The sequence below is a fragment of the Camelus ferus genome, chromosome 16 (assembly GCF_009834535.1).
Source record: "Camelus ferus isolate YT-003-E chromosome 16, BCGSAC_Cfer_1.0, whole genome shotgun sequence".
NCBI classification, from domain to species: domain Eukaryota; kingdom Metazoa; phylum Chordata; class Mammalia; order Artiodactyla; family Camelidae; genus Camelus; species Camelus ferus.
In genome coordinates, this window is record NC_045711.1 from 40,608,600 (window position 1) to 40,730,495 (window position 121,896).

A 121,896-nucleotide genomic window follows, 5' to 3' on the forward strand; every position below is an offset into this window, starting at 1 on the left:
CTCATCACTGGTGATGTTAACCTTGATCGTCTGGCTTGAGGTAGTGTTTGTCAGGTTTCTCCATTGGTAAAGTTATTTCTTTTTTTTCTTCCTTTCCACACTGTACTCTATGGAAAAAAGCCTTTGTGCACAGGCCACACCTAGGGACTGGTGAGTTAAACTCCATCTCCTTAAAGGCTCCCATTCACTTTTTGTTTTAAAGATCTGATTGGAAGTTATACATGTTTGCTAGTTCCATCAGTGATGGCATTTGTGTTTCTGTTTTTTTGGTCTCTGTTTTACATTCCTGTAATTTTTACCTTTCTTCTACTGACTCTTTTCCCTCAGTCTATAAGCACGCTTACGCCCTCCTCATCTCAGAACAAAACCTTAACCTACCACCCTCCCCACCAAGACTCTGCTTTCCCTTCTGGATGTCACCCACTCTCCCTCTGCCTTCGTAACCACAGGCCTTAAACAAATACTATTTCAAAGTTCTCACCTCCCTCTCGCTTTTCAAAAACAGCGATCTTATTTCTGTTCTTGTCTTTCTTCCAAAACTGTTTTGGCATGGCAGGCCAGTGACCTCCTATTGCCACACCCCATGGACCCTGGTCTTTCTCTACATCATTTGACTCATTGAACATGCCCTTCTTTAAAATCACTCTCTTCCCTCGACCTCTGTCTGAGTCACTGCTGACTGCTGTCCCACCTCTTCCTCTTAGCCTGCTTCTTTTTCTCCTCTTGCTCCTTCCGTGTTGTTTTCCTGAGTCTGTTCTTGGCCTCTTTTCTCCTCTCATTCTATATTCTCTTTAGATAATCTCAGCTACTTCCAAGACTTCAACAACCACTTTATGCTGATAACACTCAAAACTATATTTCAAATTCAGACATCTCTCTTTGTATTCTTTTCCCAGGGTTACTGTACAAATTACTACCAGCTTGGCTTGAAACCACAGAAATTTATTCTCTTACAGTTCTGTAGGCCACAAGTTTTGATCATGGTGGTCAGTAGAGTTGATTCCTTCTGGAAGCTTTGAGGCAGAAACTGGCCCATGCTTCTCTTGCAGCTTCTGGTAGTTGCTGGCAATTCTTAGCCTTCCTTGGCTTGTAGATGTGTCACATGCTCCGTCTTCACATGCTCTTCATCCCTACATATCCCTCTGTGTCTTCACATGCACCTTTTTTTTTTTTAAATGGAGGTACTGGGGATTGAACCCAGGACCTTGTGCATGCTAAGCATGGGCTCTGCCACTGAGCTATACCCTCCCAGACCCTGCGCCCCGGAATCAATCTCGACTCCTCTTTCTCACCATCATATCCACCCTTTGGCTGAATCTTGATAATTCTACCCCCTTAATAGTTCTACGATGTCTCCACTTCTCCATCCCCTTTGTATTGGTTATTATAAGTTTGGCTGCAAGTAACAGAACACCTAATGCAAACTAGCTTAGACAATAAGAAAATTATTTAGTTCATTTAACAGACCATAATGCAGTAAGGTAAGCGTCAGGCTTGGTTGATCCAGTGATGTTTCAATGACTTGGGTTTTTTTCCATCTCTGTTCTACTGATTTCAGTGTTGGCTTCATTCTAAGCCTGGTTGCTTTCATGATTGTTGGATGTTTTCCAGTAGCAGTTGGGGCTGTGTGTTTCATTGTTCACATCCAACAGGAGAGAGTGGCTTTCTGTGTCTAAAGAGTAAGGAAGATTTCCCAGTAGCCTTCAATATCCAAACCTTGTGCATCACTGGCCAGAATTAACAAGAGTTAACATTTTGTAATACTTACTTCAGATCTTTAAAACAAACAAACAAGCAAACAAAACCTTACAAATAAAATTAAAGATTCCTTTGTACTTCCCCCAGCATTGTTCCCCTCTCTCACTCCTCAGAAGCAACCACACTCCTGAAGTTAGTATGGATGTTTCCTGTCTATGTTTGCAAATTTCTACTATGTACTTATAAAAATACACATGTCATTTTTTGTTTTGTAAAAAAAGTACCTAATGTACATGAAAATTTTATGCATGTAAATGTACACAACATATAAATTCCAGAAATCACTTCAATCTTCCTTCAACATTATATTTTTGAAATCTATCCATATTATTACATGTAGATCATATTCACTCATTGTATGGGCTGCACACTATTTCATAGTATGAATATACTACAATTTACAGTCTTGCTTTGTGTCTTTTATTTATCATGATTTTCTGTGCTTTTCTCCCTCCCCTCCTTCTTTCTGAGTTTTTTAATTATCTTTCTTTTCCCCTCCACTGATTTGAAACGTGTACATTCTATTTATTGTATTTTAATAATTACAAAATCTTAAATGTATCCAGTTTCTCTATCCTTCTGAATAAAATAAAGATCTTAATTCTGAACTTTCTATTCCCATCTTGTGTGTTACTCTTTGGTTCTTTATTTTATTTTACTTTTTTAGTAATTATCCCTTACTTAAATTTACCAATTTTTTTTCATTATCCCTTCTTGCATTTTACTCCATTCTTCTGGATTTGTCTTGCTTGTTACAAAATAATTCCTTAATAGTTCTTTCAGCAAATTTCTATAAATAATCAACTTTCTTAACCTTTGTATGTCTGAGAACAACTTATTTCACCTTTGCTTTGTATAGAAGTATAGCTGGGAACAAAGATCTTAATGGACAGTTATTTTCCTGAGCACTTTGATAATATTATGACATTGTCTTCTGGAAACTTCAGCAATGATGAGAAATCCACTATCCATCTGATTATTGTTTCTATTGTAGTTAGTCTGTTCTCTTTAGTAGCTTGTTTACCTTTGATGCTCTGCAATTCCATAGGAGGTGTTAGATACAGAATTAAAGAAAATCTATTTAGGACTTGTGCTTTTTCAGTTGACAAACTCATGTCTGCTTCCGTTCAGGAAACTTTTCCACTGTTACCTGGTTTTGTACTTCCTCTTTTTTCCACTACTGTTATTTTCCCCTCTGAACTCCTACTTGGAATTTCTCATTCTATACACCATATCTTCTTGTCTCTATTTCTTATTTCCTCTCTTCTAATCTCTTTGCACCACACCCTGAGTGATTTCCTCATATTTGTCTTCCATTCATTAATTCACTCTCTGCCAGAATCTAGCTCTTTAACCTCTCTATTAAATTCTGTTTAAAAAAACAAATTGTCTACATGTTTTTTATTTCTAGAATTTTTATTTGGTTCTTTTTCAAACCCACCTTTCCCCCCATAATATCTTACTTATTATATGGATTTTACTTCTTCCTCTATGTAGTTGAACATTTTCGACAGATTTATTTTAAATTAGCTTTCATGTTTCTTGAAAGGAAACATTTTTTCAGATTGTCCTTTTGTCTGTAAATCCTGGGGTATAAATTTTCTCTTTCATTGTATCTGCCATCTCTCCATCATGAAGTTTTTTCCTGTATTTATTTGTTTCTACAGGGGACAGGGTTTTGTTTATTCTCTAGGTTTTGGAGAAATTCCTGTAGGGGTAATCTTGTATTTCTCTATGCTAGTACTCTGTATGAGTTTCACCACATCCAGACCAATTTTTGCTAATATCTTGGACTGGGGTTCTCAAACAGCAAACCTATCATGTGCTCAGGTACTGATTCTGCGCTTAGCAGAATCTTTCTGATCTTTCCCTGCACAGACTCTAGACAGATGCCGAGCTTTCTTGCTGTGTTCTATGGCCTATGTGTTCTATGGTCAGTTTTTCTAGAACCTGTTTTATCTACAAGAAAGCCTTTTTGTTCTTGGCTTTGAGCAGGAAACCTGGTTCCAGCTCGTGGGACCTGAGGCTACAGCTCCCATCCCCAGAGAGGCATTAAATTCCTGATTCTGATACCCTCTAGGACTCTGGGCTTTAGATTGTGATACATGAGATCTGAGTATATTCTGTGACTGGTCTTGAGGGACCTATCAAGAGTCTTTTTTTTAATTTTGTTTTTTATTGGAGTGCAGTTGATTTACAATGTTAGTTTCAAGTGTACAGCAAAATGATTCAGTTATATACATATGTGTGTATATATATTATTTTTCAGATTCTTTTCCATTATGGTTTATTACAAGATTTTGAATATAGCTCACTGTGCTATACAGTAGGTCCTTGTTGTTTATTTATTTTTTATATAGTAATGTGTATCCATTAATCCCAAACTCCTAATTTATCCCTCCCCTGCCCTTTCCCCTTTGGTAATCAGATAAACTTTGTATTGAAATCTAACACACTTATAGAAGAATGCACAAATCATGAGTGAACAGTCTGATGGCTTTTTATAAAGTGCAACACTTGTATAACAGCCACACAGATCAAGGTATAAAACTACTGGAAGCTCACCAGAAGCTTCGTCAGGCCCCCTCCAGGCACAACACTACTATCCTCTGAAAGGTAACTTATTATTCCAGTTTCTAAGGGTATTAGGTTCGTTTTGACCATTTTGCACTTTATACACATGGAGCCGTACAGTACGTCTCCTTCAGTGTTGGCTTCTTTTTCTCTCATCATGTTTATAAGGTTCTCCCATGTCGCTGTATGTATTTTAGTTTGCTCCTTCTCAGTGCTGTATGGTATTGTAGTCTATGAGAATACCACAGTTTTTTAATCCATTCTACTGTTGATAGGTCCTTGAGTGGTTCCCACATTAGGACTATTATAAATGGTATTGCCATGAACGTCTTTGTATATGTTTTTGGTTAAGATATACAAGCGTCTCTTTTGGGAGTATACTGAGAGGTTAGATTGCCAGGTCATACGCATGCTCCATTTTAGCAGACATTGGCAAACAATTTTCCAAAGTTGTTGTACTAATTTACACTCCCACCAAGAGTGTGGAGATGTTTTCACATTTGTGCACACATATAAGAGGATTTAGAACTAGGGCAGATCTTTTCCCTCAATTGCCTGGGATTGAGAATTATCACTGCTCCTTTTCAAGGAGAATAAATCAAGATCAATATCGGAACCCCTGGTTTATCTCTTTTTTACTTCATGATATATAACTACAAAGTGTATTCAAAGCACTACACTTTTTCAAGCTTCTACCCTGTACCAGGCACTGTTCTAAGACAGTGGATGTAATGTCCATCCTCATTACAACCCTACGAGGGAGGTAGTATTATTGCTTCATGTTTCATGAGGCGAGGCAGCTGCAACTCAAAAAGATGGAATAACTGGCCCAGGACCCCAGAGCCTGAAATCACAGTGCTGCAGCAGCCGGACTCTGAGGCCTGAGCTCTTCACCTCACAGCAAGTATGCTCCCGCATTCTCCTGCCAGGGTGTGAACTCAGCCTTTTTCAAAAATCTTTTTTGCACCTTCCTAAAGACCTAAAATACAGAGCCATATGTTGTCAGATAGAACAACCTGGACCCCATGAAAGTTGCCCAGCTGCAGCTTGAGATCCATGCATTGGTATCAGCAGGGGAACACAAGTGAGCAGTCACTGTGAAGAATTCTGCTCCCCAAAGTCTTGCTTCCATCAAGTGTGCATTGAGTGACGCTGGCTCAGTGCTGGCACACAGTGGCACGTCAGGAACATTGACGGAACAGAATTGTAGAAAAATGCACAGTTGTGGTATTGACCAGGGGCCTTCTTGGCTGCAGCTCCTGGCCTCTAATCTCTGACCACCAGGGGGCACACATCTGTCCCTAAAGCACCCTCATTCTTCTAAAGCAGGTCCCTGGGGAACGGAGGGGCTCTGTCGGAACACTCCGAATTTAGAAAAAAAGATACTAGAGAATTAGGTATTTCAGGGTGTGGCCCGAGGACCACCAAATTGTAATCACCTAGCATGCATGGCTAAAATGCAAGCTCCAGCTTGTTCACTCTAGACCTGAAGAGTCAGAATTTCTGGGGGCAGGGCCCAGAAATTGTATCTGAAGCAAGGTCACCTGGTGATTTTTTTTTTTTTCATGAACTTGGCCCTATATTCAGACTACCTATGTTCAAATACTGACTTTTTCACATGTTAACCGGGTGACCTTGAGCAAGTCAATTAAATTAAGACTCAATATTATCATAAAAGAGGAACCTAAAAACACACTTAACTCTTAAAGCTGCTGTGAGTAATAAATGATCTATATCGAGAGTTTAGCACAGTGCCAGGCGGTGTCTTAGCACTTACAAAGCTTAAAATATCATTATTATTGAATCATCTTAGGAGGGAATGTGGTGAGGGGGCAAGAGCAGAGTGGATGAGACCTGGAAGAAGAGTATGGGAGAGACGCTCCCAGTGTGGGCTTTGCTACTCTCACCTGCTGTGTTTCCTTGGGCAAATCACTTAACTTCCCTGGGCCTCAATTTCTGCACAACTTAAATGAAAGCATGGGACTAACTGCTCTGTGAGATCCCTTCCAGTGTTGATATTTTGTAAAAACTCCACAGGGTTCACAGGGTTCCAGGATCTTCCTAAACACACACACACACACACACACACACACACACACACACACACACACACACACACACACACATCCCACCTCTGGATCCCCTGTATGCCTGTATCTCATCAGATTACATTGCTAATTCTCTTCCCTGCTTTTTGTGAGGAGGGCAGGGCCCAGGTCTTCATCCCAGGGCGTCAGAGTCTGGCACATGGACTACCACATGGTTCCTCTGCAATAAATAGCATTTATACTGGAGAAAGTAGAAATATAAAGTGACACAAATGTGAATAATTAGGCTCATTTTTACTCCTAGTTGGTCTTTAAGAAAACAACTATTGGAGTAGAGAAGAGGGTTAGGCTCAGAATGGCTGGAGGAGTTCAGGGCTAAGGTGGGATTCAGGTGTGAGTATTGGGTGGACCGAGAACTGCAGGCAAGGATTGGATAAAAGGAAGAGCAGGCAGGAGTGGGGGGCTTACAATGCAGTTCACCTACCAGCCTCCTCCTGAAGTTGACATTCTTTCTGTTATTGATGGTTTGTGTTTGTGTTTTTGTTTTTGTGAGAAGCAGGAATGGGCTCAGTGTCTACCTAGCATGAAAACCTGCGAAGTGGTAGACTTTCAAATATTTCAAATATTTAATTTAATTACACTGACTCCTCACCTCCCAGGGCCAGACTGCTGGCACCTGCTTCATCTGACACCACTTCCTGGTACCCATATTCACTTCAGGGTGGATGAGGGGACCCTGGATTAGGGCAATGATTTCCCAGCCTCCTCTGGACAAGCGGGAAGACAGGCTGCAGGTGGCTCCAGCCTGGAACCCCAGGCAATGCTAAGCCTGGCTGGGGAGCCCATTGCCAGGTGGGCCAAGGACCTGCAGTCTGATCTTCTGGTCTTTGGGAGGAACCTCCTTCCTAGCCAACTTCACTTCCGCAGGTGAAACCAGTTCATGCCAACATTCCATTACATCCCCAGTAGGGGAGGTGCCTGTCTGACTTGCTGATAAACAATATTTCTCAACGCCAGTGAGTGCGCAGCCTGAGGGACACTGGTCAGCCAACTAGTGAGTCTTTATGGCACATCTGGACAGTGTGGCCCAGTGCTTGCTGCACAGTCTCTGAAGTCAGGAAACTAGGTGAGAACTAGGCTCCACACCCACCGGTTGTATGAACTTGGGGCAGGGCTCTTGGAGGATCAGTTTCCTGGAGATAATAAGAACTGCCTCATAAGATTTTCACAAGAATTTAATGGAATGATATAATTTTTTTGAAGGGGGGGCAGTTTATTTATTTCTTTTTTTAATGGAGGTACTGGGGGTTAAACCCAGGACCTCAGGCATGCTAAGCACATGCTCTACTATTTGAGCTAAACCCTCCCCCCAGAATAATGTAGATGTAGCACTTATCATAGTGCCTGGCCCATAACAAGGCCTCTAGTATATTAGCTACTGTTATTAATTTTTACTGTTATTACTGCTATTATTTGCACTAAGCCCTGCAAGTCTGTATCTCTGCCCTCAAGGAAAGGGGAATCGGGAGAAAGAATAATAAGTTTGTATACGATTATTGATGTAAGTTTTTTTGAGACCTTACTCATTTTTATTTTTTTTACTGGTGGTATTTTAATATCTCATTGTCAGCACTGCCCCCTTTTCAAGGAGCTGGGTTATCCTGTGCTCATTGCCTCAGAGGATAACGCCTCAGGAATAAAGTTGCTTTCTGGCCTAGCTCTCCAGAAACCTGGCCTTCAGGGGAGTACAGAAGCCTCTGCGTACAGACTGAATATTCGAAGAAAATATCATAAGGGAAAGCTGGATGGGGTATTTGAGGGGAGTGGGACTCCCTTCAGAAACTAGAGGAGTTTCCTCCAGGCTGAGGGGAGAAGAACCAAAGGGGAAGGGAAGACTCACTGGTGGCCATGAGTCCCAGCGAGAGGGACCCTGTGGTATACTGGTGAGAGAGCCTGGGGCAGCAAAAAGGGAATGGAGGGGGCGGGGCAGATGGGAACTTGGCCCGCAAGAACCCTGGGCCTTCAAGCCTGGCATGGATTTAGCAAAGAAAGCCAGCAGACAAGAAATAAAGGACATTTCAGCAGTAACCCAGTGCGGGACAACAAACGGCCCAGTGACACCAATCAGTGGACACAGGAGGGCTGAGTGCCAGCACACTTGCCTAGGGGCACCTTGACGAATCCTGGTGCAGAGAGGGAACCGAAAATGGCCTGGGAGTCAACTAAAATATATGGCTTAATATAGGTACAAAGTTCACAGCTATTTCCTATACCCTGCAGGAGAGGCCAGGTTCATTCTTGCTATGCTGTGTTGAGTAATTTTACAGTTTATGATGAGAATCTGTGGAGTTGGAGTCACCTAGTCCTGGGCTTGAATTCCAGCTGACTGATCCCAGCTGAGTTCTCTAAACTCCCTGGTCTTCCATTTCTTCTGCTACAATGTAGGAATCGTAATATCAACCTCACACGGTTGGAGAGAGGGTACGAATGAGGCAAGGAATGTAAAGTTCCTGAGTCTGGCCCCAGGAAGCCATCCAATGTTTGTTGGTTCTGTTACACACAAATGAGGACCAGAGAGGTAGATTGAGTCACCCCACGTCACACAGGAAATGAAAGAGCCCCGGGTCCCTGATTTCAGACTCAGGAACTGCTGAGAGACCTTAGGAAGGCCAAACAGGGAAGTCTTTTGGAGAAGGGGGCTCTCTCCTGGGGAGGAACTCCTAAACATCATCCCCAAACTTCCCAGGGGCCCCTCCACCAAGCTGGGAAAAGAGTTTCGCTGGTAGAAACTTCCACTTTGGGACGGAATAGCCCCAGCATCTGATTCATTCCTGCCAGTGCCAGCCAACCTCTCCTGGGGGCCAGGTGGTTTCCAAGCCAGCTTCACCTGCCCCTCCACGTTGGTGACTACGTCAGGGTGTCCAAACCTGTGGAGGCTATTTCCCAAAACTGGCAGGCCATGGGGCCATGGCCACAGCCAGGTCCTGAATGCTGGAGGGTAGGAGGATTCTCGTGGCTTCAGCTGAGCCGAATATGTAGGATTTTGAACACAGGGAATGCTCAATGTGCGTCTCAGCTTTTGTCCCACCCTTTTCTGAGTTTTTCTCCCACAGGGTCCCCCTGGCTTGGGGATAAACAGCCCATGTTCTGCACAATTCCTGGTCTGCAGCATCCTGGAGCAGGCAGCAGATTTATTTTGGCCTCCAGCTCTCAGTGACAACTATTCCCCTCCCTTTCAGGTAAAATAGTGCTGGGCCTGGTTCTGAGGGTCCTCAGAATCCAGAGCCATAATAAGAAGGATTTAGAATTGACTGAAGGAATATCTTGCTGATGAGAAGGAGAAGTCTCCATGGCAGTCCTTGTCTGTGGGACAGGTTCGGTGGCATTTTTTAAAAAACTGGGATCAAAGAGATGTATAGGTATTTCTGCTGTGCTCTATCCCCTGTAATAATGTTTGTCTCTCACTGAGGAGGCTGCTGGCCGGAGCGGCACAATTTTCTAGGATATGAGGCCTTTGCTCTCCTCCCTGACGTCTAGCCAGTCACAGCATCTTGTTTACCTCTTTGGGAGTTTCTCCTTTTGGATCTTAGAATCTAAAGAATCAACTTTTTCATCCCCTGCCTCCAAGCAGGAAAAGTTAAAAAAGATTAGCCTAGACCAGTGGTTCGCAGTTTTGTTCCCCAGAGGACACTTGGAGACATTTTTTATTGTCCTGATAGGGGGTGGGGGTGGGGTGCTACTGGCATCTAGTGAATAGAGGCTGCCAGAGACGCTGCTAAATGCACAGGCCAGTCCCCTATAATGGAGGATTATCAGACCCAAGCTGTCCATGTGCTGAGGCTGAAACTGAGGGTGAGAAACCCTGGCCTGCACAGACAGATCTCTGCCCCATTTTCAAAGTTCTCCTGAGAGACTATGTTCTCATCCATTAAAGTCCTGGCATCCAGAAACATCAAACCTCATTCACTCCTGCTGAGAACTTGGCTTTTTGAAAGTGAAGGGGAACAGAGAGGGGCTCCAGCAGCAGCTCCAGGATTCTATCTAGGAGGGAACCAGGGGAGGCAATCAAGGCAGCGGTGAAGGCTGGGGTCCTGTCTTGCCCCTGAGTTTGCACAGTCAGCATGATGCTGCTTCTATACTTAGAGGTTATGTGCATTCGGGAAGCTGAAAGAGGGGACTGGTGGAGATAATGGGTGTCAGTACCCCTCAAACTCTGCTTTGGAAGTGTTTTCAGTAATTCCCGGGATCAGAAGCTACAGACATGTAAAGTAAGGTGAGATTTTTGCAGCATGAGGCCTTAGAGAGTGTCCACTTGGCCAGGATTGGGGATGTAAGACCTGTCTCTTCCAAATCCTGGCATGGTAACCAAACGTCATATGTGACCCTGGCACCTGGAGGAGAAACAATCTAAGTTATGAATAGTCTGCTGTGGCATCTTGGGGAAAACATGCCTGGTGCTATGTAAATCTGAAAAAAAAAAAAAGAAAAAAGCCCAGGATGGTTGGAAGTTTCAAAAGCCCATCAGCTAGGAACATTTCAACGGAGGCCAAATTGCAGCTTAAGTGTGCAGGTTGTCTTGGTTAATTTGGGGTTGTGTTGGAGAGAAGCTCTGAGAGTTACTGCTTCCATCTTTTCTTCCTCAGTGTCCTTTTCTCTGCCTGCTTGTTCTTCTTGTCCTTGTCAGGCAGCAAGTGGCACGCCTGGGCGTCAGGCACAGATGGCGCTGGAGCTCTTGCTGTGGTCCAGAAATAGTTATGCAAATATCCAACTTCTAGGGCTTTATAGTACCCCACCACCACCACTTCCCTCCCTGTTCCTCCCTTCCTACCTCAGTTCCTTCCTTAAAGCTTGTGATTTCTGTGTCCACAGTGACCCAGGCTGGGGTTCCTGGGGTCTTCTCACTTTCTAGAGGGACAGTTCCCGGTGGGAGAGAGGATTCTCACCATATGCCCGGGGGCTGCAGCCCAGGACCCCAGCCTGAGGTCACATGAGGTCTTGGCCATCTACCTTGCTCACGTGGTGCTGCAGCCTTTATGGGGTTGGCCTTCCTGATGGGGCAATACGTTCTGTTTGGGTCCGATGTTCTGTGCTTATTTCACTGATACTTCTGCCCCTGGTCACCTTAGTACTGACTGCCTTGTGATCAGGATCACAGAGAAGCTGATCTTCCTAAACCTCATATTTGGGGTGCGAGAGGGCTGCTTCCTCCAGAATCTGAAGGGGCTGGGTCTTCCCCTGCCAGGCCCTCTTTGCGTCAGCTGCTGCCACTTCTAGGGTGGCCTGTCCTTCCCCCCTACTCCACTCTGATGGGGACAGCATTGGGCTCCAGGTGTCCTCTTGCCTAGAGGTGGAGATCTGGGCCATGCAGGCCCCAGCACAGGCTCTCTGCCTGATGGTGAGAGGCAGCCAGCCCGGTCTGACTGGGCAGTGCCCCCAGCGAACAATCCTGCCATCACTGTCACTCTCCTGCTTGATCCTTGAGGGCAGGGAATGTGGAGACGGAGTGGGGAACCCTGCTTCCTCCTGAAAGCATTACCTCAACAGATGTAGGAGAGCGAAGTGATTAAGAGCAAGGCTTCTGGAACTGGACTGCCTGAGTTCAAATCGCAGCTCTCCTGTTTACCAGCCATGTAACTTTGGACAAGTTGCTTAACTTCTCTGTGCTTCAGTTCCTTTACCTGCAGAAAAATGGGAACAATAATAAACCCTACCTCCTAAGAATGTTTTGAGGATGAGATGAGTTTATATGTGTGAAGTACTCACTGGTAGTAGCTAGTCGCAATAAACATTAGCCGTTGTATTAGCCTTAGCTACCTAGATGGATGCTTTTGCCTTGCTGCCTGGCCCACTCAGAATTGTGGCATCAGTTGCCAAGTCTCCCCTCACTTGCTCCTATGGCTCCTGGTAGCCAAGTCCCCACACAAACCTTCCTTCCTATTCTCTCCTACCCAGTCCCCATGTCACCTCCCTGGCTCAGACTTGCGTTCTCACTGCCCTGGACCCCTACTGCTTACCTGCCAGCACCTTCCTGCCTGCCCCGTCTGTCCCCTCCCTCAGTTCCAACCTGCACTTGCCTCCCGGTCAGCTCTCCACTTGAATTAACCCCTTGAAGTATCTCTGCCTGGCCTCCAGCATCTTCCACGGGCCAGCCCAGACCTCGCTCTCCACACTTTCCCTCCCCAGCCACACTCGGAGCTGTGCCCAGAACTTCAGGGGCTTCCTCCCGCACTGTCTCCAGTCTCTCCTGCGGAGTGCTGCCCTGGTCAGCTTCAGGGCCAAACTAACTGGGTCCAAATGCTGCTCTGCCACTCACTGGCTATGTAACCTTGGGCAAGCTGCTTGGTGTTTTTAGGCTCAGTTTCCTCCTGTATAAAAAGAGATTAATAATACCCACATCACGGGGTTTTTGTGAGGATTAAACAAGATAATGTAAATAAAGGGCCAGGCGCACAGTGTTTCCCAGCAAGCAGTGCTATTGTTTTCTAAATTTTCCTATTATAGGCTCAAAACCTAGCCTCTTTCTGTGAAGCCTTCCTTGACCCCTCATCTGGTCTGTTCCCCCTTCGAGTCTCCGTGACGATTTCACTTGATAATTAGTCATGCACTGTTTGCTGTGACTCCCCTTTACTGTGGCCTTCAGAGGTATTCAAATCCATCCTGCTGTGTAACTTTGCACATGTCTCTGACTGGTCTTTGCACCTCAGTCACAGGCGGGAGGTGGGGGGGCGGTGATGCTGTGCTTTGTAGGAATAGGACACACAGTCCTGCTCTTAACTTAGTGCTTTGCATAGAACACGGGCTCGGTTCATCTATGCTGATTTACTTTAGTTTTGATGTCTTTAGACCAGAATTAAGAGTGGCCAGAGAGGGCTTCCCCTGAGGCATGTCAGAAAACCAGAAGAGATGGACATTCCTCCATCTCCTTCCACAACTTGGGCCAATTTTTAACAATCCTTTAACAGCTAAAAAAAAGTTCTTTCCAAGGTCTAACTGGAGTCCTGCTTGCTGCAATGGAAACTGTTCTTCTTGGGCCTCAGGCTATTGATGTCTATTTCTTGAGGTTGATCAGATACCTAGAGTTACAGACATTTCCTGCATAAGATACGTCATGTACATCAGGTTTGATTTATCACCAGCATTTATAAAATCAGATCTAAGGAAAGAAGTAGGTCTGGGGACACAGTCATGGTCTAAGTATAGCAAATATTTAGCATGTCCTGATTATTACAAAATCAGAGTAGTGAGAATATTCACAGGACATGGCTTCTAAGTATCTTTTCATCTGCAGGTTTCTCTTCTAGCTCTTTCATTTTCCCCCCTGCAACTTATCTGTGGAAGAAACTAGGTCATGTGTCCTATAGATTTCCCACAGTCTGGACTTGACTGATTGCATTCCCAGGGAGTAGTTTAATATGATGTTCCGGCCTCTGTATTTCCTATAAATTGGTAAATAGATCTAGAGTCTTGAACAAATTTGAGTTTTATTTTGAGGGGAAGAATACTTCATAGATGGCATGGTCTTCTTTCTTCAGATGGCATATAGCATCTTGTCTCTGAAATGACAAAGGCAACAGATATATATGATTGTCTTTATTAGAAGTATAAGAATATGAAAAGAATCATCTATCAACAGATGAATGGATAAACCAAATGTGGTGTTTACACACAATGGAATATTATTCAGTTATAAACATGAAGAACATTCTGACATATACAACAGCATGATTGAACCTTGAGGACATTTGCTAAGTGAAAGAAGCCAGATATGTAAGGAAAACTACTGTACGATTCCACTTATGCGAGGCACCTAGAATATGCAAATCCATAGAGACAGAAAGTAGAATAGAGGTTAACAGGGTCTGGGGGGGGACAAGGAAACAGGGAGTTTTTGTTTAACGAGTACAGAAGTTTTTGTTGGGGATGATGAAAAAGTAATGGGAACGGATAGTGGTGATGGTTGTACAATATTGTGAACATACTTAATGCCAGTGAATCATACACTTAAAAATGGTTAAAATGGTAAATGTTATGTATATTTTACCACAGAAAAAAATATTTTTTAAGAGCTCAGCTATTGCAGAGAATATGACCCCTCTTACAAATCTTTGATGGCCTCAGTTTACATGTTGGCCTTTGTCTGAACCTGCAGCCTACTCCTTCTGAATTGATCTCCACATAATTGTGGGGCCCCTTCCATACTCCCAGGAATTTCATGGCCTCTGCCTGACTCTACAATGAGCCCCAGCAGCCTCGAGCCCAGCGTCCTAGACCATAGACAACTATAAGCAGAGCTGCAGAGTCAGCTGGGGCATGGGCTTCCAGAGTCATAAGGCTTGAAGTTGAGCCTCTTTGCCACTTACTTGCCATGAGAACTTCATCAAATCACTTAACCTCCCAGTTTCCATTCCTATAACTGATCAACCTCGAGAAATTGCAGCACAGCTAGTGGAATAACTTTTGAAGATAACTATTGCTAATTTGATGATTACCAGTTACCATTGAATGAATTGTTTAAAAAAAGAAGTCATGTCAACTAACTGCAACATGTGAATCAATTCTAACAAGCAGCAGTTTTTAAAAAAACTTTATGGAGATAACTGGGAATTTGAACATTGATTATTTGATGATATTAGAGACTTGTTAAAAAAGTTTAGGTATGACAATGGTATGTGGTTTTGTTTAAAAAATAACCCTTATCTTTTAGACATACATACTGAGATGTTTTCAGATGAAATGATACGATAGCTGGGGTTTGTTTTAAAGTTATATTGGTAGAAGGGAGTATGGTTGAAAAAAGATTTCCATGAGTTGATAACTATTGAAGCTGCGTGATGGGTACTTGGGGGTTTGTTATATTATTTTGCTTATTTTTGTCTGTGTTTGAACTTTCCCCAAATAAAACTTTTTTATGTCATTGCAGAGACGTGCTTCTTTATTTTGGGCTAATATTCAGCAGGTACTCTCCTAAGAATTTAGCATCACATTTCCTAGAGAGCATTCTCCACCCACACTTCAAGCATATATGCAAAGGAATAAAAGATCTTATGCTAATAAGTGCATTTTAAGGAACAATATTCAATGTGTACTTTTTAAAAATTCTTTTTTTTTAATTGAAGTGCCAATTTACAATGTTAATTTCAGGTGTACTGCAAAGCGGTCCAGTTATACTTACACATACATATATACATATTTTCAGATTCTTTTCTTTTACAGCTCATTACAAGAAATTGAACATAGTTCCCTGCACTATGCAGTAGGTCCTTGTTGTTTATCTATTTTATATATAGTAATGTGTATCTGTTAATCCCAAACTCCTAATCTACCCCTCCCCTCTCAACGTAAACTTTTGTCACCTGAACATCATTTGCTGTCAGGCAGGTATGCTTTTAAAAAAACTGGCTTGACTATTTATGATCCTTTTTGGAGGGTCATATTGTGGTACTTTATCATGTAACAAGTATCACTCACATGCTTTACACTTGCCATTTCTTCTAAGCCTCACAATAAGGCTATGATTTACATATTATGATCAGCCTCCATTTTACAGATGGGAAGAGATTCAGAGAGATTAGTAAGGGTGAACATCTGTTAACCACTTACTATATATCAAATGCTGGGCTAATCACTCTAAGTGAAGTTGCTTGTTTTATCCTCTCATGCCCTTCTAAGGTAAGCACTATTATTATCCCCATTGTACAGACAAGGCAGTTGAGGCTTTTAAGGAACTAGCCAGCAGCTGCTAGAACAAGGGCCTCTCAAGCCATGTGGCCCCAAAGCCCAGGCACTTTTCAGTCTGTCCAGGACACAACCCAGATGAGTGATTCAGAGCAAGTATTTTGGACTCTGCTATTTAGTAGCTGTGTGGCCTTGGGCAAATTATTTCATCTTCCTCAGGATGGTTTCTAATCTGCAGAATGGGGATAATAACATCACCTCCCTAATAGGGTGATGGTAAGGACTAAATGAGACAACGCCGGCCAAGGGGTTAGCACAGCGCTGACCCACGGTGAGGGCTCAGTTGATGTGAGCGATTTTTATTATTACCAGGTTTCTCGCTCAGAGGACTTTTCAATTAAAATCAGGTAGCTTTAAGAGCTTAGGAGTTTTCTGGTAAAACAGGCCTTTCCATGGTCATCTGTGCTATTTTATGTGGACACTCATCTGACACTTTTCTATGAGGAGGAGAGGGTGCTTTATTTCTTTTACTTTTACTTTTATCCTGACCTTTGAGAAGTAAAAGACTAAAAAAACAAATGACCATGAGCCAGAGTTATTGTGGGTGTTGCTCTGGTGTTTCTGTCTTGCTGGGTCTCTGAAATCGGTTCCTGGTTCAGGCTAGAGGAGCTCTTAGGAGCACCATGTGCTACCCCAAGTGCTACCCCAAGACATGGACACACATGAATAAAATCAATGTTAATATGCCTATTCATTCATTGCCATGGTGTAGGGAAAAGAAGGTGGGCTTTGAGCCTTGGGGACCTCAGTTTGAATCCTGACTCTACCACTTGCAGGCTGTGTGCAAGTCACAAATGTGCCTGTACCTTAGTTTTCATAGCTGTGAGTTGGGAAAGTCAGGCTAATTAAAGCTAAAGTTATAGAATGCTTACTATGTGCTGGGTACTGTCCTTTTTACATATTAACTCAGTTAATTGTTACAAAAATTAATAAATTATTTTTGAAAGCAATTTTAGGTTTATAGTAAAATTGAGCTGAGAGTACAAAGTTCCCATATACCCTCTTCACCTGCCCCCACACAGCCTCCCACACTATCAACATCCCTGACCACATTCGTGCGTTTGTTACAACTGAACCTACATTGACACCCAAATCATCACCCAAAGTCTATAGTTTACATGAGGTTCACTCTTGGTGTTGTACATTCTATGGGTTTGGATAAATGTATGCATGCATCCATCATTGTAGTATCATATAGAGACTGCCCTAAAAATCCTCTGTGCTCTGCCTACTCATCCCTCCCTTCCCCGAGGGCAACCTAACAACCACCAATCTTTATTGTCTCCACAGTTTATCTTTTCCAGAATGTCATAGAGTTGAAATCATATAGCCCTGTCAGATTGATTTCTTTCACTTAGTAAATAAATTAGTCAACAAATATGCATTTGTTTCTTCCATGTCTTTTCATGGCTTGATGGCTTATTTCTGAATAATAATCCATTGTCTGGATGTACCACAGTTTAACCATTCAGTTACTGAACGATATCTTGTTTTCTTATGTTTTGGCAATTATAAATAAAGCTGTTCTAAACATCCGTGCACAGGTTCTTTTTGTGGATATAAGTGTTTATCTCCTTTGGGTAAATAACAAGGAGGCCAATTGCTGGATCATATGGGAAGAGTAAGTTTAGTTTTATAAGAAACTGCCAAATGTTTTCCAAAGTGGCTGTACCATTTTGCATTCCTAGCAGCAATGAATGAGAATTCCCGTGGCCCCACATGCCTGCCAGCATTTGGTGCTGTCAGTGTTCTGGATTTTGGCCATTCTAATGCAATGTTCTATGACACGTGGTGTAGAGCATATTTTCAAATGCTGATTTGCCATCTGTATATCTTCTTTGGTGAAATGTCTGTTCAGGTCTTTGGCCCATTTTTAAATTGGTTTGTTTGTTTTCTTATTGTTGAGTTTTAAGATTTCTTTGTATATTTTGGATAACAGTTCTTTATCAGATGTGTCTTTTGAATATATTTTCTCCCAGTCTGTGGCTTGTCTTCTCATTTTCTTGACAGTGTCTTTCATGGAGCAGAAGTTTTTCATTTTGATGAAGTCCAGGGTATTAATCCTTTCTTTCCTAAAGTGTTTCCTTTGATGTTGTATGTGAAAAAAATCACCATACCCAAGGTCATATAGGTTTCCTCCTATGTTATCTTCTAGGAGTTTTATGGATTTATGTTTTACATTTAGGCCTATGATTCATTTTGATTTTTGTGAAGGGCATAAGATCTGTGTCTAGACTCAATTTTTGTTTCTGTTTGTGGATGTCCAGTTGTTCCAGCACCATCTGTTGAAAAGGCTAAACTCATTTAATTTTCAAAATAAGCTTCGAGGTAGGCATTATTACCTCACTTTTTTAGATAAAGAAACTGAGGCACAGAGAGGTTCTGTAAGTCACCCAGGGTAACACAGCTAGACCTGACAGAGCTGGGATTTGAACCCAAGCAACCTGGCTCTGGGGTCCATGCATCTAATCTCTATCTATAAAAATAATATCTCCCTCATAGGTTTGGTGTGAGGAATAGAGATAGTGTCTAGCACATAGTAGGTGCTTAGAAAGTAACAGTGATAGTCACTGTCCTACTTAGCTTCCAAGCTTTCACTCAAATGTCATGTCCTCAGAGCAGCTTTCTTTCACTCCTACAGCCAAATAAGTCATCCATCAAAGTGTTATCTCATCATCCAAGTGATGACATTGTGGTGAATCCTACTGCTCACAGCTCACTTCCATCCCCCACTGCACCATGTGAGTTCCCTGGAGAGTCTCCAAGTCTGATATCTCCATGTCCCTAAGAGTGCCTGGTGCTTTCCTTGGCATTTAGCAGGCACTCAGTAAAAGTGTGTTGGATTGAGTTTGGGGTGCATACTATTCCTTTATCCAAAATGCACATTCTGGGTGTGGTCTACTCCTCAGGGTCTCCTAGCTCTTACTCAGCTCTTAGTTCCTGAGCCCCCTTGCTTGAATCTTCCCTGGTCTGTCAGGTTGAGCCACCTCTGCCTGGAGAAGTTCCTGGTTGGGCTGTTTATGGAAGCAGCTGCCCTTGTCTGCTACACCCTTTTTCCTGCACCACCCCACCCAGTTTCTTCCACATTCTGGGGTATCTCCCTTCATTATGGACACTGCCTGTAGAAGTGTTCACCTCTCTTAATGAGAGAGAAATGTTCTCTCTCTCTCTCCAAGCTCAAGTCATAGCACCTATCTTGGAGGCCTGGTCTCTAAATACCTCTAGCCTCATCCAGAAAGTCTAAAATTCCTTCTCACTCACTAGGTAGAGCAGCTCACCTGATATTTATAGGACATGAGGGACCCAGAGGCAGACCTCATTCCAAAGAGCTTCGGAAAGGTGTTAATCTTGGCATTGTTGGACTCCTTTAGGGAGCAAGTGCCTCTTGTGGCAGTGTCCCCTGGGCCCTGGTTCACCCCTTAGGCAGCTCCACCTGGGGCAGAGCTCTCTCAGACCAAGCCACCAGGAGCCTGTGTCCACCTTGGGGAGTACATTCTGCCAGTGCCACCTTGGGCATGGCAGGCAGTGCCTGCTATGGACTAGGCCATCTGGCATCCTCCAGCAGCGTTCTCTGTCTGCCTTGCAGAGCCAACCTGGGAAGATGTGGCCTGCAAGACTCAGTTGCTCCTTCTGGAGAGCACTGCCCCGGGCAGCACCGTCTTGGACATAGCAGAGTCCACCAGTGCCCGCCTCAGATAGAGCGTGTTCTGTATACTCAGCATGACCCTGGCCCAGCCCCGGGCACGCCCAGCAGCCTTCAGTGCCCAGTGCAGACAGGACCTCCAAGGCAGGGCCTCTCGGACCCGGACAGAGGTCTTCAGGGCAGCGCCAGTGTCCTCAGTGCCCGGTGCCCTCAGCGCCCAGTGCCCTCCTGGCCCGCTCTGGAGGAGCGCCCAGGCGCTGCCAGGAAGGCTGGCCGTTTATCCCCGGAGCCGCCAGCAGGGAGCTCCCTTTCGGCTCGGCTCGCGCGGCCGTGGGGGGCGGCGCTGCGCTGCGCCGCGCTGCGCTCCAGCCCGGACCGGGCCGGGGCCGCTGGATGCCGCGTCTCCGCTCCTGCTGCCGGCCGGGCGGGCTCCGGCGGCCGGTGAGTGCGGGGCGGCGGGGGAGGCCGCTCGGTGGCGGGCCAGGCCCGGAGTGGTGGGGCGACGGGGTGTGCTCGAGCCGGGAAGGCGGGCGGGCGGCGGGGCCCGCGGGCTCCTCCTCCTCCCCTGTCCCCTGGAAGCGGCGGCCCGGACTCCCGGCTCCGGTCCCTGGCCCCACCGCGCAGCTCGCCGAACGGGACCGCGGGTGGGAGGGCGAGCTCCGGCCCCTTTTGCCAGCTTGAGGGGCGCGGGGAGGCCGGGCAGGGTAGCCTTCAGTTTGAGGCTTTGAGGGCTCGCGGGAGCCCAGGTGGCCCCGAGATGCGGGGTGGAGGCTGCAGCCTGGGGGGTAGGGGACTTCTCGGGGCGAGGCCCAGGCCCCCCAGAGAGACCGACCGACCGAAGCCCTGAGGAAGGCGGCGGGGAAGGCGAGCACCTCCTCCGAGCCCTTTATCCCTCCCAGCGGCCTTCACCCTTTCACTGCCAGGCCGACAGCGGGCTCCTCTCAAAGGAGCAGCTGCCAGACAGCTGGCAAAACAATGGAGACCCCGCTTTCCCGGGCCCCCTCCCCTTGGGACAGAAGATGGGGGGGGTGGGGAGGTGAACAGTAGGCTTTGGGGATTAGGGAGTGCAGGCTGTCCCCTGCGACTGGCTGCTCACCTCACCTTTCCCTGCCAAGGGGTGGGGTTCGTGTGGGAAGGTCGGACAGCCTGCCCCAGGCCTCTGGGAGAGACTGCCCTGACGCCCCGCCCTGCGAACCTGTCATGCCAGTTGTTTCGCCAATGGGACGAGGAGGTGGTAAGGTTCGCTGCCCTCCACCCCCGTGTTGGGGTGCTACTGGTACCAAGCCTGGTGAGGAGTGGGTCATGTTCCTGGCTGAGATAAGGCCTGCAGGGACACACCACACATTGGAGCTTTGTTTGGGGGTGGGGGTGGGGTGGGGGAATGGGGGTGTCACCCTGTTGCAAGGCACATGTGTCCTGCTGATTAGCTGGAAATGCTGCCCGCCAGAATGAGCTGGGGGTGGGGTGGGGTGGGGAGGGTGAGGATGGGGGAGGCTGCCAGTTGGTTTTTTGAACGGTACTCCCTTTGCCTGGTCACTTGGCCAACCTGGCATGTGTTTGGCAGTGTCCTCATGGTTTGTTTGTGTAGGGAAGCCAGGGACGATGCTTCCTGGGAGGAGCTTTCCTGCCTACGACCTTTTTGCCCTCAGATGGTCCACCCAGGTTATGGAATTGGATTCCCTTCCCCCTTCACTGGCCAATGATTTTTGTGGGTTCGTTTTGCCTTTTGGAGTGCCTGGCATGTCTGTGGCTGTGGAGGCCTGGTAAATCCCCCAATGGAGAGTGAACTGTGACGAGTGTGTATGCACGGGGGCCATGCTGGAAGGCAAAGAAGGTCATCCAGGCGATTAAGAGCAAGATCACCTTAGCCAGACATTGAATCTAGAGGTTCAAGCTGCCTTCCCACATGCTTACCAGGTCTGGAGCCCTTTTCCTGGGCAGATTGGTATCCTGCTGTCATGGCAGTGGGCCCAGCCTTGCGTCATGTTCCCCACCCTATTAGTTCAGGGGCTACTTTCTATTTGGGGATATTGAAAGTTGCTCTCCTGAGGTCTCTGGCTTCCGGACAGACCTCCCTGGCTCTTTGTCAGTGACCTGCCACCTCCTCAGCTTCCCCTCTGTCCTTTTGTGATGAGAACTTTCCAGGAAACGTCCTCCTGGTTGCTGGACATGACTGGTTATATATAGCTTCGGGTGGAGGTGTGCTTGTCCATTTGGGGTTGGAAACATTGGAGTCGGGGCTTCAATTCCAGGAAGATGATGGGGGAAACTATTGTGTTGGGGGTTAGGGGAATGAGAAGGGTCACAGATGTGAGGGAGGGGTAGAGTGCTGATGGTCACTTCCTGTGGGAGCTTTGAGCTTTGAACAGTTGATGACCTGGTGCCCGGCAGCTCTGAGGATCTAGTTTGTTTACTCTCTCCTGGCCTGGCTCAGCTTCCTCCCATGCTCCAGGCTCTCCTGAGAAGCCCTCAGGTGGATTGTGCCCTTCCTGACTCCTGCCTGGTCCCTCAACGTCACTGCCTGGCAGTCTGGACAGTCAGCCTGTTGCCTGGAGCTCCCTTCACTGGCCTAGCTTGAGGCTGCTCATTGAGGGTTGCATGTGTCTTCAGAAGTTGGGCCTGAAAACTCTGGGGTTCCCCAGAGACAGGTACCTGAAGGTGAACTGGGAGGGGCAGAACTGGGGCTTATGTGAAAGGAAGAATCCACCCTATTCGGGTGGAGCAGAGAGTTGTTGGATCTCAGGAAGCCTTAACCCGGACTTGGTCTGTCACCTGTCCCCAGGGCAGGAGGGCTGTTCTTACTGCTTCTCAACCAGAGGTCTGTCCCCAGTCAGACCTCCCTCATCTGGAGTGGACATCACAGACTGGAGCCAGAGCATCCATGTAAGCAGTGTCCTGATGGTGGCTCTGGGCCCCAGGCCTCGCCTGGGTGTGGTGGGTAGAACTGAGGCACTCTGGCTTGAGGTAGCTGAAAGGTTTGAGGGGATAGGAGGGCCCAGCCCACCCTGTGCTATGATTAACAGGTTTCCCAGGACTTGGGTTGGGGGCTTGATAGAGCTTTTAAGTTCTGCTTTGGCTCAGGCCCATGGTTCTTTAAGATCTGCTTACTGCACCTCACCTCCCCATCACCATTTTCTAAGGCAGCCTGAATTAGGGGGTGGGGTGGTGCAGTGGCAAGAGCTGAACTGGGAGGGGAGGGGAGCAGACATGGAAAGCCTCCACTCTCCCTGCCCCCACTTTCCTGCCCTTTCTCTTGAGGTAGGAATTGTGTGGCTTGTAAATTATCCACATTCCCTTGACAATTCAAATAATTTACAGTCAGGCAGCAGTTTAAATTGTGGACTGACGATTTTACAGGGCCTAGGGCCCTTTCTCTCAGCCAAGTACTTTATCACTTACAAGGAATTATTTTTATTATTTTCTGGTATTCAGAGATGTTGGATGCTGGGCTCTAGGTCACACAGCAAATCAGAGGGAGTGTGGGATTAGAACCTGCAGTTTGTGGCTGAGCAGAATACTTCTCTAGCAAAGGCAAGGGCCTGGAACTAAATCTAAAGTCTCAGGCCCATGGAGATGCTTGAGTTGGAATAGCTAAGACCCAGAGTGCGGACGGAACTTGCTCAAGGTCACACAGAAGGTGGGGTGTAGTGGGGTGGGCAGTGTTAGCTGAGCTCAGAGCCCAGCGGGCTGCGGCAGGCTCTGGAAGAGCCACCGGGGACCTGGCAGGGTGGCTGGCACCTCTCCCGCTCTCTCGTCTCCCGGGGCCTGCGGGATTGCTGCGTTCCAGTGGAGACGGTATCGTAGCGGAGGCGCCGCGGGGCTGCAGCTGCGCCGGCAAGGCTGCCTGGAGGTGCCGAGGGCCGCTGGGTTTCCGGCGCTGCTGCGAGCAGAGCAGGGAGCGGGCGAGCCGGCTGATGTCATGTGAGAAGCGTGCAGTCGGAGTGAGTGAGCACACCTGGAGCCAGATAAGCTCCGTGTGACCTGGCAGTGAGACACGGGGCGCTGCGGAGCTCCGCAGGACCGGCGGGGAAGGAGCTCCGCGGCGACAGGCGTCACCCTGCACCACTCGGGCCAGGCCGGGCCGAGCCAGGTGCCGGGCGAGCACCACTGGGCCGCTCGTGCAGTCCTCTGTGGGGGCCGGTGCCCCGATCGAGGCCTCCGGCCCTAGGAAACAGCCGCTTAGGGAGGTCAGAGGCCAAGCGAGAGAGGCCGGCTCTCTTGGGAAAGTATTTCCTTTGTATTTATTTATGAGTGTGGTCTGGGGGTGGGGGTGCGGGGGACCGACCGTTTTAAGTATCCACCCACAGCAGCCAAGTCTGGGCGCCCTTGTCTTGGGATTCTAACGTTATAGTTTCCATTTCCTGGGGTTTCTACTTTGCCAGCTGCAGGGTGACCCATTTAAATCCGTCCCTACTTAAAGCCACAAGACACCAGTGAGATCTATTTTAACCAAGTCCCCCAAGTCACTGAAACTTTTTCAGGGCTCCAGAGGGCATGCTTTGAACTTGCTACTGCAAACCTGTTCACAGCTTTAATGCAAAATGGATTGCTTACTGCTTTGTCAAACCTTTCTTTTTCTTTTTTAATCTTTAAAATCACAAAAGTAACATGCTGAAAAAAGGTTTAATCTATAGCAAGTTTACTAGGTAGAAAACTGAAGTGTTACCCCTCTGTTCCTACTCTGCAGAGAAAACCGATAAATTTATGTAATGGATCATTCCAGACTATTTTTTTAAAGCTTGTTATAAATATTTTATATATTATATATTTATAGTTTAATATATTGTATGTTACATAAATGAAATTTTATATAAAAATATTAATTTTTTTCCTGTGGGAAATAAAAAACAAGAAGAAAAGTAGAAAAAAAATTATATATAATTCTACTATCTAAAGCCCCTAGGCTTAAATGTACACACACACACACACACACACATACACACATACCCCTACCAGCTAAATATTCTCATGGTAAAAAATTAAAACAATATAGACTAAACACAAGTCTACTTTGGCCCCTCCAAAATCCTTGTCTCTTCCCTAAAGCATACATTTTCCTATGCATATGCAAATATTACACATAATGTACATGTGTACATACGCACACATATACATAGTTTTAAAATTTTTATTAAAAATTATATACTGTCTGGCTACTTGCTTTTTTTCACTTAACAATATAGTACAGAATCTCTCCAGGTCAGTATACACAAATCTACCTCATTCTTTTAAATAACTGTCTAGTTCTACAATTTAGAACAATGCTATTGTAAACAATGCTGCAAAGATTAGCCATGTTTATTGTGTGAATGTATTTATAGATGTCTTACAAGTAGAATTGTCCTGTCAAGGAGTGAGACACCCTGCTTCCCATCTTCTAATTGACTCGTGCTATTAGTCTTGTTTTGTTTTTGTTTTTTTAATTGAACTGCTAAGTGAACACAGTATACCTCTATTTTATTTCACATGTCTGTGGCTGTTACTGAGGCTGAGTACCTGTTCATGTTTGTTGGCCATTTGCATTTCTGCATCTATGAATTGCTTGTCCTTATCTTGGCAGTAGTTGTATGAGGCCTCTGGACTTGAGCCAGTGTGATCCAGCTTGGCCATGTGCTCACTGGATTGCCTTCACTTCTTTGAGCTTTACTTCTCATATACAAAGGTCCTGTCCAGCATTAATGTCTAGACTTATTTTAGTCATACTTGTGCTGAGAGTCATTTGTGTATTTTATTATCCTCTCTACCATCCCATTTAGATGGCAAGAATGTGCCTTGCTACTATTGGGTACCATTCTTGAGGGTTTACTCTGGGCTATATGAAGGGCATATATACATATTTTATTTAATTCCCATGCCTTATGTGGTAGATACTATTATTATCTCCATTTAAAAAATGGGAAAATGGAGACACCAAGGCCTTAAACGACTTGTCCAAAATTGCATCACTATTAACTTGAATTTGTTCCCAGCTTTGTTACCTGACATGTGAAGCCTAAACTGTTTCATGAATTTTATCTTTATATCCCTTGCATTTAGTAGGTGATTGATAAATACATATTTCCCCCAACATTTTATCATAAACACTCAGAAAACTTAAAGAATTTAACAGTGAACACCCTTCACCCTCCAGACTCTACAGTGAAAATTTTACTATTCTTGTTTATCACATCATTATCCCTTGATCCAACCATCAAGCCATCTTACCTTTTTTTAAAGCCATCTTACATTTTTGATGCATCTTAAAGTAAGTTGCATACACCAATATATTTTGCCCCCAATACTTTACCATACATATCATCAACAAGAGGTCAGTATTTGTTTACAGTTCTTTTTTGCCTTTGAATGATTACCTCACACAATGAAATGCACAAATCTCATGTGAACTATTTGATGACTATTGACAAATAAAATATGTACATATTTGAGAGTCATAATTACATTTTTAAAAAATATATGTCAACTTAAACGCTTATCAAGGTATGTAGCATGAACATCATCCCAGAAAGTTCCCTCATGCCCTTTTCCACCGTACCCCTACTTCCCAGAGGTAACCACTGTTCTGATTTTTTTTAACCCTAGGTTACTTTTGCCTATACTAGAAATTCATATAAATAGTTATCATACCAGTATGTCAAAGGCTTCTTTTACAGTTACTTAACATAATGTTTTTGAGATTCATCCCTGTTGTGTGTATCAGTAGTTTCCTTTTTATTGCTGGGATAGTGTTCCATCATATGAATATGTAATTTGTTTCTCGTGTTGATGAATTGATACATGTGTATTTTAGCTGAGTGGTCCTTGCCCTCAAAATGTCTTCAGTCTTAAAGCAGCTGAGTTGACTGAGTCAATGGTACTTCGATTTGGGGGACACCAGGGTCAGGATGATATAAGTATATACTCTAATTTACAGACATACCTTCCCTGCACTTAAAATTAGGAAAGGCCTCCTAGAGTAGGGTGAGGGGAGAAAGGCAGAGGAGGAGGTCAGAAAAACTGTAAAGTACCTAACACTGGAGAGGGTAAGAGATGAAGGGGAGGCAGGTAGAGACTGCAGCCTGGAATGGAGAGTCAGGAGGCAGTGATGTCATTGCTGCTAGAGACTTTGGACCTGAGAACAGGAGATGCTGGAAAGTCCAGGGTCTACAGGAAGTTGACAGAGCCCAGGTCTCCGGCGAATTGGGAGCTGAGAAGCATAGGAGCAGCTGCAGGTGCCTTGTAGGTCTGACCCTGGGTAGAGGGGGTAGGCTGCAGGTAGCTCTCAACATGTGGAGAGAACAGAGGCCACGACCAGGTCTGGCAACTGTAGGGACAGCAGTGGGGAAGGGGTACCTTGTGAGCTGTGCAGATAACAGTGGCAGGACAGGGGTGATGAGGGAAAGGCTGAAATGGACCCAGCCTCCAAAGGCCCCAGGGTTGGGATGACTTTGGCAGAAAGTTAATAAGTAACCTGTGTCCACAAGAGACTTAGATATTTGGAATTTTAGAGCTAGAAGAGACCTAGATCATCTAGTCCAACCTTGAGCAAAGTGACAGGCTCAAGGTCCCCTAGCAATTTATTGGCAGATCCAGGCCTAGATACCAGATCTCCTAGCATTTCCTGCCAGCCCTATCCCCCTGTGCTGCTGCCATGACTGTTGTTTTTGCCTGTTGCAATGAGTGAGGGAAAAGCTTTGGCCAAGACAGCCCAAAAATTCTAGGATGCTGGGGGCTGTTTTCCGTTGATACTGCTCAGATATCTAGCCCCCAGCAGAGAGCCAGGATTGGGTAGGGACTGCAGACTGAGAATTGGAGACCATAAAAGGTGTCTTGATGGGACAGCATTGTAGGCAGTGGGATTCTCTGTGTCTGGGCTGAGGCCAAGATACTCGTTTGTTCCCTCCAAGTCCCTCGCATGGGTTTCTTTCTTCATTTCCCCCACAGGTGCCCCTGGAGCCATCTTTTAAAACAGCCTTTTAAGAGAGTGCATGTTGTGATGGCTGAGAGAAAAGGTGAGCAGTGCCCAGCCAAAGATCCCATGTCCTGGCATATGGTCGGTCTGTCCACACCTCCATCAATGTTCAGGAGGAGAGGAGAGACTCCCCATATTAAAGTAGAGCCCTGAAGAGAGGTGCTTGCTGCCAGGCACTCCCCCACCCCAAATCAGTCCAAACTCAGCTGGCCAAGGCTGTCTCTGGCTTTGCACTTCTTGGGCCCTAGATTTCCTGTCTTCTACTCCCAAGTACTGTGCATGGAGCGTTTAGAACCAAAAAATTTAGAGGGAACTTTGTTTTACCATGTAGAAACTGAGGCCAGAGTGGGGGGGGGGGCACCTGCTAGGTCCACAGGGTGCAGGTGACTGGGCCTGCTCAGATTTCCCACCTCTTTGGAGATGCTCTACAACTCAGGATTTCTCTAGAATTCGCACTGTCCAATCTGATATCCACAAGTCACACAGGGCTGTTGAATACTTGAAATGTGGTTAGTCTGAACTGAGATGTGCTCTAAGTGTTAACTACGCACTGGATTTCAAAGATTTAAAGGAAAAGAGAATGTAAAATATCTCAATATTATTAATACAGATTACATGTTGAGATGATAATATTTTAGATGTATTTATATTAAACTATACTGTTAAAGTTAATTTCACCTGTTTCTTTTTATCTTTTTAAATGTGGCTACTAGAAAATTAACAATTACGTATGTGACTTGAATTATATTTCTTTTGGACAGCACTGCTCTAGAGAGGATACATTGATCTCTCGGGAACCACGTGGGTCAAGGTGCTGGGAGGAGGGCTGGGAGAGTCACTTAGCTGGGGCCCTGGGGTCCTTGGGCCCTTGGGTGTTCCTGGCCTTGATGCCTTCTTAGGAGTTGAACCTGTGTTGGGGGGTCCTTGTTAGTAGAATGGGGAGCCTGGTGGGCCTTGCTTGTTTATGGGGGTGGGGTACACAGAGAGGGAAGGCCTCTCCAGGGCTTCATTGCTGCAAAGAGTAAGCTTGTAGGTCCTGTGTCTAGAAGTCAGGGTGGGGGACCTTCATGGAGAAAGGAAAAAAATTACATTTAATTTCTAATTAGGTGGTATGGCCTACTTCTTGTTCCCTGCTGGTTAGAACAAGGCAGGCTCTCTCTATTCCACCCCCACCAGGCTTTTCTCCGTCCTATCCCCAGTCGGGTGTGCAGAGGGATGGGAGTAGGTCGGTGCCACAAGCACTCAAGCCCTGGAACGGGGGTTTTTCTCTCAGGCTGCCGCAACTTTCTTCCCGAGGCTATATTTAGGTGTTGGTCTGGGGAAAAGGATGTGAGTTTTTCAGGATCCTGTTTATCCAGCAGACCCCACCTCCACCCCCACCTCACAACTGTCTGTCCTCTGTTCAGTCTGGAACTTCCCCTTACTTCCCTCCCTGTTTCACTTTGGGCTCCCAGGCCCTAGAAAGAAAACAGTATTTGCCACTGAATCCTGCAGTTGCCACTTATTAGCTGTGTGACAAGTAACATATACTTAATTTTCTCAGCCCTGTTTGAAAGTGGAGATAATGATACCTACCTTGCAGGGATGCTGTGAGTTTCAAATGAGATAGTGGGTGTAATGTGCCTGGCATTATGCCTGGCGAGTGGTAGTCGTTAAATAAGTGCTCGTTCTCTGAGGTCTTCTGTCAGACAGTGGCTAAGGCTGCTGTTTTCCAAGCAGGCTTAGGGAAGAGCCCAGGACCCTGTGAGTTCTGTTGCTTGGGGAGGGGATGGTGCTCAGAGCTCCTTTCCTTTTTCCTTTGTGTTTGAATCTTAAGTTGGGTTCCAGGCTGGCTTAATGGCATCCTCTTACCAGAAGGTTAGATCCCCCAGATGCCACTGTCAGGCACACCTAAGCCTGGGTCTATCAGGGATTACAGGAAATGAGAGACTTTGGAGTTTGGGCTTTTATAACCTTATCGAAACCTCAAGTTTCCTTATTTATAAAATGGGGGTAGTATTAGACCTACTCATAGCAGCGTTATGAGGTTAACTTAACTGGGATAGTATTATGTAGAGCAGAGCACCGGGCACATAGCTGGTACTCAGTGAGAGATAGCTGCGCTCATTAGTTGGCCACGTCTGGACTGGAGACAGAGGAGGCCCTGCTTGAATAACCTTTCTCTCCCTCTCTGTTTCTCCTTGCAGAGCAAGGTGGGACACAAAGGCCCCGTGCTAAGCACCTATAATCCTCTGGGGCTGCCACCCCTAGAGCCAGCATTGCCACCATGTTTAACCTAATGAAGAAAGACAAGGACAAAGATGGCGGGCGTAAGGAGAAGAAGGAGAAAAAGGAGAAGAAGGAGCGGATGTCAGCGGCGGAGCTGCGGAGCCTGGAAGAGATGAGCCTGCGACGTGGCTTCTTCAATCTGAACCGCTCCTCCAAGCGTGAATCTAAGACACGCCTGGAAATCTCCAATCCCATCCCCATCAAAGTGGCCAGCGGCTCTGACCTGCACCTGACCGACATTGACTCCGACAGCAACAGGGGCAGCGTCATCCTGGACTCAGGCCACCTGAGCACCGCCAGCTCCAGTGATGACCTCAAGGGTGAGGAAGGCAGCTTACGCGGCTCTGTGCTGCAGCGGGCAGCCAAGTTTGGCTCCCTGGCTAAGCAGAACTCACAGATGATTGTCAAGCGCTTCTCCTTCTCGCAGCGCAGCCGGGATGAGAGTGCCTCAGAAACCTCCACCCCCTCGGAGCACTCTGCAGCCCCGTCTCCACAGGTGGAGGTGAGGACTCTAGAGGGACAGCTGATGCAACATCCTGGCCCAGGCATCCCTCGACCAGGACCTCGGTCCCGAGTCCCTGAGCTGGTGTCTAAAAGGTTCCCGGCTGACCTGCGCTTGCCTCCCGTGGTACCCCCACCACCCCCTGCCCTCCGGGAGCTGGAACTGCAGCGTCGGCCCACAGGGGACTTTGGCTTTTCCCTGCGGCGCACAACCATGCTGGATCGGGGCCCCGAGGGACAGGTCTATCGGAAGGTGGTTCACTTTGCTGAGCCCGGTGCGGGCACCAAAGACTTGGCCCTGGGGCTGGTGCCAGGTGATCGTCTGGTGGAGATTAATGGGCACAACGTGGAGAGCAAGTCCAGGGATGAGATTGTGGAGATGATCCGGCAGTCTGGGGACAGTGTGCGGCTCAAGGTGCAGCCCATCCCAGAGCTCAGTGAGCTGAGCCGGAGCTGGCTGCGGAGTGGTGAGGGACCCCGCAGGGAGCCAGCCCATGTGAGTGTTTACCAGGGCATCCAGGGGCGAGCAGGGGTTGGGGATGTTGGCATCTCCGGTGATTGTACTTGGGAGGATGGTTGGGTAACCAAGAGCTGTTGTCAGGGCCTAGCGAGTATGGGAGTGGTAAAACCATGCCACTCCTTGGACTCCAGGACAATTTACCTGACCTGTGGGGAGGAGCAACCTCAGCAGGTGTGATACCTGGCGATACAAGCTTCCTGATACTAGGGTAGGTTAGAGGTTTAGGCACCATATTTCCTGAGCCCTAAATTGGGGCATAGAGGCTAACATATGCCACTTCAGGTATGAGAGATGATCTGGACTACTATAAGTCCAGACTGGTATCTGAACTGAAATATAGGATTTCCATTATTTAGATATTGGAGGTGAAAAGAAGATAAATTATTTCAAATCAGGGCTCATGTGGAACATCTGTGATGTGCAACTGCTTTGGTAGCTCCTGGGGCGATGACCTCAGGCTTCCTTTTACTCCTGAGTGAGTGAGGAGTTGAAGACCAGGTTAAGGTTGCAGAGATAAACAGGGGTCAGATCATGGAGGACCTTGTAAATGATGGTAAGGGCCTAGATCTTATCCCAGTGAAATGGGATGATTGTAGGGTTTTCAACAGGGAAGTGACTGGATCTGATTTTTAGAGATCACCTGGGCTCCAAGAGTCTTTATTATCTCCGAGAAGAAGAAAAAGCACAGCCCTGGAAAGGCAACAAGGATCAACCCTACAGAGAGAGTATGACTTGACTGTCCCTGAGATCCCAGCTGTTATCCTGCCCACACGAAATAGCCACAGAAGAGGGTGACAGAGGACCAGAAGAGATTGAGATTAGATGTATGCACATCTCTAAGCAGGACGGAGATCTCTAACGCCAGGGGTCTTTTCATAGAGTGGCTACATATTAGTTTGGAATGTTCTGCCTAGAGACAGTATATGAGGGACAAGTTGGCCTCTGGCCATCCCTTTCTCCCAGCTGGAGGTTTTAGGACTGTCCAGATCTGGTCCCTGCAGCCTGAACACTGCACAGCCTGGCCAGGACCTTTCAGCACTAAGTGACCAGCCAGATGCGTCAAAGTCAGAAGTGGGAGGAAATGCTAAGGAAGCAGGCAGGGTCCTGGTGCTAGCTTTCTCCCGGGGAGGGGAAGTGGATGCTCAGATGGCTATCCAGCCTGGCAGCATCTCGGGCCTGGAGGGCCTGGGAGCGGCAGGGTCAGGCTCTGGCAGGAAGCACTGGAATTGGGTTCCAGATGTTCTTTTACCCTGGGGCTGGTGGGGTCAGGCAGCTTTGCTAGTCAGGAAGGGGTTGTGAGTGAGAGGGAGCCTGTCACGGAGTCCAGGGAAGGACCCGGACTTGTTATTTCCGGAAACGCACATCAAGCACCTACTATGGGTTAGCCACCAGGCTAGACTGAACTCAGGGAACCACAGCTTAGAGGCAGTGGTCTTTATCTCAGAACCAAAGATCATACCATGTTGCCAAGTCTGTCTGCTTCTACCAGGCTACCATTGCTTGTAACAGATGGAATTTTCTTATTCTTAAAGAATGAATCCCCCTGGGGAATTGTTGCCAGCTCCCTGCTGAATTACAGAGCAGGCCTCCGTGGGGCCCTGGGCCTGGCATCCCAGACGCTGTTTAGTTTTGTCTTTATAGCGCAGGGATCATCCTGGCATCTCAAATTTCCTAGCCACTCTCCCTTCGCAGCTAACTGCTGCTATCCCATCCCTGGGGAAGTGGATGGCTTAGATTTGGAGGCCCCAGTGGTTTCCATGTTACAGCTGGTATCCTTGAAATGCTGACTTATTCTTGTCCCTGTGGAGCAAACCCAGCTGGTGCCCAGAGGACTTCTTCCTTCACCTGTGGGACCGGGCAGGGGACATAGTAGAGCGCCTCATCCTCATGAGTCTCTTAGAGCCATCTGACAGGACAATGGGGTTAAGAGAAGCCCCTGGTCTTTTCCTACCTGGAAAGGTGGTAGGGACTCAGGCCACAGCAGAGAGGAGCCGAGGGAGCCCAGCATTGCGGCTTCCTGGGACGGACCCCAGAGCTGGTGTGGGAGTGCTGCAGCCTCTTCTGCGGCTCTCCTCCTCTATCTCCTCCTCTTCCTCCCACTCCTACTTCTGCTCCTTTTCTTGGCAGCAGTTCTAATCCCAGTTTCATGCCAAGAAAAGAGTCTTCCCGCCTCCTCCAGGCTCCTGGGCGGGGTACCCTGACAACTCTAACCCCACGGGGACAGCTCCTGGCGGCCACCCTGCCCATCAGGCCATCCATCAACTGCGTCCACACATTGCCTGTCCCCAGGGAGCTCTGAGGGAGCTGGCTAGCCATCTGTTCTCTTTCTGCACACAGATGGGGGCCAGGCCCCATGGCTTTTCTCCATGGCCTCTTCAGAAGGCCCCAGGGAGAGACAGCCCCTTGGGTTTCCTTCTCACATGGTGTGTGTCCAGAGTGCTTGGCTCACACCTTCTTCATGTATCCCTGTAGCTGCTAGACAGGGTTCCGCTGGGAGCAGGGGTGAACTACTGTAGTAAGATAGACTTGGGGCCTGATAGGAATCACTCAACTGGCCTGTAAGGAGCAGCTCCTCTTCTGCTGTCTGGTCTTCCACTCTCCTGTCTATTAAACAGACATTTGTTGAGCACTTCCTGTGTGTAGGTCCTGGAGTCCAGGAGTGAGCAGCACATAATCCCAGCCCCCAATCATAGTCTAGTGGGAGAGATGGTCAAATAGCAGACAAGGATAATGCCACTTGAGAAGCTCAATGACAGGGGCCAGGACACCGTCCTAGGGAGCACAGAAGAGGGACTTCTAGTATAGCCTTAGGAATGTGTCAGGGAAAATTGACATCCGGGTGGGAAATGAGTGTCGAGGAGGCAAGAAGAGGAAGAGAAAGGCTGTAAGACATGTCAAGAGCCAGAGGTTGGAGAGAATGACACATCTGGGGAATAAGACTGGGAGATAGTGTGGGGGGAAGTATTGAGAGAAGCAGTAGGAGAGGCAAAGGCCAGGTTATGACGGTCCATGTGAGTTGTGCTAGAGAATGTGAGCTTTAACCTAAGGGTGAGGAAGCAATTTAATTAAGGGTGAGTTGTGCTAGAGAATGTGAGCTTTAACCTAAGGGTGAGTGATAGGAACAGGGTTTCGAAAATCTCTCTGGCTGCTTATGGAGAATGCTTTCAGGTGTAGCAAGGATAGCGGTAGTGAGGGAGCTGTTGTAGTGATCTTAGTAGAATGGATGGAGGCCTGAACTCGGGTAGAGGCAGTGGAGATGGAGAGACATATCAGACACAAGCAACTGAGGTAGGCTCTGTAGTCTTTTTAATTTTTTTAATTAAAAGATAGCTGGTTTACAGTGTTGTGTTAGTTTCTGGTGTACAGCAAAATGATTCAGTTTATATATATATACATAATTTTCAGATTCTTTTCCATTATAGTTTGTTACAAGATATTGAATATAGTTCCCTGTGCTACACAGTAGAACTTTGTTGTTTGTCTATTTTATATATAATAGTTGGTATCTGCTAATCCCAAACTCCTAATTTATCCCTCCCCCTTTCCCCTTTGGTAACCATAAGTTTATTTTCTATGTCTATGAGGTCTATGAGTCTGTTTCTGTTTTGCAAATAAGTTCATTTGTATCATTTTCTTTTTAGATTCCACATATAAGTGATATGATATTTGTCTTTCTCTGTCTGACTTACTTCCCGTAATATGATGATCTCTAGGTCCATTCATGTTGCTGCAAATGGCATTATTTCATTCTTTAATATCTGAGTAGTATTCCATTGTATATATACCACATCTTCTTTTTCCATTCATCTGTCAGTGGACATTTAGGTTGCTTCCATGTCTTGGCTATTGTAAACAGTGCTGCTATGAACATTGGGGTGCATTGTAGTCTTACTGATCGATTGGGGTAGGGGAAGGAGGAAAGGAGGGAGCAAATGTGACTTCCAGGTTTAGGGGAAGATGCTAACTTCTTTCCTTGGCTCCTCAGGGAAAATGTTTTAGGGACATCTGTTTTTGGATTAATTACTCTTAAGTTTTCTAAAGGCAAAGGGTTCCTTGAGTTGGTGAGATTAGGGGAGGTGTTGGTAAAGATGAGGATCTTAAAACCCCATCTGGGTCAAAATTCCTTCCTCTGGTTCCATGTGTCTGAGTGGGAAAGTCAATATCCATTAAGAAGGTGTAGAAGCCCAGTGGGAATGAGGCCTGGGAGAGGGGAGAGCCCATCCCGTCTGTTTGTATTCTCAGTGGGCCTTTCATGGGGGCAAATGTGTTGTCTGGGAATGTAGGATGTTTCTGCTGAGCTCAGGAAAGCCCACTTGGCCAAACCCCGGCCAATGTGATTGTCCCCCTGCCACCAAGAACCAGATCAGCTGGCCTGGATGGGAGCCCTACCTACAAAGCACTGCTTCCCTAAGCTTTGGAGGATGTGGTGGAAGGGGAGAGGTTGGGGAGGAAGGCCCACCACTCCCTCCCAGTCAAGTCTGGTTTCCTGAGCCCCCTGGAGCTTTCAGGCATTTGCTTGAGATCTACAGTATAGTTTCCTCTGTTGGACCTTGGGGTTTGTACTCAAAGGTTGGAGGGCTGTAAGTTTCCTTAAGTGGTCATCGTGTCCATCTAAACCACCTCCACATTCAGGAGAATCTGGAAGAGAGCATATTATAGTGTAAGGAGCATGGACTTCGGAGCCAGAGAGACCTGTGTTTGAGTTTTACTGAAGTTACCAAACTTTTCTGAACCTCAATTTACTTATCCCCTTAAACATTTAATGAAGTCTGTGTAATGACCAGTACATTCCTGGGCAGGAAGGGATTAAATAGATAAAATATCATCTTTCCTTGAAGAAGCATAGACCTAAGTAAAGAAATGCAGGCAGGCACCATAACTGCTGTCACAGGGGTCTGTACAGCTATGCAGTGGAGGGAGAAGGGGCAGCAATTTGGAGAGGACTCCAGGGGGAAGTAACCCTTGATCTCTGTGAACGGGCTCTATTCTGTCTTCCCATCCAGAGTTTAAGAAGGCTGAATCACAGTAGGATGCACACCTGACTAACTTAGTACAGTTTTCTCTGAGAAGGAGAATAAAGATCAGAGCTAAAGGGAGACTTGGTTTGTATTCTGTGTACCATACTTTGTGGGTCTTTATTTAAGATAAAAAGATGAACGTATTTGTGAATTAGATGATGTCACTTATGTAGACTTGGGCAGGTAGTAAATGCTCCAGAAGCTTGGCACCCTTTCCTCTGCCCAGTCTCTAATGCCATCCAGGAAAGGTATTTTTGCAGCCTACTTGATCAGTCCATTCTGGTGCTCTTCCATTCTTGCTCCTGCTAAGGTTTTCTTTCCAATGGGACTCTGGATGCTTTTGTCCAAACTTTCTCTGTAGCTCTGTCCTTAAAGACAGCCAGCTGGAGGGAGAGAGGGGATGCTGAATGCCCTCCTGCTTTTTCCAGCTTTTTAGAGCCTAGTTTCTCAGGCCTGCAGGCGTGGTTATCAATGGCCTTGCAGGAGACTGGCCAGTCAGGGTTGCTTGCAGTTGGGAGAAGGCAGGGGCCCCTTTGCTGTAGTGGAAGCCCAAGAGCCTGAGGCAGAAACAGTATAAGCCTCATCACCCTTGTCCCCAGGACCCCTGGGAGCTGTCGGGAGTAGGGCCTGCAAGATTTCAAGGGGGGACTCGAAATTGTGATGCTTCCAGTTCTGCCAGGCCAGCTTCTGAGCAGTGAACTTTCCCAGAGACTTCTGGAGGTGGTGGAGCAGCTGGGGGCTGCCTGGGCTTAGTGTTCTAGAATGCTTCTGTTCCTAATGTGACTCCAGGAAATTTTTACTTCATTTTGTGCCAAAGCTTTTGGCATTTCTGGCATCAGAGTCTCACTGTATGAGATCCTTGATTTGAAGGCTCAGAGCAGATCCCAAACTATGTCTTTTTGGTAATGAGAGGCTGGTGAGTAGGCATCAAGGGCTTGAAGATTGATGGGTTGAAAGACCTTGTGGGAGCATTTTGGGGGGTTATCGATCCTGCATTAGTGGGGTACATGGACCAGCAGGACAGAGTGGTGGACTAAGTCACTTCTGTTCTGCTAGGTCTCCCTCCTGTCTTCAGAGGACCATTCTGCCTTTTTCCAATGAGACATTATACAAACTACAACCCAAGAGTGCCCTGGCCATCCAGCCCGTGGGTGGTGGGCACAGTGCCCAGGCCACATTGAACTGGGTGGTTACATGTCATGGTCATTGGTTGTTTTTGCAGGCATGGCTTGGAGCCCTGGTGCAGGGGCAGGTCCTTGATTGAGGCAGGCTGCTCTGACCCTTTCCGGCCCTGGCCAGAACCCCTCCGGCCCACCCTGATACCCTTGGTCACCTTGTCCTCTTCTCCCTTCTAATCTCTCTTATTTACATTGAAATGGTTCTGGAAAATACCAGATATGCAAAAACCCAGACTGGGGGTGGGTGAGGAGTGGGGCGAAGGGGGGTGTGTGGCGGGTGGGAACACAAGTATTTTAAAAATGCTGCAAATCTCTACAGCATTTCCCAGAAACCACAAGCACGCGTTCTGCCTGCCAGCAGGGCTCCCGCCACCCCACTACACTAAGCTGCTGGATCCTCCTCACTGGAGCCTGGGGTGGGGAGCAGCATCTGTGGGGGTGGGGGGTCGGTGACCAGTTGGGGTGGGGGCTCCCCTGCTGCCTGGGCAGGCTGCCTGGTGCCTCCTTTGTCAGCCCGGGCAGCGGGTACGGATGTGCCCCAGGCATCCGCAGCACAGTGGGCACCCACCGTGTCAGACTGGCACTGCCAAGGAGGGCAGACTTCACGGCCCCCCACCGCCTGCTGTGCAGTTTGGGGAGGGCCCCAGCCAACCCTTGAGTCCTGCGTGGTGTTTGGCAGCAGCTTCTGTTCCGTTAAATACAGGGGACAGTGTCAGCAAAGCTTATTTTTTCAGTTGTTGGATCTAGTTTGGTTGGGAAACTATTTCCTTAGACCTGGGACACCACTCTGGCTCCCTTAATCTCCTGCCATATGTTCCTCAGAACCAGGGCGTGGTGTTCTGCCCTGGCCTGGCTCAGCCCAGCCACTCTGCACAGATTCCGGGGCCGGGAAGACCATAGGCCGTCTGCCCAGTGTTCTGTATGGCGCCTGGTATGGTGTGTAGCACACACTTGCTCCCTAAGTGGTATTTCATTGATCTGGTAAAGATTCAGCCAAGCAGAAATGCCTTGAGGGAAGGGCATGAAAAACAGTCGCAGGGACAAGGATCACAGCTGGCGTCCACTCTCCTTCCATTAGACACCATTCTAGATGTTTCATGTGTATTAACTCATTTAATCTTCCCAGCAACCCTCTGAAGTAGGTATTATAATCATCTCAGTTTTGCAAATGAAGAAACTGGATTACAGAGAGGTCTGAATTACAGAGAGTTCAAGGTTAAGTTGCCTGTGGTTTCACGTCTATTGAGTGACTGGTCAGGATTTGAACTGAAGGCATCAGCTCCTTGCCCTTCACTGCACACAGGAGGGATATGTATGCTCTCCGGGGGAGGGGGAGGCGGTCTCTGGATTTCCTTACACACCCACTGCCTAGCCCAGGCCTGGGCCTTTTGATTCCTTCTGCCCTGTCACTAGAAGCCTCTTCTCCAGCAGGAAAGGGGGAGCCAGGAGAGACTGGCCACTTGTGCTCTGTGGATGGCATGCTGCAGAAGGCGGTGATGGATGCTCTCAGTCTCTCCTGAGGATTAGCCAGAGGAAGTGAGCCCAAGTGGCAGCGGGTAGGATTTAATCTTGAGGGAGCTGGGACAAGTCCTGAAAAGGCAGCTGAGTAGTGGCACTTGCCTTGGCAGCATTAGGGTGTGGCCCCTGGGGTGGTCGAGGGGTGTGCTTTTGCACCTCATACGTCTCCCCTGCTAGATGCTGGAGGCCAAGCACGTTGCTACCTCACCCTTTTGGCCCTTACCGACATCCTGGTACTGACCTCTGTAGCACTTGGAGTCACAGGAACCCTTGAATGTCACCACTGACCAAGGACAGGTCCCGTTCTGTTGCACAGGGAATGGACATGTTGTTTCCCAGTATGTGCTCTGGGAAAAAGGTGAGGGGCACGGCCCGGCTGAGTGCCTAGCAGGTGATGGGTGTGCCACGCAGTTTTTGCTGGCTTCTACCATCAGGTCCCTGCTGTTCCTTTTGTCTATGATGCTTTTTCCTGCCCACCCTCACGTACTCATACACATTGGCCCTGGTCTGAATATCATTTCCTGAGGGAAGCCTTCCCTGATCCTTCAGACCATGTCTGGTCTGCACCTCATCCTTTTCCTTCATAGCATTCATCAAGACTGTAATTAAATGCCATGCTGGAGCATTTGAGAGCAGTGGATATTTGTTGAGGGGAAGAAGATGGTTCTCTAGTCAGGAAATTCCCATCTCTCTGTCCAGGTTCCCTCACCTAGCTCAGTTTTGGTTCCTAGAACCCTCTCCGTTGACTGTCCTTGGTGACTTATCTGCGACTTGTCCTTGGTGACTACATTGCGCCTCTGTTTCTTGTGTGCCTGCCTGGGCACTCGGCACCCCTCACAGGAGTGGAGGGGAGATGGGCTCTAGACATCCAGGAGCAAGAGCCTGCGGAAGGGGCTCTGCCTCCTGCCCAACCCTGAAGCCCCCAGGAAGGCACCAGGTGTGGGTGAGAAGCAGATTCAGGGTCATGTGGGGTCACATAGTGACCAGCCCAGGGGACCTTGGAGGAATGTGCCTGTCTTCCTGGCTGCAGGTCTTGTTGGAGTGGAATATGGCCCTGCGGGGTTCAAGGCTCCTCTTCCCTTCTGCTTTCCCTGGGCTGCCTGTGTACTGGAATGTCGGCAGGCTGGGAATTTTCACAGCAAGGATTTTCCCCAGTCAGAGCGACAGATTCCAGCTGGAGCCTGGGGACAGCTCCTGCATGGGCAGGGCCTGTCAGAGAGGGCAGGGGCATATGCTGGGGCAGCCCCAGCTGCTTGGCTCTTGGGGCCCGACTTAGTTCCCATCCTCTCTGGGAGATGCAAACATCTGTTTCCCCATTGGGCCAGGCCAGGGGGAACCTGGGCTTCTGGAGCACTGGGGCTCGGGAGACGCAGTGGGAGGCCATAGGGACCAGAGACTCCACAGCAGTGAGGCGAGAATGTGGCTGACCAGATCCCACAAGGCCTCACTTCCTCCAGCCAGTACATGAGTCAGGAAGGGAGCTGCCTCGGATTCCATCCTCAGGTGGGGCTGTGCCTGCCAGACCCAGGTTCTCCGGCCTATAGGGGGCACTCAACCTTGGCAGGAGGTAGCACTGCTGAGTTTGTCACCTGTATCGGTCCTCCACTCTCTGGGCCCCACAACACCTCTAGGGCCTAATTCCCTCTCTTAGTGACCTTTCCAGCCCCCATGCCCTTTGCCCTCTGATCTCAGTTATGCTGGCTCCTCCTTCCCATTCCCATTTCTGCAAGAAGCTGACTCACTTCCTCCCTCCCTCCTCCCCCAGTTTCTGTCACTGCCAGGCCCTGTGGCAAGCAGGGTACCCACCGTGGGGGAGAGCTCTCACAGGGCACTTCCTGGAGGGCTGTCTTCTCTGGCAGCAGGACCATGATGCTACCCCTGGCTCTGGGCAGAAGAGGGGTGGGGTGGGGAGGGGAGGGCCCTGGCCCTGGGCTATAGGGGAGACCAGGTGGGAATGTCTCAGAGCCTTGGCAGTCAGGGCGAGTTGTCAGGAGACCTTGAGGAGCACCTGCTCTGTGTCACCCGGTGGGCTTGGTTCTGTGGGGGAGAAAGGCTGAAGATGTCATCCCTGTGATCAGGGAGCCTGTGCTTTCTCTAGAACAGAAGACATCTGCAAAAAGATAGATCTCAGCCCAGAGTGGCATGGGCTAGAGGCCAAGCAGTGACAGCACTGTCAGGCAGCATGAGACGGTCATGACTCTCCGTGACACCCAGTTTCACACCCAGCCCCATCCCATCAAGGGGAAAGTGTCTGGAGAGTCCTGTGGAGCCTTCCAGGGACAAGGCGAGGGGAGGGGTCTGATGCAATGTCCTTGTTCCTTCTTCCTGCTGGGGCCCTGCATCCTGCTCCTCCCCACCCCCACCCCCACCCCCCTCTTCTGTGGACCAGTTTGCTTGTGGAGCTGACTGCAGAAGCACCGACCTCAGAGCAGTGAAAGGTTTCCTCCCCAGGTGGGCTGGCATCTTCTATCTCAGCCTCCCTGGAGCTGTCAGGCTGTGGGAGCCTGGGCACCTGGCACTTAAGGCACAGGGGACCCAGCCTGTGCTGGGCTTAGCACAGCCTTGCGTCCTCCTCCACAGGCAGCCTAGGTTACCTAAAGGACACAGGCAGAGGGCGAGGTCATTTCCCCACTCACTTGGTCACGCATCAAGATCAATAGAGGCGAGAGGCAAACTGGGCACAGCGCCTGAGAAGCCTGGGGGGACCGCTGTGGGCTCTCTTCCTGGAATCAAGTGACCAGCAAACACCCTTATTCCCCTTAGCACTTTGGCAGAGCACCCATTGCTCAGGCAGCCTGCAGTGATCCTGATTCTGGCTTCCGGATTTCTGGACAATGACAGGAGTTTCTTGTTTAGGTGAGGTTCAGGCAGGAATGAGGCTTAGGCTTGGAGAAGGTGAGGGATACCAGCCTGAACACCTTGCTTGGTAAAATGCCCTCGTGCTCCCTCATGGGAGGTGAACCACCCTGCCCAGGCACTCTGATGCCCGTCTGCATTCCTCTCCTAGGAATTGTTTCCTGCCCCCACCCATCATTACTTGGCCCTGACCTGGGGAGTTGAACCAGGCTCTGTGATGGGACACCCAGCTTGGAAACAGCTTGTGCGCACGTACGCGCGCGCGCACACACACACACACACTCACACACACACACAATTTAGTCCAGGTTGTCCTTTTTACCTAGACCCTTCCAAAGCATTTCTGCCGTCAGCTTCCAGTCCTAACCAGCCTTCACCTTCTCTGTGCAGGGGAAGTCTGGTCTCAAACCAGACCTGGTCTCAAACCCAGGTCTCAAAAGATTGTTTCCTGGGCAGAAGAAGGCACAGTTTTCCTGTTTTTATCAGAGTCCTGGGTTCCCCACTCAGCCCCTGTGTTTTCCTTAGACCACTGGTTTTGAGGTCTCTGTGCCTCTGAAAGAGGAGCCACTGCTATATAAAGGGTCCCTGACCCCCACCCCCTTCAAAATTCCCAAACTGCAGCTCTTACTGTTGCTATAGAAACAGATGCTTAGCAAATATGAAGTTGGAGGGCTGGTTTTGGTTGTAGGAACTACTTTCAGCTCATCTGGGGGAGGACAAAAGAGGAAGAAGGCAGCATAGGCAGAAGCGCCCACAAGTCAGGAGCGCCCACAAGTCGGGAGCTGCGTGTAATCGTGTATGTATTGTTAATACATTGGTATGTGTTGGGCACGGCCTGGGCTCTGGAACCAGGCTGCCTGGGCTTGACTCCTGGCTCTGCTGCTTACTAGCTGGGTGACCTTGGACAAATTAATTTCTCTGTGCCTCGTTTTCCTCACCTGTAAAATAAGAATAATAGTACTTTCCTTGTAAGGTTGTTTTGAGGGTTAATGAATCAATACATACAAGTTACTTAGAATGGTGTCATCATCATCGATCTGTCTTTGACGCTTCGGAAGCATGGGCTGCCCAGGATGCCCGGGAGCCTGCCAGCCGTCAGTCCACAGGAATGCCACAGCTTGTCGATGACTCAGCTCCGTCCATGATGGGGCAGAGAGGATGGGGTTTGCTCTTCTTGGGATGGTGCGTTTGCCTAAAGGGCCTTCCAGGTGGAGATGGGGAAATAAGGCCCAGACTGGTCCCCAGACTTACTCAGGGCCACATGTTAGCCTCAGAGTGGGATTGCTTGGCCCTGGGCTTTCAATCTAATCTGTAGTTTGATGCCAGTTTTCAAAATTATGCTGCTTTTCCTCTGACTTTCCCCAGTCAAATTCTTGGCTGTTACCAATAGCTTTTGAAGACCAGGCTTCTTTCTACCTACTCGTTTTCCAGTTGAACAAACAAACACTACTTTTTTGTGGTCTCTTTGTAACTTACTGTGTTTCTTCATGCCTGTCTTGCCTCCGACAACCCATCTAGATTAGGGCTGCTAAGCAGGAATTGAGGACGGAGTTGAGGCACAGAACAGAGAAGCAGCAGCCCTGACCCACCAGTTCCCAGGTCTGTACTCTGCTCTTTCTATCACACACATATGAGATTGCCCAGATACTCCCACCTTGGATTTTCTAGCTACTGTAGCAAAACCTTTCAAATTAAGTGCCTGTGATAGAATGTGGTAACAGTCAGATCCATGCCCTGTCCCCTTGTTTCCCTGAGGATCCAGGGCTGGGGAGTGGGGGTTGCCGGGCAGGGGGAGCTTATTGGAGCTTCTCTAGCATGACCCAGAGTCCTTTCTCCACCATTCCCTCCCCTCCCTCTTCCTCATTTGATTCATCCAGCTGGCAATGCAGGGAGGTGTCCAGTTATGGTCCCCACTGCCCCATGGCACAACCCCTGGCATTCTGCCCAGTACACGGCTTCATTGCCTTATTTGCGCTCGAAAGTTCATGGTTCTGCTGGTACTTCCCTTTCTGGGAGCACTAATATCAGAAAAGTCCAGCAGTGGGTGATGTGGGGGAAGCCCTCAGGCCACTACATTCCTGATGTCTTACCCAGGCATGGTCCAGAGACTCTGCAGAAACAAGGAACAATTGTGTGGCACTGAGGGGCTTTCTCCCAGGCCTGGGATCCCTTGGGGGTGGGGGCTGCCTTTCATTCAGCCTTGCCTTTTCAGCCCCTCTGCATCTGGCTTCTGCTCCCAGGCTGGGTGTTAAATTATGGCTACAGTCCCCTCCTCCACTTCTTTCTGTGGCCAAGGGGTCAAGGCCAGGCACCTGGGGACAGGAGTCCAAGCAGACTCTGGGGCAGGGGTTGGAGAGAACAGTGGGTGTTAGGGGCAACACCTGAAGGAGTCTATGACAAGGATGACAAGGACAAGCTGAAAGGGGGATCCTCTAGACAGACATGTTCAACAGGATGTTTGTTCTGCAAAGATGGAAATATTCTGTAGTCTGTGGTTTCCAACATGGTAGCCATTAGCCATATGTGGCTACTGAGCCCTTTAAATGTGGCCAGTGTGAACAAGGAACTGAATTTTAAATTTTATTTGATTTTATTTAACCAGAAATATTCCCTTGTTTCAATTAAATTTTTAAAATTATGTTTATGGGAGGAGGTAATTAGGTTTATTTATTTATTTATTTTTTAATGGAGGTACTGGGGATTGAACTCAGTATCTCATGCATGCTAAGCAGGCACTCTACCTCTGAGCTATACCCTCCCCCTTCAATTTCACTTCAGTTTAAATAGCCATGCTTGGCTGGTGGCTACCATATTGAATAGTGCTGCTCTAGACAGCTCATTCAGAAATGATGGGGTGCTCTTGAAGCTTGCAGTCCCCGTGGTGAGGCCGAGGAGGGTGGTGTTTTCCCTTCCTCTCAGGAAGAAAGGCTTGTCCTCTCTGGCAATTTCTACACTTCACCAGCTCTGGAATCCTGATGCCCCAGGGCCAACAGGCCCCTGGCGTTGGGCCACCACAACTGGGGCAGTGCTTCCCCACCTCACCAAGCATGTTTTCTGCCCAGCCTTGTCACGCACAGGTGCTCACATGCCCAGGCTGTTAATGTGGAGGTGGTGGGTTGGTAGGAAAAGGAGAAGCTTTTGCTTCTTCCTTCCTGCTTCTGTGGAGATTGGGTCTGTGCTTTATTTTGAGTTAAGAGGGTTCTAGAAACAAGCCCAGTAGGGGCCTGCAGAGGTGAACACACAGATCCTCAAACACTTATTGAATGTCCAGTGTTTGGAGGACCCTGAGGCTTATCTAAAGGATCCTCTCTGACTTTGAGAATAAACAGCACTGGCTCCAACTCACACCCTAGAAGACCTTCCTGATATTTTATTTAAATTGCTGTGGCTGACCCTTAAACAGGTTTTTTTTTTTTTTTTCTCCTGTGGAAATAGAGAAGAGTTTCCTGCATGTGAAAAAAAGAACAATATTTCATTATGCTTATTCTCTGCTGTCTGCCAGAGGGGGTGGGGATGGGACTATGTGTGTCGTGCATTTAGTAGACTCAGAAGTGCCCCAGGTCGTGATGGGGTTTAGGGCAGGAGTGTGGAGGATTTGGAAAAACCATCCTCAGGGTTGGCCCTTGGCTTTGGGCCTTGCAAGAGCTTGGCAAGCAGAGGTGGTTTGGAAATCCCCAGGGGCCATGAGGAAATCCCCAGCAGCTGAGTCTTCGGAGCAGCAGGCCTTCTGGAACCACCAGTCAGGTGGTCCCCACAGGCAGCCAGGATGGGACTCTGAGGGGATGAGACTCTTGGTCTTATCAGCAAGGACAAGCCCAGACTTCCCTGCTTGGGCTCCGTGCTCGTGAGATGGTGTGGTGTCAACAGGCTCTGAGCGGACTTTTGGGTGTGCCCAGGCAGGGGTTGGAGAGCCCTAAGCCTCAGTGACTTCTGGGGCAGTGATCTGGGACTGTCCCCCGCAAGCCCACTGACCCTCCTGGATTGCTTGTCCCAGACCTCTCCCCACCACACAGGCTCAAGGCGTCCCTAGAATCTTCTGTTTATTCACAGTCATCCATCCATCCAGTTTATTCCATCAATAAGCACTTATTGAGTGCCTACCATATACAGGGACTTTTTTGGGCTGTGGGGATGGAGCAGTGATGGTTCATCCTTGCCTCTTCTTGCTATATTCCTCCAGGGATAAGAGAGAGGCCATCTTAGCGCTGCAGGCCTCTCTGTCTCCAGCTCCCTGGGGTCGCCGGGCCGAGGGGCAACCCCAGGGAGGTGCAATCCCGCGGCCTGGGTGCCGGCGGGCCCTTGAGAAGGTCGCGGCTGCCCTCTGCCGGGCTCCAGCGGAGCTACAGGGCGGGTGCATCCCTGGGTTCCAGAGCAAGTGCCGGCCTGGCCCCACCCCCGGCCCCGCCCCTGCTCTGGCGGGACCAGGAAGCTAGGCCTCTGGGATTGGAGGGACGAGGCCTGGGGCTGACTCTCCGAACAGCGACGTGCCTCCTGGGCAGGATTGTCTGCACCCAGCCCTGGGCGTGCACCTCTGGTCTCGGCAGGTTTCCTTTCAGCTCCCCTTCCCCTCCCTGCGGCCATCTCTGGGCTTCTTCTCACACTTTGGGATCCACTGGTCATTGATGAGTAAAATTAAATAAATGAAAAAATTGATATCTCAAAGGATATTGGTCACTGTCTACTAACACCGTTACACTGTAACTGCATAGAAAACGTTTGTTACACACCAAAGGGGGGGGGCGGTAATAAAGGATAATCATTCCCAAGAGAGGGAGGGCACTGGTGCTGAGGAAGCTTTGAAGTGGCCCTCCCAGAGAATGCGTCTGTCACATGGTGGTGGGGAGCCTCCTACCCCAGGAAGCATAAGCGCTCCAGGCCCTCCCCAGTCCTGAGAACTGAGTGCCTGAAGCAGGATTCCATCCCCCTACCCCCCGCCTCCCTAAATAGAGTTCATTATGACGTTTTATACATTGCAAATTAATTATAATGCAGGCACTACACAATTAGTATCCATTTATGGAAACTGTTTACAGCGTTTGTTTGAGAGTTTTGATTTAAAGGGGGACTAGAAAGACAAATAGGGTCAAAGGAGTAATTTTTTGTTAGGATGTTAATTAGAACATCAGTCTCAACGTTTTACAAACTTATCTCCCTCTAAACCACAAGTAGCTCACAGTCAGTGTTGGGGGGATGAAAAACAAAACCCCCAAAGCCTCAAACCAGGCGTGGTGCTTCCCCACAGTGTTCACCTTGAGGTATTACACACCACCACTAGCTGAGTAAGTAAACAACTTACTCCTCAGAGCCTCCAGTCTAGCCTGCACCCAGCTCTGCTTAGCCACTCTGGTGGCCTGTGCCTGAAACAGAGCCAAGGACCTTTCATTCCCATTTCAGGCACCCAATGTGGGAAAGCAGAGTAGTTGAAGTTGTTACTCTATTTGGATGTTCTTTTGTTCCCTATTCTGTTCCACCCGGCTAATTGCACATGTACCTTTCAGATCACTTAGTTAAATCCAATGGATGTTTATTGGACACCTACTATGTGCCTAGTGCTGGGGAGTGGGGTGGTATCTAAAAGAAGTAGGAAATGGTTCTTGTTCTCCAGGGAGAGAAGGCTTAAACATATGACACAAATAGATTACCATCAAAACATCAGCTTAATCATGATATACACAGCAATAAATTTGACTGCAGGTTTCCCCCACTATACGAAAGTAGAGGGTTCCTATGAAACCTTTTGCAAGTGGAAATAACATAAAGTGAAGAAGCAGTTATCTTAGGACACATCTTGCTAATGGGTCCATAAAATAAATTGAGGTGAAGCACAGTTGCTCACAGATTCAGTTCAAAGCTGCTGCAGCTTGATGTGCTGAGTTGCTGAGTGTAGTTCCCGGGGAAGGAGCTTGGCAGTGCAGCGCAGGGTGCTCCCTGCCTCTGTGAGGGCTTGGCTTGCTGCAAAACAGGCACTGAATGCTATTTTTGCTTTTTTCATAAAAAAAGCCTCTTCTGGCTTCTTTCAGTTATTGAAAACAGGTACTAATGTAGGTCTTTCGTGAAAGCCAAGTTGCATAAAGTGAACTTTCAAAAAGCAGGGGATACCTGTACATGGTTGTGTAAGAAACTATATCAGAGTAGTGTGAAATTGTAAACATCGTATTTTGTGGATTTTTATTATATGCTATACATGACTGTATACATGTGCTTTCAGATACAGAATAATATAAACAAAACCATGTGTACTATACTTTGTGAGCAATAAGGGATTTTTTTAGAGTAATTTTGACTATATTCTATCTTTGCCTTACATGCTGACTTTAAAATCTAACCTCATGTGGTGTGTGACTTCATTGCATCTAATAGAGCACCATGTTGGGTTTACTCAAGAACCACCATGCAAGTGTGGTGACATTTAGGGATAGACAGTGAGTGCTGTGGTTTTTAGTACTAATTTAATCACTACCTACAGTATGGCAGGCCTAATGCTACGTGATTTACATGTACTATTTTTTCTAATTCTCACAACAACCCTGTAAGGTAATTATGCTATTATAAGGCAAAAGAGTGGAAAGTCTAAGAAGTCAACTAACTTTCCGCCAGGTCAGACTGCAAGGAAGAGCCAGGGTTCAGACTTTGCACTATGTCACCACAGAGGCCTTGTGTTTCAGGAAAGACTTCATAAAGCAGGTGGGACTTGAGATGGACCTTGAGAAATGGGGAGGGTTGGGAAGGTGGAGGAGCTGGTGGAGGGATTTTTGTAAATAAAGGCTCTGGGGGTGATGTAGTCAGGGAGCTGTGGGAAGATCTGGCTGAGAGAGTGAGAGCCAGGCGTGCTGGGAGAGGGCGAGAAATGTGAGGGTGAAGTTCTGGGGAGGGACTAGGTTGTGGCCGTCCTTGGAGACAGGCCGAGGCGCCTGGGGGTGGTCTGCTGGCTGTGGGAGTGACCACGTGGCCCCCAGAGCCATAGGGCAGGCCTATGGACCAGCCCCTGAGGTAGCACTGAGCTTTGAGCAGCAGAGGGACTGGCTGTGGTTATGTGAAGCTGAGCGGACTGCTTCCCCCTCTGAATGAAGAGGTTGCCCTTTTCACTAAGGGAAGTGAAACTGCTCTGAGATGGTCTCTGTCAGTAACACCAAGCATCTTGGAGACAGAACAGACAGGAGCTAGTCATCTGAGTAGAAATGTGGGGTGGATGGGCACGTGGTTACTAGTAAGTCAGAATAAGACTGTACAGGTAAAGTGATACTCGGTCACCCGGAAGTCATCTTCCAGGGCACTGCTGAATGGCAGGTGGGCCTGGAAGGCCCTCAGGCAGCCAAAATAGAGGACACCAAGTCTGCATGTGAAAACCCAGGTCTTTCACTCACAGGGCAGCCTGCGGGTTTGCTGACATCCCTCTTGCTCTGCTCTGGACTCTGTTCTATCCGGCTTGGTTATCTAGTTTTCCAGCTTTTGGCAGAAACAGCATATTAGAAGGAGGTGAGACTGCTAGAGAGACAGGCATGCTGACAGGCAGAGTGACAGCCGGTGGTCTGGCAGGGGTAAGGGGCAAAAGAACTAAGAAGCAGATATATGGACATAGAAGAGCACCTGGCCCTCCCAGCGTGGGGTTTGGGGCGGGGCAGGGTGAGGCTTCAGGTTGACTGTGGTGCCTAGACGGGGCTGGTGCCCTTTGAGAGTGATTTGCGGTATTGGTGGGGCAGGAGCCAGGCTGGAAGTCAAGAGTCATTGCCACGGGGACGACGTGCCCTGTGGTACAGGCTGGAGTGGGAACAAGTGGGTTCAAGAGGGAAAGCGCAGAGTTTAAGATGTTTGAGATGAGTTCATGGTGTTTTACTTAAGAAAGCTAGAGAGTCTATAACATGTTATTTTTATGATAGTAAATAGTAATAGAATTTAGGAAACTACTTAAAATAGAAAATATTTTCTCTTTTAAAGGGAGTAGGCTTCAGTTACCTGGAAATTCTGCTTGTGATGCTCCCTGCCCCGTAATGATCACAAATAAATAATAATTGTTAAAACTTAATGAAAACTTATGGACTGGACACTGTTCTTAGAACTTTACAAGTTCGAATTTGTTTAATTCCTACAATAACTCTATGTGGTAGGCACTGTTATTTTCCCCATTTTGCAGATGAAGAAATTGAAGCACAGAGTTAAGTTGTGTTGTTTACTGCATGGAAGCACTAAGATTGAGCCAGGCAGTCTGGCTCTGGATATCTCACTGACTTAACCACTGTACACTGGGACTAGTTCTTTTAAAGCAATTGTTCTCAGAATCACTTGGAGGGCTAAGTTAAGACACAGATTCTGGGTCCCATATCCAGAGTTTCTGATTCAGTAGGTCTGGGATAATAGGGCCTAGAATTTATGCTTCTGACAAGTTCCTAGTGATGCTGATGCTGCTGGTCTGGGGACCACGTTTTGAGAACCAAAGCCCTTTTACTAAGATTTCACCCATCGCATAGTATGTCAGTACAGCACATCCTCATTTTACAGATGAGGGGTTTGAGTCACTGGCCCATGGTCACACAGTTAAGTCATTCATTCTTTCATCCACTGACTCACTCATTTCTCTGCACTCGGCCTTATGCTGGCCGTCCAGCAGAGTGGCTTTCAGCTGTGGCTGCGTTTAAGAATCACATAGAGGAGCTTTTAAAAATCCCAGAGCCCGGGCCACCCTCCCATACCAATTAAATCAGAAACCGAGGGGAAGAGGTGGGATCCGGGCATCAGTATCCCCACAGGGGATTTCAGTATGCTGCTAAGGTTGGCCCTATCATGTCAAGAAAGTACAGGAGATGCAGAGACCTGTGAAATGCCATGTGCCCCAGAAGGACTGGACCATCTCCCTGGGAAGACACACCATTCCGGAGAATGCAGCAGCATGAGCCCCTCATCCTAATGGCCGTGTGTGAAGCACTTGTGAAGCACAGCGAGTGGTAGGTGGGCTTTGGTCCTCTCAGGCAGTGCTTCTCAACTTCTTCACAGAGAAGGTAATAGTGTTTACAGGACCCTCTGGGCTCACAAGGCCGGCCAGGGTCACAGGCCTGGGATCTCCAGACCCCCTGTGGACACCGGTTAGTAGAGAGCTCTGTTCAGCTTTCTAGCACCTCCCCTAACCCCACCCTTTTTCTTCTCAGAGAGGAAGAAAGAGACGATGACTATTTCCTTTTTTTCTGCAGAGCTGACAGCTTCTGACAGATTCAGAAGATCTATCTTTTGGCTCCTTCCCACTGCTCCCAGCTCCGGTTTCAGCGTTACGGGTGTCGCCAGCCTGGTCTGGGCATCCTGTGGTGCTAACTGAAGAGCCCGGCCAGGGCTTCTCTTCATGAGGGGCACTAGCCTTTCACCGGCAGCCCCTGCTCATTGGCCAGACACCCACGATTTCCTCTGCAGGGCCAAGGCTCAGCCACCATGCACCACCTACCCCACCCTCCTCTGTGCCTGCGCAGTCACTGGCTGTGTGGGGGAGAGGACGTGTACACAGAGTACGATTGATTCCCTGCATGTCCCCGGTGCATTTATTACAGTGAGGCGGCCACAGTGGGCCTCTGAGCGATTGTATGGATCTCTGCTCCTGCTGGACTTTACGGGACGGCTGTGTGGCTGATGTTAGGACACAGCGTGCTGTGGGCCCCACGTGTTACACTGGATGTGACATTGGTGGTTGTCTTGGCCTCCGCCGCGGTAATTAGATGGCTGGGGTGAGCCTATGATTTGTGTGTTCTCAAGAACACTGTGCTGTGATCAAGTATTCATGCATGGCGTGTGTGTATGTGTGCGTGTGTGTGTGTGCGTGTGTGTGTGCGCGCACGCATATGCTTGTCTTCATCCTGGCCCGTGGGGCCGGGGGGCTGCAGGTCTCAAATTCCTCTGCTATTTTTAGGGGCCATATCAGCTCAGCTGTCAGGAGCCTGGGTGTGTGTCACTCAGAAAATCTCACCCTCCCTGTCCCTTGCCCCTAACCCTCCAACACTGCCTGCCCCCCACCCCATCTTACTCTAGGAGTCTTCTCCTTCTCTTCCACGCAGGCTGGATCACCCTCTGCCTTCCGGCATACCTGGTTCCCACAGTCCTCCAGGCCACTCACTGTCTCCAACTGGCTCTGGCCAGGGTTGGGCAGCTCCAGATGGGAGGGGCCTGGGGAGAGGGAGGGGAACAGGGGCGGGGCTGCTGCCAGTGCTATTTTGAGCCGCTAACGGAGCAGCATCGGAGAGGAGACTCCTTGCTCTGGGCTGCTCCAGGCCAGGCCATGCGGGTGAGTGTCCCTCTGACCCCCCACCCGGAAATGTCCCAGGCTTCTCATGCTGCTTCCTCATTTAGGAAAGGAGGGGCCTTTTTGTTATTTCCCTAGATGCGACTGAAGGAGGTGCGGAGGGAGGGGTGAGGCTGCCTTGGGACTCCTCTCTGTGCCTCTTGGTGGGGAAGGAATTATCCAGCCCCACAGCCTCCACCTCTCAGAGGCAAGGGGCAGAGGCTCCTGGGCCTGACTCATGATTTTGGGAGTTTTGAAGGGGGCACCATCTTCTAAACCTCAGTGTCCAAGGACTGCATCAGCCACCCCACACACTGGGACACGCCTTCCCCACAAACCACGAATGCTTGAGGCCTTCATTCCTTGGAATGCTATTTTTTTCCAAAGCCCAGAACCCCAGCATTTCCCAGGCCTTTGGAGTCTTGTCCCTGCTTTGTGTCACCAGTGTAGTCTTCCACCCCCTCTTCCTCCTGGTGAACAAGAGTGAGGGGCTTGAGAAGGGTGGTCCTGGAGTTGTCAGGGGTCCCCCTCTCACTGTCCCTGAGAGTGGACTCAGTGTGGCCTCCTCCATTTCTGTGGATCAGACACTCAGAAGGGGCACAGATGGCATCTTGGGATGCCCTGACTGTAGGTCTCTTTTTTAGCAGAGATTACTTCAGAGGAGTAAGTTCCTTTAAAAAGCAAATGAGGAGCGACATAGCTGCCTCCCAGTCTGTTCCATTCCCCCCATGCCACCCCTCCTGGCCACCAAGGGTAAGGTTTTCAGTTGTGTCAGCAGTTGGCAGAGGGTATGGGCTGGCTTGGTGCGGAGGTGTATCAGGAGCCTGAGATGTGCCCAAGGACTGCCCCGCCCCAGCCACTGGCATCAGTGCCTACGTGTCGGGGTGAGAGTGGGTGCTTCCTGGTAGAGATTACAATCCATCCCACCCCACCCCGCCCCACCCTGGGCCTCTAGAGCCTAGCACCAGGTCACAGATTTGGGGCCATGCATGATGACTGCCAGGCAGATGGAAGAGTGCCCTGCAGAGGGGCAGGGAGTATCCCCAGGGAAGGGGACCTCTAGCAGGTCCAGCCGTTGGAGGAGGAAGCCCAGGCCTTCTGCAACTGCAGCGGCAGCAGGAAGCATCCTGGTGTACCTGCTTCCTCTGGGCTGGCCTGGCCGACACTGACTGTGTTGCTCAGCTACTTTCTGTTCCGCCCTGGTCTGGGGGAGGGCTCTTGCTAGAGGCTGGACCAAAGGGGCCAAGGTGTCCCTGCCAAGCTTCTCCCCCTCCTCCTCTGGCTGGCAGCCTGGCCTTTAGGCCACTCCTGCAGAGCCCCCGTTCCTCCCAAGCAGCTCTGTGTAAAGCTTATTCTGGTCATGGGTGGAGGGGTAGCTTATCTCTGGAAACCCCTGCTTTCTACCCAAGATGTTGCCCTGGAAGGTGATGTCATGGAAGGACAGTCGCACAGATGAACCAAGGGAGGTGGGGGCAGGGCTTGCTTCCACCCCCTAACATAAGCCTCTGATGTTCTTGCTGGAGGATAGACCTGGGTATGAGTTCTAATTGGCCTCTTGCTGCTCTGAGGCCTTGGGCAGGTCATTTCTGAGCCTCCTTTTGCTCATTTGTAAAGTAGGAATCATACTAGTATCTTTTTCAAAGGGCTGCTGTAGGGATGAAATGAGATAATGCGTGGAAAGTGTTCAGCACAGTGCCTAGTACTTAGTACATGTGCAATAAAGGCTAACGGTTATTACTGTTACTACTGTTCTCCCCACCCCATCCTTAGATAGGTTGGTGCTAGGTTGGGACTGGCAGGGAGAGGGTCCCTTGGGAGCTACCTTCTGTGTTCAAATGGGAGAGAGAAGGATAGTATGTCTCTTTCTTCTCCAAATGAGAAGCTTGGAGTGTTGGCAGAGGGAGAGGTGCCAAGTTCCCTTGGCCACAGGCCATGGGATCTTCTCTTCCTCTAGACACTCTCTCTCAGGGTACCCGCTGCCCTTGGGGGCTCCCAGTGGGTGGACATCTGGCATGGACACTTGGGCCTCAGTGCATTTGTCCAGGCTGGGCATTCTGTGCCTGAGGGGTGCCTGGTGGGTGGAATGATTCTCTTGGGGGCATTTGTGCACTCCTGTTCCCTCCTGTGAGGGGCACAGAAGATGGAAACTGAAGGGCTGATGGTCCTTGATGGCTATGCAGAAGGTGGAACCCAGCCTGACCCAGCCCCTGGAGAGTGGGGAGTCTTTGGGGCTGAGTGTGGATGGGCCCCTCAGCACAGTTCTTGGCTTTCTCTTTGACAACAAATGCCTTTAGCTATTATCTCCTCTGCTGTTTCTTTTTTATTGATTATTTAGCCATCCTTATAATAGAAATAAACAGTAAGTAACAAATATGTAAAATAAATACCAACTGTCTCTATTGTGCCTAATTCGCACAACTTATGAGATCATTATGATCACTGTTTACTATTTAGGTTCTAGGGTGGTGTTCTGTTTGTTTGTTTTAAGTTAAGTTAGTCAAAAGGCTCCACTCTGCCTTCTTGTTTCAGCTCTTATACAAAGATAACCAGAAGACAGAGCCAGTAGGGCAATGCGATGTAGTGCAAGAAATTCCAGCTCTAGGGCCAGTTGGACAGGGTTTGAATTCCAACTTTGGCACCTGCTAGTGGGGTGGCCTCAGGCAAGTCACTTAACACTTCTGAACCTCATTTTCACTTTAAAAAAAAAATGGAACTTTTTGAGATAGTTATAGCATTTTTACTTTTGTGAAATAAAACAGAATTTACCAGGATGAGTTGTTTTAGGATTAAGATTGTAATCTATGTGAGAAATATATACATATTTCCCCTAGAAGCAATGGTTCAGTATTTACTAACTCAGTGCACCAGCTTTTAGAACATCACTACCAGATTGGGTTTTTTTGATTGATGTTATTTTAGGAGGAGTTTTCCATATGGTTGGTTACATTGTCCACATATTTATTAGTTTAAATAGCAACATAACAGTGTATTGTAGTGAAGTAACATAGTTTACTTACCCCCTCCCTAATTCTTGGGAGTTCATTGTTTCCAATTTAGGTTTATTATATAGAGTGCATCTTTAAGTCTTTGCATGGGTCTGTGAGGGTATTCTCTTCCTTTCTTTAAGTCAGCTCATTGCTTATACATTCCTGCAGGTGGGACAGCCGGGCCAGAGGATGATGTATTTTATGGCTATTGTTGTTCCACAAAGAGCTACTAAGCAATTTCAGAGTGTCCTGCCCTCCCCCTCATCCCCATGGCAATTGGGTTTATATCTACTTACTGTTGCTAAGTTTAGAGATTCGACCTCCCTTGTTTTTCCCACATCCCTGGGAATCAGGATGGACAAATCTTACTCTCCATAATTTACAGCTGGTGGAAGAGTCTAGCTGGGAGTAAGAGGTTTGTGCAGAGAACCCCCTTTGCAGCTCCTCCAGGCAGCAAGCATTTACTAAGTGCCCGCAGTATGATGAGTAAAACAGAGTCCTGGCAGCGAGGAAATCACAATCCAGGGAATGTCATAGACACACAGACAGCTGCCCAAGATCCACCCTGGTTGTGAATCCCAGTGCTGCCACTTACCAGCTGGGGGACCCTCAGCAAGATACTCGCCTTCTCAATTTCTTTACCTAGTAAGTGGGTTGTTGTGAGGATTTGATGAGGACACAGTGTGACGTACCTACCACTGTGCCTGACTCCCAGTGAGAATCCAGTGAGCATTGGTTTCTCTTCCCCTCCATGAAGAGAAAAGGCCAGAAGTGCCAGGGAGGGAGGAGGTGGTCAGAGCCTCAGGGAGTGGTGGGGTCATGGTGAGCTCTCCCCTTTGCAAGTTTAGAAACTCCATTTGGGCACGCTGAACACTAGTAAACTCCACACTATCAATCTGTGCTCTGGCTCGAGCCAGGCCTCCTGACCCCTTCACTGTTGAGGAACTTAACCAGAGCTGACTGCTAAGGATGCCTCGGCCCCTCTGACCTAACACAGCAGAAATGGTGGGCCTCCAACGGAGCAGCACCGGCTTTGCAGTCAGAGCCACTTGGGTTCAAATCCCAGCTCTGAAGCACTTACCAGCTTTGTGACTTAATCTCTTTCTGAGTTTTTTTCCTCATCAGTAAAATGGGAATAATAATAATTCCCATGTCATGAGGCTGTTGTAAGATTTATATTCAAAAATATATGTTAGGGGTGGGTGGGGAGGGACAGACTGGGATTTCAAAATGTAGAATAGATAAACAAGATTATACTGTATAGCACAGGGAAATATATACAAGATCTTCTGGTAGCTCACAGAGAAAAAAATGTGACAATGAATATATATGTGTTCGTGTATAACTGAAAAATTGTGCTCTACACTGGAATTTGACAGAGCATTGTAAAATGATTATAATTCAATAAAAAGTGTTTGAAAAATAGTTTTTTAAAAAGTAAAAAAATATATATGTTAAACAACTTTACAGGGTACATCTCATTCTAGGTGTTCCATATTCAGTACTTACTATTGTTGGAAGTGTCTGAACTCTCCAGAGAGAGAACAGGGCAGGGGACAGAGGCTTTGGCTCCCAAGCACCCTTGCTCCACAGACCTGTAGTTCTCAGCCCCCGGGGTGATTGTAGCGAAGATATTGCACCATCTTTGGGACCTGTGTTCCTCGCCATGTTGGATAAAGATAGGTTATTCTTGAGCCTGAGCAAATCTTAGTTAAAACCCAGTAATAAGGAAGAGAGGCAACAGATCCAGACAGTTCTGCACAGAAGCCACAGAGAGACCTTCCTGCAGGGAGAAACCCACATTTGTGTCCAGAGTGACGCTCATCAGGAACAGCTGTGCAGAGGAATGGGCTGGTGTGAGTGTCCTGGTGTCCCTGCAGCCTCGGGTAGGTGGGCCTCTCCCTGGACACAGAGGAAAACTGGAGCAGGACATCAAAGAATGAATGAGTTAATTAAACAAACAAACAGACTTAAAGTCTATCATGTGAACTGGATAATAGCATAAAGAAGTCAACAAAACAAGTTAAAAATAATTCATTGAAAATAAAACTTCTGTGTGTGTTTTTTTTGTTTTTGTTTTTGTTTTTGTTTTTTGCTATCAATTCGTGATAAGTAATAATAAGAATGAGCCAGTTCTAAGGGGAAGGGGAAGCTCAGTGGTAGAGCACATACGTAGCATGCATGAGGTCCCGGGTTCAATCCCTAGTACCTCCACTAAAAATAAATCCCTATACCTAATTACTACATACCCACTGCCCCTCCCCCCAAAAATAAAAGAATTAGTAAGAATGAACCAGTTCTTAAACTCCACTGACTTGAATGGATTCTTGAGATGAAGCCTCTCCCTGGGCTGACTCTGGGCTGAGGCAGATTCTGCCTCTTGAGTTTCAAGAGGACCAGCTCTGGTTTCTAATCCCTGGATGGGGTGACCGTGCAGTTCTCCAGGCCTCTTGCCCCTTGCAGGTGCTGGTGAGTTGCAGGTAAAAGGCACAGCCACCGGAGTCCTACAGCAGCTTCCTTAATCCCCTCTCTGGGCCCACTTTGGTTCAGTGAATTAAGGGCTTGTGTGGCTGTCCCTACCCAGACTCCTAGGATGCCAGACCTGGAAAAGACTTTAGCTGTTTGTTATCTGGACTAGTCCATCCTCTAATTCCACAGAGAGGCCCAGAGAGGTGAAGTGGCTTATTCAAGGGCACACAGCTTCCAAAGGCAGGAAGGTCTGCGTTCTGTACCCCACCTTGCCTTTCCTCTCCTCTAGTATTTTATTCCTTACTCCTTCTCCTTAACTTTTGAGCTCTGTATTCATTCCCTCTCTACTCTATCTCTCCTTTCCTCTGTTGCCCACAGTGTTTGTCCCGGCAGGTCCTGGCCTTTAGGAAGACTCCGAGTCCCTGAGAGACCCTGCCCCTTCATTTCTTCTCTGACCCAGGGTGTGGGCCATTTCCGGCACCATGGCCTTTTCATCAAGGTTCGCCTTCTGGGAGCAAAAGGAAAGTTGTATTTTAAAATCTTTATGCTTTTCCTATATGCTTGGCATGGTGTGTGCAGGCAGGAGACTGGCTTATGAGAGAGCAAGCTTTGGAAGCTTAGCGTTGGATTGGGGGCAGGTGTGTGTCTTTGGGGGTTGGGGAGAATGACCAGGGGGTCCGTGAACTCACCCTTGTGTCTGGATGGGCTCCTGCGCTGAGTCATGCTCCTCCCCTGAGCTCCACCTCTGGTAAGCTGAGCTGCCTTTTGTCCCTCTGGTGCTCCTCCAAGTTAACCCCTCTGCACCCTTCCCACCCTGCTGCTGCTCTGACTCACGCCCGGGAATGGGAGCTGCTGTAAAGGGGCCACCAGGAATGGCTTTGGCTCTGAGGGCTTGGAACTGGGTCTCCCCAAGTCTGAGGGCTGTGATGGGTAGAAGGAGAAGAGCCAAGAGTGGGAAGACAGGCCAGATGGCTGACTGGGTCCAGAGGGTGATTCTGGCGGCAGACCTGGGCGTGCCTTTGTGCTGTGCACAGTCCCCAGCTGGGCAGTGACCTACAGCAGACAGAATCCTTTGGGTGGGGGTGAGTCAGCCTCAGGCTAAATCCAGAGCTGAGCTCAGAGCTGGGCCTAGTGTCCCAGACATTTCAGGGGCAGCCAGTGTTTCCCCCAATGTCTCACCACTTGGGTAAGACCCTTGGGAGTCCCAAGCTCGAGCCACTGGAAGGAGGGCAGCTTAGAAGCTGGTGAAGGACACAGAGTGAACTTGGAATCTGGGTCATCCCTGAGCCCGCGCTAACAGCACTGTGTGCAGTAACGAGTGTGTCTGGGTGGTGTGTGGACACTTGCCGTCCCTCTAACCTGTGTGCCGGGGAGCTGATGCACAGTGTGATGGGGGTGAGTGATGGGCATTTGTGGGGGCAGCAGGCGCAGACTTGGCTCTCCCACTCCTCTTCTTTTCCTCTCCACCAGCTCCCCCTTCCTTTTCTCTGCTCCAGTCCCAATTTCTAAAGTAGCAGAGTCCATGCTGATGAATAATTGCCATTTTCCCTCTGACTGTGGCAGTGTGAACTAACGTTGAAAAGCTTGAGCCCATTGAAAATAGCTCTATGGGCTATTAGCTTTAAAACTGCAGCAGCCATCATGCTGGTCAGTGCCCTGGGCACCGCTAATTAGAGCTCAAAATTAGCCGTGAACCCTGGTTACAAATGGACAGTCCCCCCAGGTGGATAATTAAAATGATTCTGGATGAGTTTCTAAGGATCTTTTCCAGTAGGAATCAAGAACTCCTTCTCATGCTCCTTCCCCAACTGTGCTGGGGAAGAGTCATGCTGAGGATAAGGTAGGGCTGGTAGCAGACCTGTTTTTTTCCTGTAGTCCTAAGTGGCTGGAGGAAGAAGAGAAATGAAACCCACTGAGACTGCCTGAGCTTTGGGAGGGAGAGAGGCCAGTGAAGGGGAGGGGGAGAGGCTCTCCCAGACTTGAGGCCTGGCCCTCTGCGTCTCTTCTGAGCCAGTCTCTGAACTGAAAGAACCATCAGAGCAGCCACATTGTCTGTCCTTTTCCCAGATACATTGCTGTATCTGCCGTTTGCCCCCAACTCTGCTCCCCGCCTCTGCCTCGGGCCAGCCAGCTCCCGGGCTGAGCACTAACCCCAGAGCCCAAGTGTCTTTCCTTCCTCCACACCCAACCCCAAACCTTGGGGTTGCCTTCCTAGGCTGCATGATTGGCAGAATTTTGTGGGTCTGGGGTTGGGGAGGTATCTGGCTTCCTGAATCCCTGCCTCTGTGCCACTTCCTGCCACCAGCCAGAATTCGGCTGCCTGGTTGGGAAGACACTCAGGCTTTGTGCTGGGGGAAATCATACAGACCCAGAAGCAAGCCTAAGCCAGCCTGATAGGGGCCAGTCAGCCATTCCCCCTACACTGAGCTCTGGGGGCTCAGCAGGCCCCCACACTGGGGTCATCCCTTCCCGCTCTGTCCCAGGTCAGGGGCTTCAGACCATGTCCTGTCTGAGCTGGGAATGGCTCTTGTAGTTTAGCCTGAGTTGAATTAGCCGGATCTTTCACCCTGGAATCATGGCCATAATATTGCTCTTATGGGGGGACCTCTTTAGACAGCCCAAGGGGGCCATGTGGCTGGTAACTGAGGGCAAGAGTGCTTGGCTTTAGCTCCCCCCTCCGCCACAGAGACTCCTCATCCTTGAAGTTGCTGCTGGACAACTTTGACCCCAGGATAGGAGATCTGTTGCCCACGTCTTTATCCCCAGGACTCCTTGGATGTTTTCCTTCCATGCTTTTATTGCAGGGTCACCCCACCCTAACCTCTGACCTACCAGTGACTTCTTTGTCTGCTCCCTCAGGTCAAAGAGGAGGACAAAACTCTGCCAAAGCCTGGCCCTCCTGCCAAGGAGGAAGGGGCTGTAAGTGCTTCTCTGAGTGTGTGTGTGTGAGTATGTGTATGGGTGGGTTGTGTCCGCCAGCCCGAGCCTATCCGGGAGGCAGTTCCACAGAGCTGGCAGGGTGCCCCTTCCCATTCGGGGTGGCTGGAGGGAAAGCTAGTAAAGTGACAGAAAGGGCAGCCGGTGTGATGCCAGCCTGGGGTGTGTGAACGAGATGGCAACACCAAGGCATGCTGGGGACCTCTCCCTAACCCCTGTCTTTAGTTCCTACCTTTAGTTCTGGTTTCCTGAGCTCTTTGGGGCTGGAGAGGCTTAGGTGGGCAAACTTTTAGGTCATGGAGCGCCAAATGAGAGCTCAGCTGTTGAGACTCTTCATCCTGCTCTGAGTGGCACAAGGCAAGGGCAGGGAGGGACTTTACTGCAGCTGCTGCTGTCTCTTCCCAAGACCCTGTCAGCTGCTCGGTGCCAGTGACCTGGAGGCAAGCTCCAGCTACGCAGTGCTACCACCCCCACGAAGTCATTCTGCCTTGGGATTGAGACCCTGAATAAAGTTGGACACTTTTAAGGCATGAGAGAAGAGTCAGTTCCATAATAGCCAGGTCTAGAGATGTGTAGTTCCACAAAGGGGGCAGGAGTGCCCAGGACTTTGGAACAGAGCTGGGTCACAAAACATATCCATACTTCATTACCCCAGATGGTGCCTGTCCCGGCTCCCTGACTTCCTTGGATGGGGATTTGATTAGCCAGGTGTTATGGCTTCCACCTGATCTGTAAGCAGTCCTGCCAGCCCAGGGTGATTTCAAGGGGATATGGTTGAGATTTGTGAGAGAGGGGTCTTGGAATATGCTGGATTTGAGGGCAAAATTACATGTAAATTGTTTAGGAGACTGCCTGGCACATAATGAGTACCGTATAAGTGTTAGCATTTACTGTCATTATCATCATTGTCATCGTCACCATCAGCTTTGACTAGAGGGCATGGGAGGAAAGCCAGAAGAGCGAGGGGAAGGGAGTGGGACCCAACAGCTGGGGCCACACAGGCTCTGCAGGGCCCTAACGTGCCATGGAACACTCTTAGTCCTAGATGCTGAGGAAGAGGCACCTTCAAGCCCTCCCCTCCCCACTCCTGTAGCAGGGACACCCCACAGCTGAGGCCTGAGCTGAGGTCATTTGGCTTATCTCTGCTCGGGATGTGGGGCAACCTCTCCACACGGCAGCTGGAGGTCAGTCCACTCTGTAAGCATCTTCCTGCATTTCAGCAGAGATGGCAGCCAGCCCCTTGCAGAGCCCAGTACCCAGGTACACCCCAGAACCAAGGTCATTGTTTTGGAGACTGAGAACTCAAGCACAACTCATTAGTGGCAGGGCATTGCCTGACAAGCAAGGAGCCCCCAGGTTGATCTTGCTCCCCTAGATAATGTGGCTGGCTTTGCAGGAAACTGCCCTGCCGTTAGCTAGCCTGGCCTGCCGGTGGCGGTCTCTTAGGACTACAAGCAGTTCCCACCAGGCCCAGTGTGCCAGCATCTGTAGTGGGCTCCTGGGTGCCTGGGGACGGAGCCAGGGCTCCAGCTCTAGGTAGAGTGGTGCTGCGGTCACTTGAGTGCTTAACCCTTCAAGTTCTGCAGCTGCCACCTCTTCCTCCCATTGTTTCATGTGCACACTCTGGGAACTAAGAGGTCTCCAGCCCTTGAGAGGCTTGCATGAGGAAAACTGCAAGGAAGCTGGCAGAAAGCAGGCTGAAGTGGAGGCTCCCTGGGCCAGCACTGGGTTTCTGCAGCTCTTGAAAGTGTGAGTGAGGGGTAGATAGTGGCCACAGACCAGAAGAGTGAGGAGGCAGGAGACTTGGCATGTTTCGGGGCCAAGAATTACTTCCTGGCTATTGTTTTCATTGGGATGGGCAGGCTCTGGGTCTGACTGCCCAGAAAACCAGGTGATAGAAGAATCAGGGACCACAAAGGCAGAAAGCCCCAGAGTTAGGCCTAAGGTTGATGGTACGGATTCGTGTCTGACCTCTCCCTGCTCTGTCTCTGCTGTGTTTGGGCCGTGAGGGAGGGGGCTTGCCTGGATCCTGGCTTGGTTGCTGTCCTGACATAGCCAGTAACCCTGGGGCACCTCGTGGGCATCAGGGCTCTCTGTGCTGGCCTCTCCCAGCTCTGTGCTAAGCCTGGAGGTAGACAGCAGGTGACAGCAGTACCTGCCCGTGCTTTGTGGGAAAGAGAAGCCAAACTCTCAGATGCAGTTGTCCTATTTGAAAGATGGAATGAGGGCTTCCTGGGTAGCCTCTTGGAGCTGTGTTGTTTGATGGATGAATGCAAGGTCTGTTCCAGGGCTGAGCATGAGTGTGCACCTCTGTGTGGGGTGGGCAGGGCCACAGCGGCTGATGCTAATGTCTCCCTGTGTTTGTGTAACTGTAGCTAGAGGGCAGCTCAAAGGACGGCAGTGGCCCATCTAGGAGTCCTCAGCCTCCCACCAGCCCCTCAGAGACTCCTCAGAGGGCCAAGAGCCCTGCGTCCACACTCGCCATGAATGGCCCAGGGGCTGCTTCGGCAGAAGGCCCAAGCGAGGAGGCCCAGGGCCTGTCCCGGAAGAGGGTGGCGAATGCAGTGAGGAAGGTGGTGAGCAAGGTGCTGCCTGGCGAGGAGCCTGGAAGTGCCAAGGAGCCTCCAGGCAGAGGGGTCAGGTCCCCTGAACACCCGGCTCGAGGCAAGAGGGGCGAGAAGGCAGGTCCTGGTCCCAAGCCACCGCCCCCTCCTGCTCCCCCTGCCCCACCTAAGCCTGAAGTGAAGAAGGAGGCAGCCAAGGATGAGCTCTCCGTGGGCCTGCGGAGCCTGATGTCCCGGGGCAGGGGCAAGGACCACAAGCCACGTGGCAGGCAGTCTCCCGGAAAGGGGGAGAAGCCTTCCAGCCAGGAGCCAGGTTCCTCGGGGAAACCAGTCTCCCCGGAGACAGTGGACTCCTCAGAGAAGCCAGGCTCCCCAGCCAGGCCTGAAACCCCAGGAAAGCAGTGTCCCCCAGCCCCACCGGAAAAGCTCGCGGACCCAGGCTCTGCTGGCCCAAAGTTGAACCTCACAGGATTGCGGCAGAACAAGTCACCAGTCCCTGATGTGCAGCAGGAGGTATCTGAGTGTGTCACTAACCTCCCGTTCCCTTCACTGCCCTCTCCTGAGGGCTGGCCGCCTGGCAGCTGGCTTCACCAAGGCTCTTCAGCAAGCCCTGCATGACTGAGAAGCTGGGCCCGGGCCATGTGCTGACGGCAGCGCTGCATGGCCTTCCTTCTCCAAACGCCGGAACCCAGGGGGCCTGTTAACTAGCATGTGGCTGCTCTTCTGCACTTTTGCGTGGGAGTTGGGGCCTGGGCCCCAGCTGCACGGTGTCAGCTTAAGGCCTCAGATCCCAAGTTGAGGATCAGAGTCTTAGTAGATCAGTGCGAGGGCAGAAGGACAGAATTTCTGGGGTCAGGGACCTGTGCTTGCATCCCGTCCCCGCTACTCACTCCTGTGGGACCTTAGCATCTCTGAGCCTTCATCTGTCAGATGGGGGTAACATAGGTCTAACAGTCTCTCCTCTGAAGCCCTTGGGGCCAGAAGTATTTTGTAAATTAGTAATTTTTGTATTTGAGAGTGTCATACAAATGACATAATGAGCAGCAACCTGTGACCAAACACATGAATATTTCCACAGGAAAATTAGGAATGTTCATGCCACAGGAGGAAGAGAGTATAAACAGCTTTTGCCACCAAAATAGTCAAGAAAATTCTTTTGTTTTGGAGGACTTTTTGGATTTTGGAATTGCAAATAAGAGATACTCTGTGCTTTGAAGGGTTGCTGTGAAGATTAGAAAGGATATAGGGAATGAATGCTCCGCGTCCAGTCCCTGGCCTGGTGGGTGCCCAGTAAATGGTCTCATTGATAGTGATGCTGATAACAGTAATTATTGGTACCATCACTGCCATCGCTACTTCCTTAGGCCTGCCCAGCAGTCCCCTCTGGCGGCAGGACTCTTGAGGAGCTCTGGGCCTGGGTAGCAAATGGGCACAGTGGGCCCCCTTCGGATCTGGGGCCTCTCCTGTCCACAAAGTGCCCTCTGGGTTGGACAGGAGGCTGAGAGGCACAGGAGAAGGCCGAGGATGATCTGTCCACCCTTTTCCTCTGGAAGGTGATGCCTGCTTGGCTGGTCCTTAGGTTGGGGACTGTTCTCTTCAGGCTTTCTCTTTTTGTGGATCCTTCATGGGGCCTCATGGGGTTGTGTGAGGCGGGTGGGATGCGTCAGGTTTCACCACTGCTTCTCTGTGCTCTTGCATGCTACTTCTGGCTGGAAGGGGACAGTCAGGGGGATGGGGGGCAGGTACCACCTTAAGGCCTGTCCTGTCTCCCAGGCCCTAGAGGCCCTCTCTGACTGCTACCTCCTAGGATTCCTCAGGCCCCAGAACCCTCCTTGCTCCCCATTCCATTCTTCCTGAGCTTTTAGAACTCAGAGAGGAGCAGGTGGTGGCTTCCCCTACCCTCCTAGCTCACTCTGAATCAGGGAGGTGACCTCCTGGCACACAAGAGCTGGCAGAGGCATTTTGGCCCAACAGGCAGGGTTGTGAGGTGAACCACTAGTCCCTAAGAACCTTCAAGGAGCCAGAGAGTGTCATGTGCTGGTTCCTGGGCCGGCTGCCCTCCCTCTGGCCTCTCACTAGGGTGGATTTGGGCTGAGATGGGCCCTGACCTGGAGTTCAGCCCCCTGTCACCTGGGCCTAGGGCAGGGGCCAGAGGATGTATGGGAGAACAAGGCCGTCCTGTGCTGGGGTGGTGGGAAGAAATAACCCTAGAACCCCCAGGCACCTGTTTTTTTCTCACTTGGCTTGCCTCCCTGACCCTACTCTACTTACCCATGGGGTCCCAGTGGCTTCCTGAGCTAGAAGCTTGGCATGCTGTGTCCCCACCATTCCCTGGGCCGGGACTAATAGTGATTTGACCTTTAGGCAGGAGCTGCCCCCGAGGTCCGGCTGACCCCCACAGAGGAGGCCCACCAGCGGCTTGAGAGGATCTTCACAGCTTCTGTAATGCCACCTCTCACCTGTGGTTTCCCCAGTCCCTGGTCCTCCTCTTGCTGGGGCTGGTCGCCAGACTGTGTGTGTCTGTGTCTAGGAGCACCTGACAATGGAAGGGTGGCTCCTTGGTGGACTGGGGGCCCTCATATGGGCTTCCCACTTGGAAACATGAGAGAAGGGCTCTGTGAAGGGTCTGAGCACGGGGAGGCCTGTTCCTCCAGGGAGCCCATGGGAGGGGCCCTTCTTGGCTGGAGATCCAGCCCCCTTCTCTGGTGCCTGTCTCTTGCTCTGGAGGACATGTCTTGGTGCCAGGGCCTGGTGGGTGTGAGGCAGGGAGCTGACACTCCCCTTTTTTGATGCCCTGGCTCTCCAGACCTGGGTGGGGCCTGTTAACTCCTTGCCCATTTCTAAGAAGGAGTGGCTGACTCCCCTTCTTCCCCAGAAAGGCCTTTAAGTAACCAGACAGAGAGATCAAGGCTGGCCACAGGGTCTGCTGACAGTCCCTTGGTTCTTGGGTAGTGGGTGGGTGACCCTGGATGGGGTGATGCCTGTGCTTGCCATGGGGTGGTGACTGGTACAGGTGTGCAGTGGGGGCCTTGAGGAAGGGGTCCTGGATTTAGGGCTGCTGGTGGGCTTGTTTGATGAAATATGTAGGCGTAACAGCTCTGAAGGGCTGCCCTTGGCATGGGGAGTGACACCCTTGGGTGTGTGTTTGGAGGTCAGGGACAGCCTGTGCTGGGGTCCAGTGGCTACAAGGGAGCCAGGTTGGGAAGTGCCCAGGAGATAAGGCCAGAGGCTCCCAGGGGGCCCAGGCCCTGTCTGTGGTGAGGTGGCCCCTCCTGGCACACAGAAGAGGAGGCTAGTTCAGAATGGACTGAATGGCCAGCCCAGGACAGACTGTGGCCTGAGGCAGAGAGGCACTCTCCTGTCACAGGGAATTACTTATCAGAACATCTCTGAGGGATCTTACGGTACGAAGTGTTTCCTTTTACCAAGCAGGGCCTCTCCTTCCTGGTCTGGCCTCCCCTTGACTGGGTACAGCTCACTTGCCCAGGCTGCCTCCCCCCAGGTCCCCCCACCTCCCGGTGCTGAGTCTCTCTCACCTCCACTTGGCCCAGGGTGCTTGCTGAAGGGGACGTGCCAATCTGCTTGTGTTCACCCCTCTTCTTCTCTCTCTCTTCTTTGCTTGCTGCTGGTAGCTGGACCCTGAGGCTGCCTCTCCTGCCCACAGCCAGGTAGTGTACTCCTGCCCCCCTCAGGAGCCCTCCGCTTCCTCCGGTGACCACCCGCCACCCCCGGCCTGTACCTGGGCTGGCGTCTGTGCTCGGGCCTCGTGCTGGAGTGTAAGGCCTCTTTTCCCTTCCGGCTCCCACCCGGTGTCTGGGGGGACCCCCAGGGGAGGCAATGCCAGAAGTTTGAGATGGGGCAGCTCTGTGCCAGGCCCTGGGGCAGTGTCTAGACTGTGTCACCACTTGAGTTTGGCCTCTGCAGTGCATGGTTCTTAGCCACTGAAGCCCAAGGGCCTGGCCAGAGTTTTGGTTTCTAGGTGTTTCAATTCTGTGCTCTCTGGGTAGAGAAAGCTGAAAAGTCTGAATCTCTACCAACCCCCACCCCCGCCCCCTGCCCACTCTTAAGCCTGACGACGCACATCCTCTGTCTCCACCTGCTGGCCAATGTGGGAAGCCATCTTCAGATTGGCTCTGAAGGAGTTAATTATAGGCCATGATCCATTGATGTCACCTTTTTCATCAGTCTGCAAATACCTGATCCATAGAACATGCCCATGTGAGACGAAGTTTTCACCTGTCTCATGATTTGGAAAAAAAGTAACTTTGTTTTATAAAATTACATTTTTTCAAGTATAAAAAATTAGCATTTTTTTGATATCTTCACGCAAATTAAAGCATTGACAGTCCCATAGTCCTCCTATTTGAAAGGTAATTTCTCTGGTCCATGATATGCAGTCTGGAGACTGCTGTGTAGTCCCGCCTTCTGGCTCTATAGCCAAGAAGGACCATCAGCAAGGGAGGGGGTCACCTGAAGCCAGAATCCAACCTGGGAGTAGAACCCAGATCTTTTTCTTTCAGCTCCAAGAAATGTAACAAAGAACATACTTATTATTTTTTCTTGCCCTTTACAATCCCTCACCCAAGGAGTCAGTATTGCAAAGCAGGGTCTATGCCTTGGCCCCAGGACTCATGAGAATGGGGGACTCCAGGAGAGTGATTGTACCTCATAGCTGGAGCTGTGGTTGTTCACGCCACAGGGGGTGACCATTCTCCTACAGGAGCCTGATGGGCCATGGAGCTGGGCCCCTCTCCTGTTTGTCCAGCTCAGGTCTTCTTAGTGGGTGCCAGGTTTGGCAGCCCCACAGCCTGACAGTGCCTGTGAATGCTTCTTTCTGATTGGTGGTCGCTGGGGTCGCCAGGGGCTCCCAGCCCCTTTGTACCCATTCCATGCCCATCCACGTGGCATGCAAGTCTCCCCCGCCCCCACCTTGTGTCCCTGGCCTTGCTGCTTCATGTCCTTGTGTGGCCTTAGCATGTCCATGTGGGTCTGTGCACCTGTTTCCTCCTGAGGAGGAGCAGGGGGCTGGCTCGTGCACCTACGCACTGCCCCCGCCCAGGAGAGCATCCTCTGGAGGGGAAGGCCAGGGCCAAGGTGAGGACTCAGGACCCACCCATCAGTTTGCACTAACATCCTCAGTAGACACTTCTCAGATCTTGAGGAAATGCCCTTTCCCAGCTTGGTGAGGGAGGGCCTATCAGGTGGATGAACGGAGAAGCTGGACATGAGGGGTCATAGTAGCTGTGGCCCAGGGTGCAGGCGAGGGGCTCAGGAGACTCATCCTGCAGGCTTCACAGGGAGGGGGCAAGAAGGAGGTAGTGATTTGCTTTCCTGGGTACATTCCTCATGTGTCCCTGTCTTTCCAGACCCTCAGGGCTGGCATGTTCCCTAGCTCTGTGTCCCTGTCCTTGGGGCTTTGCAGGACCACCACTCCCTCCTGGCTTTCCCACCTTCTTCCTCTGACATCTCTGATGTCTCCTGTTCAGTGTCTGCCACCCACCTGTCCCCCTCGCTCAGTGGCTCATCCGTAAGCCCTTCCCCTCATGTGTGTCCTCTCTCCTGTTGTCCTTGTCTGCTTTCCAGAACAGGGTCTGACTCTTTATTCTTCCCCTCTCTCTGACAGGGGAAGACAGAAGAGCAGATCGCAGCAGAGGAGGCCTGGTATGAGACAGAGAAGGTGTGGCTGGTCCATAAGGACGGCTTCTCCCTGGGTGAGTCTGGGGAGGCCCAGGGGCAGATGTCTGGACCTCTCTGGTTTCAGGGCTGGGCAGTGGGTATGCCTCCGGGTCTGGAGAGGGCTGGGTGGTGAGCGAGGAGAGGCTGATGATACAGTGGGGAGGAGGCAAGACCATGAAGGGCTCCAAAGAGGGCTGTCATGGCTGCCCAGGCCCATGTATGTCTGTCTGTCCCTGCTGTGCAGCCAGTCAGCTCAAATCCGAGGAGCTCAGCTTGCCTGAGGGGAAGGTGCGTGTGAAGCTAGACCATGACGGAGCTATCCTGGATGTGGATGAGGATGATGTGGAGAAGGTTCGTAGGCGGCCGGTGGAGGGCACAGAGGGTAGGCTGGGCCAGGCAGGCTGTCCAATGGCAGAGTAGAGCTGCCTCTTCACTGCCATCCCGTCCTGTCACACAGGCTAACGCTCCCTCCTGCGACCGTCTAGAGGATCTGGCCTCACTGGTGTACCTCAACGAATCCAGTGTCCTGCACACGCTGCGCCAGCGCTATGGTGCCAGCCTGCTGCACACATACGCCGGCCCCAGCCTGCTTGTCCTCAGCCCCCGTGGGGCCCCGGCTGTGTACTCTGAGAAGGTGCGGACCCCCTCGGCTGCCATGCAACCCCATGGATCCACCCACCCTTTACCCACTCCACATTCCTGGGCTCTGCCCTTTCCCCTTGGCATCCCATGGGGCTCCTGTCCACTCACAGTGACCTTGGGAAGAGGAGTCATCTCAAGGAGTGGGAACAGAAGGCCTTCCCCTGACCTCTCACAGAGGCCAGGACTTGGCTGGCATCTGCATTTCCATGCATGGCCTTAGACTAAGAACCCCCCAGCTCCTCTGGAGTGGAAAACCCAGAAAGATGGGGGCTTTGGGGATAAGGGCTGTCTGGGCGGGACCAGCTTAGAGCCTCCATCGCTTCCTTCTGTCTCTCCTGTGCCCAAGGTGATGCACATGTTCAAGGGGTGTCGACGGGAGGACATGGCCCCCCACATCTATGCCGTGGCACAGACTGCGTACAGGGCGATGCTGATGAGCCGTCAGGACCAGTCCATCATCCTCCTGGGCAGTAGTGGCAGTGGCAAGACCACCAGCTGCCAGCACCTGGTGCAGTATTTGGCCACCATTGCAGGCACCAGTGGGAACAAGGTGTTTTCTGGTGAGGCAAGGGCAACTGGGAAAACAGAATGGGCTGGAGGTGGGGGTGGGGATGGAGGCCTCACCTAGGTGCCAGCTCTTTTTCTCTCTGGCCTTTCCATGTCCTCAAAACCCCCCTATCCCTGATAGTTCTGGTCTGACTAACTCCAGGCTTTCAGGTGCTGGGAGAACAGACATGGGCTGGGCCTCTGGAGCCTGTGGCTGGCGGCGAGCTGCCCCTGGCTTTCCTGATGGCTCCTGGGCCTGTCTTCTGCAGTGGACAAGTGGCAGGCTCTGTACACTCTCCTGGAAGCCTTTGGAAACAGCCCCACCGTCATGAACGGCAACGCCACCCGCTTCTCCCAGATCCTTTCCCTGGACTTTGACCAAGCCGGCCAGGTGGCCTCAGCCTCCATCCAGGTGAAGGGACACTCAGGAGAGTAGGAGATTGGCCGCCTGATTTCATGCCCTAGAAATCAGGCTCTCTCCTGTTCCTCAATTTCCTGGGATTCTGCCCCAACAAAATGGATCCTGGCACCAGCAGGGCTGGCCTGCTTTGCCCTAGCCTTCACACTCTGCCCCTACCCACCCCACCCCCCAACACATGCCTCCTGCCTTGCACAGGGCCCAGCTCAGCTTCCTGCCCATCCTGGGGTTGCCTGCACCCTAGTTGGGGCCCCGGCCCCTGCTCAGGGGCTTCTCTCAGGCTGATTGACCCAGGGAGGACTGGCCTGTCAGTAGAGTAAGGCCTGGCTGAGGCTGATTCCTTCCATGCTAAATGGAATATCTCACCACAACTTTGTGCTGTGCCTGGGGCTGGGCAGGGTGGCAGGGCCTGTGTTCTCCTCCCTAGCTCTGGTTCCTGCCCCAGGTTTGACCGTGAGGCAATCTGGCCTCTGGCTGAGCACCTTGAGAATAAGATGCAGCTGCTGGTTCCCTTGGGCCTGGCTCTTTCTGGTGTGGGAGGGAGGAGCTGTCCCAGCACCTCCCTCCTTGCCCACATACCCTCTATCTTGTGCCGCAGACGATGCTTCTGGAGAAGCTGCGTGTGGCTCGGCGTCCGGCTGGTGAGGCCACATTCAACATCTTCTACTACCTGCTAGCCTGTGGGGATGGCACCCTCAGGTGAGATGGGACAGAGGGAACAGGGAGGATGCCCTGGACTCCCGCGCACTGGCGGCTCCCAGGCCTTGCCACTTGACTGCATCCCACGCTGGCTGTTTATTGCATGCCTGCCACGGGTTAGGCTTTGAGCTAGGCCCTGGGGATGGCGAGATGAATAAGCCAAAGGCCCTGCCTAGCAGGAGCTCCCTGGTCCTGGGCATGGGTCTTGGCTATATGTGAGGGGCACTGGTGACCCTTCAGCATACCCAAGGCCTAGCTAGGATCGCTGCTGCGCATGAAGCCAGTTCTGGAGATCTGGGGGTCAGGGACTTGCCTGCAGTTACATGGCTAATGTGGGGCTGAGCTGATGTTTGAACCCACACAGGGGCCAAAAGCCCAAGCCATTTCCAGTGCCCTCCACGCTGGCCTCCCTGCCTCCACATTGGCTCCTCTGCCAGGCTCTTCCCTTTAGACCTTCAGACTTGCTGTCTGTGTTCACTGAAATAAAGGATAAATGATAAGGCTGAGCAAGCAGCCCAGGGCACTATCCTCTTTAGCTCTTCTTGTAATAAGGGCACAGTCTCTGTCCTGGCTGGACTCTGCCTTCAGGCAGGTTCCCTGCTCCCGTCCAGGGGTCTGGCTGGACACTCTCACAAGGGCATCTCTGGTGACCTATCCTAGGTCCAACCAAGTGTCTAGGCCAATTAGGAAAGGCAGCAGCAGCTGGCCTGACTGGAGGGCATGATGGACAGACAGAACTGGATCTGGAAGCTGAGTGTCTGCCTCCAGCCTGGTAGGGAGAGGGCCTTGGCATGGCAACCAAGCACCGAGCTGATGCCTCGTTTGTACCCCTAGGACAGAGCTCCACTTGAACCACTTGGCAGAGAACAACGTGTTTGGGATTGTGCCACTGGCCAAGGTGAGGGGCCTGTGGGGACAGGGTTGGCACCCCTGGGCCTGGGGGTAGGAGAAGCTTCAGATGGCCCTGAGTGCCCCCTGGGAGTAGCAGGAGCCCAGCTCTGGCTAGGGAGCTCTATCCTAGCCTTGGCCCCCCTGAGGGTCCAGCGGGAAGGGAGAGCCCCTCTGAGATCTGGTGCCAGTGTGCCCATCTGTCCCTGCAGCCGGAGGAGAAGCAGAAGGCAGCTCAACAGTTCAGTAAGCTACAGGCAGCCATGAAGGTGCTGGGCATCTCCCCCGATGAACAGAAAGTCTGCTGGCTCATCCTGGCTGCCATCTACCACCTGGGGGCTGCTGGCGCCACCAAAGGTAACCTGCAGTGGGTCCCCACAGCCTGGCTGGTCACCTGGGGGGGGGGGCCCTGCCCACTCCCATTTGTCCTCGCCCAGCACGGGCTCCTCTGTTGTCAGACCCCCCTCTTTTGCTTGTGCTGCTTCCCAGTCCCCCTCATCAGAGCTGCAGGCTCCACATGTCTGGAGAAGTGTCTCTGCCAGTGATGGCCAGAGGCCAGGACTGAGTGGCGGTGACTGGGAGCATTGTGAAGAGTGGGAGGAGGGGGTTGGGGGTTTGGAGGCTTAGGAGAAAGAGAAGGGCACTAACTCAGAGCCGTCCCCCTGGAATAACCCTCCTTCTTGTTCCCTTCCTGACAGAGGCTCTCGAGGAGCAAGCGGGTAACTGACCTTGACCCCTTCCGGGGGTGTAGGGGCCACCTTGCCCCGTCTTGGTGCTTGCCCTGGGCTCTCTCTGGGGGCTGGGCTTGGTCTGTCATAGCAGAGGGCACTGGCCTGGGAGAAGCCCCAGGGTTGAGGGTAAAGAGGGTACCTGCTGGCAGTGGGGCTTCTCTGGAGTTCCAGAAATAGCTGCTTCTACCTGTTTTGTTTCCATTTCAGGATGCCCTCTATAGGGCTTAGGTGGGGGAGGGTGTGTTACTCCTGGGGCTCCCCAAGGCCAGTTTTCCCTGGATCTTCCCTTCTCTCCACTGGTTTGGTAGTAGGTGCCTCTTCCTCTTGCATGTCAGGGTGGAGGCCACTAGAGGGCAGCAGGCACCGCAGTATTGAATGGACTGCAGCTTCAGCATTTGTGCTTGGGGTCTTGCGAATGGCAAGAGCTTGGTGTGGCTTGGAGGAGCTCCTCTGCCTTCCTCTGAGATTACACTGATGGGCTGGTGCTCCCAGCGCCTCTTCACCCTTTTCTCCTCCAGTTTAGGAAAAGGGATGCTGCCTTTGAACAGCATCTCAGGCTTTGGTTTCATCTTCCTCTGGGATGTGAAGGGCCCCAGGCTGCTTAGCAGAAGTGAGGAAGCACCGGTGGGTGGATGGCAGGGTGGGTGCATGCAGTAACAGGTGTCTGGGTGTTAGGTTCCTTATGATCCCAGCAGGTGGCATTCCTGCCAAAGAGGAAGCAGGCTCTGAATTAAAGAAGTTGCCTCCAGCCTGTGTTGGTGGGCAGGTGGGTGGGCATGTGGCTATGTCTTGAGGAAGTTCTTTCACTCTGAGGTGACAGCCTCCAGGTTTCCTGTAACCCTGCTCAGCGCTGACTGCAAGGGGAAACCTCGGTGCATCAGCACGTGGACCTTGTTGAGCAGAGTCTGTTACCTCCTCAGAGCTTCCAGTACTTTCTAGGGGTGTGTGTGCGTGTATGTGGTAGAAAGTCTTTGTGGGTCTCGTGGGTCTCTTTCTGTGTGTGTCAGTGTGATCACATCCACAGACTCTTTTGATGCTGTGAGTGTGTGCTCACGTGTGTGTTTTCGTGTTTCTGAGTCTGAATGGGGTTGTGTTTTCTCTCCTGCTCATCCTCACAAAGCCCCGCCCTCCACGGTCCCTTCCCTTGGGCCCAGCGGGCTCAGCTGATGACTGTTTGCTAACACGCTGTTTTTCTTTGCATGCTGCATGCTGGTCCTTTGCCTTACAGAAGCTGCCGAAGGTAAAACCTTGTTTCTTGTTAGCTTTCCCTAATTGCCGCGATTAGAGGCTTGTGGGCGGCTCCCCTCCCCTGCGGCTTTCTTGCCCCTCTGCTGTTGGGCCGCAGTGGGTGTTTGTGGTCTCCCCTGGCAGATGTCTAGGGGTAAGGGGGAGGGTCCTAATGTGTTCCTGGAACGGGGAGGCACCAGTGCTTTCCTGAGACGCGGTGGTTCTTGTGCTCATCGTAGCAGAGCTGGCTCCTGCTCTGCCTGTCTGTCCTTGCCCACGTTGGCATCTGGAGCCAAGCCCTCTAAAGGGGTTTTCACAGCCGACTTGGGAGCCCTCTGGCGGCAGCAGTTTGGAGTTACCTCCTCTTTTAGGACCTGCTCTTTCTCTCCAGCCCCAAGGGACATAGGAAGCGCTGGCAGCTGCCTGCTGTCCCTGTTTTGCCTGAAGCCCTGCTGGTGTCCTCAGGGCTTGTTTTACCCTCTGGAAGGAACCTGCTCCCTTGTCCTCTAGGATCGAGGGAGCTGAAGGGCACAGTGGTTATCAAACAGCCTAAGGAGGAAGACCCAAGATGCCAGATCCTCTTTTCTACCCCATAGCTGGGCGCAGGCAGTTTGCCCGCCATGAGTGGGCCCAGAAGGCTGCGTACCTGCTGGGCTGCAGCCTGGAAGAGCTCTCCTCGGCCATCTTCAAGCACCAGCATCAGGGCGGCACCCTGCAGCGCTCCACCTCCTTCCGCCAGGGCCCTGAAGAAAGCAGCCTAGGGGACGGCCCAGGTACCCTGAGCCCCTTTGCTGGTGGATGTCCCCGGAGGCCTCTTCCAGGGCTGGTTGCCATCTCTGGGGCAGGCAGACTGCTGGGGTGAATAGATGCTTCAGTTAGGAGGAGAGACCCAGCCCAGGGCTGTGTGCTGACTTGGCCTGGGTGGGTAGGGAGCACACCCAGGTGGGGAGTCCCAAGGAGCAGGAGATACAGTTGACCCTCCTGGTTCACAGGCCCCAAACTGAGTGCGCTGGAGTGCTTGGAGGGCATGGCGTCTGGCCTCTACAGCGAGCTCTTCACGCTTCTCATCTCCCTGGTGAACAGGTGAGTGCCAGGCAGGGCCCAGGAGCTCCCTCTTCCTGCCCTGACAAAGGTGGGGTTGATGCCTTTGTGCTTATGTGATCGCTAGGCAGAGCCGTTCTCCACCAGCAGAGGGCTCACTGTCCCTGCAGGCAGGAGAGGCCCGTCGTCCCCACAGGATCTGGGCACTAAGACAGGGATGGGGATCAGGCTTGGTGCAGGGGGCACTGCTGAGGCAGGGACACTGCCCTGGACAGCTCTGACCAAGACTCTCCCTCTGAAGGGCTCTCAAGTCCAGCCAGCACTCTCTGTGCTCTATGATGATTGTGGACACTCCCGGCTTCCAGAACCCTGAGCAGGGTGGGTCAGCCCGCGGGGCCTCCTTTGAAGAGCTGTGCCACAACTACGCCCAGGACCGGCTGCAGAGGCTCTTCCACGAGCGCACCTTTGTACAGGAATTGGAAAGATACAAGGAGGTAGCACTTGACCTTGCGTCTGCCTGCCCTCCACCTTCAGGCTCGTCTTCTGACCTTGGCACCCTCAGGGAGGGCATCTGTGGATGTAGGAAGGCACCACTTTCCCCGCTCTTTACCCTTTGACATTTCTGTCCCCTTCTGCTCTCCAGGGCAGGAGGCTTTTCCTGCCCAGGCTGCATTCTTTCTTTGTGGAGAATTTGCTCTCCAGGAAGCCAAAGATGCTTTCAGGGTTCCTGGGAGCCCCTCTTTGCCCACCTTTAAGGCGCCTGCCTAGGCCCTGGGTACTACAGCCATGCAGTTCCTGCCTCCGCATGTGTCAGACCTGGCCTTCCCTGTCTCCTGATCTGTTAGGATGGTGACCAAGTATTTAGCCCCCCTCCCCCATAAAGGGGTGTCCCAGATAGGATCTGGAAACCCTACCTTGTATGGAGATGAGTTGAACAAGCTGGGAAAAATGTTTATCTTGGTTGAGAGAAGATTCAGGAGGAAAATGATCATTGTCTTCAAGTGTTTCAAGGATGAGCATGTGCAATAGAGAGTGGGCTCACTCCATGGAGCCTAATTAGCAGCATGAGTAACAGGAATAGGCACGTGACTGTAGCTTACTGCACAGGGAGGTTAGCTGACCAGAGATACAGGCTGGTGCCTTGAGAGGTGTGGAGTGTTTGTCAGTCGGGCTGCTGGAGGGGAGCTCCTGCTCGCATGGGAGATTGGCCTTGCTGACCCCAACGTCCCCTCCTGGCCTGCTCATGCGCTGTGCCCCACACCAGGCCCTGTTCTCACCACTGCTTCACCTTTCTTTCTAGGAGAACATCGAGCTGGCGTTTGATGACTTGGAGCCAGCCACGGACGACTCTGTGGCTGTTGTCGACCAAGCCTCCCATCAGTCCCTGGTAGGAATCCCAGGGAGGGCCTGGGCTAGCCTCTCTCGCCTCTCCCATCCCTCTCCCTCAGCAGAGCCCTCCCTGTGGGAGCTGCTGTCACCGGTGCCACCGTGGGCTGGGGGCGCCCAGCAGTCAGGCCCAGACACCAAGCATGTTAGTGCTGCGTGCCCTGCCCCTCGGCTCTCGGCCAGTGTGATCAGGAAGGTGGCACTTTCTTCTGCCCTGGTGCAAAGGGGAGCACCACCGCTGGGTGTCTGAGCCAGGCGGGAGATATACCTCTTCTCTTACCAGCTGGGCTCAGGCCCTTTCCCAGCCGTGCCTCGAGTGTGTCTACAAGGAGTCCTGGTACCACCTCCTTTGTGGTGAGGGCCTGGCTGAACCCAGAGGAACCTGGTCATCCCCTCCATTGTCCCCACATAGAAGACTGGTGCCGCCTAGCAGAGCTGGGTGGGGAGGTGGCCTTCCGCCCAAACAGAGAAGATATAAACGCCCACTGAGGGGCTGTGTAGATGTGAGCCATCGCCCCTCATTCTGGGGATGGGCTTTGTCACCCTTTGGGCCAGTGTCTTGGGCACCTTGCTGCCTGGGGGGCTGGCTGGCCTGATGAGCACTAGGCGTTGGTGAATGTCTTCAATTAGGAAGATTGTATAAAGCACTTTATTGGAGAATTGGCATTTTTGTCAGGTTGCTGGTTTCTCTCCTCTGCCTTGAGCCCTGCCTCCCTCTCCCTCCTTCCTGTGAGAAGGCCCTGTCAGGCTGGCACAGGGCATAGGGCCCCAGGGAGGGTGTGTCCCCCTGGGACAGGTACTTAAAGTACCCAAATTCCACATCCCCCCAGGGAAGCTGGCTTTTCTTCCTGTCACCTGGGCCCCTGCGGTGGCCTCCCCTGAGAGCCTTCGCCATGTCCAGGAGGTGTGGAGACGTCAGCCCACGTGGCTTAGGAGCAGCAGTGGGTCTCATTTAATATGCCTGGGAGGTGACGCCCAGAGGGTGAGGGCAACATGGGGCTTGCCCAGCCCTCCCCACCTCTGAGGGGCCGAGGGTGGAGGAGAGGCTCTGGATGTAGGCTTGGGTTACTGAGAAGACTTCAATCATTGCTGACTTTGCACATGAGACCTAGGAATCATATTGTGCTGGGGGCTTCTCTCTCTGATCTCTTCCCGGCCCCTCTTCCTCCCTGCTGCCCACTTCTTCCACCAGATGCAGCAGTGAGGGGCAGGAGCTGCAGTGTGTGTGTGTGTGTGTGTGTGTGTGTGTGTGTGTGTGTGTGTGCGCGTGTGTGTGTGTGTACACGTACGCACGTGCACAGCATATTCAGAGTGTGTGGCTGGGGCCAGGGCTCCACGTGACAGTGTGGGATTTCTCTGCTTCCCCACAGGTCCGCTCACTGGCCCGCACAGATGAGGCTAGGGGCCTACTGTGGTTATTGGAAGAGGAGGCGCTGGTGCCAGGGGCCACTGAGGACGCCCTGCTGGAGCGCCTTTTCTCCTACTATGGCCCCCAGGAAGGTGACAAAAAAGGTAGGTGGCACCCCTGGAGTGCCGTTCCTCTGCTTCCTCTCCAGAGAACCGCCTATACCAGGCCAGTTGGCACTGCTCGGAGCTCACTGAGTCCACGGGCATTTTGGGGCCTGTGCCCTGATGATCTGAACCTTGCTTCCTGGACTCTCAGGCCAAAGCCCTCTCCTGCGCAGCAGCAAACCGCACCACTTTCTCCTGGGCCACAGCCACGGCACCAACTGGGTGGAGTACAACACGGCTGGCTGGCTGAGTTACACCAAGCAGAACCCAGCCACCCAGAATGCCCCCCGACTCCTGCAGGACTCCCAGAAGTAAGAGCGCCACTCACCCTGCCCATCCCAGCTTCTCTTCTTACTGTTTGAAGATTTCTCTGCAGTGTCTCTGTCGGGTGTGGGACGTGCAACCCCAGCCCAGATAAGCCAGACCCCTGGCCATGGGGGTGGTTGTGTGTCCTAGGCTCTGGGAGAAGGAACAACCTCTACTGCTCCGTGAATGTGACTTCTTTCCTTCCTTTGCCTCCCCTCCTTTGGTAGAAAAATCATCAGCAACCTGTTCCTGGGCCGGGCGGGTGGAGCCACGGTGCTCTCAGGCTCCATTGCGGGCCTGGAGGGCAGCTCGCAGCTGGCGCTGCGCCGGGCCACCAGCATGCGGAAGACCTTCACCATGGGGATGGCAGCTGTCAAGAAGAAGTCCCTGTGCATCCAGATTAAGCTGCAGGTGGTAAGTGTGCCAGTTCGGGCCACGGGGCACTTCCCGGCCCCTGGCAGGTGACCGGGGCCTCCTGGGCACACTCAGGTCATCAGTGCCCACTCAGCAGCCCACCTGCGTTGATTACTGCTGGTGGGTCCTCTTTCAGTGCTGCTGCCTGTGAGTGGCCACCCAGGCCTAGTATGGGCAGAGTTGTCCAGGCTTAGGACATTCTGGCCAGGGATGGGACACCGGCTATCCTGCATGGAAGGGAGATGCTGTTGCTGGTCCCTGATCTCTTGGGCTCTGGCTGTCAGAGCCCACTGAGGGCTGTATCTTCCTATTTGGCAGGATGCCCTCATCGACACCATCAAGAAGTCAAAGCTGCATTTCGTGCATTGCTTCCTGCCTCTGGCAGAGGGCTGGGCTGGGGAGCCCCGTTCCGCCTCCTCCCGCAGAGTCAGCAGCAGCAGTGAGCTGGACCTGCCCCCAGGAGACCACTGCGAGGCTGGGCTCCTGCAGCTGGACGTGCCCCTGCTCCGTGCCCAGCTCAGGGGCTCCCGCCTGCTTGATGCCATGCGCATGTACCGCCAAGGTGGGGGCCCCCTTCCCTCTCAACTCCTGCCTCTCTTTCCGAGAGCTACCCCTGCCCCTCCCCACCTCCCAAATGGCCCATGGGGCTAGAGGGGTGCTGCTCCTCTCCTGCCTCCTGCTGGCCATACATCTTTCTGCTGCTGCCTCCTCTGTGGCTCTCTCCTTGTGTCTCTCCAGCCCAGTCTGTTCCTTTCTCTTTTTCTTCCCAGCCTGCTGGCTATCCTTTCCCTTCCACATTCCTGTCCTCTTCATCCCCTCCCCTCCCCACTCTACATGCCCTGTTCCCACAGCTCCCTCCTTGCCCCTTCCCTGGTTTGGATGGGTCAGCTCTGCCCACGGCAGCAGACCCAGTACCCTCATGGAGAAATTGCCTCTAAGAGCAGGCCAGCCCCACAATGAGAAATGAGGTGCTAAATCTTTCTGAAAAACTTAAAATTCCCAAGAAAGGTCAGATAGACCCTTTTTGTGGACCCATCTGGAGGAGAGGACAGAGAGGGTGATGATAATAATAATAATAATAACAACAACAACAACAACAATAATAATAATAATAACATCCTTAGAGCATTGTTCTAAACTCATCACACACATGAACTCAATCCTCACAACAACTTCATGAGATGTAAGTATTAATATCATCCCCTGATGAGGAGACAGGTTCAGAGACGTTCAGTAGTTTGCCCAAGGTCATACAGCTTGTGAGTGGCAGAGTGGGATTTGACCCAAGCAGATCAGCTTCTGAGTTCATGCCCCTTGGGTAGGGTTTCATTTGCCTGAGAAGTTATGAGTTGCCAGGTTTCTGCCTTTGTCCCTTAGTGGAAAGAGTGGGCAGTGTCCCACTCACCCACAGCCAGGTCCCCTTGAGACATCCCCAGGGGCACTGTCATTTCTTCTTAGCAGCCAAAGCCAGGAAACGGGCTCCCTGCCCTACTCTAAATAAATCATCGATCTGTCCCCACGTTGTGATATGGAGTTGGTGTTTATTATTTCAAAACCAGATTGTTACCGCTCTGAACCAAAATCAATGTGCTTTACTCAAACAAGCAGATCGATGAGGCCAGCAGCAGCCAGCCCCCCTCCCCTCTCCCAGCCCCCAGCCACCATCGATAGCGCTGATGATTAATTAAGATGCCAGGCGTCCGGACCTGCTATCCCAGCCCATCAATTTAATTGCAATTCAGATACAATCAATAGCTCACTTTGTCTTGGCCCCTCAGCGGCCCCCGCCTCCTGTTTCAATTATCAGGCACATGCATCAGCCTCATCTCCCAGTTGGAGGGTTTCCCAGAGCTACTATTCCCATGTAGTGGAGAGAGCCCCCGAGTGGCTGTCAGGAGCCCAGGTCTGGAGTCCAGTTCTACCATTAGCTGCAGCCTTTGCGACTGACCTTGAACAAGCCAGGTGCCCTACCTCCAGGCCTCAGTTTCCATGTCTGGGGGATGAGTTGTGTCTGGCCTTTTTGGTTTGAAATTCTGTGTTTCTATAGGAGTGGGTCTCTTGGTCCTCTGCTTGGGTCCTTTGGTGTCCTTGAAGTACCTCAGGGTAACCTCTCACTGGCCACCTTCCTGACCTTGCTCCAAGTCAGAAGCCACCTCCTCCTTGCCCTGACCTTAAGACCAGACAGTAGGAGATCTCTGTTAGAAGTAATACTCTTTAGAGAAAAAGAATCTATAAGAGTTTTTGGTCACCTGGCCTAGGGCCCAACGTCAGGATGTGGGCAGGAGGGGAGCCCTTTCTGATACCCTGCTTCAGTGGACTGGGAAAAGGAAGGGAGCCTTTTACTGAACACCCGCCAACTAAACCAAGCTGTACCTTCTCCATATCTTCTCATTTAAGTCCCATGACTACCATGCAAGATAACTAGTAGGGCCCTCCTTTAAAGATGAGGAAACCAAGGCTCAGAGAGGTTGAGTGACTCGTCCAAGGTCACATGACACCAAGAGCCAGGACAGGATTCCAGCCCCAAGCCTACACACTTTTCCTCTCTGCTATTCTCTGATGCCCTATTTATTTTTTCTTATTAAATCCCTAATACATCATTCTCTGGGTTATCACAGAGTCATAGACTTGGAGGCTAGAAAGCATCTTAAGGGTTCATGCAGGCTTTTATCTCCTTCCAAGTGGTCAGCCATCCCCTGTTTGCATCCTCACTGATGAGGCAGGTGCTTCCTTCTAAAAGAACCTGTTCCCTTTTTAAACCTGGTAGTCCCACTGTGGGGCAGCCTTAGCTGTCCTCTCACCTCCTGTTTCTCGCCCCTGCCTCCTTCCTCTCTGCTCTCCTTTCCCAGATCTGCTTCAACCATAGGCTCTCCTCCCCCAGCAGTCTCTTCCCCGTCAGGTGACTCTGCCAGGGCACCAGTGGCTGTTGGGGCACACTGGGAGCCGGCAAGGCCGATAGGCCTGGCTCTGGGCCGCTGTCTCCCCAGGTTACCCTGATCACATGGTGTTTTCCGAGTTCCGCCGCCGCTTCGACGTCCTGGCTCCACACCTGACCAAGAAACACGGGCGCAACTACATTGTGATGGATGAAAGGCGGGTAGGTCTGGGCACCCCCAGCCCCAACAGACCGTCCTTCTTCTGCTCAGACGCCTCTGAGCAGCTGCCCTTGCTCCCCTTGAGAGAGCCGGGCTGGCCGATCAGGGCCAGGATAGGGACATGTGGCAGCCAGGCTGTGGCATAGAGGGAAGGCACCCTGGGTCATGGATTACAGGAGTCACAGAAGAGCCACCACTTCGAAGGCCCGAGATGAGCGTGTCTGCTCTCTGATGAGCCAGACAATCCTCCAGGACCCTCTCAGGTGGCAGATCAGAACAAGGGTTTTAGGTGCCCCACTCGTAGCATCTGGGCCCTTCAGCCTTGACTCCCATGTGAGGGACTGCCTTCTGTATACACCTCTCCAGGTGCCTCCTTCCCCACCCCTCCTGTCTGAGTGGGAGAGGCTTCCCTCCCCTTGTCTGATCCCTTCCTCCTGTGCTTCGGAACCCATTCCCTTTGGTCCCTCTGGAGACCTGTTCCATCAGCATAAGTTCTCTCTCCTGTTCCCTCGGCCTCACCTTCTCTGCTGGCTCTTTTCTCTCAGTGGAGGAATATTCCACAGACATTGCTCTTGGAAAGGAGCCTTCTGTCACCCTCCCTCATGTGCTGGACCTTCAGTACTTACTTTCCTCCCACTGCTCCTGCCTCACCACCGTTCATTCCTCCCCCCGTAGCTGCCTGGTCCCCACCCCTGACCCCTGGGACTAGTCTTGTCCCACCACGCCCTCCATGTTGTCAGAGCTCATGGGCACTTTTCTCTGCTTCTTGGCAACATGTGACTCTGTTGACTCTGTTCTTTTTGAAACATTCTCTACTCAGCTTCTTTGCTGCCACTCCTGGGTTCCCCCTTGTCTCTTTGTTCTTTCTTTCTCAGCCCCTCCAAGCTTCCCTTCTTCCACTTTTCCCCAAAGTAAAGGTCTCTTTCTTATTTGTCCCTCTCCTTGGCCGTATCTGCTTTCTATTCTACACTGTCTTCCTGGGCAACCTCATTCACACCCATCACTTCAATTACCACATATATATTGATGGTCAGATCAATACCTCTCGCCCAGGCCTCTCTCCCACTCGACACGCATTTCTGTCTAGCTGCTTTCTGGACTTCTCTACCTGTATGCCTTATAGCACCTCAAACTCAGCGTGTTCAAACCAAACTGATCACATTTCCTCCCAAACCTACGCTTTCTCTTGTTTTCCCATCCTTGGAGGATGGCTCCATCATCCGTTTCCTGCATAAGTCAGAAACCTCAGTGTGTCCCTAGATTCTCCCCTCCCACCTACCCCTCCCCCACATCAGGCAAGGCTCCATCCCTTTAACATCTCTTGTATTTCCCCCTCTTCTCCTCCCTTTGGGTCAGGCTTTAGCCTTCTCTCCTGTGGATTCCTGCAGGAGCTGCCTAAGGGGTCTATCCATCCTCCACTCATATTCCAGTGGGATCTCTGCAAAAAGCAAATCTGATCATGCCCCTCCCTGAGAGAACCCTCCAAGGGCTCTCCGAGCACACAGGCTCACATACTTTGGCCCCTGCCCACCTCTCTAATTGCACTTTAATTGCCCCCTCCCACCCACTTCACCCCAGTTATACTGGACTACTCCGAGTTTCCTCTGTGCTTCCATGCCTTTACACATGCTAGGCCCTCTGCCTGAGATGCCCTCTCCCTGGCTTTGTCTGACTAATTCTTACTTGTATCTAAAGACAGCACAAGCAACACCTCCTCCGGGTGCCTTCCACAGCCCCCTTGTCTGACTTACACAACCTCCTCCTCTATGTACTTCACTGATTCTCTCGTCTCACTCCCCAACAAGATAGCTTGTTCGTCTTGCAGTCATCTTTATGTCCCCGGAATCCAGCACAGTGCCGGATGCTGTAGAAGCCACCAGTAGCGCTCACTAAATCAATAGTGGACCGTCCGAATGGAGAACGGGAAGGACTGAGTGACTGGGTGAAGCCTGAGTGGAGGTGGGGAGACCCTGGTGGGCTCTCTGACAGAGGTGTCTCTTTGCAGGCAGTGGAGGAGCTACTGGAATCCTTGGACCTGGAGAAAAGCAGCTGCAGCATGGGCCTGAGCCGGGTGAGTTGCCCCTACAGGAGGGCAGCCAGGCCTTCACTCTCTGGTCACCCTTGTCCAGATGATCGGCCCTCCCCTCCTGCTCTCCCTGCTCTGTCCAACTTCAGGAGTCTCTCGGGGCCCCTTCTAGGTCTTGCCCCCCAGCCCCTCCTGCCCCATCACTCTGGGGCTACCCTTCCTCTCAAGCTGCCCCCTTCAGGGCTAAGCCCAGGAAGTTAGATATTCCAACTGCAGCAAATGTGACTCCCCCTCCCTTTGAATAACTGGGCTTGTTCAGTGCCATGAACACCTCTCTGATATCAGGAGGGAGTGGGTTGGAAGATGGCCCTGAATTGGCCTGAGGCCTGGTGTGGGGAGTGGGGAAGGCAGGAGGGAGGAGAGCTGGGAGAAGCAGGAAGGCAGTCGGCAGGTGCTCCAGAAGGCAGGGCCCCCTTCTGGGGAGTTGTCCAGGGCTGTCAGGGCCCCAGAAAGCAAGCAGGACTTGGTGAGGCTGTGCCGAGCCACCTGCCCACAGGCCGAATTCCTCATCTGAATGGAACGCGGTGCATAAAAGGCAGGCACGCCCACCCCAGGTGCCAGTCTGCGGCATCTACCGGCACCAAAGGGCCAGCCGAGCGTCCCTCCCACGGGGCCGGGAGCCTGTGCACCCCTCTCTCCCAAGACCAGGAGGCTTGACAGCGGCATCCACGTATGTGCTCCAAGGGCTGAGGTGGGACAGAGAGCAGTTGGGAGTCCCCAGGAGGGTTCTGGCCTGTCCATCTGTCAGCAGAGAGGAAAGGAAGTCATGGGGAGTATGAGGTGGAAGGGGAGGCTCCCCGAAAGAGGCTCCCGTATTGCTTGTCGGCTCTGTTCTCCCTGTTCTGCATTCTGAGCCACTGGGAATCCCTTCCCCGACCCCTCACTCTTTGTTTCCACTGTCCCTGGTTTTCTCTTTTCCTTTTGGCCCTGACAGTCCCTGCTGGTATCTGTTCCTTGGTTTCAGATTCTGTTATTTTCTGTTTCTTTCCTGGTTCTCTGTTTCTCCTGTGGTCCCACCCTCTTTCCGTGTCATCCTTCTGGTTTTGGTCTCGGCTGTGTCTGGCTCACCTCCTTCATTCCTCCTCCCCACTGTCTCGAAGCTCAGAAGCTGCCAGCTGAGCTTCCTCCCTGGGAAGCCTGCAGTCAAAGATTTCAGTGCGGCCTCTTGGTTTCTCCCTGGGTGGGCTCCTGCCCCTCTGGTAGGCTAAGCTGCTGCTGGCTGGCATGGGGGTGGCACCTCCTCCAAGACATGCCTTGGGCAGCTAAGAGCCTGTACGGGCTGGTCCTCTTCCCAGCTGCCATCTCAGACTCTGCATCATCACAGGTGCCTGGCTGAAGGAGGCAAGTCCCACTCATGCTCAGAGCAGAATAGAGGCAAAGTCGGATGTTCACTGACATCTGGTTTGGCAGAGAAATTTCAGGGCTTCTCGGCTGTGATTAACAATGGCTGGTGAACGAGGATTCTCTGTGTGTTTATCACATTGCTTCAGAGGAAGGGGGTCTCAATCCAAGCCCACAGGACCCTGGGGGTTTAGGCAAGGAGTCTGGGGGTCTGAGAGCCTCCTGATGTTGTTTGTAAAATATATATGGATGGGTATGTTGGCGGGGGCGTGGGGTGTGGAGATGGCCCTGAGATTTCACCTAATTCTCAAAAGGACTCAACCTCACAAATGTGCAGCTGTTAGGAGAGGTGTGAGGCTTGCTGCCCTAGTCTCTAGACCACCCTTTCTCTGCTCAGTGTGTTTCTGGGCCATTCTCTGTCCCCCTCCCCAGCACCTCACTACTTCTGTCCCAGTCAGACAGCTGTGTGCTGGCCATTAGCATGTTGGCTCACCTCCTCCGGGGACTTGGGTCTTCCCTACCCTCTGTGGAATCTCAGGCTCACGGATTGTGGGAAACAGAGGCCCAGGTGGGGCTGGAGACCCGTGGGAGATCTCAGGTGCTCACCCCGGGTGTTGCACAGGACTGAGCTGGCTTTCTCCCAGGCCGGCCTCAGGGGACCAGGTTCTTGCCAGAGGCAAAGGTTTCTCAGCAGAAAGTGTAGGCCCCTCCCCACTTCTTCCCTGGAGGGAGGCCTGGGGACACCGTACCTATCAGTTCTGAATGTTTCGCATGGAGTTCACATCTTCTCTTTGCCCCACAAAAGGGAATTTTTCTGTCTTCTGGGCAAGGTGGAGGTGGCATATACCTAGGTGTCTGTTTCTTTGCCCTCTTTAAGGAAACCAGAGTCTCTTTTTCACCTGTTTTTCCCCCACTTCTTCCCTTAACACAGAACATTTTACCCAGCCCCATTTCTGGGCACCAAAGAGAGAGGAGAGGCTGAGTGTGGGGGTGCCCAGCTGGTTCCTCTCACATCTGCCCTCCAGCCCCCAAACCTGTATGACAGGTCCCTTGCCTGGGCCAACCCCCGCCCACCCCACAGGCTTTTTCATGAGATGAAACCTGGGGGTGGGGGTGGGGTGTTGGCACATGAAAGGGGAGACAGTCTGAAATGAAATCCAGTGGGGAGTGTGCAGAGAAGCCCCTCGCCCCCCTTCCTCCCCCTTCTCTGCATACTGCTTCCCAGACCTGTTTCTTCTTCCACACATAGACCTCTGTCCACCTGATCCCAGGCACCTGGAGGCCGGAGGTGGCCGGGGCCTGCAGTGGGGCCTGCGGTGGGGCCTGCGGTGTGCTGTGGGCACAGGGTCATGGGCAGAGCTGCTGGCGGCCCTGGGGGAAGAAGCCACCATAGGTGTTGCTGAGGGGTGTCCTCTCCCCCTTTGACAGCAGCTGCTTCCGTCTTTCTTGTCCCAGATACCTTCCCTCTGGTGTCTCTCTCTTTTCATCTCTCTTTGAAGTTGGATTTCCCACCTTACTCCTCCCCTTCCAAAACCTCCCAGCCCCCAGCCTGGCCCTCCTCCCTCAGCCTTCCCCAGGCCTCTTCTTGCTCCTTCCCTCCTCTCTTGGACACTGGGGTTTTCAGGCTTTTCCTGGGCCAAGAGCCACACCCCCAGGCCTGCTGGTTTTCTGTTCCAGCTGCTTGTTCCTCCACCGGGTGGCCCCCGGCCCAGGTCCCGCCTTCACCTGGCTGGCTTCTCCACAGGTATTCTTCCGGGCGGGCACATTGGCACGTCTGGAGGAGCAGCGGGATGAACAAACCAGCAGGAACCTAACCTTGTTCCAGGCGGCCTGCCGGGGCTACCTGGCCCGCCAACACTTCAAGAAGAAAAAGGTGCTGCTCCAGGGACATCCCTGTCCCACAGCCCAGCCTAGACGGGCAGAGCTGGCTCCTGGGGTGGGGGTTAGGAGGGCCACTCTAGGGGACATGCAGGGCGGGAGGCTGGTCTTGGGACAGTGAGTTATTACCTGGGGGAGAAGAGGCAGGACCTGCCAGGGGCACCATGCTCTGGGCTGGGCCAGGATTGGGGTGGGCAGCTCCCCCGTGCCAGGGAGAGTGCTGGTGTGCCCAGCAATGGGGCCTTGTGGCCTGGTCTGAGAGCTAGGGTGGTGGGGGAGCAGGGCCCAGGCAAAGGTGAGCTCTGGATCATAGGCTGCTCCATGAAGATTAAGGAGCTGTGTCAGCGACTCCTTTTCTTATTAGCAAGTCCATAAAACAGCCAGCACCGCCGCCTCTTGTGTTTCAGCAAGATTAGGTTTTATAGCACATCTAGGCCAGGGTGCTGGAAATAATCAGGCAGCAAATAAAGCAGACGAAATTATTCCTAATGACGGAGGAGCAGTTAGTGCCCAGTGCAGTGCTCCCGGGGCTGGCTCTCTGCCGCCCACTCTCTGAGGGATGGAGGGAGGCCAGGGACAAGGGTGGTTTAGGGAATGCTTAACTCGAGGTCAGGTGGCCAGAGGAGCAGCCCAGCAGCTGGGCTGGTGTTGGGGAGGGTCCTGGCTAGGCGTGGGACTGAGAGCCTGCTGTGCGCCACTCCCACCCCAACTTAGATCCAGGACCTGGCCATTCGCTGTGTGCAGAAGAACATCAAGAAGAATAAAGGGGTGAAGGACTGGCCCTGGTGGAAGCTCTTCACCACCGTGCGACCCCTTATCGAGGTTCAGCTGTCGGAGGAGCAGATCCGGAACAAAGACGTACGTGACAGCCTGGGCAGGGCCACACAGCCAGGAGGGAAGGGCTGGAGTTCATCCACGTGGGCAAGAGTTTTGCCGGCTTGTCTTGGGCTCCCAAGTGCTCCTTTGTTTAGTCCAGAGAGCTAGTGTCCTTGAACTATGCCCAGCAAACCGAAGGTATCCATCTGACGTGCTGGCTGACCCCCTGGGTATCCTCTTAGTATAAGACCTCAGGCCTCCTTGGCACATGGGGAAGGGTCTACCGACGGAGACCCAGGGAGGCAGTGGCTTCCTGATCCCTCATGTCCTGGCCTGAGCTTCACCAGCTTCACTCACCCCAAGAGTACAGATCCCGAGCCCCAACCTCTTGCAGTGCCTCTGGCTCACTTTGCCCTCCTTACTGCACCCTAGGAGGAGATCCAGCAGCTGAGAAGCAAGCTTGAGAAGGTGGAGAAGGAGCGGAATGAGCTGCGGCTCAGCAGTGACCGGCTGGAGACCCGGGTGAGCGATACCCAGCACCCAACAGATTGCCCACCTCTGCAGGGCAGCCACCCGGGAGCCTCCACCCCACCCTCCCGGTGTTCCAGCTGAGTGAGGCAGACATTTCAACTGGTGGTGACTCCCTCCCCCAACCCCAGATCTCCGAGCTGACATCGGAGCTGACGGATGAACGTAACACAGGGGAGTCCGCCTCCCAGCTGCTGGACGCGGAGACTGCGGAGAGGCTCCGGGCAGAGAAAGAGATGAAGGAGCTGCAGGTGAGGGCAAGGCTGTGCTAGGGCTGCCACTCTGGTGCCCATCTCCTCCTCCAAGGACAGGTGGCATCTTTGCCACCAGCCCAGCAGCCCTGTCTGCCCTGGGTAAGCATGTGACCATGGTCTGTGTGGTTCAGGGGTGCAGATGGTACTGAGTGAAGGGGTGGAACTGCACACCTCATCACCATCTTTCTGCAGACCCAGTATGATGCACTGAAGAAGCAAATGGAGGTGATGGAAATGGAGGTGATGGAGGCCCGTCTCATCCGGGCAGCTGAGATCAACGGGGAAGTGGATGATGATGACACAGGTGGGTCAGAGGCTGGAGGACTCGGCAGTGGCCTGAGTGGCAAACTCTGATACCTACCCCTGGGCAATCATGATAATGATGATGTTCAAGAACTATATCCAAGGACCATGATCTGGCGGTCCCAGGAGAGAAGACAGCACACGTAGCCACATCGCCATCTCTAGTCTTTTCCCAGCTAGTGGCTCCTTCTGTCTTGGGAGGAAGCCATTGTTCCAGGAGCCTTTCTGAGTCCCTCTGGCTGACTCCATCTGTTGCCCCATCCTTCATCTCCTCTGCCCCTTCTCGGGGACACTCATCAGCGCAGTCCTCCCTATTCTGCCCCAAATACACAGGTGGCGAGTGGCGCCTTAAGTATGAACGAGCAGTGCGGGAGGTGGACTTCACCAAGAAGCGGCTCCAGCAGGAGTTTGAGGACAAGCTGGAGGTGGAGCAGCAGAACAAGAGGCAGCTGGAGAGGCGGGTGAGTCTGGTAGAAAGAGTAGAGGCCTGTGCCTGGGAGGGCTGGGAGGAGCTTGGTGCCGCATGTTGTCCCGGTGAATGGTCAGAGCCAGGCAGGCCCTGGGAGCAACAGGGAAGGGTTGACTTGTTAGCCATTTGGTATAGGGAACAACCAAGGGTAAACTATTACGAGGGTGTCTTAGGTTCCCTGGATGACCCTGGCTTCATCCCTCATTCCTGATCCCCCCCCTCCTTCATTCACTTCCTTCTCCACGCCCTCCACTAAAACTCCCTGGGCAACCCTGCACCCCATCTCATCCCCTAGCTTGGGGACCTGCAGGCAGATAGTGACGAGAGCCAGCGGGCCCTGCAGCAGCTCAAGAAGAAGTGTCAGCGGCTGACGGCCGAGCTGCAGGACACCAAGCTTCACCTGGAGGGCCAGCAAGTCCGCAACCATGAGCTGGAGAAGAAGCAGAGAAGGTGGGTGGATCCCCTGCTCTGGGCGCAGAGGACTTTCTAGAGCCATGACAGACAGGGCTCCCTGCCTCCCTTCAGGGAGGAAAGAAGGGAGGGCCTGAGTTTGGCCAGGCACTTTGCCTGCATGGTCATTCACCCTGGAATGTGAGTCAGGGTCTCACTCCTGACCTCTGAGGAGCACACAGACCACATCCCCACTGACAGCCTGCTCACTTAGGCCTCTACTTTCCGATGTGTTCTCCCTAGCGTGTGCCTGTCCACCCTGCCTGGGACCAGAAAGGATGGGCATCCGCAAAGCCCCATGCAGGAACCACTCCACGGCAGCCCTGCCCCTTGCCCCCACCCAGCTCCCTATATCTCCCTTGCCCCAGCCATACAAACACACTCTCCTGACTAATGTCATTAAACTACCGTGCCACTTCCATCTCATTATGGTAATGACACAAAGGGAGGGCACAGCCCTCACAGGAGAAAATCCAATCTAAATTAATTTCCCTGGCTGGGGATGGGAATGGGATGCCTTTATTAGTAACACAGAGGAACCCACACACCCCAGGAACAGCAGGGTGCCCCAGGGAGTGGGAATAGCACCCAGATCCCCTCTGCAGGGGACGGGTTCTCAACAGAGTCACCAGTTGCCTTTGTGAAGGGGCAACCCCACACCCACAACTCTGGAAATGAGAATGGCAGGGCTGAGTCCTTCCAGTGACCCTGGCTTACCCTCTGCCTCTTGGGCTCACTAGGGCCTGTGAGGCTGCTGCTTTGCAGAGAGCAAGGGGAAATAGGAAACCCTATATTCCTCCCTCCCAGCACCACGACTCTGCTTCCCTAGTTCTTATCTTTTCCCCACCCCCCTTTTACCTAGAGGCAGGCACCCTCCGTGGGACCCCCCTCTCTGAGCACCCCGTTGACAGTGCCAGCTTGGCCTAGTTACCGTCTTGCTACGCTCCTCGCTGGGCAACTTAATAAGTTTCAGCTGCCCGGAGTTTTCTTACTTTCTTTTGTGTGTCAGTGTGTGTGTGTGATGTGGGGTTGGGATGGGGATGAGCTGTTCAATTTTCGACAGGAACCTGATTAGCTATTCAGGGGAGGTGTTAAGAGGAATTTCAGCAATTTGCTTCTTATTTAGAGTCACTGGGCAGGAAATGGAAGGCTGGGAAATGGAGAAGTGAAGAAAGAAGCCCCCGACTGTGGACTGTGCACCCGTTGAAGCACGCTGCCAGCTGGGCACAGTTGGAATGGGGCTTCCAGCCGGGTGTGGGGTGTCCTGGGGGTGACATGGGTACTGCTGGGGAAGGTGGGCCCGGCCAGAGATTGGTGCCCACAGGTGGGGCAGCAGCCAGCTCCTCCATCTGGAGTTGCCAAATTGAACCGTAGAAAGTGAGTTAGGCAAGGCAGGATGTCTGTCCATTTCTATCCATTCTGATGCCCCCTCTGCCCTCACCCTGGCCCCTCATTTCATTCTTTGAACTACTGAAGGGGAAAGGTCAAGGCTTAATGCTAGAGGAGAGTCTGTCCACCTCTCCCGTGGAAGCAGTCTGTGGGTCCTTCTTAGGCCCACCTGTTGAAAGGGCTCTGTGGACCTGCTTGATGAAATGCACTCCTATCCCAGACCAGGCTGCTCAGCAGGGCCTCCGTGTCCTGACCTGTAACCCCTGAATGTCACCTCACCACCGCCCCCAAGTTCAGGCTGCAGCACTGCCCCCCACCCCTGACTTGTGTCTTGTCCAAATCTGTGGCACAACTTCCTGGCAGCCTCTGGGTGCTGGAGACCTGGACATTTCCCTTATCTGATGGAACCGTCATGACCACGCTTCCTCACAGGTTTGACAGTGAGCTCTCGCAGGCACACGAGGAGGCCCAGCGGGAGAAGCTGCAGCGGGAGAAGCTGCAGCGGGAGAAAGACACGCTCCTTGCTGAGGCTTTCAGCCTGAAGCAGCAACTGGAGGTGTGTGGGGCTGCCCATCATCCACACCCCATCCCCCTCACAGGTCTGGGCCAGCCCTGGCCCAGCCTCATCTTCTCTTTTGTACCAGGAGAAAGACATGGACATTGCGGGATTCACCCAGAAGGTTGTGTCACTTGAAGCTGAGCTTCAGGACATTTCTTCCCAAGAGTCCAAGGATGAGGCCTCTCTGGCCAAGGTCAAGAAACAGCTCCGGGACCTGGAAGCTAAAGTCAAGGATCAGGAAGAGGAGCTGGATGAGCAGGCGGGGACCATCCAGATGCTGGAGCAGGTGCTGAGGGCTTGGCCAAGGGAGGCACCACTGACCCTACAGCCACCCAAGGGTGTGGGCCAGAGGAGGGCAAGATCCCAAATTCAGTCATTCATTCTTTCCCTTACCCACAAAATATTGAGGGAGCATCTGATCTGTGCCAGCCACAGTGTGAAGATAATTAAGCTTTCCTGGTGCTTTCCACAAGAACAGATCTTAATGAGCTCCATTGGTGAGGGACTCAGGATGCATGGCAGCTGGAGGGCCATGAGCCCATCCAGCCTGCCACTGAGCCACCATGTCAGTTCAGGGAGCTAGAGCCTGGAGGCCAAGTGAAAAGCTGCAGGGCTGTCCCATGCCCAGCAGCCTTCTCTGGGCCTGTGCCAGACATCTAGTAAAGGAGTTCAGCTTCTCTGGAGAAGCCAGCTGCTGCAGGAGCAAGGTGGGAGCAAAGGGAACTGCTGGCAGAGATGTTCCCTGCTCCCAAGCCTGGGGAGACTGGCCCATTGGGGTGTGGTGGGAAGGGGTCAGGGCACTGCTGGGAAAGAAACCCAGTCCCTACTCCCACCCACCTCCAGGCCAAGCTGCGGCTCGAGATGGAGATGGAGCGGATGAGGCAGACCCATTCCAAGGAGATGGAGGGTCGGGATGAGGAGGTAGAAGAGGCCCGGCAGTCGTGTCAGAAGAAGGTAAGGCCGTGGGCACTTACCTGTCCAGTGTAAACACCAGTTCCCCATCACTCCTTTAAAGTAAGGGCTGTTCTGTTTCCCTACCTTAGCCACACTGTCTTCCATTGCCATTCAGGACTGGGAAGCTCCACTCAGGATCCTGGCATTGGCTGAGATATGTGCTCTCAGGGTCTGTAAAGAAGCTCAGGCCTTTGAGAAGCTAATGCCCCCTCCTTTCTGTGCCAAGCAGCAGGCAACTAGCCTAGCCCAGTGGAGCCTGCCAACTTAGGAACAAGGGCTCCCTCCCAGGCTGCCTTGAAACTCTAGGAACTTCAAATTCAGGGTCTGACGCCTTCTGGGGTCATCCATGCTCAGCCCTGGCCCACTGTTTTCCTGGGATGGAGAGATCCAGCAGGGAAGGGGCTGGCTAGCGCTGGACACTAAAGGGACTGATGGACCCCTGTCCTCAGTTAAAGCAAATGGAAGTACAGCTTGAGGAGGAGTATGAGGACAAGCAGAAGGTGCTGCGGGAGAAGCGGGAGCTGGAGAGCAAGCTGGCCACGCTTAGTGACCAGGTGAGTGGAGACTGCTGGCTGCCACAGGGAGAGCTGGGAACAGGAGGGGTGCTGGCTCTGTAGGGCCTGCTGTCATCACCTGTGGGAGGGGGTGATCACCATCCATGGCAGCCCCGGGCTTTCTCACTGGCCAGCGTGATCCTGGCACTTTTACTTTCATTGCTCATGAGGGGTCTCTGAGAGTGAGGGCAGGGTGAGGAGTGGACTTGGGGAAGACAGGAGGAAGCCCCAGCTTCTGGTGTCCACCCAGGTGAACCAGCGGGACTTTGAGTCAGAGAAGCGGCTCCGAAAGGACCTGAAGCGCACCAAGGCCCTGCTGGCGGATGCCCAGATCATGCTGGACCACCTGAAGAACAATGCACCCAGCAAGAGGGAGATTGCCCAGCTGAAGAACCAGGTATCTGCAGACAGGAAGTCATAAGCTCCAGGGGCAACCAAGCTTAGTTTTTCAGTTCTCTCTTTCTCTCCCTCTGGCCTCTCAGTGGTTCTTGAGTCCTTGGGAAGGAAGGTGACAGAGAAGTGGGGAGAAGCCACTTGCAGCACCCAGACTCCCCAGGGTCTGCCCATGCAGTATGCATGACCGCCAAGCCCAGGATGCTGTGGGCGGGCCCAGCACCTACCACCCCATCACGGGAGGAGATGCGGTGCTCTCACCACAACACATCACAGCCCCGGGGTCTCAAGTGAACGAAGGAGGAGAAGGAGAGCTCCTGTGTTCCCTCTCCCCGTGAGCACTTGGCACAGCCCTCCTGCCCCGAGGGGGATGGCTGACTTCTCTCTCTGGGGCGGGGGTGGCTCTGTGTCCAGCTGGAGGAGTCAGAGTTCACCTGTGCAGCAGCCGTGAAAGCGCGGAAAGCAATGGAGGTGGAGATCGAAGACCTGCATCTGCAGATCGATGACATCGCCAAAGCCAAGACAGCGGTGAGAATGCAGGGTGTGCAGGGCCAGACTCGGGGACTGGGGGAGAGTGTAGCTGTGATGTCGGCTCCCTTTACCCTCAACAGGGCTCCTTCCCCAGCTCAGCCCCTTCACCGGGGCTTCCTGCAGGGAGAGCTGCCCCTACCCTCTGCCTCTCCCCACTCAGAGCAGAGACCTGGAGGGGGTGAGGTGGAGGAGGGAGCCAGCAAGGGCCCATCTCCCTGCTTAACCACCTGCCTGTGGGAGCTTGGCCGCAGGCCCCAACACCATAAATAAAGGCAGCTAATGTGGCTGAGAGATGTAAACAGGTACCTAGAGATTAGCAGAAGTACCGATAAGAGGATGGGATGGCTCCGTTTCCCTCCCCTGCCCCTGGCCAACCCACTGACAAGCCCAAGCGGCAGCTAATTAGAGCGCTTATTTAATGCCTCCCTTTTAATTCCCCACCTCTCCCACGGCCCATCCATCGGCTGAAAACTCATTACTGGGATGCGGCCACCAGTACCTCCTCGGGCAGGGAATGGGGCAGGGGAGGAGGCTGGGCTTGACTCTGGGCTCCCTGGCCCCCAAGCTGGTCACCTGGCTGCTGAGAGATGCCAATCTCCTGGGCTTGATTTATTTCTGTGACATTTGTGCTCCTCAGCAGTTTTCAGGTGAGTAATTCAAATTCTTTAATTGTGTTAAAAAAAAAAAAAGGCTGTTATAAAATTACCATTTTATTTAAATCCAAGTTAATAAATTTCTTGGCGGAGGCTTCCCCAGCTCCCCACAGCCTGGTAACAAGATGGATGGGGCAGAGAAGGAGCCAACGCAGTCATTTTGGTTTGGAATTACAGGCTAATAGATTCATTCATTTCCTGAAGCTGCTGTTGGCTGTCTCTTCCCTTCCCCCCAGGAGTGGACTCGCTGTGGGGGCTGGAAGGCTGGGAAACAGGCAGTCCCAGAGGAAACAAGAGTCCATGCCAGGAGAGCTTTACAGATTTGAGGGGTCCTTCCCTGGGGCCTGATGGGGGCAGAGTGTGCACAGGTTAGAGCTTAGATGCTACTGCTAGGAGGATGTGTCGCTGGTTCTGGACCGACCTTTTCTGCCTTGTCATTAGCCTTCAAAGAACTTCGTTATTTAGCCCAGGGTCTGCCTGAGTGGTGAAGACAGCTCTTTCCGTCAGCTCCCAGCCCAGAGCAGGACAGGTAGCTCTCTGAGTATCACTGGTCCTGGCACCTACTCCCGCAGGTGGGCCTGGCCCCGTCTTCAGCCCCTCCCATTGGAAGTGGCCTGGGGGAGGTTCAGTCTTCCCACTGAGGACCATCAGGCACACTAGGCCTAATATTCTCTGATCTGTCTTTGCCTCTGTCCAGCTGGAGGAGCAGCTGAGCCGTCTTCAGCGGGAGAAGAATGAGATCCAGAACCGGCTGGAGGAGGATCAGGAGGACATGAATGAGCTGATGAAGAAGCACAAGGCAGCCGTGGCTCAGGTGCCTGCCCAGGAGTGCCCCTCCACACCCTACACTGGCACTGTCCTCTGGTCCTCCTCGTAGGCCCCCAGCACAGCCACTTCTTTTGGGAGGTCGCAGTGCCTGCGTGCCCTGGCCCTCCATGTGGGGTGGAGTGGGCTGAATTTGGTGCTTGTAGGGGATCCTGCTTCAGCCCTCTCTCCTTTCCCAGGCCTCCCGGGACCTGGCTCAGATGAATGATCTCCAAGCTCAGCTAGAAGAAGCCAACAAAGAGAAGCAGGAGCTGCAGGAAAAGGTAGAGACCAGGGTCTCCCTTAGTAGAGACAGGGTGCCAGGATTGCTGTGGGGGGGGGGGGGATGAACCCCCGAGAGTTCACAGACCAGCACCCGCTTCTCTCTGCCATCCGTCATCCACAGAGCATCGTCAGCAAGTGCAAAGGCCTAGGCTTAGAGCCATGTCACCGTAGCAGACATTTTGGCTTCCGCTGCCTCATTTCACATTTCTATTCCCTCTCTGGTCCTTAGCAAAATCCGTGCCAGTGCTGGGCCAGATGGGGAATGCCTCTGGCTCAGGGCCCCATCCTTCCACCTCCCTTGGGCATCTCTCCCTCCCTCGGCCTTCTAGTCACGATGGTGATCTTGCAGCAGGGAAGGGGGGACAGACCCTGCTCCCTCCCTTTCTAAGCTCAGTTCTTTCTTCCCTTCCTGCCCTGCACCCTCCAGCTACAAGCCCTTCAGAGCCAAGTGGAGTTCCTGGAGCAGTCCATGGTGGACAAGTCCCTGGTGAGCAGACAAGAAGCTAAGATCCGAGAGCTGGAGACACGCCTGGAGTTCGAAAGGACCCAAGTGAAGCGGCTGGAGGTGGGTGCACACTTCCCCCAGTCTGGTCCGCAGTGAGCAGCAGGTCAGAGCAGCCCCAGCAGCTGGAGTCACGCATGCTCAGCAGAGCTGGGCAGGCCTGCGGCCGCTCCTCAGAGGCCTCTGCCAAGCTGCCAGGCCAGCTGACGGGGCGGGTGCCTTCTCCCCCGCCCACCCAGCCCGCTCTCTGGGCATCGCGGAGCCTGCCTACTTTACATTCTGTTTCCGTGCTTGCTTTCTGCCAAGGGACCAGAGCAGCTTAGCTTTTCGTCTTCATATTTTCCTCCACCGTGTGCTCCCCGCGCCAGTCCCCTCACTGCTCTCTGGCAGGGTCATAAATATGCAGCGGATGGCGCCACTTCTGCGAGGGCTGGAGTCTGTCCTCTCCTCTCACTGCTCGCTCTTTCTCCCCCTTCCCTTTTCTTTTCCCTTTTTTCCTCAATTCTTCCCACTCTTCCCATCTCTGCTTTTTCTCCTTCTCCCTTCATTATCCTTCATTTTTGCCCCATTCTTTCTTCTCCTTCTATGTTTATTTTATCCCCAATCTCATTTCTTACCCTGTCCTATTTCTTCCTTTCTCCCCACCCCATTTCTCCTCTCCCTCTACTTTTCATTCTTTTCCCTTCAACGCTCCTCCTTTTCCTGTTCACCTCCTTCTTCCCTTTTCATCCCTCCTTCCTCCCAACTGTAATCTCCTTTAATTTTAATTTAATCCTTTCGGTTCTACTCTCTGGAAGCCAGTGTGCTCCAGCCCCCTCCCTCTCCAGCAGAGCAGGTAGGAAGAAAGAGGCCTGCAGAATGATCTCTCTGGATTTACACCCCTCTCGCCCTATTTTAAGTTCTTCTTCTCCATCTTGAGCATGTAGATGTCTGTCTGAGCACTGATGGGCCTCCAGGAGAAGCGTGTTCAGGGTGTGGGTCCTGAGGAACATCCCTGCCACCTCCCCATCAACCCTTAGTCAGTGGAGCAGGCAAGAGGGTGGGGATGGAACCAGGTGACTTTGGGGCTGGCACTGGGCATCGGAGGGCATCAATACCATTGACTTAGGAAGAAAATATGGCTGAACCTCCCAAGACAGGGTCACAGTCCTCAGGAGAGCTAGAGAGAGTTAGTCCATGTTCTGCCTTGGTGATGTTTTGATTCACATTTTACATACAGGAAGGGTCCAGTACTTTGCCTGAGGTCACAAAGCTGCCAAGGGGCAGAGGAGGCCATTGGTCTGGTGGATGTAGGGCAGACCTGCTGCATCTGCCTTCTTTTCTTGTGGGCCCCCATCCCTCTCCTCAGCTCTCTCTCTCATTTTCCCTTCTGCTCAGAAAGGCAGTATTGTGGTCTAGACACACAGAATGTTAAGCACATATGGCCCTCAGAGATCATGTGGCCTAGTTCTGTTGTTTTAGAGACACAGGGCTGGGGGCCAAGAGTGGAGAACTAGGATTAGGACCAGAAGCAGGACTCTGCCCTCACACTCTGCCCCAATCTCCTAGTCATTTTTTGCTCAGCATACTATGGCCCAGAAGGGAAGGATGTGTTCAAGTTTCTGGGGAAAGAGAGATTCATCAGGCTTAGAGGGCTGGCTTTGTGTTTGGCATATGATGACTGTTTAGTCTCCTTCTAATCCAGAATTCTCGGTAAAGCCATTTACCTCTGAGCATAGGATCTAGCCTTTGGAGCTTCTGGGTTTAGGGTCTCTTGAGGGAAGCCCTGCTGCCCGTGGAGGCCCCACACATGGTGTCAGTATGGACAGGCCCAGGCTCTAGCCAGAGTCCTCCTCTGACCTGGGTGGCGATAATGATAATGATAGTATCTTTCATCTTCCAGAGTGCCTTCACATACATTACCTTGTTTGGTCCTTAAAAGACCCCTGGGGAATAGGTGTTATTCTCCCCCTTTTACGGAAAGGCAAAAGAAGCCACCTCTGGGGGCTTTAGTTGCTTGCCCACCTAGCCAGTGAGCGGGGCAGCCAGAGCTGGACCAAGGCCTCCCGACTCCAGAGCTCTGCCACACCCTGCTCTCCTCTTGGCTGATGGGCCTCTCTTCCCACTGCCCTGTCCAGAGCCTGGGCAGCCGGCTCAAGGAGAACATGGAGAAGCTGACCGAGGAGCGGGATCAGCGCATAGCAGCTGAGAACCGGGAGAAGGAGCAGAACAAGAGGCTACAGCGACAACTCCGGGACACCAAGGAGGAGATGAGCGAGCTTGCCAGGAAGGAGGCCGAGGCAAGCCGCAAGAAGCATGAACTGGTAATGCCCGCCCCACCGACCCCGAGGCCTCAGGCCGGCAGCCCTCTGAGAAACTACCAAGCACACACCTCACCCCTGGGCTGGTAGGGGTGGGCCCCATTCTGGGGAAAGCAGAGATTTAAGGGCCATGGTTTAGAGAATTGAAGGGAAGAGGACATATCGAGAGCCCTGCAGGCAGGCCAGGGGGCCAAGCGTGGTACCAGAGTCTCCATCAGGTAAAGCCAGGCCCCAACAGCCTAGCAACATCAGAGAGAAAACCCTGTAGGCTCACGGCAGCACCCATGTAACTGTTGCCTGGCCCAGAGAGACTGAAACCGGCCTTTTCTGGGGCAGCTGGATGAGAGACTAGCCCTCCTGTGGACTAGACTGCCCCCTCTCCCTCCTAGGAGATGGATCTGGAGAGTCTGGAAGCTGCTAACCAGAGCTTGCAGGCCGATCTGAAACTGGCATTCAAGCGCATCGGGGACCTACAGGCTGCCATTGAGGATGAGATGGAGAGCGATGAGAACGAGGACCTCATCAACAGGTGAGGGGGCCTCGATGGCTGCTGCAGCTGGCACAGAATCCCTCGTGACCATGTAGAACGGCTGCGACCTTGGTCTCCCCGCCGCTGAGCCACCAACCCACCCTCCCGTAATTGCCAGACCCCAGCATGGACCCTGTCCTGCAGTGGCTGAGGGCAGGACAGGTGCTGCCTGGGTGAGACGTCCTCCCCTCTTCCTCCTGGTCCTCCTCCCCAGGCCTCTCAGGGACCTGGCTCTCCAGCTCTGCCTGTTCAAGATGAGTTATTCCCCCATTTAACTGCATTTCCGATGGCGCCTGCCCCACTCTGGGGAGAGCAGAGATTTAAGGGCCATGGTGCCTTGTTACCGTGCCAGAGATTTTCTCTCATAAAACCCACCCAGGGAATGGTTTAGGAGAGACAGATTTGTAGTCTTAGGCTGAGGAGGAAGTCATGAGGCAGGCAGACCGACAGTGGGGTCAGGCCCTGGAGAAGCTTCCAAGGCTGCCCTGGGCAGACCCCCAGACTTGCCCCTATCCCACGTGGACCCCATCCTGCTCCTGGGCCACCCAGGGAGCCTGCTCCTTTGGAGCAGAGGAAAGGTGCTGAGGAGGCCTGGACCTCCCTCTGAGGACAGCACTATCCTGCTGTCCAGAGCCGTGTCTTCCTGAGGAAAGAGGAAGTCCTCAACTGAGGGGTCCACCTTGGTTTGCCGGTTGACTTTTCTGTCTTCTTCTGGCCCCCATGCCCACCATTTTCTTTCTGTTTCCAGTTTGCAGGACATGGTGACAAAGTATCAGAAAAGAAAGAATAAACCGTGAGGACTGGAGCGCACGCGCTCTCTGCCTCTCCTCGCGTGGTGTCTAACCACCCCTAACACTGGACTCCCAGCCCCACTGCATGCCGCATGTGGACCCACAGCCTCAGCTCTTCCTCTGAGCTGATCTCTCACACTAACGTGGCTCACTCTGTCCTGAGGGAGGCAGGGCGGCGGGCTGGGCCCTGCATCAGATGTAGAGGGGCAGACAGTGAGGGTGCCCCGACACTGGAAGGCTCAGCCGGCCCTCACACCGTTGGTCGGCAGGGTTGGGGCTCCATCAGAAAAGAGAGCTCAGCCTCATGGGGTGGTACCCACAGTCTGCCTTCCTGAGCTTCAGCCCTCTCCTCCCTCAGAAACCAAGTGTAGCCACTTCCTGGCCTCCTTATCTCTGGGGAAAAGTCTGATCTGGATTTATCCACATCCTTGGGCTCCTTTGGAGCCTGAGCTGCCTGAAAGAAGCGGGTATGTTTCGCTTTGAAAGGTCCATCACCTTCTTTTGGCAGACAAGGGTAGAAGGTGAGGGGCATCTAACAGGCATCTTTTGTTGGAGAAAGCATTCAGGCAGCTAATCACGGGCTGCTCTACCATGGCAGGGGAAGGGAACGCAGCCAGATGTGTTTACTTTACTCCCTGTGGGCACTGCGGGCAGAAGGACGCCCCGGGCATTTGTGCCAGTGCTGTCAATCAGGTGGTGGGGAGCCCAGCAAATCCACCCCGTCTCCATTCCTCCTTTCTGGGTGGGAGCTAGGCCTGAGGTGCAGATGTGCCGGCCTCCGGGTGCATCTGGGTGATCCTCCCTCAGGTTGGGCAGGGCTGGTCTTAGAGGTTGTTATTCTAGTGTGGCATTGGGTCTCCTCCCCTACTCTCTCTCCTCTGGCAGGCGTCCTCCCCTGGCCGGGATGGGCTGGCGGCAGCGCAAAGGACTCCGCGAGAGCTAATGATAAATGTAATAGTGTGTAACAGTGATAGAGGGCCGCTGGAGCCCGGTTGTCACACACAATTAATATCCCCCGCCGTTCTGTCTCCGTTTGTTTGTTCCCCCGCGATTCGGCTCCCAGTTAACTAATAGCACATGAGCCTGGACATAAATTGTATTTGACGCGAGGTTTAATTCCGACCATTTAAAATTTCAACTGCCCCTTGAGCCTACCTGCCCCTGGAGTTTGTTTACGGGCCTGATTATTTAAGGAAAAGAATCCAAACATCCTCTATAGGCTTAAGACTAAAGGGAAGGCAAGGGCAGGCAGGCCAGCTTCTCAGCCCATTCGCTGCTCTGAATATAAGGAGGCAAATTCGTATTCCAGGCCCATGACTGTCTGTCCCCAGTGTGTACCAGCCCTGCTATCCTTGGGCTGTAGGAGCTTTGAGGGCTGATAAAATGCACATTTAAGATATATTCTAAACTATTGCACATGCACACACACACACACACACACACCAGTGTGCACTCACGCAGGCACACAGGGGCATGCGATCCTAGCTGGGTTCCCGCTGATGGCAGAGGGGTGGTGTGGGTCTTTCCTCAGCAACCCTGGGCCCCAGGTCCAAGTTATTGAGCGAGCGTGCTAAGGCGGGCAGAAAAATAATGTTTCGATTTACTTAGAGATACAGTTGTTATTGCCATAACCTTAATGAAAGCAGTAAACAGCACAGTATTAAGGGAGATTTATACAGAAACGCTTTTAACATGTAGGCATAGATTTTGCGATGCATACAGCACCTCCTTTCTAAAGGCAATCAATATGGTTATGAACGGCGGTGATAAATTACAGGCTCTAAAGCTAGAGAAGGAGGTTTTTTGCGCGGGTGTATAAATTAGGTGGTATTGGTGTTCCATGGGGCCCGTGCACCATAGTAAATCTGCCAGGCTTGGACAGGCACAGGGCTTGCATTAGCGGTTTCGGGGCTGTCTCCTAAACTCCTGTTTACCCGGGGCATCAGCCAGCCTCGTCTTTGTTATAATTCTGTGTTTGACAGAATCCCATAAAATATGCCTCTTTATTGCCCACCCCACGAGTCATGCTGCCTCACAGCCCCCAGAACAGGAGTCTGGTGGTTTTCTCGGTGTGTGTGTGGTGTGTGTGTGTGTGTGTGTGTGTGTGTGTGTGTGTGTGTGTGTGTGTGTGTATGCACACACAGGCATACATGCACACACACACACGCCTGTGTGGCTATTTATTCAGGAACATAATTCAGGAATGGGGCTGCTCCTGTTGACATAGATGAAAGGAAATTTATATCAAGGAGAAATCCTAGCATATCTGTAGCAGGGAATGTGGTGAGCAGACATTTTGCAGAATTCTAGAAGCATTCTCCCTCAGAAGCTGTCTCTAAGCCCTTGTTGCTTTGTGAGGAGGTTACCATGATTCCAGAGTCAGAATTTGACTCCTTCCTGCTTTCCTGCAAGTCGAGAGGGTTCAGGCCAGCTTGACCAGAAGAAGCCCTGGGGAGCAGGAGCTGGAGGTTTCCTGAGGGAGGGAAGAGGGGACTGGAAAAGACAGAGCCCTTGTCTGGAATTTTCTGGTCCCCCCTGGATCTCCAGGGTGCAGGTTAAGTTCTGAAGCTGTTGCCAGCCCTGTGGGAAATGCTGCTGCCCTCTCCTTGTCTTTTCTCTGTTTCTTGAGAGCCAAGGGAAGTTGTGGGATGGGTCTGAAATATGGACTGTAGTGCCCAGGTTGGCATTGCCCTCAGCTCAGGAGACTCCAGGGTCAAGCTCACCTGAAGTCATGATGAGGCCCTTCTCTTCTCTGCTCCATGGCCAGCAGCCCAGCTCCTGCAATGAAAGCACAGAAAGTGGCAGGAGCTGTAGCCACGTTCTGGGGAGTGGGCAGACAAGAAACAGCAGAACAGGCCTCAGGGAGAAGCTGAAGGGCCCAGGACTCCTCTTTTTAATCGAGAGCCATTTATCTGTAATTGAGGAATGGACGATCTCCCTGTCGTTCTCATCGGATTGGCTGGCTGAACAGCAGCCTGTCGCAGAAAGTGGGATGGAGGTGCCTCCATGCTCCTCAGGGCCTTCTTGGTGGCTGTCACACAGCGTGGCTTGCTGAGCCCAGTCACGGTCCTTGTGAATGGCGTGCTCTGTCTAACTTCTCTTGTTCTCTCTGACTTACTGATGCGCATGCTGCCCCACACCGCACCTCTGCCCAAGACAAACCTGCTGCCACTTTAGTGCTGCCTCCTGGGCCGAGGGTGATCACCTTTTCCCAGCCTTGCCTACCTTTCTGCTCCTCATCCCACAGTGAGGGGGACTCCGATGTGGACTCAGAGCTGGAGGATCGGGTCGACGGGGTCAAGTCGTGGTTGTCGAAAAACAAGGGGCCTTCCAAGACGGCTTCTGATGATGGCAGCTTGAAGAGTTCCAGGTGAGCATGTGGCCTTAGCTGGGAGGAAAAGCCACCTCGTGCCCTAGGGATGGATTGGTAGCGCCTTGATCCTAAAGAGGGCGGGCCTCATACCACCTGCGCCTCTCTCTTGCATGGTGTGTGCGTGAGGGACCCAGGCCCACCCCCGGCATGTGGAATGAGAATAGGATGTTCCAGTTTCTTCGTAGTCAGGGTCTGCAGTGCCCTTATTTTCCCCAGGCAATGTTTTCCTACCAGGCTCAGGGCTTTGGTTTTGTATAGTTTAACCTTATCCCCACTTACTCACTTAACAAATATTGATCAAACTACCTGATAGTTTGGGCCGTTGGAATCAAGACAGGGTGACACTGGATCCCACAACCCTGGACAGAGCTGGTCCGGGCCAGCCATGGACTCCTGAGGTCTTAGTAGGAACAGCAGCAGAGAAGGCTCTGGTTCCTCTGACTCCATCATAGCTACAGACACAATTCTGTCTGTCTCTGCCCATTCTCTTCTTCCTCTAATCTTTTCACTTGCCCCCACCCGCCTCTTTCTGCTGACAACCATCCACTGGAGGGATTTACCTATTTTCCAGCCCAGTCACAGTCTTCAGATCACACAGCTACCTGGAACCCAGACCCCAATTTCCATACCTCACCCTCATCCCTCTGCTCCCACTCCTGTGGCCACTTCCCTGCTGGCTCCCCCCTCCCACCTCAGAGCCATCCTGATCCCCCAAGGCATACCCTGCCCAACTCCCTCCCAGAGACAGTCAATGGGCTGGGTGGAAAAAATAATCCCTCTCCTTTAAGTCCCCTGAGGCCCCTTCCCAAGTCCAGCCCCTCACCACAAGCACCCAGCGGCCCCCTCTAATTGGTTTAATTTATTCGGCCAAACAACATTTTGTTATTGCAGATAATGCCGCCTTCCCCGCCCCACTGCCGTTCACCACGGCGTGGCATGAGGCTCCAGGTAGTTGACAATGAAATAAATTGAACTAAACGTTTTAGAGGGGAAAAAGTGATGAAATAGAACAATAGTCTAATTTACATGACATTCTCCATGAAGCTATTTTCACTGACGCAAATTATTTTGCTTCATTTCCTCCGCCGCTCTCACCGCCACTTTGCCAGGGCTGCTGCTGATTTCTCCTCCTTTCTCCTCCCTCCCCGTGCCTTTATTCTCCAGGTTTAACACGAACTCTCTTTCTCTCTCTCTCATTTTCTCTCTGCTGCCCCTAACCCGCTCATGGTTCTCTCCTCCCTGGCCTCACCTCCCTCTGGCAGAACGGCCCTCAACACCCAGGGGAAGGAGGGCAAAGGGGTGGAGGAGAGGCCGGCCTCCGTGCTGAGCTCCCTGAGCTATCGGAAACGGCTCACCCTGAAGGACTCCATCGGGGGCACTGGGGACGAGGATTCACTCTTCACCACCCTGAGTGAGCGGGCCGCCTCCCCCGAGAGGCCCCCCCGGAAGGCCCGCGGGGGCCCCAGGGAGGAGCCGAGCCAGGGCAGGAAGTCTTCGGAGCCTGATGAATGCGGCTCTGTCTTCTCTGGGGTCGGGGGCCGTGCCAGCAGGGGGCTGGAGAAGCGGTGGGGCTCAGACTTTGACCGGGCCTCAACCGTCTCTGCGCCCGTCAGCCGGGCCTCCTCGGCCACACGGCGTGGCTCTGGTGAGGACGGGACCCGCTCCTCCATGAGCTTCTCGCTATCAGGCTCACCCAGTTCCCGCCGCAGCAGCTCCCGGCTCGACAGCCTGTCGAGGACCCTCAGCCCTTCCTTGAGCCGGGCCTCGGCCCTAGGTCGGGAGAGCCCCGATTCCCGCCTGTCCCTGGGCCAGAGCTGCCTGGATGATTGGGACGATGGAGCCAGTGTGGCCTTGAGTGAGGCCCACTCACAGTATAGCCACCCGTCGCTGGCCCGCAGCCTGTCGGTGCCACCGCAGCCCCGTGTCTCGGCCTCTGCCAAGAATGAGCCTCTTGGCTCCAGCATCCGCCCTGTCAGCCGTCAGTCCTACCTGGACCCAGACCTGGAGGCTGCCATCAATGAAGTCTTGAGCTACAAGCCCGTCCCATTCCACCGGAGGAGCCTGGAGCCTGACTCCGAGGATGACGACCGGAAGAGCATCCAAAGTACCCGGAGTGCCCAACTGGACCTTCCAGAGCGGTCCACCAACATCCGCCGCTCAGCCTCTGCCGCTGATGTCTCCCGGTCCCACAGCAGCCGGAAGAGCCGGAGCAAGAGAAGAAGCAGCTCCAGCTCCAGCTCCAGCTCAGAAGATTCTTCGGAACACAGGTGGCGGAAGAAGGGGCGCTCTCGAAAGAGCAAGAAGAAGTCCAAATCAAGAAGAAAGAGAACAGAGACGGAGTCTGAGTCCTCCTCGTCGACATCCAGTGGCTCTACTGCCTCGGGCCACAGCCGCTCAAGCGTGAAGAAGGGCCCAGCTGCAGAGAACGAGGAGGCTGGGCAGGTGCACCGGCCATCTCGGAAGGAGGAGAAGAAGCGCAAGAAAGAGGTGGACAGCCTGATGATGCGGTACCTGTACCGGCCCGAGAGCGACTAGTGCAGTAGGTGGTGCCTGGCGTGGGGTGCAGAGCATGGCGTGTGCCACTCGGTGTGAACTAACGTGCTCCCTTCCCACCCACCACCACCCGGGCCCCTCCCGCATTCTTCTTGGGCAGACTTGGCCTCAGAGAGCCTCCTGGCCACTTCAGGGAGCAGGGGCCAGCTGAGCTGGTTAGTCATTCTGAGCCCTGAGCCCAATCAGCTGGGCTTGAGGGTGCTATCAGTCACAGTTCCTGCTTATCAATTCCTTACCCTGGGCCAAGGGCCACCCCTTTCCTGATACTTGCCACATTTTGTTCACTTAATCCTCACACTAACTCCGTAACAAAGGTCTGATTAGCCCCATTTCATAGAAAAAGAGGAAGCCAAGGCTCAAGGAGGTTAAGTCACTTGCCAAGGTTACGTAGTTAGTAAATGATGTTGCCAGGATTCAAAGAGTCTTTTCAACTTGCTATTAACCACTCCTCCATAGGACCCAAGGCAGAGCACATGGCCAAAATGTTTCCTGTGTGGCCGACAGCACCCATGCGGGAGCTTCTGTCCGTGACCCTGACAGGCTGGGCCCAGGAAAGAGCTCTAGCTGACCCTCCAAGTGTGGGCTGGTGCATCATCAGCTATTAAGGGGCCTTTTGCTCAGCTCTCCTCGCATCCAGCAGTGTTACCCTCCACTCTGGAAAGGATCTCAAGCCCAGGAGTGCTAAGCTCACAGAGCTGCAGCCTCCACAGCACTGCACCCTGCAGCAGACCTGGAGATGCCTGACTCTCTCCCCACCCCTCCCACCTGAAGCCCACACATGGGCGTCACCTCGTCTTAGCTCATCTTGTAAAGTTTTAATGAATAGAAATTAGCAGCTGCTGAGTGACAGCCCCCTCCTGGTTCTCCTGCCTCCCCCAGCCTTCTCCCTGTGGGAAGGGAGATCTAGCTGTTAGGCCCTTTATGCCCACACCCCTACCCGGCAAGAAAGGCAAAGACTGACTCATTGGAATCCCATTGTTGCCAGTTTCCCTGGTGGGCGGTGACATTTGGATCACCGTGGTAATGTGAAGCTGTTTTCAGCACAGTATCCTCCCAGGGCAAGCTTGCTGCTTCCCAGGTGGTATGACCCCAGAACACAGCCCCCTGGGGCATGGGCAGTGTTTCCTAGATGCATGAACTAACACACACCTGTCGCATGCTTGTGGGCTTCTCGTGCAGTGGAGCAGCTGAACAAGCATGCTGACTTGGGCTGGGTTCTATGGAAAGGGACCAGTCATGTTTTAAGGAATGGAGCCAGTGGAAGTGAATGTCACCTGCAGCTGTTTAGAGGTGGTGATGGGATGGGATTGGCGGAGGGGGTGTGGGAGAGGCAGAACTTGAACCCAGACCAGGCTCATGGTCAACTCAGATTCCTTGGGCCCTGAGCGGCTCTGAAACCAGGCCCTTAGGCTGAGTCCTGCTCTGTCGCTTCCCCCATGTGGCACGTGGTTGCAGGATGCTCTGGGAAGAGCAGGAAACATCTCAGTTGCACTAGGGAGCTGTTGTCAGTGGCACAGTGAGAAAAGACAGGAGTCATAATATTGTGCCTACTGCCTCAGCCTTCCCCTCAGCAGCCCTGCTGAGTGCCCTGCTCCCCCAGTGCAGGAAGTCAGCTGATGGGCCGCAGAGGGAGATTTGGAAAGCACAGGGGGCCAGGCCCTTCTGAGCACTGCACCAATACCTGAAGAGAGAGACATGGACCTGACCAGGCCATCCCACACTGACCAGCAACTGGTGCATTTCAAACCCCAGTGACTCAGCCCATGGTCACCCTTGACCCTGCAGGAAACAAAACACAAAGCCTGTTTCTTTCCTCAGCCACCAGCATAGTTTCTCTTGTCCACCAGGAAAACAGTAGTCCTGAAACCCTGCACACCACCACCTCCAACGAGTATTGGATTCACTGCTGGGAGATGGGCACCCAGCCAGAAGCTAGCCAACCAACATGGAGCTGGCAGGACCTAGTTGGACTCAGCGTGAACTGGCTTTGGGTGAACAAACTGGCAAGAGTGGGGGCAGGGCAGAGTGGTGGCTTAGCTTTCCACCTGGCAATGGGGACCCGTGAGAATTCAGAACACGAACTCATCCATAGCAAAGCAAAGGGAGGGGGCTGCCACCCTGGGCTCGCCCAGCGGGAATTAGCTTATGCACCAAATCGTTTGTGACAGCGTGGAGCAGAAGACACTGGCTTGTGGGGAGAAAAGCTTTTTAAACAATTTGGTTAAAATGTTCAAACTGCAGCCCTGACTCTTGCCCTGGGGAAGGGGCTAGCTGCCTGTTGTTGGCTCTCTGACAGCTGTGGCAGTAGAAGCCATGAAGGAGACTGCCTAAAGAGCACCCAAGGTGGGAGCAGGGGGATCTTGTGACTGCACAGAGCACGGGAGGGAGGCCTGGTGTTTACCCCTCCCGGCTGCCTCTGCTACTGCACCCAGCATCTGGTTGGAACAGTATTGAAACCCAGCTGTCATTTATCCAGGTGTCTGCCTGGCAGGCACAGGAATATGGAAGTGGGGGCTGCAGCTGCACTCTGAGGAGAGGTGTGAGAATGGAAAGGAGCACCCCATTTGCACCTGGGTCCCAAACCTCTACCATCTACCTCACCCCTCCTCTGCCCACAAAAGAACCCCACTGAACTTGCACAAAGCCAGTCCTTCCTTTGCCCAACAGCAGACCTTAGCATTGGGTGCCCAGAAATTCTGTCTGAAAAATGAAAACAAAATCAGGCTCCCACTAATTCAGAATTCAAACAACCTCAAAGCTAAAATAATCCCAATTTTTTCTATGTTTCACAGTCATCGTTAAGCTTTGTAATTTTGTCCCTGAGACACCCCAGAGTCTTTAAGTGCCTTTGGCCCATCAAAGTAAGACTCATTTATGTTCAGTCTAGTTTGTATTAAATGTTTTTTGTGCTATTCTGATTCCTTTAAAAATGGTAATTCATTCATGAGAAATACGATAACTATTAACCAGACCGCCCCATTCCTGAACCATTTTGCATAATTGAACATGTATTCTATCAGGCTCTTCCTTCTCCCCAGGGAGAGCAAGAGAGACCTATCTTTACACACCCCCGGGCTCTCACCCAGGCCTGTGGGGAGAATGCAGGTTTTGTCGTGTTTTCTCCTGTAGTCACTGGTCTGGCAGTGAGGTGGAGTCTAAAAGGCTTTGAAGTCTAAGGTCCCAGGTTCAAATTTACATACTGGCTGTGTGACCCTGGGCAAGATGCTTCATCTCTTTGAACCAGCTTCTGCATGACATTTCACAGAGTTATTGTGAAGAATAAGATAGCACATCCAGAGCGCCTAGGACAGTGTCACACACAGGAGGTACTCAGTGACCAAATCCTTTCTTCACTGCAGTTGGAAAAGCTTAGAATGTGATTCTTTCTTGCAGCATGCTGTTTCCTTCTCTTTTGATTTGGAGATAGAAGAACTATAAAAGGGCTGGTAAACAAGGGCCCTCCTCAGATTCTTAAATCAGAATTGTGGACAGCGGGATCACAGAATTCCTGTTTATCTGAGATGAAGCTCTCTGGGGTCTGTGTCCCAGAGAGCACAGGACAGGGACCCACTGAGTGCAGCTCACTGGTAGGGGTGAGCCACCCTGGGCTGCATTTTCTCCAACAGTGCTGAAATTACAGTGTGCTTGGACTGGCAGAGGCAGCGGAGGTGGGAGGGGCGGGGGAAGGCTGCGCTAAGGTTTGGAAAAGAAAGGAGAAGGTAACTGGAGGTGGAAATGAGGTCCCATCCATGCTCGATGCCATGAGTCTGCTCCATCCAAGGGTTAATGCTTCTTCACATCTTGGCTGGGGGAGAGTTTAAGACTTACAGTCGCCTGATGAAAACTCTACAGGGTTGGGTTATGGTTCCACAAAAGGGATGACTATGCCACCCTGAAACAGAGGTCTTGCCAGCTTCTACATCCTGAGTCTCCATTCCTTGTGAGTAGATGATGCCATGATCAAGGGCAGAAATTCTCACTGGCCTTAGGAAAACTCAATTAGGCAAAAGAGTTATGATCTGGGAGAATTCAATGGGGAAAGCCCCTCATTCTTGGAAGGACTCTTTCTAGGAATAACTTTACTACGACAGGTTGTAGTTGTGTAATCACCAGACCTCCGGTCTCCAAGTCATTGTGGTCCATGGACTGCCTGTATCAGAATCTTCTGGGGAGGGAGCTGAAAAGGCAGAATTCCTGAATTTCACCCAAGAGCTAGCGAATCAGTTTCTCAGGGGGAGGACCTGAGGATCTGCAGCTGATTCTTAACACACGCGAGTGTGAGACCCACTGCTCTTGGCATCACTTTCCTCAGAGTTGTAAAAGTTTTCAGAGTCAGAATGATGTGCTCCTTTCTCTTACTGCTCTGAGTATCTTCTGGGGAATCCAGGGAAGGTTTGTACTCCTCAATTTGTGGCCTTGGGGGAATGCTGTGACAGGATTTGGGGGGCCTCCTCAGGACCAAAGGCTTTGCTGCTGAAGGTAAAGAGCATTCTTCCTCTGTGACCTCATTCCTCTCTCCCTGCAGCCCCACCAGCTACTGGAAGTCCCTTGCCCCTGACCGGTCAGATGATGAGCACGACCTTCTCGACAGCACCTCCAGGCCCCGATACTCCCACAACTATCTGAGTGACAGCGACACAGAGGCCAAGCAGACAGAGACCAATGCATAGCCCAGGGGAGTGATGCACACCCCTCCCACCCACGGCCTACCGCTGCCTCGGCGCCTCTCCCGGGAAATGGTGGGGCACGAGTCTCCCCCACCTGACTGTGGACCTGCATGGGAAACACCGACCTTCTTCGGTCAGGGGGCTTCCAAGGCTGTGGGTATCTGAAGTCTCTACGTGGAAGAGGTGGGGGGAAAAGCAGTTCTGAAAAAACTTTCTGCTCCTGCCTTAGGCCACCTTGGGCGATAGCAGGTGGCTTGGCACTGCATGGAGCCAGCAAGTTGACCTCCATCTCAGCCCCCAGCTCAGGGACAGTGGACAGATTGCCTACTGGGACGTTTTTGGGTTGCTGGGTCCATGGGGAGGAGTTTGGGGAGGGAACAGCAATTTCTTCCCCCTGGCTTGGGGTGAGGGCTTTTTCTTCTCAGTGCCTGCTGTCTTTTTCTTTTTAATTTAAATACTCAACCTCTCCGTCGCAGCTGCATCCCTGAGAGTGGGAGGGGGTTGCGGTGGCAGCCAGCCCGCCTCCTCACACCGGGAATGACTAGGGGAATCTCAGCTTCATCTTCACTCTTCAGAGATCAGTCTTTTCTCTGTGCAGCCGGAGAGACTGGTGAGCAGAGGTGGATCCAGGTTCTTAAGAGTCCTCGTGGGGAGGGGCTCTCAGGTGCTTCTGGGTTTGGGGTGAGCAAGCCTACACAGACAGGGGTGCATAGGTACCAGCCGGAACTTCCAGCCCCCACCCCTCTTTGTCTCATCAGTGTGTTAAGTGCAATGACCTATTTAAAAGTAAACCCATTCCACCTACACCAGTTCAGGGCTTATCCAAGCACTGCCTCCCACCCCTCTGTCCAAGTTTCCTGGATGACAAGCTCAGCTTAAGAGGGAAGACCTTGGGTTGAGGGCTTGTGATCAGAAAAACTGAAGATGGAAGTTTTGGTCAGTACTAAAGTATATTAGATACGAGTCCTCACCCTGTGTCCTGAGCCTGAGTCATTTTTCTTCTTCCAGTCACCTTGCCCACACACGCTTATCCCAGACATGACAACATGCGGACCGACAGTCCCCGCCTCCACCCTAAAGGTCATCCCACCAACACCACCAGACTCGGGGGCCCAAGGGCAGTGCCTGGTGCCACTCCCATCTGCTGTCCCCCTCCTTTCCTGCAATTGGTTTGTACTCATTGGGCTGTGCTCTCTTCCCTGTTTACCTGATGTATGGAAATAAATGTCCTTTTCCTCTTGGCTTTGCCAATTTTCCTGCCTGTTCCCTCAGGCTCAGGTAAAGTCCAGGGTGGCCACAGGGGAGCAGCATGAGGATTCTGGTGAGGACCTGGGGGAATCACCGTGGTCTCTGGCCCACCTCTACGTCAGACCAGCAACTCAGAGAGCTTTGGCAGGTCACCAGGAGCAGGGAGAGGCAGTTGATGTGAGGAATGGTCAAGGAAGACACAAGCCCCACCTTTTAAGAACTTGTGGCTTGTTAGTTTGGCCTCATCCTACCCTGGCCTCCACTTGAGAATGTTGAGGTCCCTCTGATTGTTAAATCTCACCAATTACAGAGATCCTGTCTTCTCTAGGTGGTTTGGTTTTGTTTAGGAGGCAAGCCTTTCTTATTATTCATATATTTTTTAAGTTCCAAAAGTCATTCCAAAGATGACTTTCTGATCAGAACTTGGCAGAACTCACTCTGGCCCCCAACCCCACTGGCTATAGGGCAACTTGAATAGGCTGGGCGTGCTGGCTTCTCTGCCCTGCACAGTCTCTGTCTTTGTGCCCCAGTCCACACTTTGTCCCCTCACTGACAGCTAAGAAGCAGCTCATGCAGAAGGGCAGGAAACAAATGATTCCCTCCTCCTCCTCCTCTACCTTCTGTAATGCGACTGGTTACAATTCCCTCACGCATCAAGTATTTACAGCTGGTCGATCAGGCTCCCCTGGTTTGGACAGGTAGGCAGGAAAGGGTATCAGGCCGAACGCTGATGCTCTGGTGATGTCAGCCACCCAGAAAGGGGCAAGAAAGGAAAGGAGCAAGAAAAGTCACCCCCAAAGTGAATGGAAAAGAAGTGTGAAGTGGATCCACCTTGAATGAAAGAAACTGCCCCCTTCCAAGGTTGAATAGAGAAAGTAGTAAAAGTGAAGTTACTTTTTAAATTTTTGAACTGCTGGCTCCTCATGTTCTGTTCTGTCACTCACATCTTTTACTCCTGCTTTCTTTCTTTCTTTCATTTTTTTTTAATCCTGCTTTCAAATAGCTTGGTGCATTTTTTTTTTTTTTCTCACAGGAACTAGTGTGACAAAGTCCCTGCCACCTGCAGACAAGATTCCAGCTCTGTTCACCCACGCTGATTCAGGCCTCTGTTTAACGGGAAAGTCCCAGCATCAGTCTCTAATAGCCTGGCCTGGGGCACAGAGCTGTGTTCAAGTCAGAAAATGTGTATTATTCATCTGTTCATTCACTCAACAGTCAACTATTTCAGAACTGTATGCTATGGTCCAGGCATTGTTCTAAGTGCTGAGGATGGATGAGGTCCCTTCCTTCATCCAGGGGATATTCTAGTGGAGGAGTTAGACACACAAAGTAGGTACTGCACCTCCTAATATATGCAAGCTTTTGATGAGTAGAGAGAAGTAAATCATAGTGTTTGTCCTCCAGGGGTTTGTGGATTAGGGCTAGGGCAGATCCCTTTGGAAATAATTATATGAGACATAATAGGACAAAGAAGTTGCATTTGGCATTTTATGGGTGGGGAGGAGACACTCACTAAGAATGGGTGGGAGGGACTGGCAAGGCTTCTAAAAGGAGCTGGTATTTTGAGCTGGGGCTTGAAGAAAGGACAGCACTTCCACAGGTAGATATTGCTGGGACAGTTGTGCTGGGAAGAAAGAACAGCCTAAGCAAAGGCACTGAGGCAGGGAAAGATGGTGGTAGGGAACTCCATAGGCTGTCTGGGGAAGCCAGACATCACCTCACAAGACCAATACTTCTCCAAGCTGCAGCAAAGCCCCTTGGCCACTGTGCTGGGCTCCAGGCTGGGAAGGAGGTGATTCCCTCCACCCCACTCCCCAGGGGAGTCCAGAAGCCTGTAGGGCCATCAAAGCCCATTTTCATTTTGAGTGTGTCTTCACAGTTTGGTAAGCTCCTGCCCTCAACTACACACTCATTGTTCCTAAGATTTAAGTGATTCCCGCAAAACAGGCAGCAATCTGTCACTGACAGGCTCAAAGCTGCCTTGCTAGATCCTCCTCTCTAATCTCAGACCCTCAGAATTGCTCTGACTCCTGGATAAGGGGCATGAGCAGGACCAAAGCCCTGTGGGGCTCCCCATGGTGCCCCATCTGTGCCCAGAAACAACAGCAGCATGCAGTGACTCCTGAACTACCTCCTTTTGTCCTGTGTCCCCTTGGCAGATTATCCCAGTTGTCCTTCCCCCGTGCCCCGCCCCCATGCCTGGTGGCACAGACACTTAGCGATTTGCTCCTTAATCGTCCCCCAGCTAGGCTGCGCAGATGCCGCTCTTTAATCTCTCCTGATAAATGAATTGTGCCGCTCCTTTAATCATATGTTCATATCCAAGCCAATTTGAATCAATTTGGCAGGGAGCGTGTTGCAAGAGATGCCATGACTGCTGCTTCTCCCCCCAGGGCCCCGGAGCCAGCACGTCTGCTGTCCTCACCCTCAGCAAAGAGCCCAGGAGGCCCATCCAGGGGAAGGATCTCTTACCTGAGTGGTGGGGACTTTTCAAAGTCAGTCATTCATTCTTGTCCTCCAAGCAGGCCTGTGTGGGGCTGGAGGGAGATGGATTCCCAAAGGCCTCAGAAGTGGGAGGGACAGGGTGAGCCCACAGCCTTCCTTGGTCATTAAATAAAGGGCCCCATTATCAGCCCTGGGAGAAAGTGCTGCCTTAAATCTAACCTTAATCCTTCTGTTCCCCTTTCATTTCCTCGGAGCTGGTTCTCAGGGAAGCTGAAACACTTCATCACCTTTTACATAGCAACATGTTCCAGACCAGTCTATGATCATTTGTCCTTGCCTGCTACTGCTACTGGCTGCCACCCCAATGCCTTTCATCTTTCCCCAGGAAGTCTTTTCTAAATCCTCCAGGCTGGTGGGTAGTCCGGGACATGCTTGGTAATGTACCAAGTTTTGCGGCATTTGGGGCTGCTGCTTTTTCACCTACAGAGTGGTGTCCACGTGCCCTAGTGAAAACAAAACAAAACCAGACCAGTAAAAACTGCTAAACTGAGCGCTTCTGCCACTAGCACTGGGACCTTAGAGAAGGGCCTTGACTTCTTGAGCCTCAGTTTCCCCATCTGTAAAACAAGGTGATATTGTTGGCAGGAACCTTTTGGCTCCTAAGTTCGGGCAGAGCCTTTAATGCTGCCAACAGAACCTCTCACCCCCACCTCTTCATCACCCTTGGTGAGGAGCCGCTGGAACAGCGAGCGAGACCCCCATGCTGGGAAACAGACGTCTTCTCCCAGTGTGAGAGCTGCCTGGACTTGGTTCCATCCAGCAGCCCGGATGAGCCTCCGTGTCCTCTTCATTTCCTTTCCTTTTCCCTTGTGAGTTCTACCTGTCCAGGCAGTGCCCTCCTGTTCCCTGGAAAACCGGGCATATTAGCATATTCATATCTTATTTGCATGACCTCGGCCTCGAGCACAGGGCCTCTGGCTCCGCCCCCACCTGGAGGTTCTTCCTGCTCTTCCCGGAAGCCGCTCCCCTGAAAAGGTTCACCAGCTGCTGACAGGGCCGAGCCGTCAGCGTTGACCTTCTAGAAGCATAAGGACCAGCCTCTTCGCTCAGCAACCCAACAACATCATTTCCGGCCCTTTCAAGGGCTCCTGGAAGTCCTCGGCAGGAGCTGAGGCTGACATATCGACTGGGGCTGAGGGGCCCTGCAAGGCCTGTCAGCAGTGACTCGGAGGATGAGGAGAAGGAAATCAATAATAGTTCCCATTTGGTGAGCACTTACTGTGTCCCCAGTACTTAGCACTTTGCCTGCACAATCTCATTTAATCTTTATCACAACTCTGTGAAGTGTCATTGTCCCCTGAAGAAACTGAGGCTCAGAGAGGTGACGCCCGTTTTAGCAGGGTCCTGAACTCTGTTTCAGCAACTGGCCAGGCGTCTCCCAGCTATTCTGGCCCCATCAGAGGATGAAGAGGGAGGGGAGAAAGCCAAGAATCGCTGTCATGCGCCTTATCTCAAATCACTGTGTGCCAGGTATTCACCAAGGCCGGCCCTTCGGAAGGAAGCACTTCCTGACAATTTGGGGGTGGAAATAACCTCACATTTGTTGTTGCTCCTTAACAATTTTCAGAGCAACCCCCATACATTATAACATTTGTGCTTCAAGAACACTGTGCCAACAATATGAGTAACAGTTCCTCATGGCCTGGAATGCATATTTTAAGCTATATTCACCTCAGTCTAATTTCATTACAGTACAATGGAACAATCCAGTCCATTCTCTAGGATTTGATCTGGGAGGAGTGATTTCCAGAGCAATAGCCATTTTGGAGTTAACAAGGATGCTAGATTTATTTAGAAGGAATTTTACAGAGAAATTGAGTCTTCTGTAGTGTAAGCCCCAGTGATGGGTTATACATATAAGGGAGATTCCAAAAAGGATGTGTGCTTTGCAACTGAAGTCAGTGACATAAATCTCCCAGTGGAATACTTAAATGTGCGGTTAGAATTTGCTTTAGATATCAAAAGTCAGCTATGACAGTTTTACCAAAAAAAAAAAACCTCAAAAAGGATATTAAGTTTTGACACCATCCAGGCAAATTATATTTGAGGTGGTTTAAGAGTCAAAGAGTTTCCACATTTTAATAAATTTTTATATGTTTTGTGCCACATCTATGATCTGACGAGATTAAGGAAAGAAGCAAATGGATTTGGGGAAGAAAGGACACTAGGGAATCTGAAAGTGGAGAATTAAAAAAAAAAAAATCCTGGTATGGGAATACAGCCAATAGCTTCAGAAATATTAGTTCTTTGAAAGACAGGTCAACAACTGATAACCAGGCAAATATAAAACTGTATGTGGTGAAATAGACCTCACGGCTCATATTAAATCCTGAGGACTGGCATCAGTTGAAGGTTGGCACCCTTGCTTGAAGGCTACTTCTGGCCCCCACAGGAATACTATCCTCTGGAGAGCACTGCCCTGAAAGGTTCTGCACTAGAAGCACAGGTCCATGGCCTGCCTTTGAGGGTCCTGGAGCTCATCTGTAGGGGCTAGTCTTTCTAGCTGACCATATACTGAGCCACTGGACAGGATTTAATAGTAGAAAAGGAGCTTCTGCCGCAGGACTGGCAAAATAAGACTAGAGAACCAACTAAAGTGAGGCAGTCTTGCAGCTCTGTGAATGGGTTCTTAAGGGAACATGTACACATGACAAAAGTACATGTGAAAAAAAAAGTGTGAAAACGCAGATAAATAAATATTAGAGGGACTTCTGAAAATTAGAGAGAGCTTTATTCAGGGATGTAGGGTTATGGATGAAGTATCTGCATAATAAAGTTTTCATACAAATTTTCTTTTAAGTCAGTGCTGATGTGTATCTGTGTCAAACACCAAAGAAGGTCCCAAATCGTCATATTAGTGTGACTCTAAGAGTAGCTTCTTTCCCGGCATTTCATACATAGAAATAGTAGCCATGGGGTGGTGGGGGTAAACCATGTGGCAAAGCTACTTAGAAACTGCTTAGATTCCTTGTTCAGGGAAAGCCATTCTTAAAGCAGCAGGCGTCTCTTGGCATAAACGAGAGTGGAAGCTGGAAGAGGAACAGATTGGAGGGTGGAACTTGAACAGGGTATTTAGGGGAGAAGGGCAGCAGGAGATGGGGGAGAGAAGAGCATCCAGACACGGCCTCCCATGCAGCCTGCGCCCTGCAGGAAACAGGTTTAGGCGAGGAGACTCATTGATGAAGGGACTGATGATGGAGTGGGGTGAGGAGAAGCCGGTCATTTAGGATATTTGTGTCATGATTATATACTTTTTTTTTTTTTTAAGATCTGTAAGGGCGAACATGACTCAATGGCCAGACTGTGCCTAGCTAATGGACTCGTGCTTTTCATATGTGATTCCATCTAAGAAGGTTTAGCCCCTTAAGGAAGAAGTATTTTTGCTGTTTCAGAGAGTCAAGTGACTGGTGAGTTCTCTGAGAAAATGAGAAGGTATTGGCATTAAAAGGGGAGAACTGAGGGTTCAGACATTGCAGAAGGTCTGGGAGGAATAAGTCCCCTGGGGCGGGGGTGATCTTCATCTCCCTCCCCACCCCCACTCCTTGCTCCCCAGTAGAAATCAGCTACAAATCTCAGCTTGTTGGGAACAGATGGCCTTGGCTGACGAATAAGCCACCGCAGGCTGCTCCACCTGTTCTCAGGCTGGAATAATCAGCTCGAGACAAACATCGGCGCTGAAATAACTCATGGCAGCGGGTGATGCGCAGGCACAGATTCCAAAAATCTCTTAAATAGACCCCCTCCAACTCTCTCCCCTCCCCAGCCCCTAGAGGCCATCAGGAAAAGGTAATGGAGCGGAGAAGAGAGAGAGAGCCCCAAACTGAGCATGATGGTGGAGCTGGTGGTGCCGCGGGTGAGGGTGGGGTGGGTGCGGGGCTGAATTCTGCCCGGGCGGGGCGGCGGCGGGGGCAGGGCGGGTGGCAAGGGAAGCTTGCACTTCAGCAGGGCAGGAAGTTATTTCTCAAAAGCATCTGGAGAACGTGGGAATGGTTGGCCCATGTTAAGAACAAGTGTGAGAAGATCCAGCCTGTCGGGGATAGTAGAAAACTGAGAATTTGGGATTCATTTGAATGTGTTCATTAAAGGAGTGATATGCAAATGAGATCAAGCTACTGGGGAATCTCTCGGCAGCTCAGACAGCTCCGCTGGCAGCCGCTGGGGGTGGCTGCCTGGGTGCCGGCACTTCTGTGGACTGGTGTTCAGCCTCCCCTCACGTCCTTGATGAAGTCAGCTGGGCTAATGTGCCCTGGCAGAGGCAGATGAGCCCGTCGAGGGAGTGACAGCTCTGGGAAGCAGTGGTGACGGGCAGTGGCGAGGGTAGTGGGGGGTGGGTGCCGGCTGAGATGGGGGTCCGGTTCCTGTGGAGTCAGTCAAGAGAAGGCAGGGACTCAGAAGAATGAGGCTGACTGCTTGCTCTGGGTGCCTCAGGCAGGAAGCTCCCCTGGGTCCAACCGCCTGGCCTGGGCTCTGAGTCCCCAGACGGTGGGCTAGCTGGGGAAGAAGCCTAAAGAACTCTTGGACTTCCCAGTGCATCTCTGCCAGATATGTTTCGCCCCAAGTGGTCACTGGGGCTCTGCCTGAGGCCTAGTGTGTTCAAGGACAGGACTTGCACCTGTCATTTAGGTCACACAAACCTGGTCTCCTTAAACTTCGTTGTGCTCACAGAGGTGCCATGGTGGCCCCTGTCCTGCTGAGTGCCTGGCGCTGTGGTTCTCACCTTACTGTATATGAGAAACACTCAAGGAGTTGTTTTTGTTTTGTTCTGTGTACAGAAATTTAAAAGCTTAGTACAATGAACTTCATCCACCGAACAGCTTCAACAATTATCAACACAGAGTGAATCTTGCTTCGTCTACACCCCACTCACTTCCTCACTCCCTTCATTGGATTATTCTGAAGCTGACTCCAGATATAACATCACTTTGTTAAGATAAAGATAATTTTTTTAATATCTATGCCTCAAAGAAAAGAAAATAACTCTTCAAAAATATAATCATAATACTCATCATACCTTAAAATTTTATCAATAATTATTTAATAACAAATAGCCAGTCAATTTTAGATTTCCTCAATTTTTATGTGTTAATAATTTAATAAATTATATATGTGTGTGTGTGTGTATATATATATTTTTTTTGAAGTTAGTTTGTTCAAGTCAGGATCCAAACAACATTGAGGAGCTATATAAGAAATACTACTGTGCCCAGGGCCTTCTCCCTCAGGGATTCTGATTTAATTGGCCTTGGGTGGGGCCCAAGCATGTATTTTTTAAAACCCTCTTGGTGGTTTTAATGTGCAGCCAGAGTTGAGAAATGCTCTACCTTTCCCCCTACCAGTTTCCTGCCAACTCCTCCTCGTCCAGGCTGTTAAATACCTCTCCCGCCTCTAGCCAGTAGACCAGAGCAGTTGGCACTAACGTGCCTAACTGGAGGAGTCGAGGTATCCTATCCTTTCCAGGCTTCTCTTTCAAGGTAGGCTCGAACTCTCTGTGGACACAAGCGTTCCTTTTCTCTACAGATTCACATACCATGTGGGTCTGTTCATACCACTTTCTCCCCTAATATGTCTGGTGCCTGTTCTAGCCTTGCAAGCGTAGCAGATTTTCTTTTTTTGCACGAGAATAGCAAAATTCCTGCCTCAGGAAAAAGTGAGAACTTCCCTGGGGGCAGTTCTCATTTGGCTGCTCAAGTGGCTCCGTGCTGCGATGGTGCTGAGAGAGGAGCCTGCTGGGGTTTTGGCAGCAGATGTAAAGGAAACCTGGGATTGAGTGGGACTTGAACCCAGCACATTTCAGAGAATCTAAGAAACCTTTCTCTCCTGAAGATGTTGGCCCCAGGAGCACTTTAGAGGATTATGCCCACGTCCCTAGTTCACAGCTGTCTGCCTGCCTTCCCGTGGCTGCTTCTGTCCTCTCCCCTACCCCTCCACTCTGCCCACCTTTTGGATTTGTTCCTCTCTCTTGTGTCCCCCACTCCATGCCTCACTGAATGTTGGTGAAACAAATCTAGTCTAAAATAATGAGCAATCAACTACCCTGATGCTTGGGGCAGGCTGGGCAGGGGCTGGGAGGAAGGGGTAGGGAGCTGAATCATTTATAAAGCTTAATAAAGATGCAGATGAGCATGCTGACTAGGAGCCCCAGAGCTGGGCTTATTCATTATTCAAAGTTATGTAAATGCCACTGGGTTCTGCGTGTTAGAATCCTGCCCCTTGTCCCTGCTGCTTCTTCCTGCCTGACAGATCCGGCCTGCCTTAGGTCTCCCCTTCCCCACCATGTGCTTATATTCATTTGCCCTGCCCTGATATCCATTTCAGACCCTACCTCCAGGGTAACACAAATTCTAGATCTCCTCTCTAGCCAGACATCTTCCAGAGGTTTGTTGGGAGGTCCTGGCCTTCAGGCAAGACTATATATACCCAAATAGATAGGTTTCTCATTTTTAAAGATTTCCAAGGGAAGAATACCGTAAGAGTGCTTATATACATGTTTTAATATCTCACAAATCTACTTAGTGGGATGAATTTCCTGAGGTCTGACCTAAATCTCTTGCTACACTGGAAGCCCACCACTGAAATAAAACATCCAATAACCAAATTCTCTTTAATCACTCTTCTGAGAAGTAAAACACAGGCATCAAGTCACTCCAGCCTACTGTCCCTAGAATGAGTCATCCTTGTTGCCTCCTCATACCTTTCCAGATAGCTGAATCTCCTTCCAAGTTAGATTTATACTGTTTAAGCTCTTAAACCTATTTTGGGATACCAACTCTGGTGAGGGTATAACTTGTACTAACTACACTATGTACCTCCTCTTTTCCTTGTAGTGATTACTGATTTGTATCCCACAATTGCCAGGGTCTTAGGATTCAAATTACTTTCCACTGACCCTCCTCTCTCTGTACCCAGTCTTGCCCTTTTCCCCCAATCACCTCCTAATTTTTCAGTTTGGTGCAGCTGAAAGATGAAGAATTGGGTCAGAGTCGCAACGGCATCGATTGCCTCTGCTTTCCCTTCTTTTCTGGACTGGCTCTCCTCCTCCCCACCTCCAATCTATTTTTAGCCTGCCTCTGTTTTCCTTAGTCTGGTTGGCAACTATGCGGGCCTCTTTCTCTTTGCTGCCCTTATCTCTCCCCTGCAGCCTGTGCAGACCCCAGCTGCCCCTCCAGAGGTCTCTTATTGCCTGCCTGATTTATTTTGATTTTCTTCCATCTTGAAGATAGGTGGGGTCTGCCTGAAAGTGGATGCCTGGCCACGCTCAAGCAGAAAGGAAGCAAGGAAGCAGAGAGATAATACTAGTGGGTCTGTTTGGCAAATCCTCCAGTGTTACTAAAACCCCCAAGTTGTCCTCTGAGCCCACCTGCAATGGCTGGTCCTCTCCCCCATACCCATAGACTCTATTCCCTACCTCCCCCTCTGCCCCTCTGTGACCCCACCCCACCCCCAGTAAAGACATGCTCAGTTCCTCCCACTTGGGCTTTCTGGACCCATTGCCTTTGGCTCCGGGGGTGTGCAGCATCCCTGTAGGTCCTTGCCTGCCTTCTTGGCCTGCACGTTGCCAGTCTCTTCTTATCCAATTCCTGTTTCTCTCCATTCTGACTTGACCTCATCCCTCCCACACACACCCATCCTACCCCACATGCCCCTGCCCCTCCTTGCACTCTGTTTCTAGGACACACCAGCTCATTTGTCGAGGCCTTCACCAGCTCAGGCAGGGCTTGTCAGCATCCCCCACTTGTCCTTTCTCAGCCTCCTCTAGACACTGGTCCCCTCCTTTAGCTGTCACCAGCAAGCTGAATAAGACTGGATATTTTGGAAGGGGAGCT

The 121,896-nt window shown here is 51.6% G+C and overlaps 2 protein-coding genes and 1 non-coding gene across 23 annotated transcripts; 2 read left to right on the forward strand and 1 right to left on the reverse strand.

Moving 5' to 3' along the window:
• Window positions 1–13,504: 13,504 nt before the first annotated feature.
• Window positions 13,505–13,636, reverse strand: LOC116656869. Its single transcript, XR_004311875.1, has one exon. It is a non-coding gene; the product is annotated as a small nucleolar RNA SNORA72 (small nucleolar RNA).
• A 6,420-nt stretch (window positions 13,637–20,056) lies between these two features.
• MYO18A (myosin XVIIIA) lies at window positions 20,057–111,563 on the forward strand. Of its 21 annotated transcripts, none has more exons than XM_032457565.1 (48): window positions 51,755–51,823; window positions 57,655–57,797; window positions 60,136–60,195; window positions 62,589–63,290; window positions 65,142–65,219; window positions 66,410–66,445; window positions 68,401–68,488; window positions 68,698–68,804; window positions 68,911–69,087; window positions 69,442–69,655; window positions 69,911–70,053; window positions 70,658–70,758; window positions 71,593–71,656; window positions 71,859–72,003; window positions 72,345–72,365; window positions 73,606–73,617; window positions 74,201–74,377; window positions 74,597–74,687; window positions 74,947–75,139; window positions 75,946–76,032; window positions 77,402–77,543; window positions 77,695–77,854; window positions 78,077–78,263; window positions 78,582–78,825; window positions 81,251–81,360; window positions 83,364–83,429; window positions 86,530–86,658; window positions 87,378–87,521; window positions 87,912–88,001; window positions 88,139–88,258; window positions 88,454–88,565; window positions 88,898–89,025; window positions 89,329–89,483; window positions 91,305–91,428; window positions 91,517–91,717; window positions 92,275–92,385; window positions 92,835–92,939; window positions 93,190–93,336; window positions 93,747–93,860; window positions 95,214–95,330; window positions 95,521–95,604; window positions 96,033–96,170; window positions 98,225–98,410; window positions 98,797–98,936; window positions 99,685–99,729; window positions 102,975–103,097; window positions 104,363–105,639; window positions 110,179–111,561. In XM_032457565.1, exons 2-47 carry the CDS (start codon window positions 57,759–57,761, stop codon window positions 105,633–105,635), a joined length of 7,230 nt encoding a protein of 2,409 aa, XP_032313456.1. In that variant the 5' UTR covers window positions 51,755–51,823; window positions 57,655–57,758; the 3' UTR covers window positions 105,636–105,639; window positions 110,179–111,561. The 21 variants fall into 21 exon arrangements, with proteins under 21 accessions (XP_032313447.1, XP_032313454.1, XP_032313450.1 ...); XM_032457566.1 differs by having other exon boundaries at window positions 51,807–51,823; window positions 57,670–57,797; XM_032457567.1 differs by lacking the exon at window positions 65,142–65,219.
• TIAF1 (TGFB1-induced anti-apoptotic factor 1) lies at window positions 110,830–111,563 on the forward strand. Its single transcript, XM_014559512.2, is given in 5 exon segments — window positions 110,830–110,965; window positions 110,967–110,996; window positions 110,998–111,102; window positions 111,104–111,155; window positions 111,158–111,563. Coding segments are annotated over 5 exon segments (357 nt in total). The 5' UTR covers window positions 110,830–110,857; the 3' UTR covers window positions 111,220–111,563.
• Window positions 111,564–121,896: the final 10,333 nt, after the last annotated feature.

Bases quoted from the DNA above. Each gene is read 5' to 3' on its own strand.
- MYO18A (XM_032457556.1), top strand. From the start codon at position 29,973: ATGTTTAACCTAATGAAGAAAGACAAGGACAAAGATGGCGGGCGTAAG. The intron at 83,430-86,529 runs GTGAGTTGCCCC...GCTTCTCCACAG, and splicing joins GCAGCATGGGCCTGAGCCGG to GTATTCTTCCGGGCGGGCAC. The intron at 88,566-88,897 runs GTGGGTCAGAGG...CCAAATACACAG, and splicing joins AGTGGATGATGATGACACAG to GTGGCGAGTGGCGCCTTAAG.